The sequence below is a fragment of the Haliotis asinina genome, chromosome 2 (assembly GCF_037392515.1).
Source record: "Haliotis asinina isolate JCU_RB_2024 chromosome 2, JCU_Hal_asi_v2, whole genome shotgun sequence".
NCBI classification, from domain to species: domain Eukaryota; kingdom Metazoa; phylum Mollusca; class Gastropoda; order Lepetellida; family Haliotidae; genus Haliotis; species Haliotis asinina.
The window spans coordinates 17,703,770-17,847,948 of NC_090281.1; the positions used below are offsets into that span (position 1 = coordinate 17,703,770).

Sequence of the window (144,179 nt, forward strand, 5' to 3'; positions counted from 1 at the left end):
AACGTATAGCGGCAGCAGAGAGGCCACAGTGCCACGCATAGAAGCGAAAACCGGGGATCTAAAAAGAACACAAATTCAAGTCAACACAAACGAGTTAGTTTGGCTCAACGCTCCCTATGGGCAGTAATTGTGTTTGTTATCGTATACAGTGAAATAGATCTATGCCTCACCATTGTTCTTTAAAACAGTTCGGAATGAAAAGAATCGGCATGCCAGAGCACGACTCTTGCTCAAGGGCGCAGACATCTTGTTTCAAGGGAAAGCACTCTTGAGTGATGCAAATCGAAGACCATCAACAAATTTGTGAGTGAGTGAGTTTAGTTTTACGCCGCACTCAGCAATATTACAGCTGTATGGCGGCGGTCTGTAAATAATCGAGTCTGGACCAGACAATCCAGTGATCAACAACATGAGCATCGATCTGCGCAATTGGGAACCGATGACATATGTCAACCAAGTCAGCGAGCTTGACCACCCGATCCCATTAGTCGCCTTTTACGACAAGCACAGTCGCCTTTTATGGCAAGCATGGGTTCCTGAAGGCCTATTCTACCCCGGGACCTTCACGGGTCAACAAATTTGTGAGGCAACGATATATGTATATGCGTATTTGTTACCAGCATCATTCTAAATATATCTGACAATATTCAACATTTGAAAACATCTATATATTTGCCAGGTGCCTTTCTTCTCGTTTGTATTTAAAGGTAAGATTTCGCGTGAATGCGTGATTGAGGGACCATATAATTTATGGCGGGGTAGCGTGCGTGCGTGCGTGTGCTGTACATGCAACTTCATAACAATCATCACCCAACCATTTCCCCAAGTTTTTTGTTTCCAACCGGGCTCGGCATACGTAGGAGATGATGTTGAGACACTTTCCAGAGACACATCATCACAGCATGAATACACCCACATCCTCTCACTGCATTCCTCCCTCGTAACAAGTACTTAACAGTGTCAAAATTTTAAAGATAGTCCGTTAAATAATTTTTTAAAATTGTTTTTAGATATTAATTCTGCCCAAACCTCACAGAGTTGGTCTGGTGTTTTGATTATATATGGTTCATCGTTTCATTGAGTATTATACGGACATTAGTTTTCGAGGTCGATTCAGATTCACTAGTGGTGTGTCGATTCATCGATACGTATCGATCCATAGGTCGTGTATACGATACGATGGACCACGATACATCAATTTACATTTGAATATTACCGAATCGAGATATCTGTTATATTTTAAGAACAACATACATTTGTTTGATGATTAAAATATATGCATATTATTTTCCCTAGATAGTTTTCTCGGAAATTCTTGCGTCAGGAGCGGTATAAAACAGTACTCGCATTGTAACTGACGTTCGCAAAGTCAGTGTATAAACTTAATTTTCTCTTTTCCGGATGAAAATTCAAAATCGACGGTGGAATAGTACAAAATGGTTTTGTTTTGATCTTAAGGTATTTTACAGATGGTGTTAAACTGAACTGTGATGTATCGTGATACGTATCGTATCGCCACCCTCGTATCTTGATTTGTATCGTGTCACAGCTTCAGTGCACAATACCATGGCAATATATCGTCGTGACTAAGAGTTTAGTATCGTGATGTATCTTATCGCAGGTTGTATGCGAAAACCAGCACTGATATTTACCGGTCTGCTTCTGAGCCAATCGGACTATAACCTAAGTGAAACAACAACCGTGAGAAGGCCTTCCACGAACACCTGATCGCAAGAGGAAATTACAGTCTGTTAGTCTCCAGACTTCGTGCCCCTGAGTCCGACTGTGTTGACAAGCTTCTCACTGATCTTGACCCTGCTGGCAATGTTACTGACTTGCTTCACCTGAACTGATCTGTGTAACGATTAATGGACACTGAGACAAACCCCCTTGTACCAGTTTCAATGATTTTTTCCTTGTTATCTACTTTGTCTCTTACTGCTTGGTCGAGATAAAGAAGTGTCCACTCTATGTGGTGTGATGTTTTGAATATTGTCTCGATGGCGCGAAACTTAGTCGGCGTGATACCACGTGGTATACCAAACCACGCGAGTCTAGAAAATGTTGCACTGCTCATATTCATTATGCTTTTTTGCTATTAACTTTTTGCCTGTAAAATGAATTTTATGTTAATTTTTAAACTAGTTGTTTGTCTACAACCTCCCCTATGTGAGATCTTTTTTCGTAGCTGAAGAAAGATTTTGACTGAATTTGCCATAAACTCCTCAAAACTCCTTCATCTTTTCACGCCTTTACCTATGTTGCATGCAATACGACAATTACTATATATTTCATTGTTGTCATCTATGTTTGGTGCTATAAATCTGCATCTCTTTATCTTGATAATTATTAATTATCAGACTACCTGACAAAGATTGCTATTTGTCTGGGTTAATTCTGATCACTGGATTGACTGGATGAGGAGACAGTTTTCTCAACCGGTAACGGCATTTAGATAACTACCAGTTTCATCAAAAAACGTTCTGAACGTATAGATACATGCAATAGAAAAAACATATAACGTATACATTTGAATATAGCTTTTCTACATTTTCATTCCAGTTATGTGTACAATAAGTAATAAGGATGAGCAGCCTGAATGATAAACTGGGTATATACATACCACACAATCTTTCCCAAAGAATAATTAAGCTTAAATCTTCTTGAAGAAGACCAGGTAAACCCATGGTTCCATATGCCATCAAATCTGCAAAACCAGCTAGCATGCTATACTAAAGTTATGTAGTTATGTTTACCAATGTAACCTTTGCACGGTTATTTGGAGTGTCTATGACTAAATACCCTCAGGATTTGAAATGTGTATAAATAAAATATATTAAAAAGTAACTGGTATTTCGTTTGTGCAATTAACGACAGAGACACTTACTCTTCTTGTCTTCATCATATGTGGCAAGAGTTGTTCCTGACAGCAGTCCTCTTACCACATGACTGACCACTGACAAGGTACACAGCAGCTTGCAGCTACCTGCCCAGGGCTGTTAACTCGAACTTAACTATGGATTTCTGGTCCTGACTGGCGAGTCGATCGTACTCCCATACATCTGTCAGTGAAAGTGGAATCCCAGTTTATCATACACCAAATCACACAATACTCACCCATTTAACATCAGCTATTTAATAATAAAGGTAATAATATTTATATTTATGTCACTCCGTCTGAACAGAATTTAAAATGACCGAAGTGATAAGTTCTGAACAGTTTATAATTTCATTTCATAGTATTAAATCAATCCGAAAGTAAGTTAATTTTTAAACAAAGACGGGTGTGACATATCGTGTTTAAATTCTAACTTACAGTTATTTGTAATTGAATTTATGAAAGAAAGCGATTAAGTGGCTGGGTTTGTTTACTTTGTCGACTGAAAACATTCGTAAAAGATTAATTTTTATATTAATTTTCAAGGGACGTAACTCCAGTTTAAAATGTTGTCAAAGGGTTGTCAGTTTGACAATGTGTGGGCTGTCCAAAGACGAATATTTGTCTTTGGGCTGTCATTCGTAATCAGGAACCTAAAAGAGCGGATGAGAAGATTCTACATGTCCGCCGTGTTTAATTCGTATGTGTAACCAGGGAGACTATATGGAGAGTTGCAGATCATCGTTGGTGTGACTTTGGAACAGTCGGGAACAGACATTCAAGTAACAACACTACTTTGTGATGATATAAAAGAGAAATCAAGTGCAGTTTGACACATCAATTTTCACATACTTTTGTGTTCTTAAAATTAGACCTACGACTATAATACCTTCATTAAAATGGTTATGCATTATCTTTGAACAATCACGTTTGAGGATGATATAAGTTTACCCTCATATACTTCCTGTGAACTGGGATTTCTTTACTATGACTTTGATCTTCCGTTGACGGTTTTCTTGACCTTCAGATATGGCATCAAGGAATAAGAAATGACAACAAAGCATGCACCAAGAGAATGACAGCTTTATTGTCAGAAAGAAGACAACTTTATTATCAAGACTACAAAAAGTGTGGTTGTGAAGGTGCCAAACTTAAAATCTTGTCATCAAATGTGGAAGTAATAAACGTTGAAAGGAAATCCTTTATTTATAAAATACAAAATAAAAATAAAAATAAAATTGAAACAAATTTGTCATATTGACAGCTATGATTGCCGTAAAGGCAATGACATATTGTCCATCTTGACAATGCTAATTGTCATTCCAACAACGACAATACAAAAGTTGTCAAGATGACAATATTACTATTTTTTGAACGAATAGTTGCTGTGAGTACCGTCTCTTGTGACTGATGAGACTTCTGCGCCACAGTTAAAGTAACACTGTACGCGGTAGGGAACACGTTTCCTTGTCAGCTGAGAATTGATGGGATAATGTTCCTTTAAGTGGATATTGATGGATACATTCTTCGAACAAGGTAATATATCTGACATTTGTAATACAACGGTTTTAGTTTCCATGTTTGGATTTTCGTGACTGTGTGAGTTTAGCTTTACTCAGAAACATTCCAGCTATATAGCACCGGTCTGTAAATAATCGAGTCTGGACCAGACAATCCAGTGATCAACAACAAGAGCAACGAACTGCACAACTAGGAACTGATGACATGTGTCAACCAAGTCAGCGAGCCTGACCACCCGATCACGTTAGTCGCCTTTTGTGGCAAGCATGAGTTGCTGAAGACCTATTTTACTCCGGATCCTCACGGGCAGTGTAAGATACTATTCACATAGACAAGTTTTGTGGCAGTGACAGATTTTGTATATTTTAACATGTTGTATATTGATTAGAATTCATGTAAATAAATTCTTCAAAATTCATTACATAGTTTTAGTTATATATATTATTTATCCTGTTACTCAGCCTGCCTTAACTATCACTCACAGCCAGTTCACTGAGCATGCTTATCGCATGTTCACCACACAACACAATAACATAAGCCCTTTCCCACTTAAGTCCTTTGGTCTTCATAGCCAGCTTGGGCAATCAACTAAGCTTTACACCTTTTACACATTACAAGGTTTGTGGTCACTCCACATTCAACCGTCAGTTGTAGATAGGACATGTTGATTTGACAGGACATACATTTGGACACAGTCTTTGGATCGCATTCTGGCTATTTTATTTACTTATTGTTCATGCGATATCATATTTGGACATATCTAGTAGTTGTATAAGTGTTTGCTACTCTCAAACGCGTAGTACTGTGTATTTGATGTTCTTATTGGTGTAAGTGGCCTAATAAATACTCAGAATCCATTATAATGTAATATTAATAACATGATTGGTATAAGGCAAGGTGTATTATAAACAGATGAACACAAGTATAGCTTTGTAACCATGAATGAATGAATAAATGAATGAATGAATGAGATCTTATTCTTGTATTGTTTTATATCTTGCTCAGCTACAGCCAAATTTGTATGTTTGAATACTGTATCATTGCTGAGTAGTCTTTGTATATATTCGTATTAGCATGTCTGTACATATTAGTATTATTACTTCCTCTACAGACAATCATTTGATAGAGACAACAGCGTCCCCAGGTGTGAAATAAACCTAGGCCCACACACCTGGTTGGTTTATGTATCGTTTATAAACCAGTATGATATAACTCAAATGGAAGACATTTTGTACAAAGTAATTGGTTACTGAAGCAACTATTTTATAACGTGACAGCATATACATGAATAATATGTGCATATCTGTCTCAATAGCAAGTGTATATTGCTGCATCTATTTTATTGTACACCTGATTGTTTCAGGGTTAATGTTCTCACCTGTATTCATCACAAATAAACCGTTGGCCATTGAGGAACAACAAAAGCAGTTTCTGTTGTCTGTGCGTGACTGACGCAGCCCTGCTACAGTTTTATATATCTGTGTGTGTGTGTGTGTGTGTGTGTGTTTGTGTGTGTCTGTGTGTGTGTGTGTGTGTGTGTGTGTGTGTGTGTGTGTGTGTGTGTGTGTGTGTGTGTGTGTGTGTGTGTGTGTGTGTGTGTGTGTGTGTGTGTGTGTGTGTGTGTGTGTGTGTGTGTGTTGTCCAGGTCATTTTACTATTTCACCGTGAAAAGCAGACTGACAGGAACTTACTCCTGAAATTTCAGAGTGCGTGACAACGAAAGAATAGAATTATTCTAGGACTTGTCATTGGTTTGTTGTTCAAAGTCAGCAATATTCCACCTACAGTCTAAGTAAACGTAGGTTCAGTATTATTCGTTACATTGCTATACTGACTCAGTATGAGCAGTTGACGAACAATACAGGGCCTAAGTTTACTTAGACTGTATGGCGGGAATCTGTAAATAATCCAGTCTGATTAACAGTATGAGCATCGATCTACATAACTGGGATACGATTGCATGTGACAACCAAGTCAGTGAGCTTGACCACCAGCTCCTTTTAGTCGGTCCTCGAGCATGAGTTACCAAATTTAAAGGGTTGTAGGTTCCAGTTCACGGGTCCAGCCAAAAGACGGACTGTCATGCAGTGGAAACTAAGCTAGATTACCTGTATTTTGCAATCAAATAAACGTTAAATTCCCTTTCAACGTAATGAGACACGTAGAGGGTGAAATATAGGAATAAATAATGTACTAAAACTTAAAATGAAGAAGCTGTTTATCTATATACTGTATATAAGCTGTATTACAAGTGCAGTACATTTGTCACGTGACCATTAGTGCGTGACATGAAATTTCATAAACGATAAGAATTGAATGAAAATCATTTTGGCTATGTTGCGAATCTATGACATTACAGTTCAGGCCATAAAAGTACTGATTTTAATTTGTCTGAACATACCCTTTATGCCAACACTCAATCACTAACCTTTGAATTGACCTAAATTTCCATCTCCCTTTTATGGACTCGACGGATACCATGGGGGTCGATACTAATAAAATCTAATTGTCAGTTTTCACCTTTATCTTTACATATTTTCCCAGAGAAAACAAACAGTACCAAAATTGCAAACAGCTAAAAAGTCAAAGTTGAACCGCGTGGCGAAATCTCCTGTCACCATCCGTCAACATTCACAATGAGAGCGAGTTTTCTTTCAATTTTCTTCTTTTTTCTAAAAAACACATTTCAATTATGTAATTTCTTGAACATTTCAAGGTTTGAAACACAGTAGTTTTATTACCAAATGTACGCCACATTTGGTAAATATTATAAAAAATGTACTCTATCGGTGTTCCTGTTGCCAGCGGTTCGGAGAAATACGATCATCAACTGTAAACAGGCAGGAAATGTACGTGAAAAACTAGTCTATCATCAAGATAAAACTGGTTTCATTATGTTTTGTCAAGACACAGTGGACCAAATCGGTAAAAACCGCAAAGAAAATGGCGATAAGTGTTCGCTAGTCAGTACCCATTCGTTACCACTCGCCCCTTTCCGTTGTTATTCGGCTTGTCCAGGAATAACACGACTTGATCACGAATGGCCAGTATTATTCTATTTTATCTATAATTTTCTATTATCGTTAGTTTATTATAATTTAACAACCTGCCACTAGTGCAAACTAAACTTGAAAGCCCTAATATTCATTCACCTTTATTGCAGCTGCATATCTTCAGCACAAAATTTTGTCCCTTCCGCGAAGCGGTTGTATATCTGCTATCGAACACTGTATTCGAGAGCATCAGTTGTTCCCGAACCCCCAGAACATGTACATTCACTTCCTTTTTCTTTCACTCCTCACATTTTTACGCACTGTGCGATGTAATTAAACTTCAAAATGTTTGTACTCGCTATCATGGTAAACCAGATATACATGTTTTGCAGCCAGTTTGTCAATAACGAAAATATAAAGGTATTACAAAGATTTTTCCCAGTTAATTTCAAGATGAAACTTTCTGTTTGTGGATTGACGTGATGGTGGATAGGCAGGAGTTGTGACCCATTTTTCACACTGTCAAATCAATAGTTGTTCAATTAGCAGTAGACCAGCACACATCGATTCTAGGCCGAGAAAATCACATTTAAGAACCACAAGAGTTGTAAATATTTCAGAGCTCCAGCAACCCATGCATGACTATGCTTGTCGTAAGAGGCGACCAACGGGATTGAGTGGTCAGGTTCGCTGACTTGGTTGACACATATCATCGGTTCCCAATTGCACAGATCGATGTTCATGTTGTTGGTCACTGGATTGTCTGGTCCAGAGTCGATTATTTACAGACCGCCGCCATATAGCTGGAATATTGCTCAGTGCGGCATAAAACTAAACTCACTCACTCATTGACTTGAAAAACTTACCGGGCTTTTTAAACGTAGTATTCTTGTTATTTTAATATTGGCTGATATTTCTCACAATCGCCAGCAGCTGATGGGATGGTGTAAACCTAGCTTGGGTCCATGCAGGTAGCAAAGGTACTGTAAGTCCTCATGGTCCCTAGTATGGTGATATACCTTCAGTTGTTGGCGATTTATAGCCGGTGTTTTATAATGTATTGTCTTCTTTAATTACAACGTTTTAGTTTTTCATACTAGTTTTATGTTTATATCTGATATTCTGGTATTTTACTGTCCATCGTTGACAGGTTTCTATAATGTACATATATTCCTTCCCAATGTTAACTGTTCTCGTCACGGTACGGCTGAAACACTGCCGATGTGACGTCAAATTTTAATTCACTCACTCATTCATTGACATGAATATTTCACCATCTTGGTCTTTGTACTCGATGAACATCACCGAAACTTGAGCAGTTCCCAATTTGGTCTGTGTACTCGATGTGGGAGAGTTCCTTGTCGATAAGTTGGTTCTTCAGAGATCTGATTCCATGATGTGAACCCATTTCTCAATGACAAATATGTATTTAAACCATAGGTGATAAACTTGTCGAATTCAAACGATAGATATGTCGTTAAAATAGCTATTTTTCTATATTTTTCTAGAGGTTTTGAAATACTGTTAAATCTGCTATTTCCATTGACAACCAAAATGTTGTAATAACAATTGTGAGATGGGCCAGTAGGCCAGTATTACAGAAAACAAGAATCTGTCTGTCTGTACTTATGTCTGCCTCTCTTGTCTCTTCGCTTTTCTGTCTATTCGCTAGTAATTCCTACACTAAAGGAAGCGTGTCTTTTGACCTCAGCGTAAATGGTGTAACCACAGAGCACATAATCTATTATACGTCTCTGGTGTAACCTTGATCAAAGAGCTTGGGGCAAAAATGGAATATTCCATCACATAAAATTGTGTCAGCACACGCAGACATTCCACATGTTTGCCCATCGGTATCTATCTTATGAACAAACTGGTTGCCGCCCTCTGTGCCTGTAAACTTGCCCGCCCATTGGATCTGGGGTCTGGTGGCATATTTGAAAAAGTACTATGGTATGGATCCCCTTACTCATTGTGGCTTTCGAGACACCGGGGTTGATACTTGAAATGTGGCTTTAGCTGCTATTTGTATTTTTTCGATATGACTTTCCCGGCTGGATACCGATACATCTACATTCTAAACTGGTCCAGTGGATCAGTGTGGCTTCTAACCTGTCCTAGTTGGGAGTGTACAACCAGTGCTGGGTTGGAGACGCCGCATTTGACTCTGTGTGCATCGACCAGGACCAAAAGCCCGGATACAAAAGTTTCTGCACGGGCCACACAAAAATATAAAACCTGCACTTTGTTAATTCGTCTGTCTCAGAGTTTCACAGTCCACAAACTGCATTCTACCATGACGTCAGTAAATACTGGATTGTGATTGGTTAATCAAAGTCATTCAGAGGTATATAATCACGTTATATACCCCTGATTTTTCAACACTTAGAAGATAAACGTACTGTGTTGAAAAATCAGAGGCATATAACGAATTATGAAGTTTTTCCTTTGAAATATCTCACTACGCGTTCGGTTTTAGATTATATTTAGAGTATGTTTACCTTTCCATTCACCATTCTACCATTGCCACGTATTTGTTAAATTTTCTTAAAATATACCGTGTTGGAAAATCAGAGGTATATAACGTGATTATCTGCATATATTCTATGAAATGATGATAAACGGACCCAAAATTCAATTTAAAACCGAACGCGTAGCGTGGAATTTTAAATGAAAAATTAGCTACCATAATTTCGTTATATACCGCTGATTTTTCAACAGAGTATGTTTGTCTCCTAATTATCCCCACTTCCGACTGTAACATGTGTATGTCTGTCCAACAGAGGCTCACTAAACATAGTATTACTAATATTACTAGTTGTAAATTTTGCAATACAGACTAAGGGCGGATCACTATCCCGTCACTTCCCGTTCAAGACCATGCGTTCATATTTAGCGTAACAGGTCTGACATGAAGCACAAATCTGGCTACTTCATTTCATCAGCAAACTTTTTAAAGCTGTCAATATAAAGCAAGGGTAGATTTCCTCACGTTTTGAATCTTTCAGCTCGACTGAACTTCTTTTCAGTTCAAAAGGGATTATTAGTTTCTATCAAAATTCTATATAAATTATATATTCAGAGATCAAGGGTTGATCTAAAGATTTGTGAGTGGTATGCTGTACCCAAAGCCTAATGAAGAGTTCATGGTCACAGAGTATCAAATCGCTGAAATCGAGCATGTACCTCAGCATATTCTCAAATCCTAACAGAACCTATTAACCTGTATGGGACAAGGTCAGTCAGCTGATCGAATTATTAATCCTCGCTCCATAGTGAAGGAAAATCTAAAGTACGTGCACATTCCTCTGACATGCTGAAGTCTGAAGTATATCCAATAGGAGAGAAGAGATTGGAGCGATTGGTTTACTCTGTTATATTTCAGACATGTAGAACATTGAAAACTATACCGACATGTTCCGTAGATTTGGGACAGAATGTATTCTAAGATCTATTACTCAATTACTGACGGCCAACATTTATCATTGCAAAGTTTACATAAAGACTTTGCAATTTAATACTTACTAGTATGTACATTAGGGCGGATGTTTCAGACACTACTTTGAACTTCGAACCTCTACCGACATTTGGAAACCTTGAATCTATTTACAACAAATGGCATTGTCCGGGTGAATGATATGTGTTGAAATATATACCCCAACGAAGTACTTTTACATAAGCACCTCAAGAGGCGCACCCGGAGGATAATTTCCCCTTGACCTGTTGGTAGTAGGTTATTTCAGAAAAGTATTATAGGTCATAGGCCCAGGTTACACATTGAAAATTACAGACTGAGAAATGTGTTATAATGATGTCTGCAGTAGAGTATTAATTTTATAAACTGTTGAATATTCATAAAATTGTGAAGGCATGGCAGTGCTTGATATTTACTACAAATAAGTAAAAGGTGATATTCATCTTCTACATATGGCGGTTCACAGATTTACATAATCTGTCATGTCTAGCCTAACCAATATACCCCCATCTAAACTGAGAAAAAGCACGTTTATGTTTGAAATAGCTAACTGCGAAGATATACGATTCAACAACGAAGATAGGTTTAAACAACGGGTATCCAAATGATTTCGCGCCTTTCATTAGTGCAGAATGCCTAAATGCCTTTATTTCATTTAAAATTGCCTGTACCATATTTGATTGTAAAATTTTACCTATCCTTTTATATGGATCCCAAATTTGGGGAACTAAATATTTTCACTGTTTAGAAAAGGTACATGCTTCATTTTTTAAACATTTCCTAAAGCTTGGAAAATTTGCCTCTAATAAGGCTATCTTGGGTGAAACTGGGCGCTGTAATATATTTGTGTCAAGTAGAATAAGAGTAATAAAATATTGGCTTAAATTATTGAGAATTGAATCATTTAGATACCCAAGGCAAAGTTATATTTTCTTAAAAATGCAGGATGATAATGGCAAGCGAAATTGGACATCAGAGGTTAGACAATTACTTTTTTCAACTGGCTTCTCTTATGTGTGGATATCGCAGGATGTTGGAAATGAACAGAGTTTTCTATGTATGTTTAAGCAACGCCTTGAAGATATTTTTCGACAAGAATGGTTGATGTCACTTAATGACTCGAATGTTTTAGAATTTTATTCCTCCCATAAAACTTTGTTAGAGCCTGATTTTTATATCACTCACTTGCAAGATAAAGGTCTGATGAGGGCGTTTTGTAAATTACGAATAGGTTTCCATGGTCTGAGAGTTAATCATGTACGTAAATCCAAAAGAGACTTGCCAGATCTAAGTGTATCCATTTGTAGACACTGTAATCTAGGGTATATTGAAAATGAATTTCATATATTGTTTGTGTGCACAATGTACTCCGACTTAAGAGCCAAATATCTGCCATTTATTTCATTGCCTGTTACAGATAAGCACACACTGTCCAATCTTATCAATGCTAGAAATATTGATGTTATTAAAGCAACCGCATTGTACTTAAAACATGTATTCAAAGCAAGAACTGTAAATCACAACACGTGACCTGCATAAAATGTACCTGTATTTGTACTGTAGGCCTCAAGGCCCTAAATACTGAATAAACAGAATTGAATTGAATGCCAGTCTTGTTGATATGAAACTTTGAGACTAGTAAGAAATTCATTCTGAAGTAACGTTTCACTTCGCACCACCTGTTCTTGCCAAACAAATCCAAATCCATAGACTTCTAATATACTTTTTATCCTAGATGCCCAGCTCTTACAACCATTACTTTCCAGTTGTACAAGCACATAACATTTCTTTACATTTTCAACGCTTATTTGACATTTTAAATTATTTACACCAATATTAAATAGACCTTTTGATGGTTTAAATATACAATGGACACCCAAAACATGCTGATAAATTAATATCAAATTTGTCACAAGCTTTAACACTTGCATAGAAAGCTTGGCATGATTTTAAATTTCCCTTCATCTATGTACATGTGTGCTCACCCCTTTTCTCCAAAATCACCCTGCCCCTGACCTCTGACACTCTCCCACAGAATCGCACCTGTCCGGGCCATGGATATGTGAGTGTGTAAGTGCTGAGTGTGGGTAGGGGAAGTGGACGATGCTCATGTTATCTATCCACTGCCGGATAACTCGCCAAAGACTAGATAATTTACAGACTGACATGATCACATAGATAGTCGATTATGCCGACAATAAAACAGTGTTCATTCAGTTTTTGAATTATCCAAGAAGTGAGTTTGCTTTGTCAATGCGATCTGAGGTATGAGAGTTTGTAGAGTTACCGTACCAATGCTAAGCACTCCAGTCTAATCATTACAGATCCCCTCCCTATTCCACACCAGCGTCATCAGTGTACGGAGTTTCATCCTCTGACATACCAGGATTCTATGACCGGGGTCATAGCAATCAGATCACCATAACGAAACTCTGCCAAGACTCAATAATTGACAGGGGCCCGTTTCACGAAACTCTCGTAAGCCTAAGATCTCTTAACTTTTCTCGTAGCATCCATAGCTCCTGTGTTACAGTATAGGAGGTACAATGGCTACGAGAAAACTTACGAGATCTTAGGCTACGAGCGTTTTGTGAAACGGGCCCCGGACCGGCATGATCACATAGATATAACGATTGTACCGACAATAAAATAATGTCCGTTCGGTTTTCAAATTATCTAAGTAGTATTAGTATCCTAGTTACATGCTGCATAGCAACCAGAGCACCACGCGGATTAAGCATGGTAACCATTTGACTGGAATAAAAAGAATGCGAAATAATTAGCGGAATAGTTTTATAGAAACACATACCTAAAGGTAAAAAGGGAATCACGCCGTGATGTTAAATTCAGGAAAATGTTGGCTTGTTTCGTTTAGTGCTTTTGCAGTCAGTACATAAAGTGGCGGCGAAGGGAAGAAAAATGGCCCAGTGACTGGGAAACGAAATGGAGATCAACGTAATGAACAACACGAGAGGAATGGTTTTGCAATTTGCAACTGAAACATATTTTACAAGGTATGATTATTTGATGGTGATACCTCAAGAACTTTTTCAACCTATAACTGCCAAATATTATGATGGTCTTTTGAAGAATTGTCATATATTTTCCTCATGAGCCCTTGTGACTCTTACACAAACACGCACGCACGCACGCACGCACGCACACACACACACACACGCACACACACAAATATATATACGTAGCGCTTTGAGCATGTTCTGGTTGGACGATTGCCTCGTCCAAGCAGTCCAAAAACAAATATTATGTATACTGGACAAAAACAGTAAGGGATATATGTCAATTTTGATATTTTGAACAATGATCTATATTTCTAAGATGCTTCGGCGAAAGATCAAAGTCGCCGACAATACTTTATCAGACGATAGTGTGCACTTTTTGCATTACGTCACAATTGTTGACGTCACTGCGCCATTCCAGTCTGCCCCTCGTAATCGAACTTTTTTGCATTACGTCACAATGTAACCGACGTCACGATGGATGTCAGTTGCCATCGACTCGTACAGCCTCCCACAGTAAACTGCTTCGTCGCATCCCGTTCCTCGGTTTGCAGTTGCACCACATAGCCAACATCACTGTGGAAGCATTACGTTTATGTTTTCCGAAGGGTAAAATGCCTCATAGTTCGACTCAAAATCTTACAGAGGCACGGTAATGTTTGCAATGTTTACGTTCCCACAATGCAATCGTGGAATATCGCTTGACTTGTCAGCTTCCTCTGAATGTACTGATGTAAACTTTCGTTGGTAGTAGAAATGAGGCGGTCATATTGCCTTGTATGGTTTAAAAGAATCACGGATGTAATCAAAATGATCTAGAGAAGATATTTAACCCGAACATAAGCAATCACCAAACTGTTCATCATTTGTTTTTCTAGTAACCTTTGTCTTAACGTAGGGGGCTGACACGTTAAAAGAACAGCGCGTCAGTTAGCCCTGTGCGAGGATTCTTAATTTAGGTCACAGACACCGTCGTTTGTTTTCTGCCATAGATTTATCGAAATTAGGCTTAGAAGTTATTGAATACAGCACCTTAGAAAAGAAATACAGTTCACTCTACCACCATGTATAGTGTAATAAAGCACGCTTTCGCCCTGAACTATTATAACGTTAAAGCACTCGGACGCACGCATCCTCGTGCTTAAACTATAATAGTTCAGGGCGAAAGAGTGCTTTACTACACTATACATGGTGGTAGAATGAACCGTATTTTTTTAATTCATTGACATACTGATGAAATAACAATCATAAAAATGCCAGTATCCCTAACTTATTTTGTCCAGTATATGTTAGTACTTAAACTGTACAATACAACTCTTAAACAGTATATATGGTGAATGTGTGAAAGGTCACGCCTTGTCATGAGATGATATACATAAGTATGCTTTCTGTTTTGCGTTCTAAGTTTAATGACATTCCATAAACGTAGACTGTGCCAGTTGACAAGATGCATTTGTACAGTTGTGTGTGTATTAATATATACACACATATGTTAATATTGCGTATGGCCAAGCTGGAAGGTAAGTCGTACTGGTATTAACTGCGTGTTCATGAACTGCTTCCATGAGCTGAAACCATGATCCTCGTACAGTGGCATGTTTCATTTATCTGTTCTTGTTCTGGATAACTAATATAATTAATAACATGCGGTCATGTATTAACATATTAACATATACAGTATATCTAACTTTTTAAATGTCGACGGATTGTTTCGTATTTTGTTTTTATTTGTCTTTGTGACACCAGAATCACGCACTAATTTGAGGGTGTAGGGTGGCAGGGGGATGTCTCTCTGTGTGCTTGCGCGCATAGCGCATTCGTTAAGCGCATTCGTTACAAACGTAGGTAGGTAGGTAGGTAGATACGGTTTTAGAGCGACATTGGGCCTTAAAAGGCCTATATGCGCCCAACACTTAACAAACAGTTAACTTTTTGTCCAGTTAAGTTATGTCGTACTCATCTGTTTTAACAAGGAAGTCTAATACAGCTCTTTTTATGAAACCATACATTAAAGTATCGCCAAGTATTGCGTTCAGTGTAAAATTAGTTTTGGTTTTGTTAAGCACAATGTCTCTAAGAGCCTTTCGTCGGTTTTCATGAGCTGGACGTTCTTTCAGGTTACAAACGCAGTCGCCTTGATGTAGGTATCACCCTTTAGTATCTACATTATATGTACTAAATATGGTACATTTTGTAAACATTTACATGGTACATATCAGTTGTGGGGCGGTCGGGTGGCCTAATGGTTAAAACGTCCGCTCATTATGATGAAGAACCGGGTCTGATTTTCTACATTGGTACAATATATAAGCTCAAGCAATTTCTGGCGTCCACCGCTGTGACTTTGCTCGCTTATTGCTAAAAGCGGAGTAAAACCATACTCACTCAAATATCAGGTGTTTTGCAGGAAACAAACAAAACGATGAAACGTGTGTTATTTTCACAGCTTCAGTTTGGCCTAGATCTCTATAACATCTCCGGCGCGGAAAGTGTCGACTGACTGATTCCATATATATTCATAACGCAACGTGTGTATCTGACTATCCTGAGCATATTAAAACTGCACATCAAATCAGCAGGTGGCAAAGAAAGAAACACCACGTGACTATCAAAGTGCCATGTGGATAGTATTCCTCGATTAAATACTCTGATATATACAAGGTGCTTGTATGATCTAGGCGCAGTTGGAGCGAGGGATTGGACGAGAGAACTTATGACCAACTTATGAACAAGTTGCCTCCCCTGATTGTTAAACTTGACGAGTGCAGTGTTACAAGTTCATTCCCGACACAATGGATCCAATAGCAGAAGTTAAGATGTATGAAGACTCCAGCGACCTTCTGCCGCTATTGGTTGGAGGCCCTGGGCCCGATACGCTCCAGAACTGCAAGGAAATATTCACAAAGGCCACCGCCTCGGTGTTGGTGAGTGTTATTCATAAACAATAAGTACACATTTCCATCGTCAGTGTAAACGTGAGCATATTTTTACAATTTGTCCACACTATCGAGTTTGGTATTTCGAGTACAGAACGAGAAGAGTGTTTTAAACTCTTTTATCGTAGCCTCACTATAATCAACGTCAGTCCAGTCTATCTCACACACAAATGCCCGAACGCTCACACACAAGTGCAACCTAATCCCATTTCACCTCACCCCATCAGGTATAAGACCCACAGGACAGCACTGGGCAATCTAGAATAAGTGGTCATTCCATTATAGTGGCTTTAGTGTGCCATGTGTCCGTTTGATTTAACGTAACTGAATGGATCTTGTTACTGAGTGGATCTTGAATGAGTGAGTGATTACTGAATGAGTAAGTGGGTGGGTATTGAACGAGTAGATGAGTGGGTAGGTATTGAGTAAACGAGGGGTGTTTACTGAATGAGTGAGTGGGTGGACATTGAGTAAGGGGATCATGAATGAGTTAGACGGTGGATAATGAGTGAGTAATTGGGTGGGTATTGAGTAAGTGAGTGGGTCACGAATGAGTAAGTGGGTGGGTATTGAATGAGTGGATTTTTTAGTGTTCATTAATTGAGTGACAGTGAGGGTGACTATTGAATGAGTAAGTGGGTGGGCATTGAGTGAATGGATCATGAATGAGTAAGTGGGTAGGTGTTGAGTGAATGGATCATGAATGGATGAGTGGGTAGGTGTTGAGTGAATGGATCATGAATGGGTGAGTGGGTAGGTGTTCAGTGAATGGTTCATGAATGGGTAAGGGGGTAGGTGTTGAATGAATGGATCATGAATGGGTGAGAGGGTAGGTGTTGAGAAAAGGGATCATGAATGGGTAAGTGGGTAGGTGTTTAGTGAATGGATCATGAATGAGTAAGTGGGTAGGTGGGTATGTGTTGAGTGAATGGATCATGAATGGATGAGTGGGTAGGTGTTGAGAAAACTGATCATGAATGGGTAAGTGGGTAGGTGTTTAGTGAATGGATCATGAATAAGTGGGTAGGTGGGTATGTGTTGAGTGAATGGATCATGAATGGATGAGTGGGTAGGTGTTGAGTGAATGGATCATGAATGGGTGAGTGGGTAGGTGTTCAGTGAATGGATCATGAATGGGTAAGCGGGTAGGTGTTGAATGAATGGATCATGAATGGGTGAGCAGGTAGGTGTTGAGTGAATGGATCATGAATGGGTAAGTGGGTAGGTGTTGAGTGAATGGATCATGAATGAGTAAGTGGGTAGGTGGGTACGTGTTGAGTGAATGGATCATGAATGTGTAAGTGAGTACGTGTTAAGTGTATGGATCATGACTGGGCGAGTTGGTATGTGTTGAGTAAATGGATCATGAATGGGTAAGTGGGTAGGTGTTGAGTGAATGGATCATGAATACATGAGTGGGTAGGTGTTGAGTGAATGGATCATGAATGGGTGAGTGGGTGGGTGTTGAGTGAATGGATCATGAATGGGTGAGTGGATAGGTGTTGAGTGAATGGATCATGAATGGGTGAGTGGGCAGGTGTTGAGTGAGTGGATCATGGATGGGTGAGTGGGTAGGTGTTGAGTGAATGGATCATGAATGGGTAAGTGGCTAGGTGTTGAGTGAATGAGAGGGTGACAGAATGAGCAGGGATTAGGAAAGAGACTTTGACAATGGGCCATTTTCATGATTATTTGCCATTTTGTGAATTTAGAAGGGGCCACTGCCCTTTGCATCAATAGTAAACTTCAATTTTTTAATGGGCCATTTTGTATTCTAACATGCAAAATGGCCCATGGCCCCTGCCTTTCCCAATCCCTTAATACATTGGTGGGCACTGAGTGAGTGAATCTTTAATAAGTGAGTGAGTTGGTGAGTGGATCTTGAATGAATGAGTGAGAGGGTGGACATTGAATGAATAAGTTGGTGGGCACTGTGTGAGTGAATGGATCAAGAATGAGTGAGTGGATCTTGAATAAGCGATTGAGTGGATTTTGAATGAGTGAGATTATGAGCATTGAGTGAGTGAGTATGTGAGCGGATCTTTATTTAGTGAGTGGATCTGGAATGAGTAAGTGGATCTTCAGTGAGTGAGTGAGTGGATTTTGAATGAGGGCTTGAGTGGATCTTCAATGATCTTTATTTAGTGAGTGGATCTGGAATGAGTAAGTGGATCTTCAGTGAGTGAGTGAGTGAGTGAGTGGATTTTGAATGAGGGCTTGAGTGGATCTTCAATGAGTGAGTGGATCTTCAATGAGTGAACGAGTGGGTGAATCCTGAATGAGTGGGTGGGTATACGAGTGGATGAGAGGTTGGACATTACATGAGTGAGTGAGCGAGTGCATGTAGTAAGTAAGTGTTGAAGTGGCTGAAGGATTTTTGAGTGAGTGAGTGTGTGAGTGCCAAGATACCATGGAAATCTGGAATTTTACCCATGAATACTCATTCTGGCAAAGGCTTAAGTGACTTTGAAGGTCAGTTGAAAGTTTTCGAAAGTATAAACTCATTCTTGTGGAATACAGGAAACAGAAACTGACCTGACACAGGCATTCCGATATGCAGATGAACAAGGAGACCAGGAATACCGAGATCAACTTGCCAAGTTCCTAACCACTGAGTACAATGACACTGTCAAAAGGTAAAGTCACCTCACTCTACTGCCCAGTGATAAGAAAGACACTGTCAACAGGTAAAGTCACCTCACTCTACTGCCCAATGATAACAGAGACACTGTCAACAGGTAAAGTCACCTCACTCTACTGCCCAGTGATACGAAAGACACTGTCAACAGGTAAAGTCACTTCGCTCTACTGCCCAATGATTAGAAAGACACTATCAACAGGTAAAGTCACCTCGCTCTACTGCCCAGTGATACGAAAGACACTGTCAACAGGTAAAGTCACTTCGCTCTACTGCCCAATGATTAGAAAGACACTATCAACAGGTAAAGTCACCTCGCTCTACTGCCCAGTGATAAGAAAGACACTGTCAACAGGTAAAGTCACCTCACTCTACTGCCCAATGATAACAGAGACACTGTCAACAGGTAAAGTCACCTCACTCTACTGCCCAATGATAACAGAGACACTGTCAACAGGTAAAGTCACCTCGCTCTACTGCCCAGTGATAAGAAAGACACTGTCAACAGGTAAAGTCACCTCGCTCTACAGCCCAATGATAAGAAGGACACTGTCAACAGGTGAGTAGAACTAACTCTCCCATCTAAGGTTTTCAAAGATACCATCAGAAATTCAGGATAACTAACTCTACTGTCTCCAAAGTTAATCACCCACCAAGAGGCAGTACTGGGCCTGTCTATAATGGTTGATTCTTTGCTGCCAAATATCTTTTATCCATGAACAACATAGTGGTTGTCAGGCATGGTTACTATGACTGTCTTGAAGTTTCTTATTTGGACACCATTATACATAACATTTATACATTATGCATAACTTACATGTTGTGTATTGTTGGTCATACCACTACTATATGTATTGTGTACTGGGTTGTCAAGGTAATCTACCTCATCATGTATTGTTGGTCATACCACTACTATATGTATTGTGTACTGGGTTGTCAAGGTAATCTACCTCATCATGTATTGTTGGTCATACCACTACTATATGTATTGTGTACTGGGTTGTCAAGGTAATCTACCTCATCATGTATTGTTGGTCATACCACTACTATATGTATTGTGTACTGGGTTGTCAAGGTAATCTACCTCATCATGTATTGTTGGTCATACCACTACTATATATATTGTGTACTGGGTTGTCAAGGTAATCTACATGTTTGTGTATGGTTGATCATATCTCTACAAGATGTATTATGTTGTCAAGTTAACCTACCTGATTGGTCAGACCACTACAAGATGTATTGTGTTGTCAGCTCGGAGCTGATGGTGACTGCAGGGGCAACCCAAGGATTATATTTCTTGGCTTCACTGTTCTTTAATAAACACAAAGTGGCATTTGTAGAGGATCCAACCTACTATGCTGCACACACAATGCTGCAGTGTGACCTCCAGATGAAGGTAGTTCCTGGTGAGTCTAAGAACATCTAGTGAATGGTGTATCAAACAAAGCCAACCAAAATTCAAGACAATTCAAATTCAAGTCAGTTCTTGTCGGAAGTTGTAGAGATGTTAAATTTCTGATTCTTGACAGATTTCATCTGCACCTTCATAATATCATAAACAATAGAATTATAAACAATAGAATTATAAACAATAGAATTATAAACAATAACATGGTGAGTGGAATACCTCTGATCTAGTTAAGTTGATGTATGAGGTTTCTGACTCCTTGTGATGTCTGTTTTGACACAGTGCCAACAGATGCAAATGGAATCGATACCAATGTTCTGGACAAGCTATTATCTGAAAATCGTCCAAAGTCCTTTACTGTTACGCTGGAGCAGCCATTTTGGGCGATGATCTATGTTATCTCAGTCTTCAACAACCCAGCAGGATGGTGCTATTCACCAGGTGAGTTATATCCTACAGGGGGAGTTATATCCTACAGGGTGCAGTATATCCTTTGTGGCAGGGTATAGTATATTGTTTGTGGTGGGTTATGTGCAACTGTATGACTTATATCCTACAGTGAGTAGTACATCCTAGAAACAGGTTATATCCAACAAGATGAGTTTTATCCTACAGGGTGGGTTATATCAAACAGGGCGAGTTGCACCCTACAGTCCTTTGAAATATATCCATTGTGACAGGCTATATCAAACAGAGTGAGTCCTTTGTGATATAACTTTTGTGACAGATTATATCTAACAGCTGAGTGATATCCTGCAGAGTGGAGTATATCCCATGTTATATCCAGCAGTGTGAGTTATATCTTGTGAGATGGATTTATCCTTTGTGGTTTTATCCAACTGGGTGAGTTATATCCTACTGCATATAGTATATCCTTTGTGGTAGATCATATGCAACAGACCCGTGAAGTTCCCTGGGTAGAATAGGCCACCAGCAACCCATGCTTGCCATAAAAGGCGACTAAGCTTGTCGTAGGAGGTGAATAAAGGGATGGGGTGGTCAGACTCGCTGACTTGGTTGACACGTCATCGGTTCCCAATTGTGCAGATCGATCACTGCTCATGCTGTTGATCACTGGATTGTCTGGTCCAGACTTGATTATTTACAGACCGCCGCCGTATAGCTGGAATTAATAATTCCTGAGTGCAGCGTAAAACTAAACTCACTCACTCACTCATATGCAACAGGGTGTAGTACATCCTTTGTGCATTGTTACATGACACTTCAAATGGTTAATCATACATTATAATTTAACATGGGCTACAAGGCTTGTCATACTCACGACATGCTGTGGCCAGAGGGAGTACCATATGCAACAGGATGTCTCAATCTGCTATGCTCTGTCTCATGCTGTTTCAGACGTGTGATGAGTTGGTTGTGACTGTCTGTGCTCTGATTCAGATATTTGTAGTGGTTGGTGCATGACTTACCGTGCCTTTTTTCAGATGGGCGGTGAGTTGATGTGTGACTTGCTATGCTCTGTTTCAGAGAGCTGTGTTGAGCTGATGTGTGACTTGCTATGTTCTGTTTTTAAGAGGTGTGGTGAGTTGATCTGTGTCTTGCTATGCTCCTTTTCAGAAAGATGTGGTAAGTTGGTGTGTGACTTGCTATGCTCTGTTCCCAAGAGGTGTGTTGAGTTGATGTGTGACTTGCTATGCTCTGTTTCAGAAATGTGTGTTCAGTTGGTATGTGACTGTCTATGCTCTGTTTCAGAAAGGTGTGGTGAGTTGGTGCGTATTGCCAGACAGCATGATGTTCTGGTTGTTGCTGAGGACATATACAATTTGGTGTACTACGGGGAAAGCAGTCCCAAACGTCTCCTGGCATATGACAAGTATGTATGAGAAACAGGAATCAAATAGCAGTTGAGAAATGTGATTATCAGTGCAAATTCTGATTTCTGAGAGACAATATTCATCATATCTCCAGCTGGATTGACAACGACATCCAAAGGCAAGTAAAGTGTGATATTTTCTCTGTCCTTGTGGTTTATTATTTAACTTTGATGAGGCCCTACCAATTTTATTTCTTGTTTTACAAATACCCTGCTATATTTTTTCAAGAATAAAAAAATACAAAAAAGAATTTATCAAAAAATGCATTTCTGCTGATTTCTTGGAGAGAAATGTAAACTTAACACGAGTATTTTTATAAGGTTTTATAATGTATTTTGCTCTGTATATACTTCATAAATTTCTGAAGTAAAATTCTTTTAGTGTTTGAAAGGACTATTAATTTGATTGGTGATTATTTGTTTTATTAATTCCCTCCACCTTTATTTTTGTTTTGTTTTGTGTGTGTGTGCGTGAGTAAGGGTGGGGTGGGGGGGGGGGTCAGCCTTATTTAATGACAGAGATAAAATTCTGATTACCAAACATTAATGCTCAAACTGTGATAATTTGTTCATACTTTGGTGAACAGACTGACAGTCAAAACACAATCAAACATTGATCATTGCTGATCAAATGATAATGATCAAACTGTCAATCAAGCAATCTTAACTGAGCTCAGATGTTTTACAGACAGATGGTGATTGGCCATGTTTCTCCTGTAGATTAGACCATGACTACATGGGCAATGTTGTCTCCAACTGTACATTTTCCAAGATTCTGGCTCCTGGGCTCCGCCTTGGATGGCTGGAGGCTCCAGAGAGGGTCCTTCGTGTGTTGAAGAACAGGTAAATATTTTCAGTGCACAGTGGTAAGAATTTACATGAAATATATAAAATAGTGTCATGAGAGGAGTGGGCTGGGATGGAGGAAAGCAATGCTCTGGAAAGCCACAACTGGCTCTGCGAGGAGTTAAATACACATTGATAGAGTGAGTTTTGCTTTATGCCTTTTACCAATATCACAGATGGTTATACCAGAAACTGGCTTCACACATTTAACCCATGTGGGTGGTAGGTGTGGTCAGCAAATACCTTAACGTATAACCTACATCACAACCAAACAAGTTGATAGAGAGGGGGCAGGGTTGTACTTTGTATATAATTCACCCATATGAGGTTCTGTTTGTCATGTCTTCATATTATCGCTGACTCTGTCAGCTTTCCAATATGTTTCAATGTAGAATAAGGACTTTCCTGTAGTTTCAGTGTAGAAGATGGGCTTTCCAATAAGTTTCAGTGTAGAGGAGGGGCTCTGCATAACTCTGTCTAGTGGGTTCAGGAATAGCGTAAGAAAATGTAGTCTTTCAAAACTGGTATTTGTTGCAGTAGTGTGTCATGGAGTGGAGGCAGTCTGAACCACTACGCGTCCAAATTAGCAGCAGCTGCCATGAAACTGGGCTTACAGCAGAAACATGTGCAGACAGTCAGACAGATCTACAAGGTAGATATTCAGAGAGTCAGACTCTCATACAGATCTACAAGGTAGATACTCAGAGTCAGACACTCAGACAGATCTACAAGGTAGACACTCAGACAGACACTCGGACATATTTGCAAGGTAGATACAGTCATACAGTCAGACAGATCTAAAAGGTAGATACTCAGAGAGTCAGACACTCAGGCAGATTTACAAGGTAGACACTCAGACAGATTTACAAGGTAGATACTCAGAGAGTCAGACACTCAGACAGATTTACAAGGTAGATACTCAGGGAGTCAGACACTCATACAGATCTACAAGGTAGATACTCAGAGTCAGACACTCAGACAGATCTACAAGGTAGACACTCAGACAGACACTCGGACATATTTGCAAGGTAGATACAGTCATACAGTCAGATCTAAAAGGTAGATACTCAGAGAGTCAGACACTCAGGCAGATTTACAAGGTAGACACTCAGACAGATTTACAAGGTAGATACTCAGAGAGTCAGACACTCAGGCAGATCTACAAGGTAGATACTCAGAGAGTCAGACACTCAGGCAGATTTACAAGGTAGATACTCAGGGAGTCAGACACTCAGACAGATTTACAAGGTAGATACTCAGAGAGTCAGACAGTCAGGCAGATCTACAAGGTAGACACTCAGACAGATTTACAAGGTAGATACTCAGGGAGTCAGACACTCATACAGATCTACAAGGTAGATACTCAGAGAGTCAGAATCTCAGACAGATTTACAAGGTAGATACTCAGGGAGTCAGACACTCAGACAGATCTACAAGGTAGGTACTCAGACAGACTCAGACATATTTGCAAGGTTGATACCCAGAGAATCAGACAGACAGATTTACAAGGTAGATACTCGGCGTTTCAGACACTCACACAGATCTACAACACAGATACTCAGACAGACACTTAGACATATTTACAAGGTAGATACTCAGACACATTTACAAGGTAGATACTCAGACACTCAGACACATTTACAAGGTAGACGCTCAGGTGCTCAGACACTCAGACATATATTACAAGCTAGATACTCAGAGAATCAGACACTGAGACACATTTACAAGGTAGACACTCAGAAAATGAGACAGACAGATTTATACATGTAGTTAAAAGGTATTTCAGCACACTACCTCCCAACTGTTGGTTGGTTTCTCTAAGTTGAGTTATTAGTATCTACTTTCAGCCTTTGTGGGAAAAGAAGTCATGAGAATTTAATTCAAACTGCATGAGTTCTGACTCACGATAACTACTTTCCACCATTGTAGAACAGGATGATGTTGATGTGTGAGACTCTCCAGAAAAGCTTGCCACCTGGTGCCACGTTTACACAACCACAGGTTAGTGATGGTCTAGTGGTCCATTCAAAATTAGGAACAGGCCAGTAGGTGATAATATACAACTCAATTTCTGACATTTTATTTACACACAAATACTGTTGTGATGTTTCAACAATTCCATTAAGAAATGAGTATAGTCGAGTAGTCAATGTGTTCACATGACTTCAACTTGGTTGTATGTTTTATTCCTTGTGTTAATACCATCTGTAGGGGACGTGGGGTAGCCTAGTAGTTAAAGTCTTTGCCCTTTGATGAAAAACCGGGTTCCATTCCAAACATGGGTACAGTGTGTGAATCCCATTTCTGGTGTCCTGTGCTGTGTTATTGCTGGAATATTGCTTAAAGTGGTGTAAAACTAAACTCACTTGTTTGTACTATCTGTAAAGCTCCCTGCTCCTAAAGGCCTCATTAGCTTCCCTGGTCAATATCTCCTCTATCTGTAACAGAAATGAAAAAAAATAAATGAAACTGTTAACTGAAAAGCAACAACAAAGCCTGTATTTGAGGATCTGCAACAATAATACAGTCTTGATTTGGTTCTTTAGTAAATGGTGAAAACTAGCAAGTATTGTTCATTTGGTACAGAATTGCTGAAATAATGTGCTAAACTATGGAGTGACTCTATGAGACACTATCCCCATGACAATCAAGGTCAGAATTGGTCTAAGGTAACTGAAGCTTGTTGCATTAGGTAAATAATCAAGTCTGAACCAGACAATCCAGTGATAAACAAATAAAGGGTGGCCTAAAAACAGAGAGGTTCATTGAGTACATATACAACCCTTTCCTTCAACGTGACTGAAATGAATGACTGACCTGGAATACTGTGTGGTAGGGAGGCTTCTTTGTGTGGGTGAAATTACCGGAAGCTGTGGATGCACTTCAGCTGCTGAGGATGACCGCCAAAAAGTACAAGATCAATTTTCTTCCAGGATTTTGGTGCGTATATATTATTTTCTTAGATGTTAGAGTTGTTTCAGTTCTTGTGGAGTGTAAAAATATATTTCTGCATGACTTTCCACAACTACATTTCTTATAGTTTATTTTAATGGTTCCATCTTATTTCAATTCATTTTTGTTTTGGACTTCTCCCACAATGTTGGTGGGGGGTAGCTTAGTGGTTTCGCTGGTCATGCTGTAGACCAGGGTTTGATTCCCCACATGAGTACAATGTGTCAAATCCATTTCTGGTGTTCTTGCTGTGATATTGCTAAAAGCAGTGTAAAATTCAACTCACTCACTCATTCAGTCACTCTTCCACACTGAGATGCAAGATGCATGAACAGAGAAGTCATGTGGTACCCCTAAAATAATAAGCCACATTTTTAACCCCCAAAACAGAGAAATTTAGTAAAGTATGACTCTCCCTGTGCAGTCAGTACAGAATTAGTTCACAAGAAAAAAGAATATCATTTATCTGGGCTTATGGCAGACCCTTCATTAACTGACATGCACTCAATTGTGTCAAGTTTGATCTGATCCACTTTGTCACTTTTTAAGACAAGCATTGGTTATATAACGCTAACCAGGATTTGTGAATAGTCAGTATTTGACCTAAATAAAATACACTGTGGTATAAAACAGGTGTCAGTAATACTACGTTAGAAGTTTGTTTTGATCTGCTTATCTCTGCATATTCATCAGGGTTGTCAGTATTCATACACACGCATGACTGTTAGTGGTCAAAGCATCATGGTAAATAGTGTCTGTGTAATCTTTCAATGTAGGCTGTCACCAAATTTGAAGTTTTCAAATTAACAAGAAGCGGGAGGTATGTACAGACGTTGCTGAATACACAGTCCCCATTCAGCTTTGAGGTGTGGGCAAAAATGTTCGGAAAATAGGGTAACCTGTTCCTTGTAGTTTAACCAATGTAACTTGTCTCTCATAGTTTAACCAATGTAACCTGTTCCTTGTACTTTAACCAATGTAACCTGTCCCCCATAGTTTCACCGATGTAATTTGTCCCTTGTAGTTTAACCAATGTAAGTTGTAGTGTAGTCTAACTAATGTAACCCTTTCCATGCAGTTAAACCATTGTAACATGTTCTTCATAGAACAACAAATGTAACATGTTCTTGTTCTGTTACAAGGAGCATCCTTAAGCTATTTTCTTTTTGTCTAGTGTTAAATAAATTCTTCGTTTTTCAGTACCTCTCCCAGTGGTGGCTTCAAGAATTACGTGAGACTGTCCATCAGTTTCTGCAACCAGGCCACCTTGGCACAGGGACTCGATGCTTTTTGTTCTGCTCTGCGTGACTTCATCCCTACAGATACAGAATAAACCGAGCAATATGGCTAACTCTGATACCGGTCTAACAAGCCAAAGATATTCCCAGCTCTGTGCTGTATAAACATCACAATTTTGTGAAACAAGGCACATGATAATTATATAGTCTTTGTTTACAGAATATTTACATGAATGAATATTCAGAAAATCAACTTTCCATCTACATATAGCAAGGCTGAGTGGGTGGGTATGATTTTGCATCATTTTTAGCACTATTCCTGCAATATTAGGTCTTGGAATTACCAGAATCAAACATATGGCAGTATATGGAGAACTATACCTTGCTTCCAGGTGTGACAAGACAATCCTTACATGAGACCACAGCAAAAGGAAGTGCAATAGTCAGTGAATGTGTATAGTTTTATCCCACTTAACCTAAAGTATGCTTCTCACTATATGTTAGGTTATCTCTTGTTTTCCCTGAATAACCGCATTTAGAGGTTTTCGTTTTGGAAGGACAGGTTTTACTTTTCACAAGAAAGACCTCTTCCCAGGTTTTACTTTTCGCTAGTAAGACCCCTTCCCAGGTTTTACTTTTCGTTAGTAAGACCGCTTCCCAGGTTTTACTTTTCCTAACTTTATATGAACATCAACATTCAAATGATACATGAGTGTTTGAAATCAATTGAAAAACATCGTGCAAGATTAAATTCACATTACAAATGTTTTCTGTAGGAGGACTGGAATCACAATTCTCACAATAGTAGGCAGACACTCTACCACATGGCCACCAGGCCAACAAAGGTGGTGGGGTTAAATTATCTACTTATAGTTACTGTCATTAAATTGATTCTATGCATGTTTCAGTTATTGGTGTGTAGCTTCATTAAATGATCATCTACATTGTAACTACCCACCACTGACCACCCCTCGGGATTTCCCTCCACCTCTGGTTTTACATTGTCTACCAAAACCTTGGAGGCGTGTTTTCACCTATACATAGCAATATTCCAGCAATATCCCGGTGGGGACACCTGGTGAATCCAACCCAGGTCTTTGCTGTGACAAATGAATCTTCTGTGGAAAGGATAGGTAGCATACTTGTCTTACCTGGTAGCTTGAACAACCTAATCGAAGGCAGCATGCTGGATACTGGAAGAGACTGAGAGATAAAATTAATAAGATATTGGTCATCTTGATGGTTGATTCCACAGTGAAACCAGTTTTGTGTTTTCTTGTTATAGTTTCATTTGCTTCAGTGAAACTCACGAATTCCCATAAGGAGGTTTAAGCATTGCCACTGTACCACTGTACCATAATATACCAGGAGTCACTCAGGAAGTGTAGTATATGCTATGTAAAGCTTGGATGAATGATGCCCTATTTTGCAAGTCTGCTGCCTTCCTCCAGTTAAAATTGTGACAAATGTTGGGGTTGTAAAGCTGAAACTAGCATACAACAATATTCCAGAAATATCACAGCTGGGGACACCAGAAATGGGCTTCACAAGTTATACCAGAGATGCCAACTCCAAATTGGTGGGATTAGGAATCAGAGCTCCCTATGATAGAAAAAAATTAGGAACTTTCCCAAAAATTATGGATACCTATAAATTGTTGTACTCAAGGAATGAAACTTTTGAATGCCATTACATATAGTGATACTTCTATAAGTGAAAACTTTGCAGTACTGCAAGATGTGCTTGTGAATGTTCATTCTCTTCCCACAGAGGTTACTCCTGTCATATCTTCCTATGTTACGTAGGAAGATATGAATGGAGTAACCTCTGTGGGAAGAGAATGGTGAATGTTAAGTGATTGAAATAAACAGTGCATGGAAATTACCAGGCACCCTACTCAACTTCTGGTGTACAATCTTGTGTAAACAGTTTGAGAACTTCCCATGCCCTCCCAAAGACAGACTATCTATCTCTTTGTTACATTTTGAAAAAATCTGAATGAATTTGGCTTTGTCAGACTGGCAGAATAAACATGCATTTGGGGGATGATTCATATATATGTTTGGAAGGGTTGGCATCTTTGGACTGTATTCATTTGGGGAATCAAACTCAGGTTTTCTGCATGACAAGTGAGTGATTTAAACACCTCACTCAGCTAAGTTTGTTATGTGCAAAGGAAGATGGCTTTTTAGTGTTATCTTTCCTCCTGAGTGAGTGAGTTTAGTTTTATGCTGCTCACAGCAATATTCCAGCTATATGGCAGAGCTCTGTAAATAATTGAGTCTGGTCCAGACAATCCAGTGATCAACAACATGAGCATTGATCTGCACAACTGGGAACCAATGACGTGTCAACCAAGTCAGCGAGTCTGACCACCCGATGCCGTTAGTCACCTCTTACGACAAGCATAGTCGCCTTTTTTGGCAAGCATGGGTTGCTAGAGGCCTATTCTACCCAGGGAACTTCATGGGTCCTTTCTTCTTGAAGGCGAAACACAGTACTCTTTGATGTTTAGTGTTGTCATAGTAATGTTTATGCAAGGGGATTAGTGCAAGGGTGGTGATTTTGTACTAATTTCTAAGTGAACATGGTGTCGCTCATGCTGACATTGATTTCATGAACTGTCTGCTGAACGGTTATAATTGTTTTTCAAAAGGCTAAATAAAAAAACTGTAATGTTTCTTTGGCATTGGCGTGTCAGTGGGTTCGTCTTACTGCATGAAAAATATTGTCAACAATTTCATATAAATCTGCCTACACAAGTCATCATGAAAAACGGTCAATGTCTCTACACACCCAAAGAAGTCGCCTTCCTACGAAGACATCCTGTAAATAACGAGACTAGATCATGAAGTCAGATTAGGTCCGCCAGGTCAATTCCTACAGCCTGGCAATATATCTAATGAAGTGCGAGTACACTACTTTTTGCAATATGACAGCAGGGAACACCAGAATTGGGCATCACACATTGTATTTATGTAGGGGAATGAAACCTGGGTCTTCAACCTGTCAAGGGTACAACTAGGCTACCCAACTGCCCCATATTTAGGGAAGAACCCACATGAAATTCCAATAAGTGTGAGCATTTTATACCACCTCCAGCAATATCATGACTTGGGCACCAGACGAACTCCATTCATCAAAATAATAGGGAGTTTAGCTTGACGCCGCTTTCAGCAATATTCCAGCAATATCATGGTTGGGGCACCAGAATGATCTCCATTGATCACATAAGTAACAATACATTTGTTGAGCACCTGATATGCTAAGATGGTAAAATGTGTGGAATGGAACCTGGGCCCTCAGCATGATGCGCATATGTTTTAACCACTACTCCATTGCCACCCATAAGAGGTGTGACAGAGTCTGGTTTTATGCCGTTTTTAACAATATTCAGCAATATCAAGGCAGGGGACTCCAGAAATGGGCTTCACACATTCTACTTGTAAGGGGAATCAAACCTGGGTTATGAGTGTGATGAGTGAACACTTTAACCACCCCACCACCTTCACCTCCCTTATAAGGAAGTAACATGAGAACTATAAATGTCTGAAGCATGTTTATTTACACAATGGTACACAACAAAGACGAGGACAGCTATACAAATCTGGCTATATACAAGCTGCTGTAGGAAAACAGGATCTACACAAAGTAATTAATTCTAATCGTCAACACTACACATTTCAAACACACAGGCCTCCATCATATGAATACTAATGACTATTGCAGTGCAGCTACAAATAACCGACACATCACGCAATCAATCACCACGTTCCAGTGAGCTTAGTTTTATGAAGCTATACAGCAATACCAAGTGGAAACCAGAAATTGGCTTTACATGCCGTGCTCATCTGAGGAATCAAACCCAGGTCTTTGGCGTGACAAGTGATTGCAATGATTACTAGACCCCACAACCAACAGCCAGTAATTACTCAAACAATTAGCCTTTAGATGCCATGTTCAGTGTACCTTCTTCGACATCCACCATACAGGTTGTTCCACTTTCCTGTCATACTATTCCACTGTACTAAAAACGTTAAGGACCATCTTATTCTTTCATTATGCAATGGCTGCTGTCATGACAGATAATATCAATATGAAAGAATTAATGGTCCAACACATACTTGAATAGTTAATGTAAAACACTAGGATTTAGCAATCTTGGGAAATACACTTATATACAGCCAAGAAAAATAGGCCCGGTTGTTGGCTACACCACATGTCACTGTGTGTATTCACATGAAATGGAGGAGCATAGTGTATTTAACTTGTGAAATATCAACAATGTTCCATTCAACAAATAAACACAATGACAAAATTACTACCTGAAGAACCAATGAATCATGACAACATTATTAGGATACTGATTGCATACAGTGACCATATATTTAGAAATTCTGCACTATTCTCCACTTTGAGTGAGTATGGTTTATGGCATTTTAAGCAATATTCCAGGAACATCACATCGGGGGAAACCAGAAATGGGCTTCACACACATGTGGGGAATCGAACCCGGGTCTTCCACATGACAAGCGAACCCCACCACCCTTCTCCATCTTGAGACCTCCTTCAGGGAAGATAGGAGTGCACATAGTTCACCAAACCTCTGAATGCCTTGCTTCAACGCTCACTATAACAAGACTTTAGGTCTACCTTAGGAATTTGCCAACTTCAAACATTAAAAACACAGCATAATCCAGTGTTCTAAAGCACCTACCTAAACTGTGTCAATACAAACCAATTGTTTGTCATCAAATACTGTGATCAAAACTTGTTGAAAATCTCCATAGCAAAAACATCATTTAAAACAAGTCACAAGTGGACACAATATTTATTTGAAATTTGATTTTTCTTTCATAAAATTCAATGTAGTATGTTATGTGACCGGTAATTCATAGTATCCCGAAACTCGGTGATTTTCATCACGAGCACCGATTCATACAATGACATTCCTTTTGTGACATGCAGAGATTTGCTGGAACCAGTACTCCTACCCATGGGTAAAAGAGCCAAGACAGTTCACCTCTCCCAATCCAGTGCTTTTGTACAAAACAATCTTTGTGCTCAAGAGATCACTACTCCAATAACTTAAGGCAGAAGTGAGCATGTTTCGTCTTAAGTTGCTTTCAGCAATATTCCAGCAATATCATGATGGGGCGACACAAGAAATAGGCTTCACACATTGCAAACATGCAGGGAATCAAACCCTGGATTTCGGTGTGAGGAGCCTTTAGTGCAAGTAAATGAGTTTATTCCTAAGCTGCTTTTAGCAATATTCCAGCAATATCACCACAAGTGACACCATAAATGGGCTTCACACATTGTACCCATGTGAGGACTCAAAGTCTTCTGAGCGACTGCTGGATGGTGTAACCACTAGGCCTAGTTGCGCAGAGCAATATGTTGATAGCCAGCACAAACCAGTGACTGATCCAGTGAAATGGGTGCACTGACTGAAAAGTCAGAGCCCATTTGGTCTCCTCTATGACAGCAGAGGTTGAAGAGGAACAGTTGAAATCCTACAGGTCACAGGGGCTTGCATTACTGAAAATATATCCCAGGTCCAACACCCCAGTCACTGATTATCTTGTCTGAAACAAACGTTGCTGTCTGATTGACTGAGTGCTTTTCCATTACTCTCAATGTACCTGCTGTTTTGGGAGTGAGAATAGAGCTTAAATTTAGCCATGGTTACACAAAAATCTGCACCCATGCTTCAAACAATTCAAAATTATCATTCCTTCAAATGTGCGTGCATGTACATTTCATAAAATGTATAAATCATTTTCACTGATATTAACAGTTTTACTTGTAATGTTGAATTAAATCGCTGTTTACTAACTTGTTCATATGAAAGTGCAATCGTAGTAACAGTGTACTGAATATTGTACATCACAGGAACTAAAGCATATGTTGCAGTAGTGGCTACGTGTGATCTTCTAATACATGTGTGAAGGCTAAGTGTAGATACTGAAATTAGTTAAATAAAAAAGAAATCTGAACAATATGCAAAATGCACATCATAATAGTGAAAGTGTAAGCGGAAGGATAAGGCGATTGTATTAACTCTTGTTCAACCGACCTTCACCTCAAAGAAATTGTTCAATATGTACAAGAGTGTTGACGTATGACATCACTATCGATGACAATTTCTTACAAAATGGTGGCATCTCTGACAAGGAGACAGAGGATTTTGCAAGGACTCTTCCCTTGATTCAGGCAAAGTTTGTGCATAAATATGTGACATAAGTAATCAGAATGATTCTGACTATCTGTGTATTGTATGTTTTTTATCGTTTTCACTGTAAATAAGCAGTGTAAAATCAGAATTTTTTTTTTTGTTTAAATTTCAAACAAGCGCAGTCTTTCGAGCACAGCATTTGTTTTATCTTGACAGTTGATATTGGTGACAAGACCATTTGTGATCTGATTATAAAATCCATGCGGAATTCAGCAATGTCGTTGAGGCAGCTGACCATGAAAAATGAGTGATGTATTTGGCACCTCAATACTGGCCTTGGAGAAAAGTGATTTTGTTAGCACTATCCCATATGGCACACTTTCGTGTTCTTGTAAGTGAATTTTCGAAAAAATCCCACCTGATTCAGGGTTCATTGGTGGCATTTCAGAATTATCATGATCAGTTACATGAAAAGTTGACATCAGTGATCATTAATTTGCTATTTTTGAAATTCAATACCCCCATTAATTATCAGAATTTCACAATAAAATAAAAAATACAGCAAATAACGCTGTTAATCACGATTCTGTGTTCTGTAAAAAATGGCAACACTTACGATGAAGCATATTTTGAAGGATTATTTTGAAGGATTATTTTGAGAAGTTTAACTTCATCCAAGAAAACAGTGGATGGTATAAAAAAAACCAGAAAATTTCCTGTTGAATTCAAACCTATTAAGCATATTTGCATGCATTATATATTTATGATGTCGCTGTGGCACCAAAGGGTTTGGTAAGATCAATACATTGTTCACTGGACCATGGGTTGATGTACCCTCAATGTTAGTTTATGCTGCCCATCCCAATTCAGGCTAGGGAACATAACAACAAGGGTACATCAACCCATGCCCCTCTTGTGACCAGTGAACTACTTAAATATATATATACATATAACACAGATGTTGGACCTCACTCATATCATTTTCAGCAATACAAGCCCTACACACCTTTTTCTGGATGACTTATACTTCTGGACTCATTATGACTCAAATTGAGATAGTGTACCTCAACATTTCAATATCCAGGAACAAACGAGCCTCATTGATTTTCTTGATTTGCTGACTGGGCTACTCAACATGATGTTCAACAGTGATATCACATATTCTTAAAATGGCATCTCTAATTTAAAAATTAAAAAAAAAAAAAAAGTCTTAGAATGGCTTAACATTTGTATTTGTTCATTTGACTCAGGAAAACATACAAGCAAGACTTAGAAACACTTTCTGGATTCAATGTTATTTCATTCACCCTCAACAGTTATTTGGCAAATGTCTTTCTGCAGAGAGGTTTCCTGATACACATGACATAGGTAACATAAAATAAATAGTGCCGAGTTCATTAGCTGTTATATAGCGTGCGTAGTGATTGTGCCCATCATTTAAGGGATCTCATACAGACCCTGAATTTTGGAAAGTTGGAGTACATTTAATTCGTTGACTTGTCTCAAGGTAGATTTAAGACAGAAACACCCTCTGATGCATGAACATAACTTGTAATATTCAGGGAGGTACCATGAACAAGTAAAGGTTGATAGAACCGCTCTACTAGATTCAAGTGACTTCATGCTATGTACAAAGCGGAACGAGACTGAGGCTGGTCTTGAACACTTACAACTTTGGTAAACCACACAAGCATTAGTGTGGAGCCATCAAATCAAGAAGCATTATTTCGAGGATGTGGATTCAAATCCAAGAACACTGGTTTCTGGTGTGCCCAAGGGAAGCAACTCTGCAGAGACAATAGGAGTGCCTCAGACAACTGGGCCACTTCGTGTCTCTTTACTTAGTGGGAAAACAAAATTTAGTGATTGACAACATGAGCACTGATTAATGCAATAAGCCTTTCGTGACATACATGCATTGCTGAGACCTGGATTTTAACCCAAGGGCAACAGAGCCACGATAGATAACCTTTCCATTTGTAAGTGAGTTAGTTTAGTTTTACACAGCACTCAGCAACATTCCAGCCAAATGGTGTCTGTATATGACCATCTGGTTTAAACAATCCAGAGGTCAACCGCATGAAAATTGATCTATGCAACTCGGACACAATGACGTGTCAACGAAGTCACTGAACATGACCTCCCTTTGCGAGGACCTGAACCTGGTGCTTATCATAGTGCTTTGGTCACAATACCTTTTTTGTAAAACCTGTAAGCTCAGATAAGGTGCAAATAAACCTGGAGAATTAACAAGTGCAAAATCCACCATATAGTAAATAACACAAATTACCATAGCATTTTTCTTTATCTTGCAACCATTTTCATCATATATTGCTGATTCACTTGCCTCAGGAAAACTGGTAGAATGCTTGCCTCAATGAACTGGGCTCTGTATCTTCACTGGCAGCAAGAGAGCAAGGAACCAGTTCTTGTCACAATGAGTTGGTGTAATGAATATAATGGCATGTTCACTATATAAATACATAAGAACCTAAAATGAGAGAGTTTAGTTTTATGCCACTTTTAGCAATATTCCAGCAATATGAAGTGGGGACGATACCAGAAATGGGCTTCACACATTATAATGATGTGGGGAATAGATCATGGGTCTTCGGCGTGACGAGCGAATGCTTTAACCTTCCGGCAGCTCCACCACCCCTGGTACTGGTAGTGATGAGAACTGCAACTTCATGTATTCAGGCAGTTAAAAAGTTCAAAGGCTAGTAACAAGGTTTCACTTCAGCTACTGATCAAGATTCAAAATGTTGAACTTGCAAGGCAGCAAATCCTGTCTCAGGAAAACCAGCTGGGACATTCCATACCAACCAGATATAGTTCTTCTTATGCAATTTGGTTATAACATTCTACATCAACCAGGGTTACGCTTTCATAAGTCTGTAGTCAATGTGTCAACCTGGTCCCTGTTTAGTCAGCCAAGCCACTCAATTTACACAGGTGATAAGATGATTGAAAAACTCTGAACAGCAGTACAATCTCACTGTTTCCCATTGCACATGTGCATCTGCGAAGGAAGTGTGTGGCAAGGGAGATAATTCACCTACAAGGGGCACAGAGCAGGCAGGTCTGATGATGGTGATACAATTGTCTTGCTGCCATATTACATATTGAACTCAGAAGAGTGATCTCCCATTATTACACATCACTCCGCCATAGCTTTATTGTTTTGTCATTTTCCAGAGCTGCTGATGCTATGATGTTTTCTGTAGGGTGGCAGGCACAACACAACACCACATCTGAAAACAGAAACATGGTTTCATGACTAAACAAGCTATCAATCCTACAGTGAGTGAGTGAATTATTTTTATGCCGCATTCAGCAATATTCCAGATATTATGGCAGCAGTTTGTAATTAATCAAGTCTTCACCAGACAATCCAGTGATCAACAGTGTGAGCATCGATCTGCACAGTTGGCAACTGAATTTACTGATGATATGTATAAACCAAGTCAGCAAACCTGACCACTTGATCCCAATGGTCGCCTCTTATGACAAGCATAGTCACCTTGCATGGCAAGCATGGGTTGCTGATCTATTCTACCCCGGATTTTCATGATTCAACCAATGCTACAAGGCAAGAGTGAGTATGGCTTTACACCACTTTTAGCAATATTCTAGCAATATCAAAGTACTAGAGAAATGGGTTTCCCACTTTATTCTTGTGTGGGGAATCGATACTTGAGGTAGCCATTCTAGAGAATGGCGAATCAACAACTGTCTGATCTCTTCTAAGCGATGCTTGAGGTACCAAGAATAAGACCTATGATAAGGTAAGTTAGTAATATTGAAAATGATACAAGAAATTGGACGATCTAAATAACAGCAGCATAACATTGCTTTCACAGAAGTCAAGATTTGTTCCCCACTTTGAAGTGTGTATATTTTTCATGAAGTTAAGAGTATTAGTACCAGAAAAAGATCTTACTGCAAATCACAACTGAATTACCTTATGAGCTGCATAAATACTGCCTCAATCAGCTGCCATATTTACAAACTATACAGAGGGTATCTGATTGGGAAACAGCAGCATGTCAACAAACTATAGTCAATGTTAGAACTTAATAATTCACTTCTAAAAAGAGTTATTTTAATGTTATCATCATATTTGCATTTGTCTTCTGAATCATGTTGGGGCTAGTATCCAACAATGCAAGAAATACCCTCACCATGTATTCAGCTTCTACTGCTTTTAAAAGATGTTTCACTCTAAATTATCAACACTATCCAAGCAAGTATGGCACTAGAAGTAATCAAACCTCAAACTGAAACTCATTTCTTCTCTGTTTACGAGTCCACCTCCACTTAACCAGAAAAATTCTGGCAAAACTTAAACCTTACTTGAAATCCCAATACCTGATACAACAAAACGCCTTATCCAATCTCACAAATGCATTCATCTCATTTTCAGCTACCAAGAACATACCAACAAACACTTTACCTCATCCATGTAGCAAAGATATACCAAGAAATAACCTATCACATCCACCCATATGAGATATACAGTCATGCCCCATTTATCTGAACACTTGTGGTTTATTTGAAATTGTCCGGATAAGCGAATTTTCGGATATCTGAACCACGGGCCATTTGTGCAAAGAAGCATACAAAGAAACAAACATAGTAGGCGTCAGACATAATCTTTATTGATAACACACAAACAAATATCAGTGCATACATAATATATCAGTTCATCACTGTCGACATATGCAAGATCATAGGCCTTAACGGTCACAGTAGCAACTTGTGCATAGGATCATAGTGCATTGTGAAGTTCCGACAAGGCCATGTCTTCTTGTGGGTCCTCATTTGATTGGATAATATCCACATGACGAAAGCAGTTAGCAATTGTCTTTTTGCTCACAGCTGTCCAGACTTGCTCGATCATCCGGATTAATTAATTATAGTGACCCAGAAATTGAAACGCATCAAAATTAACTCAGTGTCACTTTGCAACTCAGAGGTAGTTAATCTTCTCACACTTAAAGACTGCTGACTTCTTTCATGTTAGGACACGCGTGGCCCTCGGTAATCGAGTGTGTAAGCATACAGGTGCTCGGCCATCCGGACATACGAGACAAAAAATGCACATAATTTAGTGTTTTGTATGTGAAAATTACCATACTGTTATGGAAACTGGATTTCCAGATAAGTGAGTAATTTTACAAAGTTGTGAATTCGTTTTAAGGAATTTTTGTTCAGAAGGTGAGTTTTCCAGATATCTGAGGCTTGGATAAACGGGGCACGACTGTACAAAGAAACACCTTATGTCATCCATCTAAACGAGATCTAACAAGACACTCTGTATTCTCCACTTAAATGGGATATAAGAAAAAAACCCTCCGTCATCCACCTTGATGATATGAAATAAGAATAATATCTGTCTAGCATGGAAATATCGCAAGCTTAACTGCACGAGTGAAAACATCATGTCTGGAAGTACCCCATCCACATAATCCACAAAGATTAGTAATGTTGGCATCATTGCCATGGTTACCTGTGTGTCCCTGGAGCTTCTGGACTATTTCTTTTGTCTGCAAATTCCAGATGTACACCATGTTGTCCTCTGAGCCTGACACGATCCACTGGAGAGTAGACATACAACCAGTGATTATACAGTGATACGTTACTACTTAGATATAGTAGGGGTGAAACGGTATATCACAGTATTAGTAGAACCACAGATTTTTGTCTGCGGTTCAGGATGCTACAACGCAATCCAAAAAAGTAGTATTAGTTTTATAAACCTTTTCTAAAATGGCTAAAAATTGAATCATTTTGTCAAAATCTATGCGTTTTTCTTCACATTATGATCATATCTCTAATCTCTACACATATATATATGATAGTCAACATACAGATATAAACACAGGTCATCACAACAACATAACTCTCGCTATAATACACATACAATAATTATCATAGACATATAATTCATACATTCAGAAATACCGCCTGTTATATAGCTAGAATGGTAGCACTGATATTTCAAGGCAATATCATATGCAGTAGCCAAAGGTCTCACATCACATGCTTGAAAAAGGATTGCTGAATCAGATGACAATGCACTGTAAACTTTTAGAGCCTATATGGGCATAACTTTCCTGCATATGATAATAATACATTCAATCTCAAAACACTGTATGGCAGCTGATATTAACAGAAAGAAAGCAAAACTGTCCTCAATAATGCTCTGTCGCCATCCGTAACATGATAACATGGGATTCTAACCTTCAATTCTGCCAGTAACATGAGCTGGACATTAACATTGTTTGACAAGGAACTACTAACAGTAGCACTTCCTTATGTACCCATGGCATGAAACAGCCTGATCAACAATGACTTGGCTGGGATTAACATGGGGTTGATTTCACCTCCAATGATTATGAGATCAATCACTGTCCAGGACTATGTCCCTTGCCCTGGAGGTTCAGCTCTTATGTGTGGAGCATCGTGCATATCAAAGTGGACTTCAGTAGCTATTGCCAGTATTTAAAGTGCGCCCCATGACAACTACAGTCACATCAAAAAGTGTCACTATTTTCAAATGAACAGAAACAAAGATGACAAAAATTGGTTAATCTACAATTTCCGGCATGGCTCTGCCAGTATGGTGCCATCTAAAGCCAAATAGTGTAGTCACAAATGTAACCTACATAAACACAAACATGCAAATAATTTCAGTGTTTCACTCATGTGGACTGTCCAGGAACACAATGTTATCCACTTGTGCTAGGGCACTGATCTGCATGTATGAAAGAGCCTGGGTCCCTATCTACATAACATTCATAAACCAATGAATTAACTATACACTAGGTCGTAATGTTACAAACACTTTCTGGATCTGAACAATACTGCCTCAACACACACCCAGTAATTCCTGACTGCTTTGTTCCTCACCATCCTCGATATCTCAGGGCACACATTCCGATGAATCTCCACTATACGCTGGATTCATCTGTGGCTTATCTGACCGATAATTTTATTACCTCCCTTTGCTGGCTAGGCATTCTCACAGAAGCCAATCAGCTCAGCTGCAGTTACAACCAAGCTTGCCTGTGTCAACAAAGATAGCGGTCGCAGCTGCAAAGTTTTTTGGTAGTGCAACTCAGATTTGGGGGAAATCATAAAGACAAATTGACAGGTCTGAAACTGTAAAAACATAAATGCCAGAAAAGGACCCCTTCTACCTATTTTATGGTGCCTCTGCATGGCCTGTAGTGCCAAGTTTAATCAAATAGGTAATTCAAAAAGCCAAAGTGAGATGTAATTGCTACTCTCAACTTCCCAGCACTAACAATTGATTGGTTAAAAAGTCAACCAAGGCAGGTATTAAATTCACTAGGCTGAGCAGTAGATGCAACCTGGGTATAGTGGAGACATGTCGGAACGTATACCCTGGAGATATCAAGGATGGCTGCACACATCCAACACTTCACTTTCAATGTACCCATAGCATGAAACAACCTGATCAACCTTGACTTGGCTGGGATAAACATGGGGTCAATTTTACCTCCAATGATTATGGGGTCAATCATTGTCTAGGACTATGTCCCTTGCCCTGGAGGTTCAGCTTCTTGGGTGTACAATTCACTAATACTGTTTTAAACTAAACAAACAAACCGCTGACTGATGGTGCAAAGAATGTTCCACATTTTCCAGGCCATGCTAAAAAATAAGCAAGCAAAGCTGACAACCATGAACGGCTCCAATGATAAGGGAGTGAGTTTAGTTTACACAGCACTAAGCAATATTAAAACTATATGGCAGTGGTCTGTAAAAGTCAGACACACCAGTGATCAAAGCATGAAAATCGATCTAAACAGTTGGGATACAATGACATGTGTCAACCAAGTGGGCGTGCCTGACCACCCGATCTCGATATTCGCCTCTTACTACAATCATGGGTTACTGAAGATCAATTGAAACCTGGATCTTCATGGGTTCTCTTATGATAAGCATGGACTGATGAAATGCCTGTGTGAAATCTTCTACCTACCTTCCCTCCTGTTACTGAGAAGTTGGCAAATATACAATACTTCTCATTCTTGTGACCAACATATGTCTTTAGACACTGGAACAAGAAAAATAAATACCTGTAGCAGATTCATAATAATTCTCTGATAGTACCTCTTCTTTAAACGAAGAGGGGTGTTTTACTGTAATAAATGTATATCATTTTCATTGTTGAAATCAGAACTTCCTGAATTTTTAACTTTTTACTCGTATGTCATGTCACCTAAACATCCTGTGTACTTACCTTCCCTTTACTGTAGTCCCATAATTTTAATGTGCTGAAAGACAAACAGATCACATTAAACATCATTGGGTAGTTATATCTTAAATCTTCCAATGGTAGACAGAAGTGGAATGCACATGAAAAACAAGACTTGAGAATGTCAACTTTTTCAGAGTGAATAACATGACACTTTGTAGTGTATGCTTAATCTTTCTCCACATGGTGTTGTCTTAGTTACTTATTTTACTTGTTGTTCAGGACAAAACACAATAATGTGGCAACAATGAAGACAATCAGTCAATTACCAAGTCTGGACCAGACAATCTACTGATTCCCATCATGAGCAGCCTTCACCACATCATCCATGCAAGAAGCATGGGCTGTTGTAGACCAATTCTAAACCTGATCTTCATGGGAAGAGATTAACATAGGTTCTTAAAGACCTGCTCTAAACTGGAACTTAATAAGAAACTGTGAGTGATAGATCCATGTCACAGAAGGAGAGTAAGTGCAACAACAACTACTTACTTGTCAAGAGTAGCTGCTAGGATATATTTTCCATTTGGAGAAAACTTCACAAAAGAGACTGGAGGATTATCATCATCTGTGAACAGCAAAATTACCATACAGGATTTCTGAAAGAACAGTCTCAGATATCAGAGAGGGAACACTGCCATCATTGTGTTAAGTTACTGTTACACTTCTCAATGTTCCCATGGCATGAAACAGCCTGATCAACAATGACTTGGCTGGGATTAACATGGGGTTGATTTTACCTCCAATGATTATGAGATCAATTACTGTCTAGGACTATGTCCCTTGCCCTGGAGGTTCAGCTTCTTGTGTGTGGAGCATCTCCAACACAACACTCACACAACCAAATCTGAGTTCTAATCTTTTCACAAAAATAAAACACAGTAATATTGCCTCCATATAAATGGAGGTGATGAAATTTACTATGAAACAAACTAGATTTCAGTATTTTCAGCTTAGCATTGTCCCCAATCTATTTAAACAGTGATTGATATGTGTCATATTTGCTTTCAGAATTACTCTATGATTCATGCTTCAAAGGAAATACGATTTGTCGATTGAGTAATGTCTATATCCCTTACATAGACTTGGCCTCTAACATGAACCTGTTGCATTATTTTGATGGCCACATGCCATATATTTGTAACGGACAAAAAGGTTTGAAACCCAGTTTTAGTACCTATAAAGCAGTATAAAAAGATGTATATCTAATTGAAATATGTATCTGTTAAAAATATATCCATTTGGATTCACTTAATAGAAAACTGAACATATAACCACTAGTGCTGTCACTATTACAACCTTATCTTACAATAATGCAGTACTTTATGCCACTGTGATTGCACGATCTTGTAATTAAGTCTACGATGCCCAGGACATAATATAATTGGATATAGATGTGTGCCATTTTATGTATGACTTCTCTCAATGAACTTTTTGGCAAATTATTGCTTGCATCCAACTCAAGTGAGTAAAAACAAAACAGAACAAGATGTGAAAACCACCACCACCCTCTTTCTTTGGCTTCTAATGCTGCACTCAGCAATATTCCATCTATGACAGCACTCTGTAAACAATGTAAGTGCACCCCATGACTATTTTTTACAGATCGCCACCATGTAGCTGGAATATTGCTGAGTGCAGTGTAAAACTAAACTCACTCACTCAAAGTAAATGCAAAGGTTTGTCCATCAAGAGTCATGTCTTGTATCACTTACAGACAATGAAATTGTTTTTGGTTTTCAATGTTATATTCCAGCTGGGTGACAGCAGGAGGGTCAGGACAAGACAATCCAGTGATCTACAGAATGATCACTGATCCACTCAACTGGGAAACAATGACATGTGTCAATTACATCAGCGAAAGTTAAAGATACCTACTTGCATATGTACCCATGGCATGAAACAGCCTGATGAACACTGACTTGACTGGGATTAACATGGGGTTGATTTTACCTCCAATGATTGAGGTCAATCACTGTCTAGGTCTATGTCCCTTGGCCTGGAGGTTCAGCGTTAAATATGTTTATGATGAACAGGCTCGTAATGATCAGATGGATATGGTGAGCTTTTGCTTTGTCACCACCACCTGCAGTATATTAAAGTCATGAGCATGACAAACTGCAGTTATATTGCACTGAAAATAGTGTCTTGCCATAGTCACAGTTTACTGTCCAACACTGCAGCTGAACTGCAACATTTAAATATTTTCAATATTAAATCTATGATGACACGACTCAGCTGTGTTAGAATTGGTCTTCAGTAACCCATGCTTCTATCCTAATTGTACAGATTGATGATCATGCTGTGTTGATCAGTGGATTGCCTTGTTCAGACTAGCTAGCCCTGATGTTTGACCTTCAGTCTATGTTTTGCTTACTTATCAGTGATCAAAACAGTGCTTGATTGATGTGACATGGTACATTTTGAAATGACATACATGAAATATTCTTACAGTGCCCAGACTGCTAACATAAAATACAAATACTCACCATTATTCTTTTGACGGAAAATGCAAAACATCTGACCACTCCACCAGTGTTTGCAACCAATGAAACTATTCACTGGTACATTCTATCTTACAGCTTGTCACGGGTGTGGTTATTTTGAATTACAGTGCCCGTGACAGGAAATCCTGCTGATTATGGGTCAATTTAAGAGTCAAGGACAAATGAAACAATAAACTGAAATAACATATTTAGTGTTCCTTATTTTCTATCATCATATACCTAAATTATCTGTCTTGTTGCCTGACATCCTTTGAAAAAAATGCATTTCTATCCCTAAACGTTGCAACTGCATCCTAGACTTTTGTGGTGGCGTTTATTGCTACAATTAATAATTGGTCCATTATTCAGCTCTGATTGTTGATCTGCAAATTGTGAGCGATAACCAACACCAGTAACAATATAACATAGAAACATAGCTATGGATTAGTTAGCTGGTGTGAACTGAAAAGTTATGTGGGATTTACTCCAAAACATACACGTCCAAAAAAGGCAATACAAGAACGTCTTACCTATCAATGTTTTCAAACACTGGCCAGATGCTGTGTCCCAAATACGACTGGAACAGAAAGACAGGGTAAGTTATGAACACACAATTCTATTTAGGAAGGATCAAATGTGACACATATCTGGGATTAGACTTTCTTAGTAAAGTACACATTCTAGTACTTTTGTTGGGTCGAGTCCGATTCAAACCCACACCCTCTCAATCAGGCACCAAGCAAGTAGTCAGCACATAAAGTCAGATGCCTAACATTCTCCACCACTGTGGCTTTCATTAAAGGTCACATGCAAACGTAGAACATAACTTTGCAGATTATGATACCCTTCAGTATACAATTACGGAAACTAATCATCAAAAATGCCACTTCAACCTATAAAGTTGAAAAATAAAAACGTGATGAAAGAAAAGCCTAAGGGAAAAAGTGGTTACAACAGCTGCACTCCGTCCATAACGCAAACACAGTGATTAGGTTCAGAGTTTGAAAACAGTATGCATACATGTAATATGAGGTTGTGAGCAGTAGTCTAATTTGGGCTGTGTACAAAAATAAGTAAATAATCCACTCGTTACATAAAAAGAGAACTTGTTGATTGTGGTAAGCAGCCTCTGTCACAGATAAAGCTCAATGTCTGGTTTATTGACACCTATATGTCTGCCTGCTTGTTTGCTAAAGACAATATGCAATACACAGCTTTCAATTATTGACCACATGCAATTTGAACTTGACACTTATAAGGCCATACACCCATTCTCTTCCCACAGAGGTTACTTGTCATATCTTCATACAAACCTCTGTTCTAATACGGCCATATTTTGTGGTTCTCATAAAATCCCCTAGCGTCAAAAAATGGCAGCAAATTTATCTCCTTTTTCTTCTGTCCAATCAGAACACGTATTACATCGATCTAGATTCAACTTGACAAATGCAAGCAATGTGGAGAAACAAATACGGTATGACTGAGTTCTGTCTAGAAGAAACATTTGAGTATCACGCTCTGGAAGAGGTTCTAGTTTTCACGATGCATCCTGAAATTACTGAGATCTTGTGAACGATCACTTTTGAAACAAGGTCGGTGATTGCACAACTAAATCTGATTGCCTTCAATCACGAGTCTTGAACACTTGCACCATGAAAGGGTCGTATTAGAACAAAGGTTAGGTAGGAAGATATGACAAGTAACCACTGTTGGAAGAGAATGGCCATACACCATAAACAAAATAAATTAATTTATGACTCGTGCACCCAAGTCCTGTCTCTGCCACATTGTGTAATTAGCCAGGTGTGATACTTGTACACATGACATGTATTTATGCCTGTGGGGTTGCAAACAAACTACATCCATTTTTCTCGGATGACTGTATCTGATGGAAACTGGTGCCAACTCTTGTCAGTTTCAAGTCCTGCTTTTCACTTGGACAAATGACAGTTTCTAGCCACGAAGTAGTTCACCATCCCTTCTGAGATGATTTTTGATTGGATCAAATGCAAATTCAGAGAACATGTATTTGCAGAACCCAACATCTCAAAACATTTTTTTGTGGATAACAACTTCTTCTAGTGCATATGATTTTGCTTGACAACGACATATGAATCCATACTGAAACGACGCATCAAGTACAATAAAAGAAGTTGTTATCCATAAAGAATCTAACTTTCTTGTGACTCGCCATACTTTTAAAATGTCCATGAAACAGGTCATCTTTCTGTACACACAATGAGCCCTCAGCGTATCAGCAAATGAAACAGCCAGTCGGAAGCCGTTATTACACTTGAGTGCATCCCCACCCGTTATGACTGGGTTCAGTCTCCCGAGGGCTTCATTTCGAGGGAAGTAAGCCCAAGCACAAAATATTGCTCTTTTGAATCACGATTGCACACTTATAATTTGGGGGTTTTTTTTGTCTTTTTTTTTTACAAGAAAAATGTATATATTATGTCCTGAATAATGTCCTGTGTTTTAATTATGCTTGATTTTTTTTTGCACGTGACTTTTAACGATCTGCAGAATGAAGCATTGGTGTCTAAACTCACTTGCAATAACATGCTGACAAATCATGTAACACAACTGAGATTCAAATATACAGACATATGGATAAGAAAATGCATATGTTCATAATAAACAAGTTGGCTACAGTAATTATGTGGAGCCAAAAGAAAGTGCATACATGATTTAGATTTTAGTTCAATTATTGTGTAATTTGTGCAGTTAGTTAACATTGTGTTTGATCATACTTTATGTTGTAAACTGTGTCAGGTTCAATTAACCCAAATTGTCAACTACAATTGAGTTGTATTTAATCTGATTGGTTGAAAAACATATCTGAATGGTATTTGATTCCCTGCAATTTCATGCACAACTGTTTTGATGTGTCGTCAGCTGTGGAACATCATTTGAATCATTTTGTGACAAAGTCTGAATGACCACACAAATGAGCATTTCCAGAAGCTATCTAGGAACCAGCTGAAACAGGAATATTTCATTTGAAACCTCTGGCTGACACTGCCGTTTCCAAATGAATTCCTATGCTTCTAATACTCAATAACACCCGGAAATTGACCAACATGTGATGTTTATCTTCTAAGTAGAGTGCTGTAGTTCATCTGATTATGTCTCAGCATTTAATATGTGTTAGATATTATCTATATTATCAGAGGAACTAAACATGTTCAGTGTTTGGCCTGACTAACTGAGTCTAGGTTTAAGGTTTCTAGTCATTTTCCAGTAATATTGTGGTAGGAGACACTAGAGGACACTCCAGTCCAGGTCTTATCCTCAGTGAAAAGCAGACTGTTTATTTCTGAATGTTATCCGTGCAGCGTTGGAACATTTCTCACAGGATCTTGTACAAAAGTGACACAATAAGGAGGGAAATACTTCTCACCATAACCCGTCGTAACTACTTGACACTATAAGTGAACCATCTCTGTTGAAATGAACCTGAAAATGAAACAAAAGTTGAGCAGCCATCCTGAAGATCATGCTACTTTGCAACGGTAGAAGACACTCACTGACAGTAAAACACTGATGAAAATCAACATATTTTCAAATGTCCTTATGGACTTAATCTTGCAAAATTTGTTTCTTTATTCTGTTGGTATAATTAACTACTCACAGCAGTGACAGGATCTGAATGAGCAGGTAACGTTTTTAAACATTTGCCAGTCTTGACATCCCATATTCTGACACTCTCGTCAAACTGAAACAAAGATATACAGACTATAGATACATAAAGAGAGAGAGAGTGAGGACTGAACAATGTGAAACCAGAGAAACTGAGTGCCACTGATCCCTATTCAAACCATGTTCCAAACTGAGGGCCACAGACATCCAAATCTTCATGTGCTCAAATATGTGCCAAAGACAACTGTCATTGTATGAACATCTGAACGGCAGAGATCACTAAACCATAATGACCTTTATTTCACTAGATTAGACATGGCTAATGTGAGCCGACGTTGCTTATCTCTAGCACGTCTGTGAACAGACCATAAATATAATAAGAATTCTGCTTCAGACAATTTAATGCAAAATACACAACGAGTATGAGCAGAACATAAACGTTTACACGACGGGCAAAGTGTGTGCGGGTCAACCGCCAACAGCCGTAATCTGCACTGAAAACACGATTTCATAAACTGAGACTAACTCTCAGTTGACGAAATATGTGTTAGAAATAGACACAAAAATCACAAAACTGTATAATAATGTTACGGTTAATAATTTAACGTGACAAACAACGTAAGAAATCCCCCATGAAACAGAACAAACACAAGTCATAAATGTTCAAATTCTGTATTATTATGCAATGAGAGCAAGGTATACAAAGTCACAAGTCAATATAACAATGCTGATTACAAACAGAATTCAAGAGAGACCATGGGTCCAAGAACATGGGTCACAAGATATATACAGTAGCAAACTCACCAAAGTCTTGGTGGCAGAGAGAACAGCTATGCAGAATGTAAACACAGCGTTCGGTGCAACAGCAGATAATCAAGAAATACAGTTCGTTCTACCACCATGTATAGTGTAATAATGTACACTTTCGCCCTGAACTATAATAGTTCAAGCACAAGGATGCGTGCGTCAGAGTGCTTTAATGATATAATAGTTCAGGGCGAACGTGTGCTTTATTACACTATACATGGTGGTAGAACAAACTGTATTTCTTTTCTGAGATGTGGTACTCAATAACTTCTAAGCCTAATTTCGATTAATATATGGCAGAAAACAAACGACGGTGTCTGTGACCTAAATTAAGAATGCTCGCACTGTTCTTTTGACGTATCAGCCCCCTACGTTAAGACAAACTTTACTAGAAAAACAAATGATGAACAGTTTGGTGAAGGTTTATATTCGGGTTAAATATCTTCTCTAGATCATTTTAATTACATCTGTGATTCTCTTAAACCATACAAGGCAAAATGACCGTCTCATTTCTACTACCAACGGAAGTTTAGATCAGTACATTCAGGTGAAGCTGACTAGTCATGCAACATTCCACGATTGCACTGTGGGAATGTAAACATTGCAAACATTACCGTGTCTCTGTAAAGTTTTGAGTCGAACTATGAGGCATTTTACCCTTCAGAAAACATAAACATAATGTTTCCACCGGTGATGTTAGCTGTTTGATGCAACTGTAAACCAAGAAACGGGATGCGACGAAGCAGTTTACTGTGGGAGGCTGTATGAGGCGATGGCAACTGACATCCATCGTGACGTCGGTTACATTGTGACGTGATGCAAAAAAGTTCCATTAGGAGGGGGCAGACTGGAATGGCGCAGTGACGTCAACACATTGTGACGTGATGCAAAAAGTGCACACTATCGTCTGATAAAGTATTGTCTGTGCCTTTGATTTTTCACCGAAGCATCATAGAATGTAGATTCAGGCATTGACGGATGCAGTTGATATAAACTCCACAAACGTCCGTGTAGCAACATGGCAACCAGCCTATATATGCATTTAGCCATTTCCAAATAGTTTGGACACAAACGAACATCGTCAACACTGTAGAATGCCCAAGAATAAGTCTCCCGGAAGTAAACACATAGAAAACTAGGAGCAGATGAATTCCGGAAAACAAGAATCCAAAAAGTGTTGGCCAGCTATTAACACGAAATGTGACCCATCATAACTATTATTCAAAACACTAAATGTTGTGACCCAATAATAATTATTACTTAATTAATAACAAAATATACAGAAAATACACACTTGTAACAATAATAACAAATATATACAAGCCAAAAACCACATACTGCACAAATTTAGTTAGAAAAACCAAAAGAATGAAAACCATCGCCGTGTACGGGACCCCAGGCCCCTTCAGCGGCCCTCGTCAGGAGATAGGGAGAGAGCGAAGTATCATGGTGGCCAGCTGACCATGTGGAGGGAAAGGGAGGTAATACATGAGTGAGTGGGATTTTAAATTCGCTTCTTTAACAAGGGAACTTCAAGGGATTTCAGGTCTTCCACTACCTTCGCCAGGAAGAGGAAGGTAAGCAATTAAGCACGAGTCAGCATCAGAAAAAATTACGTATACTCAGACCTCATTGTATCGCGCTGCTCATCCTATCGTGGCAAATTGATATTTCCGTTTTTATGTGCTAGACACGCCTTTTAGAGGTTTCAATCGACAGCCAAACATCAGTGGCTTGTTTACTTTTTTTAAACGGGCAGGATGTATCGAATCCCTGTAACTTTTATCCAGCAGAATTATTAACAATAAACTCTGGAATCTGTCTGACCCCCATCCATGAAATACCTGCTATAATATTTATGTTTCATATTTGACCATTCCCACTCCATCTGAAATACTTTGTCTGCATATCCCTGTTGCCAAAAATATAGCGGAAATGATGTCATGAGCTATGTTTATCTCCTGGGGAATGAATTTTAGTGTTTACTGCGATATGATGGAGTTCTCTCCTTTGGTAAATGTTAATCGGCCCTGTCCGTCTAATGGCTTTCGCTGAAACACTATCGAAATTAAAATAATAATTTTTCACAGTAATGTTGATTAAATGTCACGTTAATCCGATTTTACAATAAAATAGCTGAGAATTTCATTTCCGATTACGGATATGTCAAGTACCGCAATACGAGGTCACAGGCTACTTGAAGATTGTGAAATGATGTTATTGGAGATGAAAAGTGACTAAAGTTTGTAAAATATGACAATAAAGCATGCAGTACTTACGGATCCTGAAACAATCAGATTAGACTGGGGGTTGAAGTTGCAGCAGAATACATAGTTACTGTGTCCCTTCAAGGTTTTCAAGCTCTTGCCCTTTAAGAATAACAATACATATTGTGTTAAAAATATTGGTTGATAACAGTTTTCACAAGGGACAAAACAATCTCATCACAAGCAGGCCTTTTACACAGGTACGACACCTCTCAATTAGACAACCTAAGGGACATGCTGGTGGTCATATCAGGTGAACATTGTTATCAGCTTATAAGCATCAAGGTCACTGAATGCTTGGGTCATTGTGATGAGTATCATATCGCATTATTTTACAGTACCAATTCATTTACTGAAAATGTACACTGTCTTGCATGTGTTCTTCCAGACTCAAAAGATATAAAAATCTACACACATTACAGGGAACTTATGCTTTGCTTGATGTTGCTCCTGGATATACAGAATAAGTAGAAAAACATATGCAGGAAACAGAAGTGCCTTTAAATTCACAGGGTGCATTTGCTAATTCCATAGTTCTAATTCAACTTGCCCATTTCCGTCACCTGTAAACAAGTGAAATGCCACACACAATAATTATTTAGCTATATGGTGATGTTCTGCAAATATTTGAGTCTGGACTGGACAGTCAAGTGATCAACAACATGAACACTGATCTATGCAATATGGGATATGAAGACATGTATCAACCAAGTCAGTCAGCAAGGCTGACTATCCAATCTCATTAGTCGTCTTTTACGACAGGCATGTGTTGCTGAAGACCAAATCTAACGCATGTCTACAAAGGTCAGCTGCAGCAAAGATGTCAGTGACTGGGAATGAGGGTCTTGGGCAAACACCAAAGACATTGACATCATGAGTACTGATCTATGCAACTTATGTGAGGATGAAAGGAATCAACTACATTAGCGAGTCTGAACACCTGAGTCGATGGGGAAGAAAGTCTGCTGAGGCAAATTAGAGAACATAAACAAAGGGAGGACAATAAAATATCCCTAAAACAGCATCCTTCATCCGATGTTCTTACAATGCAAAAGAACTTAAAACACCCGATTCTTTCAAATTTCCATAGTTATCTTTTTTGCCACTATATACCATAAAAAAGAGAGTAGGGAATATTCCTTTTTTGTGAGCATACCACTAGCCGATGCAAATGCACATGAAAACAAGTTACATACCCTACATCTATACCAATGAAACATTTCCAGAGGAACGGTTATAAATTGTCACATTTTCCCTTAATTTCTCTTTGGTTCTATCATTTTCATTTTATCAATCTTGTAAATCCAATATCACCTACTTTTTTTTAAATGTTATTATACACTCACACAACCGTAATTCATGCAAATAAATGAAAATGTAGTGAATATATTTCAAAGGCATGATTTCATGTTGTATATGCACTGATCATTTTATTCTTGACTCAGCAAATTGAAAATGCTAAATATTCCCCTTGTGAATGAAACATTTATTTGCCGAAGCCAAATGTGATGTCACCTTTTTTTCGTGGCGTGCGTAGTTGGTTACTTTATACCACTATACAACCCACTGCTGTAAGTACTGATATGAAGGTAAGCAGACAATGAGAAGTTGAAAGGTTGGAGCTAACAGCATCTTTTTTATATGACATTTTGTAAAGTAATATTTGGTAATGGTGGCATTAGTGATCTTGGGTTATTTATCTCAGAGCTGGACAGTTAGATTCAGTGTGCTTACATGTAATGGAAAATTTTTATCATTAAGGCCTAGCATTGTATGAACATCAAAAGTACCACTTCGTGAAAGCAGATGAGACATAATTTACATGCTAGCATGATAAATTACCACGATCCATGGATCAAGGCTATATAGCAAATTAGGGGTTGTGGTTTGGCAATTAATGAAGATGTTAATGTGGTGAACTTCGATGTTTATTTTCAGTCTTTATTTGAGTGATATATTCACTGTTACATACAGAAAAACATCTCTCTTATTACAAGCACAATGGACTCACTGTGGCGAAGTCCCAGATCTTGAGAGTCTTGTCGTCAGAGGCACTGACAAGAAGTCGACTGTCTGTTGACCAGGACACATCCGATATACCCTGAAACAATAACCACATTGATGGCATAACCTATCAATATAAAACAAAGTGCCAGTAATCCTGTGTTACATAAATGATTTTCATAATGTGTGACGTTACACTGTAGCACGTTGAAGCCATTATCTTTAGTGTAAAGCCATACTGAGCAATATTCTAATTATATGGAGACCATCTGTATATGACCGAGTCTGGACCAAACAATAATGTGATCAATAGCACGAGCATAAATCTATGATATTGGGATACAATGACAGGTGTCAATCACCCTATCTTGTAAATCAAGAATGGAATCTGTTTAAAACACACTTTGATTCAACACTATAGGATAATGAAAATAAGTTGTGGTACTTCACTAACAAAAGGCATACCAAAATAATCCCTCTCAGTTGTAAGCTGTCAAAGAAAGATGGAGCATTTAAGGATATAAAAACTCACCAACTTGTGACCGCTTATTGTTTTCTCAAATTTGCCATCATAAGCACCCCAAATCTTTATTAATTTGTCCGCAGCTGGAAAAGAAAGGGACAAACGAACTTCAAATGCCATCTTCTTGTTTGCACTTATTGAAACATTTTTAACAATAACCGCTCATGGCACTTTAGAATCTTTCCAAACTAAACTTAATCCTTATACAAGTAACATACAGAACTGCAAAAGAAACATCACCCTACCAAAGATTTTGCCTGATATCTTTCATCCTCATATCAATTAGTTTTTCACTTTTTATATGTTAGCTAGACCTGGTTCGTAGCCAATGTTCAAGAAAATTGGGTGTCAGATTCTGTATTTGACACAAAAAATGTCGACAAAACATGGTTACGAAAGTAAGGATGGGACGAGGTTTTTGTGCTTATTTCATGATAATGACAATGCTCATGCATCCTGAGGTGTCATCCCTATAAAAAGAGCTATCGAACATGCACCGAATCATTCCCTGTTTGACAGTAGCGACATGCCACCTTTACCAAGGGAACAGAGGGATCAAGTTTTCGGAAGACTAAATGCTGGCCAGACTGCAAGACATATTGCAAATAATTTTTTTCTGTTCATGTTTGAACAATAAGCTGCCTGCAACAACAAGCCACTGGAAGCACAGTCACCCATCATTAAAGTGTAAGACCGCCTGTGACAATGTTGAGGCCAAATCAGCAGATAGTCCATCACCGACTAAAATTGTTTTGCTAGGGCTGCAGAAATGGCACGCACAACCAATGGCCATCACTAGAGACCAGTCTGCGCCACAATGCAAAGGCGTTTGAGGCAGAAAAGCATCAGATGTCGCAGGCCTTACCGGGGTCCGATCCTCAGTGTTAGAAGTCGTCATGCTTGTCTCCAGTGGGCCACACATCATTGGAATTGGTGTCACCAGGAGTGGTGAACAGTAATCTTCTCCGACAAAAGCCATAACTGTGTCTTGACAGAGGCTGGCAGAGTAAGAGTGTGGCAATGATGCCAAGAATGTTTTGCAGATAATTGTGTCCCGGTAGGAGACAAGTGGGGAGGTCTCAGCAAAATGGTGTAGGGTGCTATTGCTCTCAATGGTGTAATATCTGCCCGCTACATTATCATGGGCTGAGACCCTTCATTGTGCCATATTTTGGTCTTCATGGAAACGTCTTCTGGCAAGAAAAACTATGTGCCCAGGCCAGAGCTGGAAGAGACTTTCTCTGTCAACACGGCATACAAACTTTCCAATGGCATGCCCTCCGTCCAGACTTAAAACCTGATAGAACACTTGTGGGACGAGATTCTGAGAAGGCTCAATGATGTGTGACCAAGAATGACAACTGCAGCTGAACTCTCTCATGTTTATCACTGAGTCTGGGCACAAGTTCATATGGCTGTCATCAACCGTCTCATCCACTAACTTTACTGGTGATGTACCACTGTTGTCAACGCTCAAGGATGTCAAACATGTTAATGACATTTGAATCGCCCTGTCATGCCACCTATCGTCATTTTGACTTGTAATTGTCTGAAAATCTTCATTAAGTATTGATGATCAAACCTGTCAATTTTGAAATCTTTCCAACAATTATTATGTTATCTACATGTGTTTGAATAAAAACCGATTACCAATTTTAAAAAAAGGAGTGATATGTTTTTTTGGCATTCAGTGTATATGAAAGCAACTTGGCTTGCCCCTTTGGATGAGTGACTGAATCAACAGCAAAGATCCAGTGATCAACACCATGAACATCGATCAACGCAACTGAGCTATAGAGGATACTAAATGACTTTCCTTGTAATACCATTTCTATTAAACGAGTTAATGATTTGTTATTAGACGAGCAAAAGCAGGTTTCCTACTAAATCTTTCACGAATTTAATAAAAAGGGAATTTCACGGACGCGAGTTTCTTACTCTGTTTATTAATCGCCAACACAAATTAATAGTAACTGCAGCTTCACTGCCTACAGTGTGAGGACTCTCAGCTTTCCATGTGTCAAGCAAGGTCTGGCATGACTGTGAGAGCAGCAATTGCATTGTGACGTCATGACATCATACTTTTAGCGGTATTACACTAGTGTAACATTGCTGTAAAAATATTACACTGCAGCATCTTCCACGGGAGAGTAATAAACAATGTTATGTGTAATCCCAGTCAGAAAGCCTGATGATCTGGATCCCATTAGTTGCCTCTTATAAGCATGGGTTGCTGAAGACCAGTTCTAAACCAGAACTTCGTGAGTTGAACCATGCAAGCAAGTCTGACCACCCGATCCTGTTAGTTACCTCATATGACAAGCATAGGTTGCTGAAGACCCGGCTGAATGATGAGGGCTTACACTGCTTTGAAGGTCATTCCAGTAAAATTACAACATGCCAGCACAAGTCTGGAAGCTAGTCCAAAGTGAACAGGATGTTGTTGCACAAAGCATATTTGTAATGCCAATATCTTAAATAGATGCTAAACCATCATGGTCTTGGGGTTGTTTTGTACATCAGCATCCATGAAGATTGTTATGCTACTGACAGCACAAAAAAAATGCCATCAGCTAACAATGATCAAACTGACAAAACAAAACGTCTTGACAGGTTCGTCAATGTCCCTTGTCAGTTTCGAAAAGAGAGAGTTTCAGCTGTTGATGCAGTTATAAAACAAATACAGTATTTAGTGCCACATTACAATGGCCACCTGTAAAAAATACTGGGAAAGGCGAACAAGTGACCAAGTTCTATCAGAAGCATTTAGAAGGTGGGAGCAGTAAGGATTGGTTTGGTTTGTTACACTCAACAATATTTTAACTATATTCACAGTAGTCTGTATGTAATGACAATCCAGTGCTCAACAGAGTGAGTCTGACGACCCCGTTCCCCCTTGTCACCACTTACGACAAGCATGTGTTAGTGAAGACCAATTCTAACACCGACCTTCTTTGATATGAGCAGTGCAGAAGAAATGATATATGGATGGACAACTTCTTTATTTAAACTTCCAATCAAGTGACGAAAGTATCTGATGTAACATCTCATCTGGGTCAAGTGACAATAACTAAGGTCACAAAATCACCTCATCAAAATATCACTTGTCTCTGAAAAAGTGCAGTGAGGACTGGGGACTTACTCTGTCTGACCTGTTATAAATCAGGATGATTGAAGAAAACTGAATTGACACTTACATGAGCTAGCCAGCCATTCACCATTTGGACTAAACTTCACTGATGAAACAGCCTTTGTGTGTCCGGCAAGTGTAAATTTGAGAGTGTAATTGGGTTTCTGGAAGAAAACACAGAAATATTATTCATCTGGAACTGCTCATTAAGGATTAATCTAGTTGGATCCTTTTAACAGATCATGTGACATAAACCGATGAAAGAAATATTTTTTCCTGCAATCTTTTTACAATAACTTTCAGTCACCACTGATTCTAACCAGTTCCACGGAGAACGTCCATCATTAGGAGCGCTTAGACCTCATGAAAATCAAAACGATCCATCCCATTTGAAACGTGTTTATTTACCAGTAATACTGCTTATGGACATACTGTGGTGTAATGTGGGCAAGACTTTGCTGCGCATGGACACATACAATTATTGCACACAAATTGTATTGTTGCGTCATCAGCAGTCATGACAGTCATTCAGATCACATTGCTACCATGGAAACCAGTGTTCACGAATAGCGTCTGACCCTCTGACAAATCTGGCAGATTCGACACTGGTCAGATAGAAATCACCAACCCACCAGTCCCAGTGACTGAATATATCACAATGACTTTGTGTGAAGTAGTTATTTGTGGCATATGACACTTGTTTGCTGTGTAGAAATCTTATGTTTGTTATCATATAATGCTAATAATTTCAATGCAAGTTATAAGAAATGTTGAATCTGAAATGTTTGTTTAACTTTATTCTGTGGGTCCGGTGACTTTGCAGTGGGTCAGACAGACATCTGAAACTTACAGGACCAAATGTCCTGTTACTTTGAAACACCAATGTGAATACTGGGAAACCAACTGAAACAGCCAGCTGATGACACTTCACTGCGGTACCTGTACTCAATGTCAGTGAGTGCAGATGGTAAAACCCATTGGTTTACTATGTCGATAAACATGTGTTGGCCAAGTTCAAAGTATATGAAGCACAAGATTATTTCATTCGAAAGTCCGAGTTACAGCTGTCAGTTCCATAGGAATTCCCATGCTTCAAATACTCGATAACACCCGAAATTGGCCAACACATGATCTTTATCACCTCATTAATGCCAAGTCAGCAGTATTTCAGACATGTTGCAACTGATTGAGAGTATTTCACAAGATTATCAATATGGTTGTCATCGGCATTTCATCTGGTAACATACAAGAGGAGTTGATGAAGGTTTTGACGTTACTGTTGCAGTGCTGCCCTGACTTAGACTTGATGATGATGTGGTTGTAGCTGGTGTTGCTAGTGACTGCTTGGTGTCTCCATCCCCAGTCTTCAGGCCTACATTCTCATCAGCGGACATTTTGACAATGAATTACCTGTCAATAAACAAATGAATGAATCTCTGGTTGAAAAATCACAAAAAATGAAGAGGATGATTCCATGCATCAAAATAGGTATCTTAAGGTGATCACTGAAAACAGCATATAGTATACTTAATATGGAAATCGGCTATATGTGACTGAGTCAAAACTTTGTGATTGTGCAAAGGCCTTATACATGGATGATCGGTGTATTAATTGTCTTTATCAGAACAGAGCAGAGCAATTAGATACATTATCAAATGATCATTCTAAATACATACCAGAATAATTTTTTGCACCTCTGGTTGAAAAATGACAAAGAAAAAGGCATATGGACCATGGATCACAATCGAGGGTGTATCCGAGATCAGAACCCATCAACAGTGGCAGACACAATCCTATGAACTGTTCACATCTACATAGTTGTGACATAACATCAATTTATACTGCCATGATTCCCTTCCGCCGTGTTTTATAAAAACATGATTTACGGCTGTGAATGTGCTTGGCCCGTCAGTGAAAAGCTATTTGTGTACTATGATTAATTTTGTTTCATTACATTAATGAACAGCAGAGTAATTTTGTAAATATCACTACAATACATGGCAATAACTGTTCACTAGCCAGTATGCATTCGGAATTCTTTTGTTAGGCATTCAGAAGTGATACACAGAAAGGGAGGAAATTTGTGGATGTCAGTTTCTAAGTTATAAGTCACACTAAATGTTGTTTTCCTCATGATACAGCAGGCACGTAAATACCTATATGCAAAGTACCGAAAAAACACCAATACCGTATATATATCCTATATATATTTCAAAGTAATTCTTTCTGTGTAAGATTTCCAAATGGAAACATTAAATGAATGTTGACTTTTCCACAAGTTGTCGCTGACATGACTCAAATTTAATTTTGATTTTAACTGACAATATAACTTTGCAACATGCATAATTAACTTAACAAAACGTACGTGTGGTCAGTCAAGAACAGTCTGATTGTCTGAACTGCATGTCATACTAAGCAAGTGGTAAGGTCCATGTACAGGCGAGAGTGAAATCATTTCCTGTTCATGACATTTATGGACTGCGCATTAAAGAACTCAGTTAGTTATTATCAATATCCTTCATTAAAGACACAGGTTCAGTGATTGTGGGAAAGAAATAATTTGCACTTTCACCACTGGCTGCATAGACACAGTTGTTCCAAAGGGGGTCCAAGGTTGTTGGATACAGTGCCTATTAAAGGAGTGTTTTGTCAATGGAATAGAGTTTCATACATTAAAGCACTCGATTATTTTACCGTTAGTTTACACGTCCAGAACACACACCTAGTGTTGTTCTTACAATGTATTCCCGCTATCACGCATGGACTCTTCACGCATGCGTACAAGCCAAACGCGATATACCGCGATCTCGCGTGGTTGTATATGGAAGAACTTTTCACTCAAAGAATAGGCACGAACTTGAAATGCTGGATAAAATCCCTGTAAGCACTCACTTCCTTGTAATATACGAAGTCTAGGCTCTGCGGCTAGTTTGGAACTCTAACAATACTTTTAGACGGAGTATAATGTATGCTATCACGTGATCGTCTGAGCCAATCATGTCAGTACCAACTTGCCCAACAGGCTGGAAGTTTCAGACCTCTCGAGGTGCACGGTTGTGTTCATGGGGACGAACAGGCGATAAATGCCGAAATTGTGTACTGTCATGTTTTGAACACTAATGTGAAGCATGTATAAGTGAATATGTTTGTAAATATGATCCAAATCAACTATATTTTGCATGAAATATTGTAGGTGACCCATCATGTGATGTAGCTGACCAATCAAATTCACGGCTTTTTGAACGAACGTATAAAAGCATTCTGGTCCTCGCTTGGGAGTGCGATGCTGTTGACTGATACCCATGGTGTGCTGGAAAATCTGGCCCAAGCGATGGACCCGAAGAGCCATCCGGCGCTGCAAGGGTACCAGCAGAATGCACTAAACATCAACGCAGGGTACTATGACAACATTTTTACATTTTGGATATTAATTATCGTAGTATCTATGAAGAAAGGCAACGGGATCGGCTTATTGTGCAGTCCGCCATTGTTCGTCAGTCCGTCCTCGCATCGGCTCTGTGAAATATCATAAATTACTGGATACCTAACCCAATACCAACCTATATTGAGGTTGTACATTTTGTGTAAGTGACTTCTGATAACGAACTTGTGTTTTGTACGGTCATTATTGTTCGTGTTCCGGCAAATATTTTAATGTTTCCCAGACACGGTAAGCTATCAATAAAATATCGAGTGCATTGCATCAGAAATGCGTCTTATTTGTCATTGTTGCTGCCGTCTAGGTCTTTTTTCCTTCTTCTGGACTTGTTATTTGGATAGTTGACTATCTAGGAACGATTTGCATGCAATGTTTGTGCATAATTTTATCGACTCAAGGGTAGAGAGGTTCGCACTTTGTGAAAGACCTCATTACACCGTAGCTTGTTTTCCCGGATAAAGCTTGTACCGCCATTTTGGTTGGTAATAGTCACATGTTTTGACTAAATGAGTCATTATTGAACACGTAGGCACATTCCGGTTACTTTCGTTGTGTTGCAAGACACATTTTCTGAGAAATCCGTTTGATAAGGCTACTTCCTGCTTTGGTGTAAAGTCTAGTCTCGCGACAATGTGACCTGTTTTTAAAGAGGTCAAGTGCATGGACTGTACAATGCAAAACCGCCTTGCTTTGTTTCATAGATGATCGCCTAGGACGTATTTTAAGATTTTTGTAACTTTCGAAGGAGTATTACGATTTTGATTTTGACATTCTCAAGGTTTATGCATAGTATGCTGCAAGTTAATTGCTATAACTGCGCTTCTGTGGAGTCTTAAAAAGTCTGCATCACCAGTCTTCAAATTCAAGGGTCGTCAACTGTGTCACCCAGAAGCATATTTGTTGGTTTAAAATTCTTTTTCTTCTTGCAGTGACTCACATATACATTTTGCTGCATTGTCTTGATACAAGAATACTTAGTCTTTATTGACAGCTTTGTACAATCAGTGCAGCTCACTTCTTACTACTTTACATCAGTGAAGTGTGTATAGACTGTTCATGTTTGGGATAGATGGTATTTTACTCTCATTTGCCTAATGCAACATAGCAGTAATTAGTAAGGAAGTTCGAAGCATGAAACCAGGAAAAATGTTTAGTCTTAGGGTCCAAGTCAGTTGAACATGAATCCTGGTCACACTGTTAATAGTGTTTGGCACAGTCTACTTTCTCAGATTTTTCAACATGGCTTGAAAATTAACTTGATTTCAGAAAATATTTCCCTACCCAGCAATGCCAGTTTATGCACATGTTATCTGTCATAGTCAGCACACTAATAACAACCTTGTGTATTCACATAAAAAGTCCACCTGAACTCCATACTTCTTTGCATGTAGTTCACACACATTATGAACAAAAAGTCCTGTGATGAGGGCACTGAAATAGATTGATAGATTTTAAGCATGGAATCTTACAGCTGAACACCTTGCCATGAGCTTTTCATACTTTGGTCATCATCAGCAACTCTACATGTTTTTTCACAGCTTCTTTGGAAGGGAGGAACAGGATTGTAGGTGCTGAAATGTGTATTGTGATGTGTATGTTATTCCGATGATGCTTGCCTGTTCGGGGATGAAACACCAGATTTCTTCAGTATTAACAGTAACAGAATTCGAACAGCCTAATATTTAGCTGGCAAGAACATGTATTAAGAGATTGTGACTGAAGTATAGAATTATCGAAGTGCACCCGAATAAGTGTAAGATATTAACATTCATTAGCATGGATATCAGAAATTGTATTCCTATCTACTTTTTGCCAAAATATTTGTCTTAATCTGTGTGCTTTACTCTTAAGAACTATTACAAAAAGTACTCAAATCAGATCTGTGAGGTTCATGTATATTCGGAGAAACAAATAAGGGAACGCAGAAAAGTATGAGCGTTCCTTTATTCATTTCCAGGTTTCTTCACAAGGTATAACTTGGGCAAGGTATAAAAATAGCGGTCCACAGTGATTCTCATTGAAACTACACTTCTGAAATTGGTTGCGCCATTTTACAGACAACTCTTATGCACTGAAACCTCAAGCAATCCAAAACCAGGGCTCGAGGTATTAAGCTATCCGCACCAAGTGCAGCCTAGGATGAAAGCTTAGCTGTAATGGCCAAGTTCTAGTTCACTGCATTAATTGCAACATGTAGATGCAATTATTTGGATGCTTTATTCAGAATTATACCACCCAGATGCTCCTGATGCAAGGGAGACTCTTACTAAGCTTGCACCTTGTAAAATTAGGCTGCACCAGTGCAAGTAACGGAGCACTAAATCAAGCCCTGAAAACCACGTTCACAACTACCCCTTCTTCGTTGAACACGAACCTAACAGTTTTGACATTCTTCACACCAAGTTTAATACATACCTGAACAGGTAAAAGTTTGGAATGGATCGAAAATGCAGTGTTTGTCAGTTGAATAAATCAGATCAGTGTGGTTAAAGCTGTGTTTGGGGTGCTTATAGGATTTTTTGTTTCAACTGAACAATCTTTTGAAAACTAAGTATTAATAATAGATTCCATATATATTAGAAGTGCCCCCATCCATACATAATTATGCACCAAAGGGAACCTGAAATTAAGTTTTGTGTTCGTGGAAGGAAACGAAGAACCCTGACATGTCTTGCACAAAGTAATAATCAAATTATTTGTGGACAAAATGGCCATAGTGACATTCAAACGCCCGAGGGTTTGGATTTTGTCAGTGGCTGTTTGTTTCTTTCGATTGGTTAGCTTTCCCATCTGATTTCTGGACAATGTCATGATTAAAAATCAAATTTTGAGAATGTTCTTACAGTAAAATGCAGACAACTTCACTCACACACTATACCCGTAAGACACGAATCTCCGAAAAAAATGAAACTTGAGCAATTCTTGGGGATTAAAATATGAGATGAAATGTTTTTGTGTGAAATGTCAAACATTTTACATGCTTGCTCATTTAGCTATTCTTTCAAATTTACAGATTCCACATTATTTTTTCAGTCCTTTTTCATATTGATGTGGAATTGATTTGTAAATGGGAGATATGGAAATACTTCAAAGAAAGTTTGTAATGCTAATTTCCCCATTTGGACTTCGTTTGGAAAAGGTAGCGAGAACAGGCATGTAAAATTATGAATGTGCAAAAGGAAACAAATATGCATGTTACTCTTATTTAGTACTATGGTTAGTCATTTTCAGGCATTTTGTTTGAGGGTGACTGCCATTCTCTTGTAGCATGATTTCTGTAGCTTTTAACTGAATTGAAACCATTTTACCTTTTCCAGATTTGGCAGCAAAACAAAGGAGGTTGCTCATTCTCAATGCAAATGAAGTCAAAAGCAATCGATGTATATGCATGGTGAGAATTTTGAGTTTGTTTGGCAGTCACCATCATACAAACATTATTTTCTTTTAATAATAGATTATTTTTAAATCGGTATTTTCATATTGTGTTATACTGTAAGAAAATAGAACGTATTGTCATGTTTTGTGGTATACTTACAAATGAGTGCAAAGTATGGTTCATGTTTGATATTTTGTGTTTCAGGTCAAATGGGGAGGCAGAGAGCCCCACAAGGACAGATGGTGATGAACCAAATTCAGTAAGTCGTGGCACCATGAAGGGCATCTCAACTCATGAGAACACAGTGGTGAGCATCAGCAGATGTCGCCCTCCTTCGTTTGTTTTTAATTAGTGTTTGAGATATTGCATAGAATAATAAAGTCTAAATATTGAGACAAACATTGGTTTATGGTGTTGAAATCTTGTCCATCTACATTGCAAATGCTAATTTTTTATAGTTATTCATGTTAAATAACTAAGATTTGGGTGGAAAACTAGAGGACAGGGACAGTCCATTGACTGTATTATTAAGCTCAATAAGAATTATTCTAAACTGGAATTGCCAAGTTTGTTCAGTAAATTCCATGAGCCTTTTGTAGATTAGATCTGTTATTAGCTGCTTTCACACAAGTCAGTTTCCAGAAAACATTTATGACACATTTTGTTTACAGCCAAACAATGTGAACCACAGTGGTGGTGATGGGGATGACGGGGGTGAGGGGCCTGCTGCCCCCATTCCCCAGAAACGAGGGCGTCTAACTAATCAGCTGCAATACATACTCAAAACAGTCATGAAGGCTGTGTGGAAACATCAGTTTGCTTGGCCATTCCATGTACCTGTTGATGCAGACAGACTCAATTTACCGGTACGTTCAGCCTTTATCAAGAAAATGTAGGTATCTCAACAAGGTTGCATTTGGATTCTGAACCATTTCCTTAGCTCATGAGTAAATGCAGCAAGTAATAAACTTTCCTATGGATTTTTTTGTGTGTCACAACCTTTGTGCACTTTTATATGTTTCATGTGTTAATTTCACCCTGCAGAGTCAATTCTTTAGATATGTAACCGTTTACAGGGGTTTACCATATTTGTATTTCAGGATTACCACAAGATAATCCGAACACCAATGGATCTGGGAACAATAAAAAAGAGACTTGAAACAAATTATTACTGCTCTGCACAAGAATGTATTCAGGATTTCAGCACAATGTTCACTAACTGCTATGTATACAACAAACCAGGGGATGTAAGTATCTGCATATATCTTGTATTTACCTGTCAGTCATATCATTGTTAGTTGGATGTTGGAATGCTTGTTTGCAAACAAAATTAGAGAATGATTAAAAGGAACGGCCTTTTACCCTGTATCATTTGTCAAAAACACAATGTCGTCTCTGTTGCTGAAAGTTTGTAGTTTTGCAACCTCAGATTTACTCCTTGGAAAGGGGCTGTGCATTCTAGTCATAATAAACTAAAACACTTTTACTTGGTTTAAAGTATTTGCTGAAAGGGCTGACTAATATATTAAGGCACAAAGAGTTATTACATGACTAAATTGTTTAAGGACATCACTCTGATGGCTCAAACCTTGGAGAAGTTGTTCCTGCAGAAGGTAGCCCAGATGCCTCAAGAGGTATTGTATTTCCATCTATATTAGTTTTTTTTTTAAACTCATTGTTGATTTTTGCATGTTTCATACTATCATTGTCATACACTTTCAGTTTAAAATATTAGCATTTAATGTAGTTCATACCAGTCTAGATGATAAAAGGTCCGTTTTTTTCACCTTTACCGATTAAAGAAAAACTATTCCTATGCAAGATAAGTGTAAAAATGTATGTACTTTGACCCACTTTAGTTTTAAAAATATTGTAACTGTTTGATCGAATGCAAACATAATTTATTTCAGGAGGTTGAGTTATCAATCCCTCAGAAGAAAACTCCAGGTCCTAAAGGATTCCGTGGTCGTGGGGGTGGAGGTGTTGGGAGAGGACTAGTGACTCCTCGTGGTGTTGGGACACTTGGCCCAAAAAGTGCTCCTGTAGTTGCTGCAGCAGCAGCGCAGGCCGTGGCTGCTTCTCAGCCTTCAACTCAAAATACTGTTGTGCCCCCACCTGTCATACCGCCTAACAATACAACATCAGCACCAGTGACACCACCAGCTCCACCGGTTTCTGTTGCATCATCTGGGCAACAACCTCAACCTCCTCCAGTGCTTACTCACACGTCACCACCCCCATTAGCAGTAGCCCCTTCAAATATACAGCAGCCATCTATGCCAGTGAAGCCCTCGCCACCACCTCTTCAGCCACAACTTCCCACACCTATTTCTGACATACAAGACAACTCAGTTATGCCGCCGTCTGTGCTACCTCCCGCTCAGATAACTAAAGTAAGTTGTCTGAGATATTTGTTTAAATGTGACATATACCTTAGGGGGTTACAAATTCATACGTTATTTATTGACATGGTTAAAAATGAAACCCCACCATTAAAAATTACTTATTTTGACATTTAATTGCCTTAAATCAAACTTTTTGACAAAAGTGCTCAATTCTCTTCCCCCCCCCCCAACCAAATTTCAACCATTCAAAGCAGCACGCCTCAGTGACATAATGTGAGGTATACCTGTAGTATTTATGTAGATTTCCATGGTTAGATTATCTTATTTATAGGGTTTTCTAAACCTACAATCATGACAGTTGTTTGTGAAAACATGGCTTTCATTTTTCGCATCTACTGCTTTTCAATCTTATCACCTTCTTTGCTTAATTTCCGAGATACAACTTATTTTCATAAAAGTCGCTTGTCATAATGGTTGTAAATCATACATGTAGTGATGCTACAAGCAGTGTCATACAAAATCTTTTTGATCATGATTTAAAAACCTATTGAACGAGTAGGAAGTTACTTTAATCTTTCAATTTGAAGTAAACAAACCATAATCTAATTGATTAATCTAACAGACTTGAGACTGTGGTGCCAAAATTGTAAAAAATGGAGCCCTGCCCTGAACATCCACCAGTGTGAGAATAAATGCTATTTGTGACTGTTTTCATAGAGTTTCAAAATCTAATCTACTTTCTGCTGGTAGTAAAATATGTATTTCATTGATGGGCAAAAGGATTTTGCATTACCTTGCTTATAATGTACAATTTCCCTCTTAGAGTGAGTGAGTTTAGCTTTATGGTGCACTCAGCAATATTCCAGCTATATGGTAGTGGTCTTTAAATACTCGAGTCTGGACATTTCCCTCTTGGAAGAGAGGTGTGTGTCAATATGATACTACATACAATAGTATTGTCACTTCAACCACAACCTCGCTTCTGAGGAAGAAATTATGTTGCATGTGTGTCTTGCAAAATCATTTTAGTCATATTAGAAACAAGGTAGGTATTGAACCACCTCATTTTAATATGTCAGGCTTCCACAACGCTCGCTTCTCACACACAAACAACATATTTAGCACAAACTGAAGGGTCTGGTGGAAATCTGTTTATGGTGACAACCTTCACCCAAACACCTGTGAGCTTTTGACAGCAACTTAGTGTTTAGGCATGTCTTTGTTCACATCAGGAAATCAGCAAATTGACGAGTTTATTACACGTTTTAGTGTCTTGTAAGGGACATATTTTGCGATCTTTAAATATGAGATGCCAATTAAAAGATGAAACGAAGCATGTTCTCATGTTACAGACTAAAAAAGGAGTAAAGCGGAAAGCAGACACCACTACTCCAGCTGCCATAGTAACAAATTCAGCTGGCATTGACCCTGCATCAATATATTCACCCAAAATCCCAGGCAGACTGCCTCCAACAAGACGAGAAAGTAATCGCCAGATCAAGAAGCCCAAAAGGGACTTGCCAGATGACCAGGTCGTTGTATTAGATGAAGTGCGTCGTATGAGGCCTTTCCTGGCTTTTTGCTTTAAGATATTATACTTGTGTTCAAGCCAGACATTGTTCATGTAATACATTATGTGCTGTTAATCAGATGTTTGAAAACCACTAACTGTTTACATTGAAATCACATCAGTTATTTCTAATGTGTGATCGAATGAACAGTACCACTGGCTTGAATACAGTCAACTTGGTAGTTAGCTGCTTGAATTTCCTTTAAGGCTTTTTGAGACAAATTGTTTACAGCTTCAAAAGTAAAGGCAGTAGTATTCTCTTTTGGAGGTTCTCTTCCTTGCTTGCTTAAGCAGTTGGTTCATCCTTACATAATTTTCATACAGCACCATCCATTTCGCACTGTAAAATCTTAAAGGGATTTATCTTTAAATGGTAATTTTATGATGTACAAGTAATTTACTCTGAAAAAGTAGGCAAGCACAGTAAATACATATTTGTGTGAATATTCTACTGCACATTTCCTTCACTGTATCCTTCATGAGTTCACAATGATACCTTGTCATGCCAAATGGTCGTGGACATGCTGAAGTTTGGAACTGACTGTTTTTGTATTTGAAATGACATGAAGTAGTGTTTTTTCTCGAAAAGAATTGCAAGTGTTCTCATTTAGTGTGTCCATTGGCATTGAAATACTGATTGTGTGATTAGACCATCTATTTAATCTGTCAAGTTTCTGTTGTAGGCTCAGCATAGTTCCAAAAATAAGAAAGGGAAGATCTCAGAGCAGATGAAGTATTGCATTAATCTCATCAAGGAATTGTTTGCCAAGAAACATGCTGTAAGTTATTTGAATATTATTATATTTGCATTCATGGTCTAAAATTCCTAGCAATATTTATTAAAGTTAAGCAAAAGAAAGTATTTTGTAGTTAAACCTCTTACAAACTGTTCATGACATGGTTGTACGCAACATCAGTGTCGTCAGGCTTTATCTATCTTTAAGGGCATAACTGTACTTTACTACTTTGTAGACTAGAGCAAACTGCATTTTTGTTAGGGAGAAAGTATTGTAGACAGAATGATGCCTGAAGTTCAATTTAGTCTTTAATTTTGAAGAATGTATTTTGCATTAACGCTTTCTTTGCAGACTTATGCCTGGCCATTCTACAAGCCAGTAGATGCAGATTCACTTGAACTTCATGACTACCATGATATCATTAAAAAGCCAATGGACCTTGGCAGTGTGAAGGTATGTTTTCATTGTAACCTGTCTGCTTGGATTGATACTCAGGATACTGGTTTCTGGCTTTAGTTCTTTTAGCTACTGGAATAAGGCAGTGTCCCAACAAAAATCCACTTAAGATTTTGTGTTCTTGAATATGTGTGTGCTGATCCAGCATCCGAAGGCATTGGTTAAAATATATCATAGAGCATGTGTTCGACATGCTAGACCTGTCTTTCTCAAAACTGGACATGTGCATTGTTTCTTTCAGCGGAAACTAGAGAATCGTGAGTACCGTACGCCAACAGAGATGGCAGAAGATGTGCGGTTGATCTTCACTAACTGTTATAGGTACAACTCGGGAGACAGTGATGTGGTGCAGATGGCAAGGAAACTTCAGGTAATGCCTGTTTTGATATTTACAGTTACAAATAAGTGGAGTTAGACCAGAATGTGTTACAAAACTGGGTTCAGCAGCTTCTAGCATAGGGTTGTTGTTAACTCTGCAGCCATGACTGGTTGCGCTAGTTGTAAATCTAATGAAATCTCAAGTATATTGGTTTAGTAGTTCACTTCATACAAAAAACATGACAATATCATTTCCATTACAATGTTAATACTGTTTGCAGTCTTTGATGTACTAACAATTATAAGTGCTTTCTCTGCAGGATGCTTTTGAGATGAAGTATGCCAAAATGCCAGATGAACCACTCCCACCTGAACCAACACCCCCACCCTCTGTGCCAATGGTGGCTCCCAAAACTGAGTCTCGCACCAGTGATCTCTCTTCCAGCAGTGATAGTGATGATAGTGATGTTGATGATGATAGCGAGGAGGAGAGAGAGCGAAAGCTGAAGGAGTTACAGGAACAGGTATGCGCTGTGGTTAAAATAAGTAACTACATGTACTCGAGTGGGTAATTGCAGATGTGTTAAAACAGTGGCTTTAAATTTTCAGTTTTGAGATCTCTGTACAATAGAGCAGTTGATATTTATCAGGCATGTATTTGAACAAGATGAATTGTTGTTGCTTACTAGAAGTTATACTGTATTTTTGTGGTTTTGTTGCAGTTTCAAACAATACAAGAGCAGTTGTCCAAGTTAACAAAAGAACATATGAACAAGTTAAAGGAGAAGAGAGAAAAGAAGAAGAAAAAGAAACGAAGCAAGGAAAAAGAAGTTGAAAAAGACAAACTTGTTGAACCTCCTGTTCTCCCCACTCCTCCTCCTGTACCGAGTGCACCCAGGATTTCACTGGATGCTCCCAAACCAAAGAAAAAATCCAAACAGAAGTCTCCAAGTTCAAAACGATCAAGGACTAACAGTCGGTCCTCAACTAGGAGGAAAATGCCGGTGGTGGTGCCATCTGCAGGACCAATCCTGCCTTCATACGATAGTGACGATGAAGACAATGCTAAGCCAATGACTTACGATGAAAAAAGACAGCTGAGTTTAGACATAAACAAGCTGCCAGGTAAGATACCACCAGTGATCAGCAGCTTGAGTTGTAGGTGCGCTGAGTGAGTGGCTGCATTTCATGTGGAAAAGTGCTTCAGGAATTTCAAGGAGGATTTATGTGTGTTCACAATTGGATTATCACAAACAGGAAACATGATGTAGTGTTTGAAATTGTTCTAGTTCTTGTGTGATATTAATTAGCAAGATCATGTTAATTATGAAGAGTGATCTCTTCACAGAATAAACTGTAAAATGTCTGGAAGTTTTAACGCATATGAAGTCAGGGATTATATTTTAATTGGTGAAACTGAGCTATTGTCAAATCTGCAGCTCTGTATGTGGCGTTTTTTTTTCTTTTCTTTTTTTCCTGTTAAATTGATAATAAAACCATAAGCTAAATCTTTAGGTCGGAATGTAAGTGTTAAATGGTTCTGGATAATCATTGCCAAAGCAGTATGTTATGTCTGGAATGGTGTGATGCTTTAATAAAGATAAGCACTTTGAACAAGGGAATTGATTAAGTCCACTTCAAGCAAGTGTGAGGTGAAATGTTTAAATTATTTTGAAGAATGAAGTCAATTGTTATCTCGGACATTGTGGTGCGAGCAATCCAGCTTTTCTACTTTATGACAAGCAATTTTTGTTGCAGGTGATAAGCTTGGTCGTGTGGTGCATATTATACAGTCAAGAGAGCCGTCCTTGCGAGATTCCAATCCTGATGAGATAGAAATAGACTTTGAAACATTAAAACCTTCAACTCTAAGGGAACTGGAAGCTTATGTAATGTCATGTTTAAAGAAAAAGCCTCGGAAGCCATATTGTAAGTATCACTATCTATGTGCCTTCCTTCAAACTAAATTAAGTCAGTGTTTTCATATTAACTGGAGTTTGCAGTTATTAGAAATTTATTCTTAGTAGTACTTGTTATGTGTGATAATACCCGGAAAGTTGAATGCTGCTTAGAGAATAATAAGTTGGATGTAAAAATTGACATGCACCCAATAAACCTCCAGGGCAAGGGACATAGTCCAAGACAGTGATTGATCTCATAATCATTGGAGGTAAAATCAACCCCATGTTAATCCCAGCCACTTCATTGTTGATCAGGCTGTTTCATGCCATGGGAACATACACATGGAATAAAATCTCTTTAAATTTAGTTGCTGTCAACTCAGTGGATTTGATTTCCATGCAGTTGTAGTAATGTCAGTGGTATGGTGGTGAAATGAAGCACTAGCAAGACATACTGTTACAAGTGATGTTTTGGTTCTTCAGCCAAGAAGACCTCGGGGAAGACAAAAGAGGATCTGCAGCGTGAAAAGCAGATGGAGTTGGAAATCCGATTGCAAGGCGTGCAACAACAGCTGGCCGGTGGCAAGAAACCAGCCAGTAAGCAAAATAATTACTCTGAAAAATATGCTGAGGAAAACGTCTCCGTTGTACTTTGGTACCTGGGGACGAAACTTAAAATTATATTGTGCAGCCATTTTTATTTCAATGTTTTATGCCAGAGGTTTTTGATCACATGAAGTTCTTAATGCAGCTTTTTGTAATAAGTAATGTGATGACATCATGCGTGTCATTTGAATGCCTTGCGATGTTGTCTTCCAAAGTTTAGCCAGAGTTTTTCTGGTTAGAGGGAGGTTGACTTCATAAGCAGAGCAGAAATGAGTTTCAACTTGAGGTCTGATTACTTACATCAAGCCTGCCAAACATCCTTCCTAGACCTTTAATGTGACTGGCTGTTTTCATGCATACTGTATTCTGGAGTTTCACTGCCTCACTTCAAAGAAATATTTTGAGTGATGTCGTATAAATGTCCCAAGGAACTTCATCTTCAATGAGGCAGATCTTTCAACATTTGAGCACATTCTCTGCTTCACAAAGTCATAGGTTTTCAGCAAATCGACTGGATGTAAGATATTCATGTGCATGTTTCAGCTGACCGAGGCAGTGTTGAGGCTGGGGGTGGTCAAAGTCGTCTAAGTGCAAGCAGCAGCAGTTCTTCTGGCAGCGACACAAGCAGCGATAGCAGTTCATCTAGCTCGTCAGAGTCAAGTGACTCCGAATCAGGTTAGCTTGAGTTCCTGGTGAGCTGATCTTCTATCGACTTCTGTAAACTGCAGTTGCTGTTACAGACATGGTGTTCACAGCACCAGGCACTGGCTAGCATCACAAGTGGGTCCAGTCAGCATGGGCTAGCTGGGTAGCACTCCATGGGAGGGGTTTGTATGTGTAACCCTGTGGTCAGTCTACCAGCAGCTAGCCACATTCTAATGAGTGCTACAAGGCAAATAGCACCCTGCCTGTGAATGGGACTAATGATTGTTGTGTTCAAAGCTGGTGCCCTTTTGTTCCCTGAAAGGCACTGTTGTTGAAATCCGAAAAGGATGCTACAAGATGTAATTGTTTGTAGGGATGTAAGAGTATCTGGTCTTATCAGGTATGCGGTTACAGGTTAGATTGTTAGCCAACGAGTGCAGAATGTGTGAAGGTTGAGGCCAGTCACAGAATGGGCTGGTGATCTTGATGCTAGGTAGGAAGGGATGGGTACAATTCATACCAGGGTGGGTAATAGGGTAGTCCGTCTCACTACATTGATAATATGTCTTCACGGACCTCATGGTTGCATAATATTTCTTACTTCACAAAGGTGCTTTGCTAATCTCCACATCATTTACACCAAAGGATCGAGCACAAGGACATTTTGCAGGTGAAATGTACCCAAGGGATATGAAACATTTGACTCATTTAACTCCGTGACAAATGTTGGAGGAGAATGATCATGTCAACTGGCCTCCCCTGCTACACATCTTTGCACTCCATGGCAAACTGTACATGATCTGAGCGAGATGCATTCCCAGCCATCTGGCCGGACGCATGTAGCTCCGCAAAGAAAATGTACTTCACAAAATTGAAGGTGTAATCAAAACAGCTGGAGTTGATCTCCTTTTTGTGTTGGTGCAAGTACCACCAATTTATCAGCCACTGTGCAAATTTTCTGGATCTAATATATACAAAAGCATGCTGTAATGTTAAGAAATTTGAACTGTGTTTTGTGTCGTGGTCATTTCATTACATTTCTGTACTACCGGTCTACAAAAGACTTTAGATCATTTTGTATGTGAAGCATTATACATAAGTATTGTACATTTCTCTAATCCAAGTCAGAAATCTGATAACGCATTGTGTACATACATCAGATCTCATAGTGTCATGTCATCATCATTTTATCATCAATAAAACAAAACAACTATCCAATCTGCATTGTATTTTTATTTCGCAGCTCCTCGGCTGGCCTCATGCTAGATTCGCATTCTGCACTCAGTTGGGACGGGGAGTAGCTCCTAATTTAGTTTCAAATCCAGTCAGTTTTCTTTCCTCCTGATCAGTTCCAGGTCCATACTTGACAATGTTGACATATACTCTTATTTCAGAAACAAAGTTTCTTTTCAGCTGGTACTATGTACTGACACCCTTGTTATCAATGCTACAACACACTACACACAACCGTCACACAATTAAGGATACAATGTTTGTCTACTCATTTGAGAAATTTTGAGTTAAAATGTGTTCATTCGCGGACAGTATTAAATTTCTCTATATTTAAATTGAAATAATTTTTTAACGATCATGGATTGTTTATCAAGCAGAGAAAGGATACTAATTCCTTTTCCAAACGAAGGGAATTCATAGTACAGCGACTCAGTTAAAGGGGAATATGTTTCAAAAGATGTCTTTGGATGTTATTCTGGTCTTTCATTGTCGCTGGCTTCTTGAACCCCCATACCCGTCTGGATCCACCAGTGATAAGTAACAAGGATGGACTACATGGCTGATACGTAACATTATTTATTAATCTTTACACCTGTTAACTTCATGTTGTCTGTTTTGATAAAGATTCTTTGGTTCATTGTATTAATCAAATGTACAGACATACTAAATGAACAGTCTCCTCTCCAACATAAACAATCACGTTTGGATTCTGAGATACCTGTTTTCTGACAGGATTTGCATTGTGACAAATGACTTATGAACATTCGTTAAACAAAAACAAATAGTGAAAAAATTAACTTGATATTTCAAACTGACCAAAACAGGTCTCTTGCACATGGCTTTTCTGGAACTGAATCTGACTTCACACCATTTTACTGTCCCCTTTGGATCCTATCAGCAGTGGTGACAAGATTGTCTGAATCTCCCTGTTCCAATTTCTTTTTCTTCCATTGTTCAAAAATGAAATCTGAATTCCATTTGAGCAAATATATCTCAAACATGAATTGTTTAATATTTGATGGTGCTCAAAAAGAAGAAAGACCATTGAAGTACATTCAATAATGGTAATAAGTCAAGATTATAAAAGCAATGAAGTTTTGGTCAACTTCATGGTTTTTCAAGAGTGTCCTCTGCACTTGCACAATTGTAAATATAAATGTTAAGATTCCATATTCCTAAGACAGGCATTGTTTTGAACACTTCAGTCTCATATACGTCTGAAACACGATAGAAGAGGAGAATGACTGGTACTTGTTTTCATATCCTCCATCTCCAGGGTGTATGTTCCAATAAAACTCCATTATACCTTGAATGCATCTACAGCATGATTTTATTACCTCCTTTGTCTGGTGTTCCCTAGGAAACTGAGCCTACCAATCATTACTCGCTTTCCCTTCTTAAATTTTCTCCCCAATTGAAGTTGGCAACACAAACGATACAGAGGTAGGAATTCTTGCACATATTTTTTTAAAGTTTTGCAGCTGTGAATATGTCTGATTTCTTCCAAAATTTGAGATGCGCTGCTAACAGATATGCAAGCACTTTGTTGGCACTTCTAAGCTCTGTTGCAAAGGGAGGTAATAGAATGATTGGGACAAGCCGTTGACGCATCCCAAGGGTATAGTGGAGTTTTTTGGAACCTATACCCTGAAGATATTGAGGATGTCTTCATTGACAATGTCGCTGATTATTGACATGGGTATCTAGACTGAATACAACTTCACTTGTGCCATGCTGTAATAGCATGGTCACTGGCTCTGGTGTGGAAAGTGACAAGGTTATTTCAGAACCATTACACAGATGTTAAAGTCAGAGAAACTTTATGGCACCTTTCTGGTACCTCTTCAGTACATCTTAGGAACTGAGTGATAAGTTCCTTGAAAAGTCTTTAATCTGATCCATTTCGTGTGTTGATGTACAGTTTGGAATGGCCTTTTGCCCAGAGTAGCCCAAAAGTAATGTAACTGGTACCACTGGGACAGAAGCAAGATCAGAGTATATTCAACCCTTATATGCACAAGGTATAATACCCAGTTCACTGCAAAAGGTTTGCTGTTCACTGAGCCTTTTTCCCCCAAACGTCAAACAGGGGAAGTCAGGTTGCAGATGGACCAGAAAGCAGATGCCTCTTCCACCCTCGTGACATCTGTCACAAACTACCAAAAAAACTTACTCTTTTTATTGAGGCATTACCTTTTTGTGGTTTTGATTGTTTTCACTTTGCGCCTCTTGCTGTCATTAATTGCAAAAAAAAACTGTCCAAGATTACCACAAAAGTTGATAGATCCTCATGGAAACCATGTTGAAAAAAATTGTTTTAGTGTAGTCAGTTTAGATCTTTCCACAGAAAGACTCTGGATTTCGAACATTGATGTCCTGTTCATAGAATACAAATCACAAAAAGACATTTTGCACACAGGTACATTGGGAGTACAGACAAACAATTTTGCAACTTTGGGGCACTGATCAAATTTAGAATCAGGATGGATGTCAGTGAAAAAGGTCAAGCTTGTTTTTGCTCTATCATGATAAAACCGCATTTGGTGCAATCTAGTGACAGAGGCTCCAACGTTTGTCTAGGAAATTTGCATTGTTAGTGGTTATATTTAGGAAATTGCACTTTTCCACATTTCAAAGCAAATGTGTTATCTTTATATATTGTTGCCATGCACACATGCAAGCTGAAATTGTCAAGTATGATTTCTTGCCAGTTTTGTTTATCAACTCAGTTATGGATACAGTTCTAGTTACAAAAATAAAGCCTCATGGTTTAGGCTTATGTTTGATATGCCCGACAAACGTAGAAAATGTCAAAATATGTTTGTTGTTTGCCACCATTTTGAGGTTGAAATATTGATGAAACATATGTAAAGTACAAGCATACAGTACTTGCAGTAGAGAGCCATGTAAATGTGCTGTTCAACATTGTTCAGTAATTGGCTGTGACAACACAAGGAGTGGGTGATAGTCTTCAGAAGTATTGAAAACAAAGACTTAAAATTATGTCAAGCCCACATGCACTACCAATCAGGTAGCACATACTAACCACCCATACTATTTCTTAGCTTTAACATGGGTAGTTTGGGGGATTTTTATAATACCATCATCAATACCAATTAGCAACAGTTCTGCTGAACATCTGAAAGGAAAGCACATCTGTTTTACACTGGAACATGCTTGTTAGAAGTACCTTTTCACTTCCTGCTTGCTTGAACTGATCAGTATATTTCATTGGAAGTAAGGACATGGTTTTTTCATCTGTTTTTGTATCCATTAAAATGATAAGGAACAGATTGCTGCATATCAGCACTGCACTTATTTACACTTAACCCCAAAACTGTATACCTATTCAGTGTTAGATGTGGGTGAAATTTTGAGTGGGTCCAAATTGATGAAAATAATGTTTCTGGACCCCCTCCAATGTTAAAAAGATAGGCAGATGTAAAATAGAGTTTCGAAGCTCCCTTCGTGCTAAGATAGCCGTACATACATTAACTTACGACTATGCGCGAGAGAGTTTCGAAACTCTAGGAACTGGGATATACCCTTGACTGATTTGCAGGAAAAGGATGCCCTAGATGTCTATTTTGTTGTGGTCTTTGATGAGGACTCCTAGAATTTAGAATTACGTCCTTTGATGTTTGGCAATTCCTTTTAATTGAGAAAATTGACCTTTTTGAAATAGTCTCTTTTTTCAGGTCTCAGGAATAGAGACCTATGTTCAAGATCCTCCTATATATATATATATGTATGTATGTATAGTCTTATAATGCTTCATTGCCATTTCAGAAAAGACTCCTCGAAAGTTGAAGCCAATCCCGCCACGGCCTGAGTTGCCCCCAGGAAGCCCTGGACGCTCCCCACCAGTGAAGATAATGCTGGGAGGCAACACTCCAGTTGTTGTGTCATCACCTCCGCCACCCTCACCACTTAATGCTCCCCTTCACCCATCATTTCCTCCTCCTCAGGCTGCAGCTGTGACTGCAGCACATGCTCCCACTGCTGTTGCTGCCACTACTGCACAGCCCAGTCTTCCTACACCAGTTATTCAGCACAAGCCACTGTCTCCTGCAAGAGGTGAGGATGGTCTGGAGACATCTCATCAACACATTTTTAGTCTATTCCTGACCATTATATTCATTCATTCATATTCATGTTTTGTTGTCCCATGTTGCCGAACAGGAATAATACATGGAATGATTGATTTAAAACACTTTCCAAGCAGTTTGGTAGCCTAGTGGTTAAAGCATTCACTTGTCATGCCAAAGCCCTGGTTTAATTCCCCACATGGGTACAATGTGTGAAACCCAATACTGATGTGATATATCAGGAATATTGCTAAAAAGCAGTGTAATACCATGTGTGCCCACCAGTTCACTTTCCCATAACCAATAATGGTCTTGAGAGACAACGAATTCAGTAGGTTTTATCTGGCTCAGTTGTCATCATACCTCGACATAATGGATCTTTCCTCATGTCTATCACAGAATTGTGTGGTTCATACTTTTACTCATCGTTAAATAAATACTATGATTAAAGCTCACTATATTTATATAGTAATATGTTCAATCATCAGGATTTCGTATCATTTTGTTTCTTTTTGATGTAGCCTAAACACCTGGATGAAAATATAATCCATGGTATTTATCTTTTATGTATTTCAGCCCCAAAGCCTGTAACTCACACACACATGCCTCAACAGCCAAGTCGACCCACAGCAATGGCCACAGCCAAGCCACAGGTGAAGAATACCAGTAAGTCAACACAGGGAAATCATCCCATTTTGTAAACATTCCTAACCAATAGTACACCTATTTTCTTGATAGAAGGTTTTGTTTGATCAGTACAGATTTTTTGTGGGGAGGGGCCATTGGTTAACTGGGAAAAGACACACTGTGACGCATTTGGATGATCAGTTCCAGTGACGCCAAGTCTCCCGGTCAGTAAACCTCCTTCCATGTCACCACAAGTGGAGGTGACGTCACCACCAAAGATGCCACTCGAAGTCAGAAGAACCTCTCCCAGAATCCAGTCGCCACCTGATGACTTATCCAAACTATTCCCTTGTGACGATGAGCCAGAGAGCCCCAAACCCAGTCCAAAGCCAGCCCCTCCTGGGGCCACCATATGTAAGCAATAATCACTACAATTTAGTTTTTAAGTGATGCAACTCAGACCACTTATTTATATCATGGAAAAAAAACAAATGTTTAAGTCTTTTGACTTCCTCGAAAACAGATTTTAGTGAATCTTATTTTAGTGGTGGCAATGTTTTTATCTCCCTTCCCTTCGAAAGCTCCTGGTTTAGACACAGCTTAAGAGAAATATGTGTACCAAATCGTCATGCAGATTTTGCTTATTTCATTAGTGAGGTAAATGCAACATGATTTTAGCTATTTTGTGTTAGAGTGACTTATCTGAAGGACCCATGAAGGTCCAGGGTAGAATAGGCCTTCAGCAGCCCATGCTTGCTATGAAAGGTGACTGTGCTTGATGTAAGAGATGACTAATAGGATCAGGTGGAAAGGCTCGCTGACTTGGTTGACACGTCATTGATTCCCATTTGTGCAGATCGTTGGTCTTGCTGTTGATCACTGCATTGTCTGGTCCAGACTTGATTATTTACAGACTGCCACCATATAGCTGGAATGTTGCAGAGTGTGGTATAAAACTCAACTCACTCACTTACCTGTTTGAGAAAAACGTTTAAAGTATTGAATATCTAGACTTAATCCATATTTTTGGACTTTTAGCTCAAAAGTTTGGTTAGTTTCTCAAAGGATAACATATTTCATTAAACATCATACAGATGGGTTCCTGCTTGGAGAGGGTTTTGGTTAAAGTCTGTAATATTAGTTGCCATTCATGTTTTTCTTAAAGTTGTCGGTGTCAGTTATCATTCAATAGCTGCAGTGTTCTTATTGTTTTGGAGTAAGTTGCCTCTTCAGCCCTGAAATTTTAGTCTTGCTCGTATTGTTTAAAACTGTTACAACAAAATGTTGTCGTTCTGCTTATCAAAGTTCTTGACCATGTTTATTGCTGTTACTGTGCATTTTCACAGTGGTACCATTTTGTAGTTGTTGGATCTTTCAGATGTTTTTATTAACATTTGGAATTATTATTTTTGGACTGATCGTATGGAGTTACAGATTTAAAGATATAGCGATTTTAAGGCTACAGTGTAAGCTGTCTAAACCGGCACTCATTGGGAGTGAAGAAATGATCTGGTTTATAAAATGTACAGGCTTGTAGAGCTCATGATAAATGTACAAGCCATGGATGGGACTGAGATCTTTTACCACAGTTGACAACTTAACAGATGGGATAGATGCTGATTTTGACAGCTTTCACAGTAATTCATTTCTTTGGATACATTCATATTAGCTCAGGACATCAAGCTGGGTTTTTAGCAAGATAGCTACTGGCTGTTGCATTTTTTCTGTGACATGCTTATTAAGGTGACGATCTTTCCATGTAATTCAGTGTTCAAAGTTAGCCTAGAAATTTGGCTTGTCTGATTCATGATATCTCTAATTTAGCCTAAAGGACCCCTTCCAAAGTAGCCTGAAGTTATTTCTACATTTCTTTTTTTACACTTGACAAACTGACTGAAGCTTGCATTTTGGTACAATTCCTGTAAGTGGCAGACTTAAATAGCACATATTATTTCTCTGGCAGCTGCTCACGGTGTAGGCATAGCCTATGGATCGGGATCTGCAATGTTGTCCCAGCCTTCATCCATGGAGCCTCAGAAGGAGTCAAAGCCCATTCATATGCAGCCGTCCCATGCTGCTGCTGCAGCTGCTGCAGCTGCCGCCGCCGCTGCAGCTTCCAAACAGAAACAGAACCAGAATGTGGTGAGTTATTCTTGATTAGCACAACAGTTTGAGCTTTTGCTAAGGAACATGCTGGGATTGTTCAAGAGTGATGGCTATTGAATTATCAAGTATGTTGTATTTTGTCAAGTATTTTATTTTGTAAGCAGCTTTTTACATCGATCGTACTTACTTTACTTAAGACTGTAAACTATTGATCATGTTTACTTAAGTCTTTCAATCAAGTCATGAAATGCAGCCCTGTGTAGGAGAACAGTGTTAAAAACTGAAGGAGTGTGACAGTTGACCAGTGAAAACAAATCCTAGATGTAGGCCTGTGTCATGTTTATAGTCAATGTGTCATCTCTGGTGTTAATGTTTCAGTTGAAGAATGCTGGCTCCTGGTCAAGCATTGCCATGTCCAACTCTTCACACAATATGGCAAGGAAACCTGCTGCTGTTAACAGCTTTGAACACTTCCGCAAACAAGCCAAGGAGAAAGAAGAGAGGGTACGTTTCAATTTCTTTTAGCTGCAATGGTTAATCTTCTTCATAAATACGGTATGATTCAAAACAGTCTGGAAAATACAGAGAATTTGACAGAATTCTTCTCACAATTACTGAAATGTGGCTAAGTACCAAATTTTGATCATGGAAACCTATACCACGTTCATGAGTGATTGATTTAGGCCTTAGAGATTGATAATCATTAGCTAAATATCAATTATTGAAAAATATTAGTTCAGTAGTTTTCAGCAAAAAATGAGAGAAAGTTTGAAAAATTATCATTTCACATCACTTGTAGCATGTGATGTACTTATGCATGCATTAGACCCATAAAGGTCGCGGGATAGAATAGGCCTTCAGCAACTCGTGCTTACCATAAAAGGCGACTATGCTTGTTGTAAGAGGCGACTAACGGGATCGGGTGGTCAGGCTCGCCGACTTGGTTGACACATGTCATCGGTTCCCAGTTAGACAGATCGATGCTCATGTTGGTCACTGGATTGTCTGGTCCAGACTTGATTATTTACAGACCGCTGCCATATAGCTGGAATATTGCTGAGTGCGGCGTAAAACTGAACTCACTCACTCACTCATGTACAATATTATTGATGATTTATAACAAGGTCGAACTGTCTACATGGAGACTGTTGATATTCTAAGTTCCTGTACTTTCTGTTGCAGGAACGAGCATTGCAAACCCAGCTGCTTCATCGTCAACAGGTGAAGGAGAAGGCCGAGAGGGAACGTCAGCGTCAGGAACGTGAGCGACAGAGAGAGCGGGACGAGGAGGAGGCCCTGGAGCAGGCCAAACAGGCCCAGCAGGCCCAAGCTCAGGCTCACCATGCTGAGATCATCCGGCAGCGTGAGGTGGAGCAGATCAACAAGCAGAAGGAACGTGAAAGGATGCGGGAACAAGAGCGTAGACGCAGAGAGGCGGTAAGCAGGCATATGGCATGGTCACTGGGGGATGATAGGATACACATACTGTGGGAAGGGAGTCTGGTTAAGATGATTACATGTTATCTGTAGCAAGTTGGCTATAAGATGATTTCAGACAGAACAAATTCATCAAATATAAAGAAGTTGGCTTTTATACTTGCTTGGTTACATTCACTAAGTATGTGTGCAAAGGGCACTTTCCAACTGATAATATCATCAATTTCAGTTATGTAGGTAATGCCATAACCATATGATTAAAGTGTTTGCGGGTTTCACCGAATACATGGGTTTGATTACCCAAATGGTAGAAGGTGTGAAGAAGTGTCTCACACACTGACATGGCTGTAATATTGCCTACAGCACTGTAAAACTGTGTCCACTTGAGAATATTTAATCCAATAAATTTCAATTATTTTGACCTTAAAACTCACAGAGTGTTTCCTTACTCGTTTTTGTAGTCATTCTTTTCATGCAATGCATCTCCTTCCTTTCAGTTGGCCAACCGTATCGATATGAACGAACAGAGTGAACTTATGGCATCCTTTGAGGAAATGTTATAGTGATTCCCACGCTGTGGAGTGTCTTGCCTGTTTGCTTGAGAGTATCTTCTGATAGTGCCAGCAGACACAGAGCTCATGGTGGAGAGGAGGGCTGGCAGCCCTCCCACCTTGAAGCTGTCAACGGGCCTCGCACAATGAGGACGACCTGTAAAATCAGGGGAAGTTGATCCTCGTTCTGACGTCGGAGCAGAGATCTGGACATATACATGGTTCACCTTTGCCTTGTTTCTCCATATCAGACTATCTATACAGAAAAGCGTCAGTTGATGTGACTGAAAGACAATCTGTTAGGAAATGTGACAACACAAACAAAACGGAAATATCTGCATTTTCAGACAGGTTCAGTGAAAGCAGAGTTTTCGAAATGTTCAATGCAAAGTGACCCCGGTCACATGAAACGGAATCCTGATTGTTTTTATTATCGCTTGAGATTGTAAGTTGGGGTCCAGTTATGTGATTATTTTCCATCGATCCAGTTGACATCTAAAAAGTCAGAATAAGGTTTCTTGAGCATGTCGTAATGATACCACAACAAGCCATCCTCACAGAACGAATGGCGCAGTGTTATGCTGTTCATGTGAAGATGCAGGTGTGGTAATCCGACCTATTGCCAGCTTGGATGTAAAGACAGATTAATTTCTCAGGAACTGTACAGAGCATGTTATGCAAGCCGGCTGGCGCCCATCCTCCTCCACAGGGGCTCAGCTTCATTTGCAACCTAAGCACTTAAAAGTTCAAATGATCACCTGTTGTATATAGGCATTCATTCTCATGCCCTTTCTAGCAATAACTGTTCACTGTGAAGTATTAGTGATTTACCTATGGCCAAGGACTGGTCTATTGTGTTTGTGCATGCCAGGTGTTCTTTGTGTGATTGTTGTCATTGTTTCCATGGCAACTGGTCAGCCTGTATGTGACCTGCATCAGCGTGGTAAGGTCAGCTGTCTCAGATTGTACAAGCTGTGTGTAGCCATGGCCAGTGCATGTGCAGTCCCAGTGTAGCTGAAGTAGCTAGCCACAATGTGTTCTAGTCACAATGCCGCATAATCCATATTGTGCAGTAGGACTGTAACAATACAGGGGGGCTCGATACAATGTATATTTAGTGCAAACAGGGGCAGTACAATGTGTAATGCATTGCACCACCACAAGAGTTTTTGTTAGATATGAAGCACAGGTTTGGGATCTTTATCATGAAATATTACATTTCTGATATAAGTTGCACTGTATAATGCCTGTTTGTGAATGTGTTGTATCTCAGTACAATACTGTATCATTACAACCCTTATGCAAAGTTCCAAAAATAAGTCAATTTATGTAGTCTGGTATCCAGAGGCCCCACTTATATTATGTACAATGTATAGTACGAATTGTAGCAAATAGACTGTTTAGTAGGAGCATGTTACAAAATATGAGCTTCATTATTTTGAAGTGAATTTCTTGAAAGGCTATTGTTGTGATTGATTTTGCTTCATATCTGCAAAGTCGCAGGAATAATCATTTCTCTGATTCACAGAGAAAATAACAATGAACACATATTTGATCTGGTCTTGTAAAAAAAAAATATATCTACAGACTATCTGTCATTTCATTGTCTACTCATGTAGTAAAATCTTACTTTTAAGAAATACTTACTCGTAAGACACTTGCATCTGAACTATGGTATACAATTGATGAAGAGTGACTTCTTGCTCTTTGATTCAAGAAACAAGGGAATCATTTTATCACTTGGGTGGGGTGATAATAATATGCTGGCTGAGATGTGACATACACTAGCCAGCTTTCTGTTATTTTCCTTCACACATCTCATAACATTCAGGTTGGTGCTAATGTCATCATTTTTCTGGCAGTATTAAATATTTCCTTTTTCCCCATTTTCCTAATACCTTAAAGAGAACATGCTGCCTCCATCTTGGGGTGGTTCGCACTGCCGACAATGCACATGTCCAGTTCTGCTCAGTGTCCTTAACTGTTAAATTAGTATGAAAATGTAACAGTTTGCTTTATATCTGTCAATTTCTCAAGCCTAAGGTATGTGTGTGTTCTTTTCAAGTATTCATGTCTAGTGATATGAATATCTGCCCATAGTGAGGAGTATTTCTGTACATTTTTGACGAGCTTAATATATTGTATGATCTGGAGTGATCTGATGGATGAATGGGTTTAAAACTGAGGGAAAGGCACTCCGATTGTACACCTTAGCTCGGAAATAGGTCTATACATTTTCATGTTATCATCAAAAGCCATTTGCTGGCATCATTTTGTACTTAATCTTGTCAGTCCAGCTTTGTTTGACTGTTTCCTCATCATACAAATAGGGTGCTTACATGTTTCATAGTCATCAACAGGATCATTATCTGATACCTTCTTCTTGAGTATGTCATCAAACGTTTCAGTGACTCGCATTTTGTAACATTTCTGTAGATTTGTACTTTTGTTATTTGTGTAGTATGAGAGTAATTGTATCTATATTGTAGGCCTTTTACTTTGTGTTCTATAGATTAGAGTCCAGATGATGCTACCCTTTGGAGTTATGTCCCCTTAAATGTAACGTATTTTTTAACTTTACGGTTTCTGCATTTACTGATTAAGCTATAGTGGCAATGCAAACTTAATTGCAGATTTGGAATTGCTACTTGCATTCAGTTGTGAGTAAAACATGATCAAATTAACAAACACTGGAAGATTTTAGCTATACAGTCTTGCCATAGCCAGTATTCTGTAAATGTAATCTGTATGTTTACAAGTTAAAATTCGTCCCATTACCACTTTGAAAAAGGGGACATAGCTCTGTATGTGCTAGCACCAATATGGCTGAATGTTGCTTGTGACACGACCATGTGCCAGCCAGACTGAGAAGAGATCACAAAGAAAGTTGCTGTGTGAGAGAAAGAGAGAGAGAAGCTATTGTCCATCAGGTGTATTTAATGATTATTTAACTATTGCTGTTGAGTGTTTCTTCATAGTATGGACGGACAGAGAAACGGGCCTGCATGGAGGGGACCCACCTGTACTGCACAGTTATATTTTTGTTACCTATTGTGTACAGCTCAATAAAACATCATTGTCAGTATTACTTGATCTTTCTTGGCTTTTTCTTGTCCCTTTGAATAGTTGCTTTACGCCATAAATACTTAGTTTGACTGTAAAACCTCAAGAGATATTCCCATGGACAGTTTTAAGTGTAATCAACTGATATAGACATTAGTGTCAATCAGGCATCAACCTTTTTTGACATCAGACTATTATATAATAAATCGAACATACGTTCTGTGAAAGTCAGAATCCGCATCGGATTCTTCATGGCGTGGCTGAAAAAAAATTCGGAAAGAAAACTATCGGAGGAGCATTTCCCTCTCTCCTGTGGACTTGGTGATAACTGCAGTTATATGTATACCGCAATGTGCTTGACGCCTTCGCAGTAGGTAAACATGCTACATATTTTTTTTTTTAAATATTTGTGTGAAGCGCAGTATGTGTGAGTACATTTTACTGAAGTATGATCGCCTGTTTGGACCGAAATCGTGAATATTCACCATAGAATCAGGTGCTAATGTGTCTAGTTGTTTGTGATCCGTGAAGGTCCCAGGGTAAAATAGGCCTTCATCAACCCATTTTTGCCATAAAAGGCGACTAACGGGATCGGGTGGTTTAGATGACGCATGTCATGGGTTACCAATTGCACAGGTCGGTGCTCATGTCGATCACTGGATTGTCTGGTCCCGACTCGATTATTTACAGACCGCCGCCATATAGCTGGAATATTGCTGAGTGCGGTGTAAAACTAAACTAACTCTAGTGTGATGGTACAGTTCTTCCGCTCTTACAACAGCGCATACATTATAGGCGGGAAGAAGACTATTAGCTGTCAGCCCAGTTGGAACAAATGTATTTTATGACATCGCGGACGTTTGTGTTATTTAACCCTTTGAGAACGCCTTTAAAACACTTACATACGTTCAGAGCCGAGTTTTACTGACTGCAAACGTACTATTGAGTTGAAACAACGTGGCGATTCCGTCTTCGCCATCCTGCTTGTGCTCAGTCTGCGGTGTTGAAATACGTGAAGGTACTTCATCCCTCGTGTAATACTATCTGCAATACATTTGGCGCAGTCCATGCAGGAGAGGAAAATATTTCGTTTTCCGTCCCCTCAATTCTCTGGAAAAATGGAGGGACAGGCACTCCTGGTTAGAAATAGCGAGCACCGGCCTATCCAAATACACACCAATGTTTAACCTGAATATGTTCTCTTAAACCATAACTTCACCCGTGTCAGTAATGATGCTACAAACTCTTGCACCCGTATTTCCTTTGCCACTCATAATATCTTTCAACACAAATACTGAAAAAGCCATATTATGATAGTGGTGGAAAGCTTGAAGTTGCGATGCATCTGGCCCCATGTAGGGGAAGACCCAACGTGTCAAAATATCGATCGGATACGAGTGTGTGAGTGAGTATAGTTTTTATGCCGCACTCAGCGATATTCCAGCTATGGCGGCGGTCTGTAAATAATCGAGTCTGGACCAGACAGTCCAGTGATCATGAGCATCGATCCACGCAATACGACACAATGACATCGGTCATCCAAATTAGAAAGCCTGGCCACCCGATACTGTTTGTCGTCAAGCATAGGTTACCGAGGGACCAGTTCTGATCCCGATTTCCACGGGTCGATCCACAGGAGAGGGTGAAAAATGAAAACCAACCCTAACATGAAGGCTTACGGCGACAGCACTGACGAGGCAAGCTGTCCTTATCTTCGGCAAACAAAAGCTTTCATACAAAAAGGCAACTGGCGCATTAAAAGCCAGGTTAGACCAAGGAATTCAAATCACCTGTATTCTTGAGTTTAGACTTGCGAAGGTCTCTTAGAGCTAGGATAGTCGTAAGTGCCATTCATCAGCATTTACGTACGGCAATGTTAGCGCTAAGGAAGCTTCGAAAATCTGTCGGGCTTTGAGATACAGTAGCAGAGAAACATGGCAACTGAAAGTAAAGAAACTATACATATGGAAATTAATTAAGCAACACCAAATTCAAAGACACATAAAAACTTAACAAAGTTTAACGAAGTAATTTTGATGATTGATTATTCAATTTTGATGTATTGACATACAGCATGAGCTTTTCATGGGTTGATATGACGCGCGTGAAGCTTGCACAGCGCACGTACATTGCTTTAACCTCAACTTTCGAAAAATGCACTTTTTCCCTGGGGTGTTTACAAGCGCAGGTTGTCGATTGCATTCGGTTTTTCATTCATTTCAATGTCATGGCACGTAGGAAATTATCAGAGGCCACTCGTTGGCAAATAATCGGCATGAGGAATGCTGGTATGTCTCTAAGACAAATCGGGACTCAAATCGGACGACATCATTCCATAATTTCAAAACTTTTGAAAAAATACCGGGCCACTAATGAAGTTAAAGACCTGCCTAGACCAGGAAGACCCAGGAAGACCACAGTCCGGGAGGACAGAGCTTTACTGAGACTTGTACGGCGCAGGTCCTTCGACTCGAGCTCTCGGTTGAGACAGGAGTGGCTTCCAGGGAGACCCATCTCGAACAGGACTGTTCGGAATCGTCTGAAAGCTGCAGGATACCGGGCAAGGAGGCCAATCAAGCGACCCAGACTGTCTCCAGCCCATAAGGCAGCCCGACTGGCCTGGTGTAATGACCGTTTGCACTGGAACATTGCCTCTTGGAGGAAGGTCCATTTCTCAGATGAGAGCCGGTTCTTGCTGCACATGGTGGACGGTCGTACTCGGGTCTGGAGGCAGAGGAACACAGCAATGGCTCCACGGAACATCCAGGAGACTGTGGCCTTTGGGGGAGGTTCCGTTATGGTATGGGGGTGCATTTCCATGAACTGCAAGTTGGATATCATTACCATCCGTGGCAACCTTAACGGTGTTCGTTACCAACAGGAGGTTCTTGACAGGGCTGTGGTACCTCATTTTGAGAACCATCCTCTGGCAACGAGACCCATATTTATGGACGACAATGCTAGACCTCACAGGGCGCATGCTGTAAATGATTTTTTGCGGCAAAATGCAATTGACAGAATTCCATGGCCTGCCATGAGCCCTGACCTCAACCCCATTGAACATTTGTGGGACTTTCTTGGCCGTCGTGTGAGGCAGAGAGACCCACCAGTCCATAATCTCAACGAATTGACGGCTGCCCTGCATGAGGAGTGGAACAGGATCCCCCAGAATCAGATCCGGAGACTCATCCAAGGAATGAGGAGGCGTCTGGAATCGGTGGTGCGTGCGCAGGGAGGACACACTAGATATTGATGAAAGTCGGTGTGCAGACTCTCAGATGACTGTTCTTTCTTTCCATGTGACATTTGTGTTAATACACCTGACAACAACGTCTGTGGATGAATAGTAAATTGTGTCCATTTTTTCATGAATTTAAGACAGTTTTAAGAATTTGGATTTCGTTGCAATAAAGCAAAGTCTTGATACTTTTTCCCTTTAAGTTGTTTGTCAGAGATCGTCTGTTGAATAAAAAAGTGTCAAACTATATCAACCCGGCATATTTTGATTGTCAGAACACTTCAAAGTTGCTCCAATAGAAAAAATTGGGGTGTTGCTTGATTAATTTCCAGGTGTATATATTAATCTCATGCAAGTCTTCGTCACTAAAGGCATTAACAAGTCAAACGTGGCGGTATGCATCAAGAATTCCCAACACATTCCCATGTATCAACACTGGTTGAGTTGTTCCTTCTACTCTATTCTACTGGTGGTTGAAACGTGGCGGGGAAAATTATGGGTGGATGTATCCATCTTAGACATGCAGAAGACATACGGCAGCCAGGAACGTTTCTTCTCAGCTGATGAGTCGAGTCAATGTACATCTTACATTTTTGTCTTAACATTGTGAATATAGTTATGTATCATACAGCCAATACATGCATGTATCCATCACTGGCGAAAGAGTGAGTCTCCGGTTGTACTGACTGCCGTTAAGATCTTTAAACATGTAGTATAAACATGTAATATATATATGCTCCTTGAAAAAAGTTAAGCAACACAAAGTCGTAGTCTCATTTCATTTTCATTTATTGAAATTACCAATGATGCAAACATATGTCCACGCGATTAACAAAATGAAATGGTATTGCCCAATAATAGACTAGAAGTCATCGTGAAACAGTCCTGCAACTGTGCTGCACTGATGGAATAAAATGTTGACATTAAAGTTCGAGTCAGTTTTTGACAGTAAAGCAGTATTCAGTACCAGCATGTGCATGAATGCAAGCTCCTACACGTCCTTGCATTGACCGTACGAGCCTTTCAAGCTGCTGTTATGGAACGTTCTGCCATTCTCTCCGTAATGCCTGTTCAAGTTCGGCCAGAAGGCGTGAAGGTCCGGGTCAGCATACTGACCTTCGGTAACCAGTGTCAGTCGTAAGCGGCGACTAGTGGGATCGGGTGGTCAGGCAAGCTGGACTTGGTTGACACGTCATCGGTTCCCTATTGCGCAGGTCGGTCGATGCTCATGGTGTTCATCAGGGCACTAGACCGCCGCTAAATGGCTGAGTGCTACGTAAAACTAAACTCACTCAGTCATCCACAGTCTTGGGGTGACCATGGAGACGTAAGCTCGACTTCCAATAATGTGATGTTCAGTGGGATTAACATCAGATGACACTGCAGGCCAGTCTATGTGTGCTGTTGACCTAAACACTAACATTTCTTTAACAATTCTTTCTCAAGCATTAGCATCCAGAGACGGACATTATCATCCATAGATATGTTAGGAACCGCTTGTACCAGAGGAGTGATTGAAGGTAGGTTTCAACCGAAGAGACTGCATGTGTGAATTGTGTAGCACATTCATGCCACACATTTTGCATGTTGTATCTGATGGTGGATGTGTTCGGGTGGTGTTATCAATGTTATCACATAAATCAATTTGACAGTCACTAAAGGTTATATATTCTTTCAATTCTACCTTTCAGTAACAAGCAAACAAACAAAAAATAGGCAAAAATTGCTATCAATAATGATAAATACAATACACTAAAACCCTTGTTGCTTAATTTTTGTGAGGAGTATAGCATTGTCTGGAATGTGGTATAAAGAGGTTATTAGATGACAGTATTGCCATATCAGCCCTATGCCCGGATGGTCAATATGGACATGGGGACAGCCATTATTGTACATGTATGTGCAATATGGTCCATAGTATCGATAGGCATGTGATGAATCTGGTTACCCAAACAAACAAACAAACAAACCATGTTTGAGACAACTCAGCAGAGTGTACCAATATTCTTTACGTTCCACATTAAGGGATCTAGGGGGTGGGATGGGTGCAGGGATGCCCAACCCCGACCCCAAGAGTGTGCACACGCGAACACACACGCACGCACGCACGCACGCACACACGCACACACTTTTTTCAAAGGCCTTCTGTCATTGCGAGATTAAACAAATTTTTAGATGACTCCGATTTGAAGTGCTCCACAGTACAAAATTTCTAGATACATCAGTGGTGGCGACCTCCTACTAGTGTTTGTTAGACTCTCAGTAGAGGAGTGTAACAAATAACACTGAGACCACGTTTACTTAGACTGGTTCCACATTCGGGTGAAAGCCCAAAACAAGTCTCAATTGTAAGGACTTTGTCCAGAATGTGACGATAATATTTCTCAAAGTACTTGTCCGAATTTTAAACAGACATTCAACATGTACATTTCCTAATGTACCAATGGACTGCTTAATTGTATACATTCCTGAATGTGCTTGTTTTGAAAGTACGTCACAATCATTGTTCACAGTGCCACACAAGTTCACCAATGTTAATTTCATGTAGGGTGCCAGCTATTTAATAATGCCCGAATGATGTTGTGCTCTTGATGAATGATAAACGTGAGTAATGCAGGAATCTCCTACAAAACAGTTGGTTTGTCGCTCGACTCCCACAATAATAGTACATTGTAGTGTTTAGACAACCATCCATCTATGTAAAAGCTCAACCCGTTGTATTAACGTCAAAAGAAATACACGAAAATGAACCTTTCTGTCTTGCACTTTGTCATCATAAAAATGTTTGTCAGGTAGTGTTGATATCGAAAGGCTTATGACATGACTTGGAGAAACGTTGTGCTTTTTAAACTTTTAGGCATTTGCATATGATTGAAAATGGTACCCCACAAGGAAGCGCAATAAGTCCAGTTTTATTCAGTATCATGCTCATTGATATTTTAGAGGACCTGCCTCTAAACATAAATACAGCACACTTTCAGATGACGAATCGTTTTGGAGATTTTCAGTTTTTCTTAGAATCTATACAAAACTGCTTAAGTAAAAGTCAGTACATGGTGTTCAAAATGGGTGTTTAAGATTTCAAAATCGAAATAAGTGGAAATAATGATCACATGATGTAAAATCCCTCATGATATCAATCTAACCCTTGGACACCATAAACTGGAAATGGTGTCAGTGTTCAAATTTCTTGCTGTGTATTTTGATCAAAGAGCAACATGGTCAATCCATATATCACACATAGGCATAACGCGTATACCAAAATCACCAGGCTATGATAATGTAGTACAAAAAACAAAGAAGGGTGCTAAAAAGTTTTTGTTGTACGCTTAACCGAATTCAGTCTAAAGCTTTAATATGCACTGAGCCCTATACACCTACCCAACCTCAGCGCTGCAAGGTGAGTGTTCAGACACGCCCATTCACCTTCGAAGACTACAGGTATCTTTGAAATATTTCATTTCAGAACAAAAGGCGGGGCGGTAGTTGGGTACGCACCCCTGAATCCCCCTTCTGGATCCGCCTACGCTTATGGCCAACTACTGCAGTTTCCTCTATATATTCGCATAAAAATACATGCGCTGACTTCAGTGGAAAATGTACATCACTTGACTTGCAGTACAGTGCAGTGATGTCATAGCATTGTGACGTCCTCACGTTTACGGCGTCATAGCATAGTGATGTGATCAGGTTTTTGACGACATGCCATTGTGATGCATATGATTGGCGATGTCAAAACATTGTGATCGCATGTAATTGATGATGTCAAAGCAGTGACGCCTGGACATTGTACAATAAAAGTTATCCACTGGTCACGAGGGGCCATGGGCTCATGTACCCTCGAGGTTTGTTTATGTTCCTCGAGGCCGCAGGGGTCCCATCAGTGTGGTCAATTCGACATCGTCGTAAAACCGTTTCATCACGTCTTGATTGACAACCCAAGTAGGTATAACCAATTGCTGGCTTCAGTTTATGACGTTTATTTCTTCCTAATTGGGATTTTTTTTGCATGAGGTCACGACACGAGTATAACTTTTGATGGTGGGTTTGAAGTCACTGCACGGGATCAGTAGTGGAGATAAAAGCTTGTCAAGAGCTTGTCAAGAGCTGTTGTTTAGCTGCGGCATCGGCATTTGTGGTACCTGACATGCCGACATGACCCGGCAGCCAGCAGAGGTCGATGTCACATTGGCTAGTAGTTCTTTGGCCAAACTTCTAAAATGTCCAGGATGATAGGGTGACTTGAAGTAACATTTTGAACTGCTTGAAGGCAGGATAATAAATCTGTAAACACGATGAAGTTTTTCGAGTGGGTCTGGTGTTTTAGATAGGTCAAAGCTGTAAAGATAGCTTTGGCCTCGGTGGTGAAGATGGAACTGTTGTCTGGGATTCTTGAGGAGACATTCATGGATCCAATGACTGTTGTTAGAGAAGCATGTGCACAAGTGCCGAGAAAGTTATGTCTTCTTTACCCTGCTGTGCTGTCTCGATGCCTCCTCACAAACCTGGCTGTCCCTTTCTCTGCACCACTCCCTCGTAACAAATAGTAAACTGTATCAATATTTGTAATGATAGTATGCCAAAGAACTTTTGTATTTTAACGAAAAATATTCTGCAAAACCTCACAGAGTTGGTATGATGTTCTGATTATGATCAGCGTTTCATTGGGTATGCCATGTTTATTAGTTTTCGAGCTAGACTAATTCATCGGTCCGCTTTTGAGTCAAAAAGAACTATACGTGGTTTCACCGTGTTATGGCTTCTTATGGTTTCTCTGTAGTGGTGCATAATGACCTATGATTTCGTCAATTTCAATGCTTTAAATATTGTTAAGAAAGGGAAATGAGTTTTTAGTTTGGGGTTAAGAAAATGTTCACGTATACATTGCTATCCTTCCTTACTGCATTACGCAATGTAAAATGACAAACCCCCAACATCGCAAAGTATACTAAAACAAAACAAAAAAAAAAAAAAAGAAAGAAACTTCACTCGTAGATTGACGCACGTTTCGTGAAAATGCAACCCTTCCCGTATGCCGATTCAGGTGACCACAATTTTAAGTGCCTGACCATCAGGACGGCCACGTGTGAGGTCACATGCTCATGACAATCAAATTCGGCTGCGTCATTTACGTAAAAGACGACCATGTCAACCAGTAACGCGCTGTTTAGGCGTCACATAACAAACTCAGATGGGACTACAGATGGAAAGTCCCTTTGACATAAAATGTGACCCACTCGAGCTACTGTGACGGGTGCGCCAAACGCGCCTTAATAGCTAACCCTGTTCTGTTGTACCTCATTAACCAGCTTCATCAACTAGAAACACATTTTGTTTTATAAAAGTATTTTTTTGTGAACTTCACACATGTGAAGTGTCGTTTCTTATATATAATGAGAAACCCCTGACATTTCTGTCATATGAAAAACACCCACTTACATAGTTGTGGGAGGGAGGGAGTGACTGTCATTTCAACATTCAAAAGATAACATCAAAGGACCATTCTGTTCTGATGTTGATTCGTATTAAATTTGTATATCAACAAATATAACCTGTTTAAGGAAGCTAACATCTGATTGACTCAGGTGAGAGAGTTTAGCTTTACACCGAACTCAGCAATATTCCAGTTATATGGCGACTGTCTGTAAATAATCGTGTCTGGGCAAGGCAATCCAGTGATAAGCAGAAAGAGCATCGATCTGCGCAAATGGGAACCGATGACGTGTCAACCAAGTCAGCGAGGCTAAACACCCGATCCTGTTCGTCGCCTCTTACGACAAGCACAGTCGCCTTTGGTGGCAAGCATGGTGACTAAGGAAGTTAGTTTACGTTATGTTGTGTAAAGCTTTCTGGCAGTGAGGTGGTTTAGTTTTATGCTGCCTTAGGCAAAACTCTAGCAACATCTCAGGTGGAGACACCAGAAATGGGCTTCACACATTGTACCCATTGACTGAGATACACCCATATACCCTTAATAACTATATACAGTGAGAAACACCCCACATGGCTATGTATTTTGAAAAAATGACACGAATGTCAAATGAAAAACCTCCCGAATAGACTGACACACCTATTATCATCAGAACGACCAGACATCATTGTCATAGAGTTTCATAAATAAAAAACCCACATGACAGTCTTTCAATGCAACATATGTCATATTTGGGATTTCACTTTCTTAGTAAAGTACAAATTCTAGTACTTTTTTCGGTTGAGTCCCATCCGGGATTCGAACCCGCACCCTCAGAGTCAGGCGTATGTTGATGGGACTCAACCGAAAAAAGTACTAGAATTTGTACTTTACTAAGAAAGTGAAATCCCAAATATGACATATGTTGCATTTGACCACTTTCTAAATGGCATCGTGTAATCACAGTCTTTCAATGTCATGTATAAAATGAAACACCCACCATCTCTGACCAATGAGACATTTCACATTAATGTGTCACCTTGAAAAATGGCTTAATCTGCATAAGAAGATGTGAAACAATCATGGTATTCTTGTGTGTCCAAGGGATGCAACTCTCTGACCCTTAGCAGAATGGGGCAGTTACAAAGTAATAAGTACTAGCAGACTACTCACTTCAAAGCAATGTTATAAGGCAACAAAGATACTTGAACCAACACAGTTTATTTACAAACAGTCATTCATGTACACATACAGTTACACATCATGGTAACAACACACAGCAATGATGGAGAAAGAAATATAACAACATGCGTCATAAGGCGTTAACAGTACACATAACAATATTTAATCAATACTAGGGTTGCAATAAAGAAACTTCAGTTTAAGCATAATGACACCAATTATAACACTTTGCTAAACATAACCTATGTACAATATCTGCACTTAATTATAAAAAAAAACATTGGTTTATTTATCATAAATGTGTGTACTGTAAACAAGGAATTTTGACTTGTGCAGTCTCTCGAATAGATTTATCATAACCAGTGAGTTATCATGTAAACAGCATATGATCTCAAACTTGAAACATTTATCAAAATACAAATGAAGCAGTTTATGTTACCCCGAAAAACAGTGCTGAGGTTTCAAGTGCATGTAAGCATTGAAGGCAGTAACACAGGTACAGGCAATACTTTATATCATGTAAATGTACTAGCACAAATGAAAAAGCTTCCATAGAAGGATGGGTCTACATGATGAATATGACATATATATAAAACCCCAATGTCTTAAGTAAACAAAGTAAATCATAATAAATAGATTAATATTTCAATAATTCAATTGCAATAGAAATTAACACAAGAATGATGGTTCTTCGTTCAATAAATGTCCAAATATATATGTACGAAATAGAGAGACAAGCAGTCAGTATTAAGGCATCCTATTCTAGTACTATCCATTCATCACTGGGTCTGACAGACTCGACAGTAACCATGGCAACAGTACACCTGTCATCAGAAATTATCTTAAAATAAGGCGACAACAGGCTACTTATTACTTAGCAATGCAACAACATAATACCTAATCACAAGGCTGTGATCATGTAAGTGTCAAAGAGTAACCACAAATTCTGATAGTAGAGTGACAAAATATTTAATTTTCATATATATAATCATATACTGCTCTTATAATCAGTGCATCCTACCCATCTCCATAAATAGACAGTTATCTGAGAAAGACTTTGATAATAACACTATTTGTTGAGAATGTCGGCCCATAAATATCAAGTACATCCATGTATTTATGATCTGAACTTCTAGGTGTACTGCATTCATGAATACTTGTAAGTAGGTGGATGTCTGACAATAAAAAAGAAGCTAAATCAGCAGGTATTGTCAGCAATGTATCCTTCTTGTCTCACCAAAGTGTGTGATTGGAATTTGTTGTTGCCTATGTCTTTGAGGGTAGGCATGCCAAAAACCCAGCACTTTCATGCTCAACCAGGATATATCCAGTCCTGATTTTGAATGACACATACTGTTTTCAGTTTCAGGGATTCTGTTTACCAGTGACTCAGTGAATAACTGAATTGTTTCAAGTTCAGTATCTGCTGGGTTTGTCATCTTTGAACATAAGCAAGAGTATGTTCTCAAATGTCACTGACAATGAACAAGCCAATAGATCATTAGTGAAGTACTGTTGAGACTAGTGTGCAGCTAGACTTTACAATGGGATAGTCTGAAAATACATTCACCAACAAAACAAATGTTGTGTTGCAAGTCATGTAAGACTACGTTTTCCTCAGCATGACATTTCCATTCTGTAACATGTCTCTCAGACCTGCCCCTAATCATATATTCCTTCCAAGCACTAATAACAGTGCTGCTCACTAATTGTGATGACATCTAAATCAGCCTCACGTCAGTCAAATCCTGGTTAATAGGTCCAGGAACTTAAAGAATTTAGATGAAGTACACTGGATAATCAAAGACAAAAGCTCAACATTACTTTACATTTGCTGAAGACAAGATGCTAGAACAGCTTCATACAATACTGCAGTGTTGCAAGTCAGTTCAAAACAAAGAGCATCTGTCCAAGGACATACTGTGTGGATATGGTACCTCTCTGCAAAGAGCCAAGTGTTCACCCTGGCACATATTTCTTTATCTTGAAAATGAAGTTAAAGAAACCAGTTGTGAATGCTACTGCAAAGGTCACTCTGTTCATACACCATGTTATTTCAACATACAACCTCCTTCCTAGTGTACCCTGTCATGATGTTGCTGGAATATCGCTAAAAAATGTTTAATATCAAAGAAGGACAATTATGGATGATAATTCCTATCAAATTTGTACATCAACTAACAGAACTTGTTTCAGCAAGCTAACATCTGCTTGAATCAGTAAGCCCAAGTTTAAGTTGGATTGTGTGCTAAAGCTTTTAGGCAGAGTAGGTGTAGTTTTAAGCTAGGTTTAGCAATATTCCAGAAATACCAGGGCTTGGGACACACATTATATCCATGATGGGAAACAAACTGGATCTTTGGCATGAAGAGCGAATGTTTTAACCACTATGCTATCCCACTGCCCCATTTCATGGAGGAAGGTACTGTGTCAAGAGTTAATGATCTTATTCTATTGAGTTTGATCCACAATGCTCTTTCTATAACCGATACATGATATTGTATGTACAGAGGCTGACTATGGATTAATTATGCTATATCAGCTGGGTAAGTTTACTGCAACCCGTCACCCAGTCACCATGGTAATGCTCACAAATTTAAGATAAGCTCAGAAGCTTTTAACAAGGTGGCTTAGAGATCACCATACACTGATGGACTTCTAAAATAACAAACACACAAGTAACCTCTATTGATACTCAAAATGATCAATGAAAGGATACATAAATAATGAAGACACATACATTTTTCTTTGATTATCTCCCCTTGGCCACAGTCAGGTGTATTGGCACATGAGTGCAGGTGGTGTTGTGGTAAAGCATTTGAAACAGCAGTCAGCATTGGAGGACCACGCCCACAACAGTACCAACCATACCCCAGCTACCCTTTTCTGTCCACTTTGTTACAATGCCACAATGTTTAACTTTCATGAGGAAATTTCTCTTATTTTACACAGAGAAAAAACATAACCATGGCATAATTTGTACTATAATACAAGATGTGTTGTTTTTTTCAAAACAACCCATGTACTTACTCTAATGGTTTGTTTAAAGGACAATGATATTTCACTTATAGCAACTGAAATAAACTATTGGAATAGACTGTACCTGTTTCATGGCGACAACTGACATGAGATCCAGAACTTGTGACCATATGGAAGTACAGTGTACTTGTTTCTAAGCTGTGGTGAAAGATCAAAGGTGCCAACTGTACTTTATCAGATGATGATATGCTCTTTTTGCATTGCGTCACAATGCTTTGGCATCATTGCACCATTCTAGACTACTCCCTCGTAAACAAGCACTTTCGCACTACATCACAATGAAACATCATAATGAATCACAGTGCATGTCAGTTGCCATCGCCCCGTACAGCCTGCTACATTAAACTACTGCGTTGCATCCCCTTTCTTGGTTTGCAGCTGCGTCACTCAGCTAACACCACTGGTGGAAACAATATGTTTGTGTTTTCTGACGGGACAAAACGACTCCCAGTTCGACTCACAATTTCCCAGCCATTTGCTAATGTTTGGAATGTTTGCATTCCCACAATGCAACTGTGGAATGCCGCTTGACCAGTCAGCTTCATCTGTATGTACCAATTTAAACTTATGTTGGTAGTAGAAATGTGATGTTCACATTGCCCCATATGGTTTATATTAATAACAGATGTAAATAAAATAATTTGGAGGAGGTCAAAGGAACAGTGAGTCAGTTAAGCCCGTGTGAGGATTCTTAATTTAGGTCAATGACACAGTCTTTTGTTTTCAGCCTTAGATTAATAATTATCATTATAAATTATTGAATTTGGTATCTTAGAAAAGAAACACAGTTCGCTCTATCCCCACGTGTTTTGTAATAAAGTGTACTTTTGCCCTGAAGTGCAACAACTGACATACTTGTGACCATACAGTGGTTCAGTGTGCTTGTATAAACCATTGGTACAGGAGCTATTGTCTGCATCCTCGACATATATCAAGAAGATGCATCTTCGACATATATCAAAAAGATGAAGTTTGGTACACATTGTCAAAAAGAACTGATCACTTGAAACCATTGGGATTTTTGTTAATCTTCTTTTCAGTAGCTTATAGGAAAATCAAAAAGTGCTGAAGTGCTGTTCTACAAAGTAATCTTAGCATCTGTGTGATTACAAATCTCATATGTTAAAATAGGCTTAAGGTGGGCGAGTTTAATTTCAAGTTTAATTCCAATAGCATCATGGTGGGGGACAACCAGAAGTGGGCCTCACACATTGTATTTCAGGTCTTTGGCACGATGAGCAAATGCTTTTGTTATACATGAAAGTATAACTTGACCAACAGCCGTAACATCTGAGGTCGCACATTACTTCCCTAAGCAATACTCTCTTGTCCCTCTTAATTTCCTCACATTCTTGACATGAATACGTGACTTACAACCGAATATGCTTCTAATATAGAAACACATCCTACTGAACAATGTCACTGGTTTCACCAAAATTACACTACAGACTGGAGGTTTTGGAAATATCATTATGTGCCAAACATTTATAACAATGCAGGCTGGCAGTAATCAGGCTCCTTGCTGCTACAAAAATACTGTTTGTTAGCTGGTTGATACGAACTGCAATTTATTAAGTCAAGATGATATATTATCAACCAAAACGTCTAGTTAACATAGTTACTGAATCAGGTTAAAGTCAGTAAAATGGAATCCATTGGAGTTGAACGAACAGTGAGGGAATGATGGAATATACCTTGAACAGTCAGTTGTCTTCAAAATATAGCAGCAGCAAATAAACGTGTTCATGATATGTACATATACCATTTTGTACTGATTCAAATCCTCCCTATCTGGCATTTGTAAGTTTAGGAGTTACGTTGGGCTAGTTGTTACAAGGATGGTGTCCTCAATTTATGCTTTCTCATAGGCCCCAGGAGATGCAATGTATACAAGCAGCAACCATCACACTCGGGCTGATACTATTCACCTTTAACTTCCAACAGTTCAACATGCTAGACCACTACACCATCCTATACCTACATTCCCAGTAAATCTGTTTCAACAATTAGAAAGTTAACAAGGTATATGTGTCATAATAGCACCTTCTCCTATCTGTTGCAATCATCAATACATTCACACAAAACACAAACATGTCAGACAGTAAGAATGAACTGGTAGATAAGTTTTCAATGATGTACTACATACAACTGCTTTGAATATTTGTGTACACATGCTGGCAAGCCATAACAGGAAGACCAAATACTTCCTTGTTTTGACAAATGATTCTTCTCTTCCATTAGGAAAAATATGAATTGCTTAAAGAAAGGACATTTCAATCTCCTCTTTAGATACAATTTTAAATTTTACCTAACAATAATATTTGGACCATTTATTAGCTATCATTAAAACAAGTACAATGGACCATAATGACAATGCCATAAAACCACATTCCAATGAAACATTTTGAACTTTAGAATAACTTTCCGTCCGACATTATTTTTCTTCTAATGCCTGGTAAAAAGAGAGGAGATTATCGGTTCAAGCTAAACTGGTTAACACAGAGGATAACATATGGAGGACTAGAAAGGCAGCCATGTGTGTAGGCTTCAAGCGCTGTTTATGTCATGGCTCTAAGAAAAGCCAACTGGTAATGTTACAAATGGCTACATGAAGCACACCGTGGTGGCAAAACAGCGAGCTTAAACTGAAACATTCATCTCCATTTTCGCACAGATGCATACAGCACTCAGTACCAGGAATCAACATTGGACATCTTCGTTTGGTTACGTTATATTAGTGACAAGTGTGAGTAATCATGATAATGAGTTTATGAAAACTGGCAAATAACGCATGCTTTTTTTGACAGTCTTAGTTACATCATACTGTGTACACTCCATTGAACAAATGCCTAGACTTACTTTGGGTTTCTACCATTTCTTTTTATGTTCATCCATGCTAACCCCTCCAGGCCCGTACGCAACAACTAGCAACAAACCCCCTATGACAGATAATGTCTGGAAGAAATCATACTTAAGAAAGTCACGCATTGGCTTATAATCAGGAATGTTCCACCAGGCATTGAAATAAAAATTAAGACCTGTCAGCCAAACAACTAGGACAAGGGCAGATAACTTTGTCTTGAATCCAATGGCTATGAGAACGATGAGTGCCGTTCCTATAAGGTTCTGGACAAGCAGCAGGAAGTCGACCTCGAAACGGAGCAGTGTGAGGAACATGAGAACGAGGAGAATTCGGCCGCTGAGCTGCATGTACTGTTTGGGGTTGTTCTCACCGAGAGACGGGAGGCCAGCAAACAAACTCCTGCCTTCTGTACGATCCTCAGCCAACAGCAGCAAGACACCTCCAGCAAGGGCAAGGTTCCTGCAAACAATCATCCATTTCAATCATCCCTGGAGTGATATGTTTCATAAACATGGACACTTATGACATGGGTCATATAAGTAGGACTCGATGAACTCAATGTCCTTTTGAATAGTATTTAAGCTATATCGCAGCTGATGTCAGAGAAAAACCAGAAACGGAGCTTGGCATTATTGTAAATGATCAGTTAGTTTGGTTGTTCACTCAGTAGTCTGGTAGAGTTAATAATGGAGTCTGGACAAGATAAACCAGTGATCAATGGCATGAACATTGATTTACACTACACATTTTGAATTTAATGGCAGTATGATGCTAATAGAAGTGAAACTACCACCAGAGCAGCTCTTATAAATTTGTGTAACTGCAGAATAATTTTTGTCTGGTGCAGCTGTTTTCATGTCAATAAGCACATGGTACAAGCCCTTAGAAGGATGCCAATCTTCATCATACAACCTTTGGGGATTTAGAAACAGACATACTGCTGATAATACGAGAAGTATCAAAATTCACCAAAAATGGGCACCAAATCCACAAACACTGTGTCGGGTAAGCATTAAGAGGATCGTTGCGTGTCAACAGTATATTTTAGTCGTCTTGGGATAGCAGACCTGCCAGAATTTGGAATGCAGAATTTCTACCCTTACCACACAAACTAGCTACACATACCTGAGCAGGAATCGGAGATCCCACAAAATACTGTAGGCTATTGTCTGAAATAGAAATAGAAAGCATGAAAAACGGCAACAATGCAGAAATCCATTAGTACACAAGAAACTGTTCAAAGAAATCAACTAATATTGTGCAAGCAATTGGTTTGGTTCGTTCGAAACTTCAGACTTTTTAACTTAAGATATCTGTCAATTGATAATGCCTGAGTTTCGGTCAATTGTGCATTAAGTTTAACTTCTGACGCCCTTGTCATCATGGTAATAATCCTAACAGAGAAAGTTACATGACTGAAAATATCAAACCTTGATAATCCATTCAAAATAATATGACAATACCTCTCAGTCTTACAGACAGAAAGGCTTTTACCCACGGAGAAAATACCTTGTTTAACACCACACTCAGCAATATTTCAGCTATATGAAGGTGTTCTGTAAATAATGGAGTCTGGACCAGAAAATCAAGTGACCAACATGAGCATCTATCTACCCAACTGGGGTACGATGACATGTGTCAACTGTCTATCTACCCAACTGGGATACGATGACACATGTCAACCATGTCTGCATGCCTGACCATTTGATCTTGTTAGTTTCCTCTTCTGACAAGCATGGGTTCGTAAAAACCAATTCTAACCCAATCTTCACAGCTTGAAATCTTATGAGGTCTTTGAAAGATAGCAGCACAATAGTACTAGTTAATTCCACTGTAACAGTATGATACTTATTGCTTTGAAAAAGTATATCTGTACTCAGATATCAAAACTTATCTTATGCTTGGTAGCAATAATGCAGAGTGACATTTATCAGCTGGCTAGAGACAAAATGAGGACAAGTGGATATTCAGGCTAATTAGTCCAACAGAATCTGCAGGCATCACTTTGTTGGTTTCCGAAATATTTTGGCTAATTTGCATTGTTTGGATGGTCAAAAAATGTTTCTGGAAAAGAGGACATTTCACCAATAGCAGGGTGTTTCTCACCTGTAGAGCAATGATAAAGAACAGGAGGCCACAAGCGATGGGTACTTTCTGTCGACTGAGCACCATGACACACCCGACCAGTTGGCCAAGGAGGTTGATCAGTACAAACAGTGATGCCAAGAAATAACCACAGCCCCATGATGCATTCATGTAGTCTCGCTGTTCTCCCCACTGGGAATACATTCGGAGCCCATCTTCAAGGAAAGTGCTGATGAGGCAGAATCGAGCTAAGTGAGGTAGCACATGCTTTGACTTTCTTAAAATCTGCAACAAAATGTGAATTGTGTTTTAACAATTCTAAATCACATCAAAATGATCAAAGTGGATCACACAGCAAAGTACGCAATTACACACAAATCGGCAGTGCAGGTCCTTGAGTTAGACATTATAGACAATCCATCACCTTATGGTAACAGCATCAACACTTTTTTAGCACGCAAGTTGCATTATGCAAAGCGTTCTCTTAACGACGCTGACAGTAAATCTTGCACTGTAACTCTGGCATGAAAACATTGCCTGTTCTAAGATATCTTTGAGGAGAAGGGCCCAGACATTTAAAAGTAGGACTGACACCTAACAACTTTTCTGGTCCTAGTAACAAAATTATCATAATTATCATAATTAATCAATGAACATCAATGAACATTAAAGGTTGTAGATTAAAAAGGGTTTTACTTTCCTTATCAACACTTGAGAGTAAGCGCAGAGGCACTCAACTACTTTACCATGTTTACAAGTGATGATGTTTACACAGATGAAAACAAAAGAATATGATATGATCCAAAGAAGCAAAGGTCTTTTCAGATTCATCTTTGAACACAACTATTTTTTCAAACTTAATGATACCAATTTAATTCACATGATGAGTTCATTCAGTAGCACAACAAACTTACTGATAATGAATTATACGATTCCTAATAAACTGCTTAAATAACATTATACAACTGAAGTCTGCTTACCTGCAAAAAGTACACACTGAAATTTCCAAAATATGCACTGAAATAATTCCCAAATACGCAAAGGAAATTACAGAAATGCTTGGTTACTTGTTGACTTGCAAACCTTGTCTTACTGGTAAAAAAACAAACAAATGTGTAACAGAAAGTAGCTCACTCTCAAATCTTATGCAAGTATGTGGGCAAGTAATGGTATTCTCATGTCTAACCTGATCAGACATAACATGTATCTCTCTTTAACAACGATCAGGTTAATGTCTGAAATGCAAACTCTTGGCTATAGTTATTTTTTAAACTACTGATATAAAAAAACCCTACATTTATAAAAAGGGTGAATATTGGAAAATTTGAGTACCCACTGAAAATCAGAAGCACCTATTTATAACAGACACCATGCATAAACTACCTGGATTGGAAAAAGCTTAACTGGAGCTCTGATTCAAACATGTAACTCACATGACTGATACTAAAGCACTGATTGCTGATTGTAAATGTAATTACTATTGTACCTGTAAATGGTATGTGACAATCAGTGTGTAAAAATCACATTTTCCCCTTGTAACAGCTGCATGATATATTACAACTATGACAACCATTTCCCTTCACCAATGTGTTTTTTTTAATGTGTACTCCCAGTCCCACTCAATCATGTTACAACACAGCTGATTCCAAACATGTTTCTCTGCAATGTCTCGCACAGGCACTTGCTGAAGCGATAGACCTGATAGATAATCAGAAATATTGTCGACGTGAATCACTATCAATGAGTGTCTATATGAAAATTAAGTAATCACTAACACTGAAATGAACAGCTGTCGTGAAATAATTCTAAAATGTTTTCAACAGAAACTACACAAAGTTACAGTACTGTTGGAAACAGAAAAAGGTTATTAGGCTGTTCCCCCTTATCCCTAAAATTTTACACAGCTGCAAACAGAATCTGCTGAAAGAAACCCACCTAAGTAAGCACTCAGTGGGATGGTAATAGAATATCCAGAAAAAACATTGTTACTTGCAAAATTTGGTAAAACTATGAATAGATGCTGAAAACAATAGATCAGACAGTGGCATCAAATGCATGTGCTGTCTGTAGGTACAAGGGGTCATCTCAAAGATATTTTATGCTTTTTCATGTGTTGAATATGTCTCATCTACTGACTTACATCCTATGCATAGGTGGATCCAGGAATTTTCAAACCACTAGACTCCCTGAACCCCTGTGTACATTATCACACGATGCCAGTTAGCATCAGAGACCCATCAAACTTGGATTCAGATGAGCAAGGTTGTGCTTTGTTGAAAACCTGGAAATCCTCTCAAATGCTCATACTTGATGGGGCTATGCTAACAAAACCTTTCATCTTGAAAATTTGAGTATGTTTGAAAATGAATATGTACAACTATAAACTTCAGTATAAGCAAATATGTGTTTGCAACATTTTTGCAACCATGAAGTTTACTTAATGTACTTGAAACAGTAGCGACAAGTATTTTTTCAGCCACATACAAAAATTATGGCAAAACAAAATCCAGCACTTACTCCAAAGTTTTTATCCAAAGTACATAGTAAAAGATGCCATTAAAATAAGTCCATACTGGAACACATAATTTGTGATAAGATAACCCTTTCATTCATTCATTCATTACACCAAAGTTCCTTAAAGTTTATTATTGGACATTTATTAATATTTATTAATCGAAACATGTGTAGACTTGTCAAATAAATATCACTGTAAAGCAGATGACTATAGTTTCCTTCTCTGTTTACGGCACCAGTAATCTCTATATCTGAATATAAAACTATGCTAAGTGGAACAGGAAATACAATTCAACATGCTGATCATCATATCTTGTGACATTTACCTCAGATCTCACATTTTATTGACATACGATGGTTACAAGCTGTTCATTTACCTGATGCCTGATGGAATACTGTGTACCCTTTTTCTGTGCAGAATACTAGTGTTCACAAATAGGTTCATGCTTTATGTAATGCATCCAATAATTAACAATCAAAGCATACGCCAGTTTGCCTACACCTCCTTATTTTGAAAGACAGTTTCTCATTTTTTATTTCTGTGATTGATATCATTTCACACGTGAGAAAAGTGCTGAACCTAAGTAAAACCTGTCAAACATTATAGTCCACTTTAAACAAATGTGCATTCCATGAAGATACACCAGTCCATAGTTTGAAGCTTTTAATGTTGGATTTTACTTTCACTCTAAAGCCTTAAGACATATAAAATGAGTAAAATGTGTTTTAAGTGTCTGTGTTTTGACAGTACTGGTTATATCTGACAGGCTGGTAAAAGAATAAAGTTACGATAATTATATGACAAATAACCGAAATAATTTTATTTCACATGAGTAACTGTTTAAAACTTAAAGCCATAAAATACGTAGCCGATTGATAAAAATTCAAACATATATGGCTGTTTGAATATAAATAATGTTTAAACAATTTACTACACACTTGTTTTCTGTTGAATTATGCCAAATACTCAATGTGTAAGAAAAAAAGACCATTCCTGGGAAGGTGATGCAAGTAGGGCTGGTATCTTTTAACAAACAAGCTTGCTGCTAAAACTATGCACGTAAAACACAATTATCTCACTGATCATGAAGTAGCAGCTGTGAATATTCACTCTATTAAATGTACACCTTAAACGGATGACGTGTAACCGACCTCATGCGTATTTGTATAGCGTACATACAAACCATACGCACACCACCACCCGCACAGTGTAATACAAAATCGACATGAAAATATCAGAATATTAAACTAAAGAAGCAAAACATTTCCATCAGCTGAGAAGCATGTTGTTGACAGTGACAGGTAACCCTACTTTAATCTGTATCTTTCAGCCAGCTTCAAACATGCCTTATATGTTAAGCAATTATTATCGAATTTAGTCGCATCAATACTTTGACACACTGGAAACAGTACCTGGTCGGCAACATCTTCTGCTTTATCCATCAATTCGCTTTGCTGCGGCATCTTGGTTAAGGTTATCGCCGTGTTTGTCGGCAGCTTTAGCCACGTAAAAGTCGTCAGCCACACTGACCGGAAGTAGAGGACGCGCTAGTGAGGACGATTGCGCCGGTTGTTTAACCTCCCTACGAACACTGAATGTAATCGTTTCCTAAATTGCAAAGCGAATCTGTTGTGCAAAGAGACTCCACCGATATCTCACTTGGTTTATGAACACTGGACAGCAATAGGACGACAAATGCAAATAACCATCTGTCTTCAAGGCATACCACCTGAATAATAAATGACGGGGAGTAAAACCAGTAAACGGCACCGCTGCCACGTCCGCAATCACGTCGGAAGAGCCAAGTTCGAGAGTTTCCGTTAACTTACGGGAATTTACGGAAGCTCTCATCACAAATATGGCAGCGCCCTTAGATCTCAATGTTGCAAGGAAAAATTTATCAGACGCACTCGGAGATTCAATGAAATTGTACGTGTGGTATAATGTTTTGGATATCAAAGAGACTACACTTCACGAACTATTTGTGAATGTGTAGATATTGTTATGAGAGAAAGTATTGTTATATTGTTCGCCTGCTTTTATGTATGCCACCATCAGGGACCATACTGAGAGAGCCGGTTGTCATTTTATCATTTATGTATAAATTCTCAGTGTTTTTATGGTTTGATTTTCTGGTCGTTAACGCCTATAGAGATTTTTCAAGAAGGAAGAAGGTACAGTTCACATGGTTAATGTTTGATGGACAATGTTCATGAATGTTACTTCAGTTGTACTTTTGAGAGCACCTTTAGAATCCAGCACCACAAGGCACCGTAGTCAGCACCACAAGGCACCGTAGTCACATGTAAGTGAGACAGGCAACCAGTTTGTGAGAACCCATTAACGCGAAACCGCGACCTTCGGATTGTTAGACCGATAGCTTACTGACTTAGCTACGTCCACCTTGTTGCAAAATGTGCAAATTTAGCTAGTCATTCCCGTGACGTCACGGAAATGAGAGGAAAGAGTCAAACTGGTTGCGATATTATATGGCACAGTCATACTATTCTGTGGTCTACATGATGCCATGTTGTGTGGAATCAGCCGATGTGGTTCGAACTGAAAACGGTTGTTGACGTCAGGTGTCAGACATCGATGTCACTGTGCATGCATGAATGATGTTATTTTATAAAAATATTCGTGTAATTCGTGGCAGAAAAGTGTTGTATCGAGCACAGTAAGGATAATGTGGATCGTGCTGAGGAATGAGTGGGCATGGACATGTCTAGTGCCGGCACGAGGGTGAGTTAGACTTCGAATTGTTACTGAAAATATGGAGATCGCGAGGTGAAAGGGGCTGGAGTGCAAGTTTGAGGCTGATTTCCATTAGCCCCAAATCTCTACATTAAAATATTTCATCGTTTATCTAACTTTTAACGTTTTTGGTCTACCAGTATTTTTTTTTAACAAAGTACTAAAAAGGAAGAGCAAAACAACTGGTATTCATGCATCTACCCACTATATTGGATTAGGACAACAATCTTAACCCTAACCCTAAACCGTTGAAATAATTCTAATACATAGAATTCGTTCACCAAACCGACATGAAAATGGTTGATGTGTCCAATGTAATGCATTCTTACCGCTTCAAAAAAAAAAAATTTCGAAGAAACTCCATTTCAGTGTAATGGTGCAAATTACTGATTGACAAAGCTATATATGTATATAGGTTTACATTTACAATTCATTTGATCCAAATAGTTACGTTTGAAACCGAACTATAAAATGTATTTAGATTATTTAAATTGACCAAAACTGCGAATAATAGAATATGGCAAAATGTGACCAGTGTAAGTCATTCTTGCTAAATTTACAAAATACAAAATATATAAATACTCAAACTATAACACCTCAATACTACTTAATACAAAGAAATATGAGCATATTAGTCAAAAGACAAAAAATATTTAAAACTGGTGCTTGCGAAAAATTGTGCATCCACCGGGAACTACTACTGGAACCTCGCAACATCGTTGGGTTTCTGTAATGACATGGCTGGTAGAAATGAAACATCACTGAGCTTATATGCACTCGCTGAGCTTGACAACCTTGTTGCTCTGCCGACATCATAGGGCATTGTTGCAGTTACGTAAAATAGTATTATGACGTGTCTTTAAAGTTTGTGGTGCTGTATTCTAAAGGTAGGCCTACTTTGTTGTTGTTTAATGGCACAATGTCACATTTTTGACCATATTTTGGCCTATGTTATATACATTTGGGCATATGTACTCACTTTAGTTCCAATTAATGCAATAGAATACTTATTATTGCATATATGCAATCGCACAGCTTGATGCTGTTGATCACTGGATTGTCTAGTCCACACTTGGCTGTTTACAGACTGCCACCATATAGCTGGGGTGGTTGAATATTGCTGAGTGTGGTGTGAAACTAAACTCACACACAATTATCCTGTACAACTTGCCTGAAATCGATAACTGAAATCATAATAGGCGAACAGCTTCCAAACAGAGATCACTTGCCATATTATGGAATGTAGACAATTGCTCTGTACATTGAAAACTGAAAACTGTCGTACATGGTGTTGTCAGTGTTTGCTTAGCTGTTTTCAGTCACAAGTTGTACATAGGATGGCTATGGGATGTTCATAGAGAGTGCTCCTAGGCACTTAAACTCTATGTGGTTCACTTCAAATAATGATTGTCTGGTAGGAGGCACAGGAGCCAATTTAATGCACTTTTACATTAATTCTTTCATAATGTTTTGGGAATAAATTATATGATACCCGTCAAAGTTTAGACCCACATACATATATATATAGGATGATGGTATTAGGAGAGAAATACATTATTTAGTTTTAGAGAAGTATGGTGTGATATAGTGCCTTTTAACACTGCACGCAGTGAATATTTCAACTATTTGGTGATCTGTAAATAATAGTGTGGACTAGACGACCCTTGACGGTCCAGGGTAGAATCGGTCTTAAGCAACCCATGCTTGCCACAAAAGGCGACTATGCTTGTCGTAAGAGGCTTGCTGACTTGGTTGACACATGTCATTGTTTCCCAATTGTGTAGATTGATGCTTATGCTGTTGATCACTGGATTTTTGTCTGGTCTAGACTTGATTATTTCCAGACCGCCGCCATGTAGCTGGAATATTGCTGAGTGATGCGTTAAACTCAATTCACTCACTCTGTAGTGCGGACTAGACAATAGTGTAAGGAAGACGTGTCAAGTCAGTGAGCTTGACTACCTGATCACGTTAGTTCCCTCTTCACACAGGCATGGGTTGTTGAATACCAATTCTAAAGCAAGTCTTGTTGAATATAAGAACAGAGTCTGAGGATATATTCCACTATATTTTCATTTGTCCTAAATATGATAGCATTCGATACGAATCATTTTTCTCTGTAAAAGGTTTCTCCCTGTGGGATGTGCTTAATGGTAATAATGCAGTATAACATCAGACGAATATGGACATCCTATGGCCAGTGCATCATTTCATTATTGCATCAAAATGGTTTGATACATTAAAGATTTTGTAGTTCCCATTATTTTCCTGTATCAGGAGAACAAAACCACGAAACAAAACCAAAATAAATTGTTGAGAGATCCATGATTGATCAGAGATAACTTTTCATAAATATGTACAACATTGTGCATAATTGTGAACCGTCACCTGTATTGTAGAGCATTAGTATAAGCCAATGAGGCTTGTTTGCCAATCCTTTTCTTTCTTCTTGAATGGAATAAGATATGTTTAAACCACAAAATGGGAAAAGACTTTGTTTTATCTCATCATATGCACATTTTTTCGCATTTCTTGTGAAACCTATAGACTTCATGACCTTCCCTAGAGATTTTCATAATTATTTTCCGTGTTTTAAAAAAATATGTGAGCCTCCCTTATTCCCATCATAATTCACGTAAGTTTTCTATAAAGTTTATGTTATATTCTGTGTTGTACTTCCTAATTTGGTATTCACAAACATTGTTATAAAGGGCTGTTTATAACAGCCCACCCCAACCCACCCTGTCATGTAGCCTTTGCCTATTGGGCCTTTCAACTCGCATCACATACTGTCTTAAAAATGCTGTACTTGTGCATCATGTATGTATTTGATATTGACTAAATTTTCAAAAGGAATAGTAGCATTAACTTGTACTGACATATTCAACATTGTGATGAAGTAGGTATCGGTACTGGTATCTTTATGTTGGCAACATTTCAAGATGTCCTACAGGTTGTCAGACACGCCCCAGTGCTTGATGGCAGGTGTTGTAAATAATGAAGCTGTTGTCATGATCTGTCAACCATAACTGCAATGTGTCACTTATGTCAGGTTTGCATCATTGTTTGAATAACTTAGATAATAAGAGGTTCACTATCATGGATTAGGTTTTGAATTAACCATTGTTGGCTGTTAGTAGTGTTACACTGAATATGTTTGGGTTTCTGGAATTAACATCACCCTTTTGTGGTGTTTATTTCTACTGCGGATATCTCATACTAGATGGAGGGAATATACAATTATTTATAGTCTGTCTGCAGTGAATACATACCGATGAATTTCACTTTATACAAAAATGTACATCATATAAAGCAAAATTAAGAATGCAAACCATCATAATTTTACCTTGCCAATTACTGGTACATTTTCAATACAAACATACTACAATCAGATAAATTAGCTCATAGCAACTTCACGTACAGTCTAAGTAAATTTCGCCAAAGTGCTTTTCGTTACTCTCCTCTACTGAGTCTAACAAAACCTTATGGGAGGTCGTGTCAGGTAACCTTTGAGACTGACCAATCAGAACACAGTTTTCCAAATCGTGAAAAAAGACATTCGCACATACCTTTTTAACTTTTTATCTCAAAAAGGTTCGTACCCAAATGCTATTTAGCATATGATTGCTTCCGGGTGATGCACATGGTGCACCATGACAACGGTGAGTAAACTGTCACAGAAAATAGTGTTTCTGGCAGTATTCAAGGATGTCATCTTGCGGAAATATTAGCTAATGGCAACCATTTCAACAGAAACCCCAACTCGTATATACTGCAGGTCAAATATCTCTATTTTATGTGGATTTTTGTTTGTGGAGAGATCTGTGTCAGCAGCCTGAATATTTTGTAAGTCCCTCCGATCCCAAAATAGTAGCCGTTGTCTGATTGGTTAAATCTATTTAACTGTCTCGCTATTGATTGGACGGTCATAGGTCGCTCAAAGGTTACCTGACGCGACCTTCTACTATGGTTTGTTAGACTTAGTGGTGGAGTGTAATGAATAACACTGAGACTAAGTTTACCTAGACTGCTTCACATAGTGCTGTTGGGTTAGAGGGGGTAGTGTTTAGTGTTTGTCAAAGCTAATGGATATTGTAGCAATATGGCTGTAGTGCGTTTAGTTTGTGGCATACATTTATACATTGAAATAATCAAAGAAAGCAATCAGATAACTGATAATTTTTGTTGTCAGTATTGCTTCATGTGGTATACTAGACACGAATTATCACGATTATAGTGGATTTGGATCCCAGTCTAGGCTTATAAGTTTTTTTGGTTCGTTGGCACAATACCAGTATCTTGGGGACATTGCTTATCCTCACCAACCGAAGTTAAATTGTCTAGAAGTTGCAAGTTCCAAGGATTCATAGATGTCATTATCTAGACAATATGGATGGGAAGCTTTGTGGTAAAAACATCATTCTGAATGCCTAGGTACGATTGTGATGTCCCATGCCTTCTAATGTGACATTGCAATATGGCTCACTGCAGGATAAAATAATGTTCATTATTCATTATCATTGACATTTGATGACATCTGGAGCCATAGGCTCCCTTGTACAATACAGACAATCTTGTAGCCTGAAGGGGTGATCATTCAGTATGAATTAGAGGGAAGTTAATCCAGGGCAATATTTATGACCATATTTATAGGCAGCTGACATAACACGAGACTGATCCCGCTGGCAAGTCATGTATTTTCTTGATAAAAGAAAACACATGTTCATATTGATAATGAAGGTAGGAATAAGATATGAAAAGAAATCAATAGCAGACTGCAGAAATATTCTGAAAGATCTATATTTGCTGTAACATTGGATGTATTTTTTGCCATCTGGATAGTTAATTTCAGAGGTCTGTGCATTGTTACGAACTTGAAGACTGGTAATAATTTGGTGTTGTAATGGGAGGTATCATCAGACACAGAGAAAGAGTGGGTTTTGTCAAAATTAATAGCAATTAAATTGCTGATGCAGAGAGAAAATTCACAGTTTTTTGTTTTATATATAATTAAAAGTATATGTTTGAACTTTATTTGATGTAATTGATGTAATGGCAGCTTTTGTTACCCATGGTAATATTACTCACAATGTACTGTGCTATTGATTGTTAGCACTATGAGCATACCTGGTGTGGACTTCGGAGCTATATAAATGGACACATTATTATTATTATTATTGGTTGATTGTGCTTTTAGGGATAGGGAACAGAAAAGGAAATGGGAATGACTAAACCCGTTTGGTGTATATTTTTCCAAGGTTGTATGCTGATCTTTAGCAAATGCCATGTGAGAATCCTCCAACAGAATATTGGAGATTTCCTAATCTGTGAACTTTAAATTCAACTTAATATGCTGCAGTTATAAAGGCTTTAATGCATAGTTTTATTTTATCATAATTTCAAAACACCTTTTATACTAGAAAGTTACTAAATTGAACATGTGTTGGTTTTTTCAATTAGCCTGAAACTCATTAAAACTCACTGACATGGTTGTTTAGATTGTCACTTGTTATTGAATATCGTCCGGTGGTATCAGTATTCAGTTAGTGATAGTTGTGTATCAGGTGTGTGTGACAATCAGTCACACCTGTTACTTTACACCACCTTATCTGACAATTGTCTGTGAAGTTGTCAGTGGACATGTAAATATACTTCATATTTCAATACACCACTACATCTGCTCAATGCTTGTCTGAATGTCCTCAGTAGTTCTCCCAGGATTTCAGTGAGTGAGCTTAATTTTATGCCACACTCAGCAATATTCCAGCTATATGGTGGCAGTGTGTAAATAATCGAACCTGGATCAGACATTCCTGTGATCAGCAGCACAAGCATCAATCCACACAACTCAGAACTGATGACATGTATCAGCCAAATCAGCAAACCTGACCACCCAGTCCTGTTACTTGCGTTGCTGAAGACCTGTTCTAACCTGGATCTTCACGAGTCAAGGATGTTCCCACAAGTAGATCTTTACATTTTAGTTTTAATTGAAGCAACCACCATGTACTGATATTAGGAAGGAGGCTGACTGGGGCAAAACAGGATTGTGGTCACTTTTTCGTAATGCTCACATTATTTCCACAAAAGGAGAAGCTGGCTAGAAATTAAATTTACATCACATTTATCTCAATGACATGACACATGTCCAGCTAATGGTTTGTTTTCTCCTTTTGTTGTATTACTGGAAGAAATAGTTACATTTTTTTGAACATGAAATGCCGTTAGTGTGGGAAGATTGACCGTTTCTCCTCTTTGTAAATACATTGGATAAGCAGACACTCCCATCGAACAGTAATTTGTGTAATTCATTCTTTCACCATCATCATATTCATGGAATTCATAATTTGTATTTCCAGGTATTTACACAATTTGAAGTCCTGGTTTAAACAGAAGGTATGGATGTGTTAAAACTGTTTTTCAGATTACGAGAATGTTCTTGATAATAACTGGAACCAGTGTTTGTAAGAACATTGATCAAGATTTTCTGAATCAAGGAACAGCTTTAGTCACTGTACATTACAAAAACAAACTTGAGTTTGGTTCCATGTGTGTAAACAACAACTGTGCCTTCTTCAGTGTCATTTACAAGTTGGTATGATGAAGAAGAACAGAGGTTATGGGTCAACATCACTGTTTTAAATTTGACACGAAAGGCAAGTGTCCTTGTAACCCAGATGTTACATATTTGAAACTGATGGAGGTCTTTAGACTCAAATATGATGGGGAATGATCTCAAGAACTTTGATATCCCTAGATTGTTGTTAAAGCATAACATTCATATATGTATTAAGTCTAACACTCATTTTTAGTGTATCATTGTAATTTGTACTCCCCAAAACCCAGTAGAGAGGTCCTATTTCTGTCTTTTGTACTACTTATGTAGGAGAGCAAGTATGTGGGGTAATCATTGTATCATGGGTGTAAAGTGAATTAATTCTGTTTATATGTGGACATGGCCTGATTGTTTTATGTTGTTTGTCAGATCAGTAAGGAGGATTTTGACCTTGAAGCAAGGAATTTGTTGAGAGAAGATGCAGGTGAGTATTGACAGCTTGGTTGAAATCTTGGTTGAGATTTTATGAGTGCTTGTGAGGGAATAGATTTAGCACCCAAACAATTCCCCTTGTTGCAAAATCTGGAATTATCAGAAAGTAACTTTAGTAACTTCAGATTTTTGGATGTTGTAATTTTGGCATACACCTTTTCCTTTCAGTTGAATTGTGGTTAAGGAACATGATAAATGGCACAAAGTGTGTATCATGTCACTTCTGAAAATTCGGGTTAAAACTGACCTTCAGTAACCTATGCTTGTGGTAAGAGGCGACCTATGGGATTGGGTTGTCAGGGTTACTGACTTGGTTGGTACATGGCATTTTATCCTAGTTCCATAGGTAGATGCTCATGGTGCTGACCACTGGATTGTCAGGTTCAGACTCAATTATTTACAGACTGCTGCCAAATAGCTGGAGTGCAGTGTTACACGACAATCATTGAGCTTCCTTGACTTTTGCAGTGCACCTACACAATGAGTTTCTCCTGGCCATCATCGCCCGCTGCCAGGTCAGCAGTTCCACCACAGGTAAGGGGACATAACTCTTCCAGTATTACATTCAACCAAAAACTCATTATTTATCCTTCTTGAATCCTTGTTTTATCTGAACAAGTGTTGAAATATAGTTACTCCAATTTTAGAATGTTCTTTTCCACAATAAGCCACAGTGTCTGAGTGGGTTGGTTTGTGAACATTTTGAACTGGTGATTAGTCATCTGACTTTGAGAGGGTGGACGCGAAACCCAGAAGGACTCAACCTACCAAAAAGTACTAGAACCTTTACTGAGAAAATTCCAAAATAAAACATTTGTTGTATTTGACTGCCTTCTAAATGGCATTGAGTATTCATGTATACATTCACGGTAAATTTCCTAGAAATTTCAACATGTCACAATGTTGATATGGTGTATGTTCATCTTTCAGTAGGGGTGGTCGGGTAGCCTAGTGGTTAAAGCGTTTGCTCGTCACACCGAAGACCCAGATTCAGTTCCCCACGTGGGCACAATGTGTGAAGCACATTCTCTGGTGTCCCCTGCCGTGATATTGCTGGAATATTGCTAAAAGCAGCGTAAAACTAAACTCACTCACTCACTCATCTTTCAGTATCAAAAGAGAAGTGTCTGTCAAGCTCAACTTCAACACCCAGTAAACTCAAGAAGGGCAAGATCAAGCGGAAGATACCTGGAGGCCGTGCAAATCTCCAGGTGAGCAGAATAGATGATAATGAACTTGACAATGTGATTAAAATATATTCTTTCCTCCAAAATGAAACTTCTTTTAGCGTCCAATGTTGGTTTATTATTAACTAATAAATTTATATTACATTTAAATTAAGAAAAAATGAGAACATAATTTTATTCCCATTTGAAAAACAAGGACCCTTTATTTGGAATCCTACCTAAATCTCTGATGCCTAATCAGTCCGCCCCTGAAGGTGTCATTGTGTCTGGTATCGTTTGTTATTTCGTGATCAGAGCATTAATATTTTCACTTTTTTAGCAACGTTTTGTGCCTGTCAACCCAACAACTCATGCCCACAAGGTGACCACACGGTCCGTTGATGATGGAGTTACACCCTTAGGTGAATTTATGACCAGTTTTTCTTCACATTCAGTCAGTGAACCATAGAAATAAGTAGACTTGCATAAGAAGACTTGAGTATGAGTGATCTTTTTTGTGTCTGCAAGGATTGTGAAGACCTGTGAATAATTTCCAACAAAGTATGATGTGCAAAACTCATTACTAGTGTCTCATGCTGTAGAAATCACAGATTTACTGTTAGCAGCATTTACAACATGTTTAACTTGACCTGATAAGTGAATACTAATGCATTGCGTGACTGTGTCACAAATGGTTGGGTCTATCATTGTGAAGGGGTGCACCTTTGTCAGTTGATTGTCAACTTGTCTGAACAGCCAGGACAAAGATGCCATTTAACTTTCATAATGTTTCCAATGTATGCAAGCTTCGCATGAATGCAACATCAATAACATTCTCTGCTCCCCAATTTAATGAGGTTAACTCACGTCGTTTGTGCCAATCGACCTAACAGGTCATGCATATGTAGAGCAGCTCGGGTCAATCTGAACAAGCTGTAAATTAATAATTTTTCCTTATCCTGACTCATGCTTAATTGCTTAACTCCTCTTTCCTGGCGAAGGTAGCGGAAGACCTGAAATCCCTTGAAGTCCCCTTCTAAAAGAAGCAGACGTAAAATCACACTCTTCCAAGTATTACCTCCCTTTCCCTCCACATGGTCAGCTGACCGCCATGATACTTCACTCTCTCCCTATCGCTTGACGAGGGCCACTGGAGGCACCTAGGGTTCCGTACACGGCGATAAGTCTTTCATTCTTTTGGTTTTTCTAACTAAATTTGTTCTGTGTACGGTTTTTGGCTTGTATATATTTGTTATTATTATACAATTTTGTAATTATTGTGTCTATTTCCAACACGCATTTCGTCAACTGGCGTCTTCATGCAATAATTCACGCAGATGATGAACCGCATGGAACGAAGATTGGAAGAGTGAAGACAACTGCACTCGTCAGCTATGTTGACTGTGAATCAGTGACAGCATTCATCTAGACCGGCACTCACATCTGAGGATCAAGAGTAGGGGCATGCACTCACTCCAGAGGATCCAGGTCCCAATCATCAGATCGCAGCACAGAGAAGGATATACCCACCTGAGTGAGTGCACTCACACGAGTAGCTATACTCGGGTGAGTGACGTCACATGCTCGCGTGAGTGCACTAGTGGATGGACTCGTCAGCGAAGAAGGTCTCCTTCAGTCTCCCCTGTTTATAGAAGACGTCGTATGCAGTCATCCCCCCCCTTGGCAGTTAGACTCATGCAGTCAGGATCGTCGGAGATCTATGAATTCGTCTTACTCTAGGAAGAAAGAAGTTAGACAACATCGTGATTTGTCATCGTGATTTGTCACCGGAGGCGGCCCTGTTTTCAGACTCAGAAGTCACATCATGGATCATGAATGGTCTGGACTTAGTCTCATTATCCAAGGATTACTAACCCAACTAACATAGGATTATATGCATTAACGTTTCCGGCGATAGGTCTGATATCTACAATTTCTGAGAAGTCATCTATGGCATTCAAGTCAGCATCCATCACCAGCAGCAAGATCATCAGCAGTCCCCGCAACGATCTTTCAAGCAAGACGACATTCGGACGTGCTCGATTTAGACTCGCATCTCAAGTTCAGCAATCCTGCTAATGAGGAAGAATAATTGTACCTGTCAACTGTCGTCACAGAAGAAGGATCAACAGTTTACGTCCGAACACCTCGTCTCAACTATTGCAGGACTGAAACAACACCTCCGATCACAAGAGATGGTGGTAATATCTTCGGTGGAAAAATTCCGACACATCTGTCTGGAAGACAATTTGTCTACATCAGCTTCAAGCGGTGGAAGTTTTTTGTGTGCGCTTTACTCATCTAGACACGTGTCTGCAGACAATGTTTATGGACAAGCCTAAATGCTAGCAAGGGTATCACCGTTTGAACAAGATTTCACGATGATCAGTTATTTGCTACATCGTTGATGTCATGTCTACAATCTGATTTATCCCCGAGACACAACACCCTGTAAAGAAAGCCAGTGACGTAACATCTACAATTTGATTGGTCCTCGAGAGACAAAGCCCTGCGCAGAATGTGATGTTACTTTTCCAGTGCTAGGAAGTCGTCTACATTGGACCTACAGTCATTCAACTATGGAAAGATGTCGTTTACACGATAGTTTAGCAGTCTACTGCCTCATTTGATTGTTTAGACGGCATAAAGATCTACAGCAGACTCAACGTTGCCTATTAGGAGGATTACAGCAATGAAGGGCAGTTTCTGATCGGCCACCCAGCCAGCTATAAATAGACTTCCTTAGAATGTCAACAAGTTCAGCGTTGATGATCTGAAGGCGAAGAATGACACATCTTCACTGCATACAAGCTCATCATGGGAGCTACAGTTGGACTTCACTATGGGGCTACTAACTTAGCTCGAATGACTTGAGAATCTAATCCTTTTCAACTGCCAGCATTACCAATGGACAGTCCTACCATTTGGAATATCTCTGGCCCCATGGCTATTTACACAGATAAGCAAACCCATCGTCAATTATCTGGGGCTACACAGTGCTTTTTATCTGGATGACGTCATACAAACCCATCAACGGAAAAGTCAATTCAGACTACAATTAGACTTCACGATCAGGCTACTGACACATCTAGGTTGGTTAGTAAATCACCTAAAGTTGGAATTGGAACCTCAACAAGATATCAAATTCCTCGGGATTCGTTTCATCACTATGTTGAATCAGATTGTAGTTCCGGAGGACCGGTGGGCCAAGATTCAAGAGATGATAACACAAGCCCTACTCTCTCCGCTTACACTTTGACAATGGCAGTGTCTACCTGGCCTCCTCACGTCAACACAAGATATGACCAGAAGAGGAAGACTGCAGTTGCGTCCCTTACAACGATTCTTGAATCTTCATCTCAACAACAGAGGACAGATTCTGCTCCCAGACAGCCTGAAGCCTTTCCTGATGTGGTGGACTTGCCGATCGAATGTCTGCGCAGGAACCTATATGTTAGAGCTGGCATTCAACAACCACCTTTACGTAGATTCATCTCTACAAGGATGGGGAGCTCATCTTGAAAATGAGGTAGCAGCAGGAATCTGGAACAAAGAGGAACAAGCTCTTCACATCAACCAGCTGGAAATGAAAGCAGTCATTCATGCCATCCACCACTGGTCGACAGCATTAAGAAACAAGTTATTAATGATCCACACAGACAGTTCAACAGTAGCGTTTTACATAAACAAACAAGGGTCAACAAGATCACTATCTCTGCTACGCCTAACGTTTCAACTGTTCAACCTAGTCGACAGTCTGAATCTTCAAGTAAAAGCATGTCACATACCAGGAGCCTGCAATGTCATGACAGACGCCTTATCTCGTCCCCTACGTCCATCTCCAACAGAATGGATGCTGCATTGGGAAGTGTTTCAACTAATCAGTCAAACTTTCGGATCACAGCAAATAGACCTATTTGCAACAAGATTCAACAAACCGACAAGAACCTTTGTGTCGTCAGTACCAGATCCCTTAGCCTGTTCAACGGATGCTGTCAGCATTCCATGGGAAGGTATGAACGTGTACACGTTTCCCCCTCCAGTACTGTTACCAAAAGTCATCGAGAAAATCAGACAAACAAAGAGGTTACAACTGATTTTGGTCGTGCCTTACTGGCCAACGAGATTGGTCTCCAACACTTATAGAAGAGCTAGGACAACTGACAGTATAGTTACCAGAGTGGAAGAATCTTCTCATTCATCCCCACAGAAAACACACGTATGGACTTGTTTGAAATGCAGACGATATTCAGTGAGAGCAGCGAAAGCAGTCACCTTATGTTTACGGAAATCCACTTTATGATGACAAGTGGAAACGGTTTGAGACATACGCCAGAAAAAAAAAGATTTTTGGCGAACAAGGCAACTCATTCTCAGATCACAGATTATTTATGCTATTTACGTCAGTCTAAAGGTCTGAAAGGTTCTACATTATCTACATACTTAACTGCTCTCAACACAGATTTAGAGCGCCAGCATGGGATCTAAATATTGTACTCCGACATCTCACAAGTGATGCATATGAACCACTTGATCGTACTTCAATTGATATGTTGACTCAAAAGACGCTGTTTTTACTTGCCTTGGTTACAGCGGTAAGAATATCAGAATTTCATACTCTAGACTTTCATCGAACGAGCTTTGACACAAGTCACGAGGAAACGGCTCATTTAGGTCTAAGATGGGATTCATAGCAAAGAATCAACTGCCAGGTCAACCAGATAGACAATTCCGTATACTGGCTTTGTCTTCAATTTTAGGACAAACAATGATACACAAGATTTATCATTATGTTATGAGCATTTTGAAAATATACATTTTCTAGAAGTCTGGAAGACAGTGGTTCAAACGTCTATTTATCCCTATATGTACTGCGACACCCACTTAAGTATCCCGCAACACTATCTCAATCTGGATCAGAGCTGCTGTATACTTGTAGCATAAAAAGCAGCAGGATTAGACCCTCCACGAGCCTCTAACCCACATGAAGTCAGAGCTCTAGCCTCTACACTGGCGCTACATGGTAATACCTCGCTATCAACTATTATGGAAGGCTGTTTTTGGAAGTCAGAAAACAGTATTTCCTAACCATTATCTGCGAGACATAGCCACGGAGGACCGCACTGGCATTCATCAGTTTGGACCACTTGTCGCTGCTCAACAACTAACAGTTCCCCGACGATGCTGACTTAACTCACCCGATTTATCACGTGACTTGTGGAAGCCAGACGCTCTGAGTATTTTGGTGGAAAGTCTGTGTGCACGTCTTGAACAGACTAGCATAAGTGATTATGACCTTGCATTCATTATGAAGGTAATTAAACATGAAGAAAGGTCACAACTAGTTTTGATTGTTATATCGTGATATTTAGTTGCGTCAGAAACTAATAGGACACTAGCTATATCAGTGTTATCACGTACCAGTCAACAAAACCTTTTTTTGACTGGATGTGATTCCCCCCAAAATCTACAACAAATATGAGAAGAATAAGACTGAAATATTGCTGTTACAAGTTCCCGTTAGGGGGGTTGGGGGAAGGAATTATTGGACGTAATTTACAACTGACAGCAGAATCCAGTGTGGCCTGGTCCACCGTCGTTTCCGTCAGGTTCTGTAAGCAATTAAGCATGAGTCAGGATAAGGAAAAATATGTAATTTTCTTAATAAAATTGATATTTTATACATATCCGGACTCATGGCAAAAGCCCTCCCAGCCGCCCCTCACAGACATGATGAATTCTGGCATTCTCGTGTGAGGCGATTACAGGAGAGAGTGAAGTATCATGGCAGTCAGCTGACCATATGTGAGGGAAAAGGGAGGTAATACTTGGGTGAGTGTGATTTTACGTCTGCTTCTTTTAGAAAGGGAATTTCAAGGGATTTCAGGTCTCCACTACCTTTTGCCAGGAAGAGGAGAGAAAACAATTAAGCATGAGTCAGGATAAGTATAAAATATCACTTATATTCAGAAAATTACGTTTCAGAAATTTATTTGTTTCTGAAATGCTTTCAGTTTTTTAGTGGATCAGTGAATGTTTTGTTAAGTGGGACCACAGTGGATTTCTGAGTGTTGTTTTAAACAGGGGATACTCTTCAGTGGATTTGTTTCTGTTAATGCACAGTAGTAAACCACATTTTCTTTGCAAGGCTTCATGAGCCGTGACTGCCTCCTGCCTGACATATCGCTGATGCATGGTCGGATGTTGGTGTGTGCGTGGGAATCTGACCTACAGGATGTTGCCTCCCTTACTGTCAAATTACTCATCCAGGCAGTGGAGGTAGGGACAATCTCACCCTTTATCATGCTGAATCATGCCTTATCATGTTTGTCGTCAGGCAGTTCATCTTGATGCCATGTTTATACCTGTAGAGAGATATTTCCACTCTGTGTCTATTTAATGCTAAACAGTTTTACCCTATGTCATGTTTATATAAGATCTTCTCACTTTGTTCTCTTGCTTTGCGTTTTTTGAGGGGGGGAAAGCAAGTCTGAACTCGTACAAGCACTTGTACGAGGGTGACACATGCATGCATGTCAGTGTGTCAGTACCACAGTCCTGGGCCCAGCTCCTTGTAGCGCTATGACAGTCACAAGACTATGTTTAAATTTGGGAGTTCGACTGTCATAGGGGCGGTGGCGTAGCCTAGTGGTTAAAGCATTCGCTCGTCATGCTGGAGACCAGGGGTTCGATTCCCCACATGGGTACAATGTGTGAGGCCCATTTCTGGTGTTCCCCGCCGTGATATTGCTGGAATATTGCTAAAAGCGGCGTAAAACCAAAATCACTCACTCACTCGACTGTCATAGCGCTATGATTGCTTTTGGGGGCCCAGAATGTTAAATCTTGGTTACTTTCTTTGGTTTGTTAGACCCAGATTGCACATGTGTCTGACCTACAAATAACCATCCTGATCATGCTGGATAGTTCTGTATTCATAAAACAACACTCACTCACTCTTTGTTTTGATGCACCTTTTCGGTTAGAAAAGTCTTCCCAGTCATTTATAGGGCTGACACACTCACACTTGATTTTCACAACTGACAGATATTGTTTCGATGGTACAGATCCGTAAGTAATTTACTTTTTTAACTTCCAGACACAGCTTAAGAATATTATTTCTCTGGTACTGGCACGGCGCAGTGGGTTCAAGCTACGAGAAAAGAAATTCCGCTATGGCATGGGTGCCCAGATACCGAACCCGTATTTGCGTCAGACCCAGCTCATGGATCAGACGACTTCGGAGAGGTATGTGAAGTTGACTTATTTCACAATGATTAAACTGCAAGTAACACTGTGATATTTGCTTTGCCCCAACAAAATTATTTCTTTATCTATGTTTCCATGCACTGCAACAAAATTGGCCACGCCCATTAACTACTGTTTTGTGATTGACTGATAATTGAATGGGCAGGACCTTTGTTCAGGTACTTGAAACTTGTGTTGATATTTCTTTTGATATATCAACAGTTGTAGATAAAAAAAAGAAAAACCCTTGGCAAGCTGAGTATAAAATATTTCTAGAAATATTTCTGTTTTCATGGTATGTATTTTTTTTTTTTTCAAATTCCAGCCTCAAATTTCCCTGTCTCTTACAAGATACAAGTGATGATTTTCTTTCACAGCTATGCCACTGCTATAACTCCGACAGGCCACCACGCTCCCAGCATTAAGTCCTCCCTGGATGTCGGAGAGGAGGTGGCCGTGCACCACCTGGCCACCTCCCACCAGCCAGCTGAAGATATGGGCCCCATCAGCCTGTACGACCTGCTGGACACACTGAAGGTGAGGTGGAAATAGGGTGGTATGGAAGCAGATCAGAAAAACTCTCGAAGGAGCTGGTGTATACGCTCTTAAAGTTAAGGGGTGGTGGGGTAGCCAAGTTGTTACACATTTCGTCCATCAAGTTGAGACACTGGTTTGATTCCCACAACATGTGAAGCCCATTTCTGGTGTGCCCCAGCCGCAAGTGCTCAGACTGGTGTAACATGAAACTAAACTCACTCACTCTTGAAGTGTAAAATTGATATTGTTGTGGATATCAATTGTTGTGGATATCAAAACATTCACATATTATATGTGGATATTGCCTGTATGGGACATACAAGTTGAGTAAATGTTCCGGTTTCACACACACACATACACATATATACCTACATAATTATACAGATATATCACCATACAAGCACAATAAACAGGCAAAATTAAACACCATTCTACTTCAACTGATTAGGTTTTGTTTCAGCATTTTGATTTCAGGAGTTTAATGAATTTTTTATGCATGTTGTTTTTAAGGAATTTTTAATGTTTTACACATAGTGTGTCCCTTATATTTCAGCTGTATCGCAGCAGCATCCCATCCCACTCGGTATATGCTCCTGCAGTGGAGCGCATCCTGCATCGTCTGTGGCATCCCAGCATAGAGGAGGTTGAGCAGGAGAGCATCCACCAACAGGAGGTCTATCTCAAGCAGCAGCTGGCCAGTCAGCAGTTACCTGTCCGATAAACAAGAGAGAGTTAGGGAAATTGAGCTGAATGCAATGGGTTGGCAGAAAAGTCGAAGAATTCCATCACCAATTATGAAACCTGAACAGAAGAAGCGAAGATTGAACTGGTGCTTACAGCATAGAAATTTTAACTGAGACAATGTTATTTTCTCAGATGAAAGTTCTGAATGGCTGTTTCCTAATACACTGAAATTCTGGACCTGCAAAACCTTTGCATCAGCACCCAAAGTACAGTGTGGGGTGGCATATATCTGTGTTTGGGGCAACGCCCCTCTGTGTGTTTGAAGGGAATATGAACAGTGAACGACACATAGATATTCTAGAGGGACATTTACTTCCATCTTCTCTCGTGTTCTATGGAAATTTTTGGATTTTCCAGCAGGACAACGACCCAAAACATCATTCAATGCATTCACAGGCCTGGTTTCAGATCCAAAATATGACATTATTGGACTGGCCAAGCTGTAGCCCTGACCTAAATCCAGTAGAAATGTTTGGGAACTTTTGAAGGAAAGTGCCAATAAGAGAAATCTGACAAATATTGCTGAAATGAAAGAAATGATGGTCTGATATTGTGACAGCATGGACGACTTTCTAATTTCTTTGATAAGTGGGATGCCCCGTCTCATTGATGTCTGCATTCCTGTCCATGGTGACGTGACAAAATACTAACTGTTCACCTGTCTTTGAATCAGGAGCAATGTTCTGCTAATATTCCCATTTAATACATGAGAAACGAGTGAATTCTCATTAATTTCTGGTCATTCTAAATAAAGTTAGGAATCATCATGAGTTCCTGGTGTCATGAGAGGGAGTCATGGATGTTTTTGAGTCAGGAATTTTGTTTTGCATCATGTCACACCTGTGATTCTTGTACTTCAGATTATCCTTTAACATTGTTCCATTGTGATTTATTTAGTTACAGTATGAATTTAATGTTGAACAGTTCCTTTTCAACTGACATCTGTATCTTGGAATAATATAGAGACAGACTTGTGTTTTATCCTCCTTTCAGCAATGTTCCAACATCAAGGCAGAGGACACCTGAAATGTTCTTTACATCCACTTTAATATGACTATTCACGTATTAGCCATGTTCTGATCAATAACACCTGTCTGATAAGATATTAACAGAGGGTTCATTTGCCAAACATGAAATCGAAAGTCATGTTTTCCTTCTAATTCAGATGAGCTTTTGTGGGTTATAGTGAAAACGGACCCCAGCGAAAATGGCCACCCCTCATGAGAAAATGGCCACCACTGCTAGAGAAAACGGCCTCTGGGTTTAGAGAAAACGGCCAATCTATAAAACAGAAAACTGAATGTATTTTATTTTACTTTCATTCACCTCTAAATCAATATCATAAGACAGCAACAATGATACCATGGTCATGGCAAAGGTTTATATTGTATATCTACAAGTTGTATTTATGCATTATTTCTTTACCACTCTTCATCTGTTTCTGAACAATGCAATATATTACAATGCTGTTATTTACATAATTTCTTGTTATTGATAATACATACAGTGATACGTGTACTGAAGAAAACACCTGTCACTGAAGGACACTAACAACTGGTTTATCGAAGCTATAAATTTCAAAGTAGAAATTAAAATCAAATCGTTTAACCAAACATTAACAAAAGTTTGAATTAGTACTACTAAACTGTCAGTACATTTGTCAGTATAAACACTACCTTCTTATCCTTCTTCTCTATCATGAACTAATCGTACCTGTGAAATAAACACTCGATCAAACTGATTTGTTCATTGTGACTATCGAAACAACCAATCAGTCTTGGCTATGGAGATCGAAACTAAACAAAACAAACACAAAAAACCTGGGTTCCTGAGTTCTCGGGTTTGTTGGCCGTTTTCTCTCGTTTTTTGGGGTCCATTTTCACTGGGGTGTGCTTTCTCTGTATTGCGCTTTTCCTGTACAAAACAATAAAAGATGGATACTCATATGATTGATTTGGTTGGTTTCCAGTCTAGACCAGGTAATTCAGTGAAAAGAGGAGAAAGTTGCATGCCACTTTATTCAAGATGCTCCCAGAGACTTCTCCATGTCCAAACACCCACCCACTGGGGTTTCTAGGGTATGATGTCTCATGTCCATGAAGAGCCATGTCGCTCGATTCTGTGCTGGATCATTGTTAGGCACAGCCCATGTCGCTGACAGACAGAATACATGCAATTCTGGGAATCAGAATCAGAATCATCAGTCATAATTTTGCAAAATGAACTGAAAGCAGGACCAGTCCAACCATTACAGACACCTGAAGATCTGGATTAGAATTTGTCTTCAGCAACTCATGCATGCCATAATGGGTCATATCTGTTAATTTGGTTGACAAATGTCATGTATCCCAGTTGTGTATGTTGTTGATCACTGGACTGTCCTGTCCAGACTCAATTATTTTCAGACTTCCACCTAGAATAATGCGACATTAAACAACAACCAACCAAAGATTACAGAAAGACTGGTCTGTTGGTTCAGGATAGTCAAACATGGAAAAAATATATCTGCAACAATGTCAGTTTCTTTTGGTAAAGCAATTTATTGTTGTAAGACAATTGATGTAAAATAATGAATTCACATAATCAAATTAAATTTGTTGCTTGTTTGGGCCAGTATGTACATTAAAGATAATTGTTAACTTAACTGTCCTCTCATTCGACTGACTATATCCTCTCCCTCACAGTCTATTTCAACAACATGTGATGTGTACTTCTTGTAAATAAATAAATTCAAAGCTGTTAGAAACCTGGAAAAAAATCTTTCAAATGCCAAATCTACATCCATCAAAGTCTTATTTACACTTAATAATACAGAAACAAACTCCTTGAATGGACTAGATTATAGATGTTCTAAACAGAACCCAAAACACTAAGCTTATCTTAGAAACTGCAGTGTCAAATAGAAAATACGTAAAATCAGGAAGGCAAGAAGATCAGTTTAAGGCTAAAAGTGCATAAAAATATCAAATAAATTGTACAAAATTACAATAAAATATATTTCAATGCTCTGCAATCAGCATGCGATAACTTTGTATGCACAATGTTGATTGTATTTATGAGGGGACTGACAACTTCACATACAACAGATCAGGAGTCATATTACCTATAATAAAGGATCTGCAAAATAACCCCCTGATTCACGTGGTCTGTTGCCAAAACAATATCTATACCATATTTGCCATAATAAGCACATGGATAATAAGGAGATGTTTATTAGAGCCATGTGAAAATGAAGTTTTTAGGGATAATGTAAGTGAATAAACATCATCCACGCAATTGTGAAACTTGCACACTGTCTTGCCCATATACTTCTGTAAACAGTGTGTCATCACAAGAAAATGTCCAACAAATGTTGTGTTTTTGTATGGGGCCACTTACAGAAAATACTTCCAGACTGATCTAGAAGTAGTACAAGAGCTTGCTGAGCAGAGTGCTTAATATGGCGACTAAGGTAGTTGCAAATCAAGTTTACCAATGTGTCAGTTGTGTAGGTTCAGCTTTTACAGAGCAACAGTTTGAGATTCTAAATTTCTAAAAGCTGTCATTATTAATTATAAAAATTAATATTGCCCTCTCAAAAATGAAATCCTTATGTTTAAGTTGGTAAAAAAATGTTAAGTTCCACAAAAAGTATTTAATTGTTTGTTTCTCTCCTATAAACTTCATAAATTGCCAAAAAGGAAAATACATTTAGTATTTAAAAGGAATATTACTTTGACTTGGGATATATTTTCATATATTTTTTTCCTTCCTGCCTTCAAGTATTCTGAAGACAAAAATCTGTGAAACAAGAAAATATAACTGGCCTGACCTGTCCACCCAAGACGACGTGCAAAATATTGGCCTGTATACAGGATTTTCTTTTATTTGACCTCCAACAAAGATTGACTGATGTATGCTGTGGACAGTTAATACATATGTAACGTAAAATGTCTTTGATGTGCTGCCATGCTATGACTGACATGACCGTACAAATAGCTTAGTATTATATTTGACCACATATTTGTATTGTAAAATGTTATCTGCTGCCATGTAATAACCCTACAAACAGCTAAAGATTTAATCAGCCAATCATTGCCATAAGTTGTGACTCGGGACACATCTGGACAAAGCAGTACAGTCATCTTAACTAATATTCTAACTGTATGTTAGTTGTAGCACTGACATCATTTGCGCAAATGGGCTCAGGTTTGATCTATTGCAAGCAAAAGCATATCTGCAGAAGTGCTGACTCGAGAGTTGTTTAGGCTCACAGCTTATCTTTAGTGTTTCAGTCAGTTTGCAGTCACAAAGGTCTCTCCACACATGATCCTGGTTGGTTGTATGTGAAGTATCATCCAAGTGTCCTTGATTAACCATGGTTATCACTTCATTTCTATTATAATAAATACCCAAGACTTCTTTGCCACCATAGCAGAAATATCAACATCCCTCAGTATCTTCCAACAGAATTTCTCATTCGGGTGTATTTTTCCTATCATCTGATACACACTTGAAACTTAGTGGTTGAAGTGAATAGATCCTGTGTACTTATCATTATAGAATGGTTTAACACATGACATAATCAAGGATAATATGAAAGGCAGGACCAGATCTAGCAACTAAACACTTGATCAACATGACCATTAGCACCAAACACACTGAGAAAGTTGGACTGAGATTATATAGTATAAGCACACAATGACCCCATACAGAGAGAAAAGGAATCAAATGCGTGCCTGTTTAACTACATTCATGATTAACCCATGCATAACTGGTGAGTTGAGATATATAAACATCATTCTTATCTGACATACTCAGATCATTAACTGGTAGTCATATTCACTGGGTATGAGAATACAGAGTATACGTCTCAATGAGAAGCTACAATCACTGCCAACAGAGTGACTGGCCAGACTTATCAGTTTGGTTTACTGAATCAAAATACTTTATATGAGGGTAAACTCAATTGAAAAGCAAAGTTCCTTTTTGCCAACAAAACAAAAAGAACCAGTGAAAAATATTACTGCAATCAATACATTTACTATAACTGAAACCTGAAACTTTATCTTAATTACTCTTACTTCCACTCCCAGAATTTGCATGCCAAAAATCAATAAACAAAAACATCTGGCTGAACAGTTTTACATTTGCATTGTGATTAAGATATCTTTCTAAAAACCAACACATATTAACCTCTCTCTGTATGATGAATCCTGTTTGTCATTACATCCAACAATTATGCATCCTTCCGACCTGGTCAGAATATCTAACACAGTTCAGTGGCTACCAAACATGTACAAAATCACTAACATATACCACAAAAGGAAAGGTGTCATTTGCTAATATCAAATTAGAAAAGAAAAATATAGATTTATTTCTTCTCTCCCTCTTGGAAAGAAAAAGTGTTCATGGCAGTCTGTGTGACATAAAGCTGTGGAAAAGAAATTTGTTTCTACAACATCATCATTAGTCAATACTCTCTACATTAGCAGATATACATTTTCAGAGTTATCCTATCTTAAGCAAAGTAAATCACATTACCTAAATTCATTGTTGACAGAACAAGAAAATTTATGTACATATCCCTGCACACAAAACTTTCAGGATGGTTAAACCATGTACAAACTTTTTTTGTGATGCACATGCAACTTGTGTTTTTCTGCACTTGACTGTCTAACCCTTTGCAGGAAAAAAGACCGTGCTATCTCTTTATCCTTATATAATTATGGGACCGCCTCTGTGGCGTAGTGGTTAGAGTGTCTGCCTGGAGAGAGGGTTTGATCCCTGGCCATACCACACCAAAAGACCTTAAAATATGGTACTTGTTGGTCCCTGCCGGGTGCTCGGCATTAATCGGTATGACAAAGACTGGTTGGCTCGGAGTCAGTATACTGTGTCTGAGTGGGGTATTCATGCTTATCTTTGGCATGATTATCTCAGTGAGCTGGCACTATAAAACCAGCTTAAGTCTGGGCTAGTACAAGCAGCCAAACATACACACGTATACATGTCTTCGTATGAGCCAAATATTCTTAAGTGAGATGTTAAATCCCATGTCACTTCACCTCTCCTATATAATCATGGCTTTTCCTCATATAAATGAAATATGAACAAGAACAAAATTATCCCAACAGCCTTCAGCTTGTTAACCTGTACAAGAATGTAGTCACTGACAGTGTACCTAGATATTGGGGCCTGATGTTTTTGTGACTAATTTGAGAGTCCAAAGTGATGCAAACAAACAACATTTGTCATTGTGAGTAAAGGAATCGTACACTAGTGATGCTGAAAGACCACTGAGTGAGTGAGTGAGTCTGATATTACTCCACTTTTAACAATCTCCCTGCAACAGGACAGCTGAGGATACCAGAAATGGGCTTCACATATTGTACCCATGTATCAAACCCAGATCTTCGGTGTCACAAGCAAATGCTTAACAACTAGGCCACTGCATAACATGCCTTTGGGTATTTGCTGTGCAAAATTCAGATTCACATCCATGAACAGTGAATCTAGTTGCCAGTAGTGTTACAGGTCTGCACAGCAAGATATAGTTCATGAGACTGGAAAGCCAAATTTGCTAAAAAGTGTGTTTCAGCCTATATCCTATGAGCATAACAGAGGGGTTAGTTGGAACACATGCTCGAACATTGTTTACAGCCCAGAAAATGTGAGTGAGTGAGTGAGTGAGTTTAGTTTTACGCCGCTTTTAGCAATATTCCAGCAATATCACGGCGGGGGACACCAGAAAATGGGCTTCACTCATTGTACCCATGTGGGGAATCGAACGCGGGTCTTTGGCGTGACGAGCGAACGCTTTAACCACTAGGCTACCCCACCGCCCCCCCAGAAAATGTGAATAGAAGAGTATGGTAAGATTTTTAAACTTAGTTCATGAAAGATTTTGAACTCCCAAAAAATATAATTGCATAATAAATGAAATGCAATTACTAATAATTGCACTTATTTTTCATCAGGGAATAAAAAATGTGATTAAATCCAAACCTATTTGCTGTTGCTATCAATGTAAACAAAACATTTAACTAATTCAAACTGCCTTCATAAGATCTAAAAAATGGAAAAACACTAAAATTTAAAACAAATACCAATTTCTTTTTCCAACACACGTTTTGTTCAGTCCACTTAGGAATAGATTTAACAGACATTATTTAAGAATGGGTTTTTTTTAATCATACTTCATGTGTACTACTGACCTGAACTATGGACCAAAGGTTCGTAAAAAAACCCCCAAAGATGTCATGCCTAGGTATTGCAAATTGATATATTAAGATACCATCACACCTTGAATGTTTCAGTCACTACATTTGACCAGTGCATATCTTGTGCATAGAGATAAAGTAGGAACTCTAACAATTCAGTACACATTCTCCTCCATGGTTTTAGAGTAATTATTTAACAAATCACAAGAAAATAACGCACATAACATGAACTTTGATCAGTAAAATGTATTAACCCCCAAAACATTTACACTGAAATACACATACTGAAACATACAATCTTACAGAAAGAAGAAACAGATGACATTCTCATAAACAATATCTACTTAATACATTAAGACATGTGACCACAAGTTCACTTGCTGGTGAAAACAAATAGAAAGTGGAATATTCAGTAGAAATTCCAGAAAACAAATTCTGCTGTGATATTTCATAGGAGTTTGACAGGTTTTCTTGTAAGTAATGATATTTTTTCAGCGAGCCTTAAGTTCCTTGCTTTTTCCTTTACAAAACAACAAAATGAACTCTTTCCAATAATTGTGAACATCCATGTTCAATATGACAATACACTGTCAACGAAAATGTGCTTTGTTAAGGATCTCAGAAATTCCTTTTTTTCCCCTTTTATATAAGTGTATATTAAAGTGGAGATATGTAATACAATCAGATATACCGGTACCCTTAAATTAGCATGCTACGCTTTCATTCGAGAAGACACTTGCTCAAGTTTTCCCCCTTGACTCAGCTCCAAAATGGCCAACAGTCATTGATAATGTACTTCTTTTATTTGATATAATTTCCCAATAACAAAATAAATTCAATCAACCTAGATTGTCCATCATACTTCAATGTCAACTCATCTCTTTGACAAATACATGACACAGATAAAAAATGTCTTGTTGACTACATGAATAGGTTGAACAGGTTGAATTTGTGCAAACCCATTGTTGTTAATTATCTCCTGTGGACAGGTAACAGACATAAACAGGAACATAACATATAGTCTTACTATCACCTAAGGAACAGATCAAACACTCCAGCTTGACGTTCATTATTCTAACATGAATTGTCTACTCCCAGAACGGTTCCAAGAAATATCTCCCAGAGAAAAAACAAAGAGAAAAACAAAGAAGATTAAAAGTGCTGTTTTAAACAGTATTTCAGCTGTAGCACACACACAAGGAACCCCAAAGTGATGCAGTTATTAGATGTTTACCTATTAATATAGCACTGACAAAGCAGAAAACACAATCGAGCAAATATTTCTGACACTTCTCCATTACGTAACACTTCTCCATGGTTTACCGAATACACTGATACTTATTCATAACCACTCCCAAAATCTCATCTGCCCCCTTGCCTATAAAAAATGACCAGTCCCTCAAGTACCTTGGTCACCTACGTCCCCTTGATGTGACTTGAAAATTTGCATTGTTCATGGCCTCCAACTGGCTGAAATCATGTCCAACAACCACTGTTACACGTTGTGAAGATTAAGGGCACAAATTAAGTTAAATATGGTATTCCTTTCGGACAGTTGTACATTTTTAAACACAAGGACAACAAAGAGGGAAGTAATGCAAGTTCTGCCCTACAGAATGTTAACTAAGCCTCAGACAGAATAGATAGGGAGCCATGGGTCCCATTTCACAAAGCTCCTGTAAGCCTGAGATCTCATAACTTTTTTTGTACCTCCTATGTTGCTGTATAGTAAGTATAAATAAAAGAAATTTACAAGATTTTAGGCTTATGAGAGCTTTGTGAAATGGGTCCACATGTGTTTTAACATCTCCATCTCTTCCAATTAACTTAAGCAGGAAATACAATGCCACAATGAACCACTAGCATATTTCCTGGATGTGAATGCAATACTTTAAGCCAACAGATTCATAAGATGCAAACTTTAACAGGACATACAATAGCAGAGTCCATATACCCAATTCAGCCTGTACAAACAAAACGACTAACTGATCTAAAATCAAGTGGTATTTGCCATGTTTTGAAGCTCAAGTCAAAAGTGGCTGGTACATTGGTAGACTGAAACACTGAAAAGGCATGGTGGATACTAAATATGTAATTGGGTTTATGTCCATATATTGTAAAGTGAATTTGCATTTTAAATCAGATGGCCTAACTGCAGTGTTGCACACCTTGTACCAATCTCTTCATGTTCTGAGAGCTAGCTGCAAATTATTTCCCAAATTTCCATACGCATTTCTTAAGTGTGTGATTGTGAATGAAATCACGAAGTTTACATAAGATGGAGTTTAGTACAGGACATTAAACAGAGAGTCGTACTTCAAACAGCTGTTAATTGTTTTTGTTAGAGACTTTTATCATGCAGCAATACTCCAGCTATGCAATGTTGGTCTTTAAACAATTGAGTCCAGACCAGACAATCAAGTGATTGATATTGTGATCCATGATCGACACAATCAGAACGTGATAACATGCAATTAACTTTGTTTGCTTAACTTCCTGCCTGCCTTGATTCACTTGGTCAACAATCAAGCTGTTGATGCTTGTCACTTGATAGTCTGGTCCAGACCCTTGATGAACAAACCAACCAAACTGATTCTCTTGGTCACATGAAAAGACCAACCTAGGTGGTGTGGAGATGCTACATGGTAGCCCTATATATACTCATGGAGGGAAATACTGGAACAAATATATGCTTTCACCTTAGATTTTTGTGTGAAATAGCTGGTCAAATTCAGCACTGTAGTGGGTTTTCAGCCACTTTTAGCAATATTTCAAAAAAAGGGTTGTTATGAGGGCATATTATTTCATTTCTCTTGGGGGAAATTCAATCAGGTGTTCATGTAAAAAGCTGATGCAAGCACCAGTCAACATCAACAAACAGTAAGGTGATGAATTCACAGTTTATATATTTGATAAATTAGTCTAACAGGACACATAAGTACACATCCACCATAATTGCTGTTCCTTTACTTTCTTCCATCAGTATATTAGCCACATAGATTGTTATATTGCATACAATTACAAACTGCCATTGCTCTGAGATGACAAGTTCTGAAGAGGTACATTTCTGTGCAAACTGAACTCTCCCGTCAGTGTTGTCACAGTATTTCCTAAGATAAATTATCTGAACAATTGTGTCTACATGTCAACATGTAAGTATATTTATATGTCCATTTAGATGTTGGGTTAGGATTGAGTGAGTTTAGTTTTATGCTGCTTTTACCAATGTCAGGCAGGGGGTGACACAAAAAATGGGCTTCACATATTGTACCCATGTGGGGTGATGTTTGAGAATAAAGTCTGAACTTTTTCAGAGTGGGGTCTATATGCCTATCAATTTAGTTAAAATCATGGTATATTAAATTTGATGTGGATGGATTCACACACCATAAACAAAGGCTTTATGATACCTACTTGACCATCACAGTAATACAAGCATGGAAACTGACCGTTCACTAACGTTCTGGGCATCACAACATGCCTTGGGGCTTGGAGTTTTATCCAGTCAGGCTTGTTGACATTAAAGTATTACTTATAAAAAGCGATTTTTTTGCTTGACTGTTTAACATGAGTTTAGCAATATTTCAGATAAATAACTTAGCCTATCAGTAACAGTGTTCACATTACCTTCAGCAATATACTAGATATATGACTTAGCCTATCAAAAATAAGAAACCCTGAACCAGATGAACCAGCAACTGATATCATGAGCAAATATCAGCATTGATGGTTACAATGACCATCAGTTAAGTCACTGACCCTGATCATTCAATCCACCAATTTACAGCCAACTACCAGATGTACCAGTTTGTATCCTTGTAATCACTGAGAAAAGTCAATATGGTTTCCATAGTGACTGATCAATGGTTTTGAAAGACTTCTTTAGTATGAACTGTTCTCTTAGAATCATGTTCTACAGGGATATTCTAGTCTTGTCAAGATAAAATCAAAGTTTAAGAAGACCAGGGACAAAGAAGAGGAAGATGAATACTGTTACATTTATTAGAGGGAATACAGTAATATGAACCCTCCCACTTCAGCAGAAGCCATTGGGAAACAAATGTGCAGTAAATACATGTAGTCAGATTCTGAAAACAACAGATAAGTCAACTGAAGAAAGAATAAATTACAAGTATGTCCCATAAATGATATATTATGTAAATTAACATAATGCCATTTCCAATACTGCCACCTAATATGTGACAAATGACTTATCGTACACACTCAAAACACCTGTGTTATTCATAGGTGTGTCATCTTAGAAAAGTCAATAAAATTCAATAAAATCATATCAATTTCTCCCCTGAAAAGCCCAGAAAATTAAAAAAATGTTTTATATCCAGTGAATAATAGTGATATCGAGATAGATATGTGATAAAATCTGTGAACCACAGCTGATGATACTCAAGATGTAACGCAATGTTGCAAACACACAAGGCTTTCAAGATATCATGTGACATTTCACTCCATAATGTATTCAAAATAACAAATCTTGTGTTTAGTAATGAAAATATTAATATTGGCATAAGCAGGACAGTCTCAAACTTTGCACATAAGAAAAATATGTCACACCTTTCACAACGAAAATTTGAACATACTTCTTCTCCCAATAATCTGGCTCATGATCCAATGATCCAGCAATGAATCTTCTTGCATATCCATAATTTATCAAAAGTACAAAAGAGTGAAAAGTCCCTACTGACGGAAATATTTGCAGGAAAATAATGGATGCATGTGAAACACTGAATGTTAGTGACAAAACAATACATGTTTACAAAATGCACCAATAGTGCTAATATTGGTAAAATACATGAGAACTGCAGAGCCATCAAACAAGCACCTATGACATTTGTTGGGCACAGCTATAACCACTGATCAAAATTACGGTTACCATAGCAACCTTTCAACAAACTGACATTCAACTCTAGCTTCAGTACTTGCACATGATACTATTTCAGATGTAATTCAAACCCCATATTGATTTGCTTGGCACAATGTCATTCAACCAAGTATTCCAATATTCAGTTACCATAGCAACCATTCAGCATATGTGAAGTTAGAATCTAGCTTCAGTTCTTACACATGGAACGATTTCAGATTTAATACAAACCTGATTTGCTTTGCACAAGGTAACTCAACCAGAAATAGGAATATTCAGTTACCATAGCAATCATTCTGCTATTAGACATTCAACTCTGGAAGGAGAATATTCGAACTGGTTTTCCCAGTAGAGCACATGTTCTGGTAGCATTTACTAAATACATTCTAAGACCAATCAACAGCGTGTCTACTTTATGTCTAGCTTGTCATTAAACAGACAATAAGATGAGGTATAAATGATTACTAATTACAGTACATCAATAACTGTCTAGCTCTATGACAATGATGATCAAAGCATGATAATCACAACACATCGCCATTGTGTTTCACTGTCCTTATCTACCCTTTCAAGCTCTCATACAATTCACATACAAAGCAGGTATGCTGAGACTGTTATAGATGCTTGTGAAATTATGTCATGGAAACATTTCACTCTTAATTTCCACAGGTTCAGCAAACTCTTAACAGATGCCAGGTAAGACATCTCAAGCTAGAACCATTGTTACATGAAAGCTACCATGGTAACAGAAATCAATGGCACACTAAAAAGAACAAATTAAAATTTGTCCAAGACACACTAAAATCGGTTTACTGATATGAAAACAACTTTACAGTTGAATAAATGCTTAGGCTGGTACGTCTAGTATTTCCCCCAGATCGGTAATGGATCCACAGGAATTTCCCCCAGATCGGTAATGGATCCACAGGAATTTCCCCCAGATCGGTAATGGATCCACAGGAAACCCCTTTAAACAACGATGAGCCTAAGAGGGGAGAGTAAACAATACAGTTTCCCTCATTATCAACCAAACTATTTAACCCAAACTCTTCCTCAGCACTGAAAGCCTGGCCAATGAACCAATAGTGCATGGACATTATTTGACCTGGTCAGCTACTCACATTTAACGTGATGTGGATTGGTTGATGCCTGGGGGAAAAACTAGACCAAGTTGCAGTTGTCCTTTAGGAACCTAGTCCACTACAGAGAGAAAATATACCAAAAAACATAGTGGACATGACAACAAGGATGCAGGTTATCACATCCTGGTCTGCCTTAAAGCATGCATATTGGATAGTACGAGAGTACTGAGACAACATGCCAACAGCTGTCCGCCGTTGACATCTCTAAATATGACTGCTGGGTTATCTGGCACCGTTCTCAGCCATTGTCTGAGTTGGGGTTGGGGCTTGAACTGGGGGCATCAGAGTGGTTCGTAGTTGCTGGTTTAACTGAGCCACTTCAGGATCTTGCTGCTCGTAGTGTTTGACAGCCTGAGTGAAACGCACAATACCTGGAAACAGCCACATTTATAATGCAAATAGATGGTTATAATGGGGAAGACAATTTTCAGTATGTTCGACATCCTCTCCATATTAGAAATTTGCAGCAAACAGAGAGCCCACTGGTACCCTTGTTCTGACATGGCTACATGATTTAGTCACCTTTTAAGGCAAGCAATGGTCACACAATCTACAGCAGAACCTGGCAGTAAGTGAGAATTATCAAGGAATAGTGATTCCTGATGACTGTCTTATGTGACTGGCAGCTTGACTCCTACAACAAAGCACTTGTGACACACGTGATCTCACCTTAAACAAGTGAGTTTGCTCGAAATCACCTCTGTTCATGCAGCAGTGAATGGGTACCTGGTGGGATAGGTCCTATGACTTCACTATCTAGCACCTCACAGGCAGCTTGGATTAAAAAGTTAATAATGCCCATGATGTTTTATGTACTCCAGGCAGGCCTGTGTGGAGTTGAGTTCTGCACTGTATAAGGGATCTTGGCCCTCTACATTCAGCCCCGATACCAAGGAAGCGTTACCTAGTAGAACCCACCAAGAACTTATCATTATTTTATTTGCCTACCATCTCCATCTCCACGGAAGCCATATTTTTCAATCACAGCAACCTCAATCTGTGTGGCCACAGGGAAGAACATCTGCATTGTCTTCAGCATGTCATTGCCTGCATTGTCCCTTGCTTCCTCTAGCCGTACTGCATTGTCTGGTTGTTTGAAGGCCTCCAGCAGGTCACTCAGGCAGGCTAGAAACAACGACACTGTCTATGATAAATATGTCTGAGCAAACTTCAGAAGGTACAGGACTCAGCGGCAAAATTGATAAGACGAATATGCAAACATTGTAACAAAATGAAGAAAGCACAATACTATAAGCATTGTTGGAAGTTGGCAACCTGTTTTTTCCCAATTAATAATGTAACTATTCTGTTCATATTATAATCACAGACAGCTTACTGTATTATTTACCATAATGAATATGAAACTATGCATACAGTGGATATGTCTTTATGCTGACTAGTGCAGGTTTGCTCGTGAATGTTTATCAAATTTAATGGTTAGTTTACTTCATGCAAGTGTGTTATACTAAAACAACAAAATTCTGATTAATCTGAAAAATGTGCTTTTAACAATAATTATTTTTAATCCTTCTTCCAGTTGAGTTTTGATGATTTTCTGTCATTGAACACTACTAGTAATAGGCATCCCTATAATATGGGTACAATGAGAATAGTCACCCTGATCCAGTTCTTATATTTCATAGCCTCTAAAATTTCAGACAGCAAACATGGGTTGGAGGCTTTTTATAACCAATCATTGATCATATAAACTAAACTGGCAAAACAGCTATGGATGTCAACTTTTTTGTTCAGATGGACACAGCGTTTATCACAATAAAGAAATTGACATCCATAAAATTCTTTCCTTTATGGTCACTTCTAAATGCCATTCAAAGGCTAAACTTTGCTGGTTTTGAATAGTCCTTGAAGCCAAATACAATGCACGATCTAAAATCCTATGAAGGATTACAGGGTTTCAAATAAGATAAGGGAGTATGTTTTGATAACACTCCAGCAATATCACCATGGGGACACCAGAAATGGGCTTGAGACATTGTACATATACGAAAATGGACATTGATCTTCCGTGGTAAGAAAATGCTTTAACCACGAGACAAGCAGTGCTAATAAAAAAAAATTTATTAAAGGAAAATTGATATTTTATACTTATCCAGACTCAGGCTTATTATGCTTATCTCATTCCTCTATGCAAATGATAGTGGAACACTTGACTCCCTTGTAGTTCCTGTAAAGCAGGTGTAAAAGTTCCCTTGTCACACTCTCCAGAATAAGCCCTTGCACTTGGGTTAGCTGGAAACCCGAAGTGTCTGATGCAGGGAGGCTGGGAAGGCTTGACATCAGAGCCAGGATAAGTAAGAGATATCAGTTTACTTACATATGTTACCCTATCCTGTTTCATGCTCATTATGCTTCCAAAATATGATGGAATCAGTGGTGGTACAGGTCATTTTGTTGATTCATCACCTGTCCTTTAGATATGTCCTGCATCTGCATAGGAACTGTACAAGGGCACTATGTCAATCCCGTTCATCCAACTTTCATCTGTCAACTCGGGTGGACCTAATCTGATGAAATTTCTTTAGGACAAGTGGATGCATGAACCCTTAATCAGATACTCTGCTGAGCGTAGGTTGTAAAAAGTCAACATCATAAAAAGGGTGAGATTCCTACTAAGCCCCTTTGTGGAACTGTAAGTTGTTTTATTACAGCAAGTGGATCAAACTGGTGAATGCCAGAGACGTCTTCAGTGGCAAAGTCTCTGAGGTAGCCATCGGCAAACACTGTGTCTGACTTCCAAAAGCAGCCCTCCATTAGCTGTGATCTGAGCAGAGTAGTGTAGATGCCAGTACTCTGACTTCATGTGGATTGGAGGCTTGTGGATGCTTTAATCACGCTGCTTCGGACACAAGGATAAGGATCATAGATAGCACTGGGACATGGAACTATGTCTGGCTGATCAAGTAACTGATTCTTTACAATAAAGTATCACCTAAGTTTTAGATGTACTGCAGCACCAGTCTCTCGTGTTGAATAGAGTTTGTCCACTGCATGCATCACTGACATTCAAGCTGTCATGCCTTGGGCGAGGAGAAACAGAGTTTTCTGTGTAAGGAGCTCGCACGTAATTTGCTCCAATAGATTGTAGACAGATCACTGGTGAGATGCTGTAAGACTACGTTCGGGTCCCATGCTTGAGCTATGAATTTCCCCTGCTGGTCTTCCACTGTCCCAGCTGGAAGGAGTATAGTAGAGCAAACTGTTCTGGCAGTTTAGTCAGCTTGATGTACATCTTCATTGCGACGATTGTACTGATCACTGCCAGATATGTAGATAGTGTCGAACCTTCCAATTGCCTTTTATGTCTGAGGTGACATAAAGAGTCTGCAACTTGAGGATGAGTTGCTTTCACTGTTGTAAAGCCTTTTTACCGTGCATACTGTTAAAATCTTTGCCACTTGTCTTCGTACAAATTTCAAGTTGATCTGCCCAGATCTAGCGTTACTACTTTTGCAGCTCGAAAAGAGTGTCCTCCTTGCTTTAAACAGACACTTATATGGTCAATACGTGAAGGTGGATGTTCGCAGACTTGCTTGTTTGGTGAGTGGATACACTTGTATGTTCAGCCACTCTGGTAGTTTCAGGGATGGACTTCTGAGCTCTTGTATGAGATCTGGGAACCAGACTCTCACTGGCCAGTTGTGCATCACCAAAATCAGTTGTAGTGCTTGCATCTGTTTGATCTTTAGACGCACATGCAATAGTAGTACTGTCTGTATGATGAGCCGAATGCCTCTTGGTGGAACATCCATTCCTGTTTCAATAGGCAAGATAGAGCATATGCTAGCACGTTCTTGGCTCCCGGGATGTCACATGCCTTAACCAAACGTATGGTTCGTCTGTAATGCTAACAACTGGAGTGTGAGCTGTGGCAGGCTTGGTGATCTTGTAAATCCTTGTTGGTTGATGTACAGCGCTACTGTTGAGTTGCCTGTGTGGACTGTTAAACATTTGGTTGATTAGTGAGCTCGACCAGTGCTGTAAGGCATTGTTCACTGCTTTCATCTCCATCTGACTGATGTTAAGTTGTTCTTAACTCAACCACTTCCCAGACGATACTTGATTGTCGAGATGCACTCCCCAACCTTGTAGTGATACATCTATGTAGAGGTGTGTGTCACAAGCCGGCCTTTTCACATAGGTTCCTTCTCAGACACTTGACATGTGTGTCCATCATAAAAGTATGTGTTGAGATTGTCTGGGGATAGCCCGCACTGTTCAAGTGTTTTGCCAGAGCCTGTTATCGTGGGCAGAAACCATCTGTCACCTGTTGCTGCAAGACCCCAGATAAACAACGTTTAAGCTGCTGTCAGAAGAAGACCTTTATGACCCATCAAGACAACTGAACCACATTGTACACTATCTGAACTGTAAATGAAGTCTTTCCATGTTGGAAGGGTTGTTTACAGTTGTAAGTTGTGAGCATCATTGATTTCTTTGTCAACATTCAGCCTTGTTTGTAACCTTGCCGTTCGGCTTGTCCCGCAATTACTTGAGTGAACATGTGTATAGATGGCTGACTGGGAGCATGTGAAAAAAATCGCCACTTGTTCTGATGTAAGAAGACTGTGCCCATGGCTGTCTGTGTTCTTCAACTTTTCAATCTATACTGAAGATGATGTAGTCATCATCTTATACAGATGTTTCCACCCTTCCTTAACATTGTTACTGGTTGACTGTAATTACCAGTCTCAATAAAGCACCGTAAATTCTTGAAGAACCAAATTGTGCTGTAATACACAAAAGCTTACGGTAGTGTTCATACCTCTGCCACAACGTTGATTTGCTGAATCGAAACATAGATATCAAATGAATGCCTGTCCAATGTCTCAGTGAGGAACTATGATAATACTGATCTTAGGCTGTCCCCTTGACCTCCTGTAAACTGTAAAGGAGCAATGCCTAATGAAGAGGATCTGTATGTAGTTGCATTCGTACAAGGTTGACACATGGCAAGTGACTTTAAGAAAGTAACTTGTCCTGATTAATTTTACACTTGCCCTGATTTTTGTGACATAATCATGATGCTGTAATTATGAAAGAATATATCAACCTGGTCTTTGATGTTAATATTTACTGGACTATTTATCAAAAAATGACAGGTAGCCAAGAAAGAAACCCTACTCTATTATCATGGCAAAATTAAATTGCTACATTTCGAGTTGATAAATTAATTAGTAGTCCACAAACAAGTAAGATACATTTATTTGATTGCCCAAAATGAAAACTGACTTGTCCCGAGTGTCAGGCTATAGGACTTTTGAACCATATTTTATCTGTAAGAGTTCTGTCATATGTTTCCATGTCTGTTGAACCGTGTCTTCGCAAATCCTCCCTTCATGAACTGTCCTTTCGCGTACCTTCCATTCATGAATCCTCAGTTTGTTTATCCTCATTTTGTGAATCCTCTTTTCGTGAATGCTTTCCTTATCTTGAGACCTTGCTGATCTTTTTCTGTGATCGCTGCGGGATTCTGAAGCAAGGTGGCTATGTCTTGACGAGGATTCTTACTACTTGGTGTCCTTAAACAATGAGGGTTTGT

The 144,179-nt window shown here is 38.9% G+C and overlaps 7 protein-coding genes across 21 annotated transcripts in view; 3 read left to right on the forward strand and 4 right to left on the reverse strand.

The window, feature by feature from the left end:
• Nucleotides 1–264, reverse strand: part of LOC137272310 (small ribosomal subunit protein uS2m-like) — a 3,058-nt gene extending 2,794 nt beyond the window's left edge. The window contains exon 1 of the mRNA XM_067804676.1: nt 171–264. Within this exon, the coding sequence (XP_067660777.1) occupies nt 171–246 (76 nt within the window). The 5' untranslated portion in view covers nt 247–264. The remainder of the gene's footprint in view (nt 1–170) is intronic.
• A 16,274-nt stretch (nt 265–16,538) lies between these two features.
• On the forward strand, nt 16,539–30,418 carry LOC137272311 (uncharacterized). The gene is made up of 10 exons (XM_067804677.1): nt 16,539–16,808; nt 19,341–19,456; nt 20,710–20,864; nt 21,149–21,307; nt 22,580–22,700; nt 23,421–23,543; nt 24,084–24,198; nt 25,476–25,547; nt 26,383–26,486; nt 27,699–30,418. Exons 1-10 carry the CDS (start codon nt 16,677–16,679, stop codon nt 27,829–27,831), a joined length of 1,230 nt encoding a protein of 409 aa, XP_067660778.1. The 5' UTR covers nt 16,539–16,676; the 3' UTR covers nt 27,832–30,418.
• An 860-nt stretch (nt 30,419–31,278) lies between these two features.
• Nucleotides 31,279–60,013, reverse strand: LOC137273337 (WD repeat-containing protein 5). Of its 3 annotated transcripts, none has more exons than XM_067805943.1 (14): nt 59,962–60,013; nt 58,317–58,479; nt 57,137–57,233; nt 53,949–54,022; nt 53,424–53,513; nt 51,425–51,514; nt 48,331–48,414; nt 48,100–48,155; nt 45,224–45,270; nt 42,700–42,775; nt 42,193–42,226; nt 41,932–42,006; nt 39,430–39,517; nt 31,279–37,171 (listed from the first exon to the last, which is right to left on the reverse strand). In XM_067805943.1, the coding sequence occupies exons 2-14, from the start codon at nt 58,461–58,463 to the stop codon at nt 37,071–37,073; spliced, it is 1,059 nt and encodes a 352-aa protein (XP_067662044.1). In that variant the 5' UTR covers nt 58,464–58,479; nt 59,962–60,013; the 3' UTR covers nt 31,279–37,070. The 3 variants fall into 3 exon arrangements, with proteins under 3 accessions (XP_067662044.1, XP_067662043.1, XP_067662045.1); XM_067805942.1 differs by lacking the exon at nt 59,962–60,013 and adding an exon at nt 59,764–59,856; XM_067805944.1 differs by lacking the exon at nt 59,962–60,013 and adding an exon at nt 59,764–59,836 and having other exon boundaries at nt 34,066–37,171; nt 58,347–58,479.
• LOC137273335 (bromodomain-containing protein 3-like) lies at nt 59,887–85,592 on the forward strand. Of its 13 annotated transcripts, none has more exons than XM_067805929.1 (23): nt 59,887–59,949; nt 60,263–60,465; nt 64,089–64,191; nt 64,556–64,750; nt 64,985–65,131; nt 65,450–65,518; nt 65,795–66,277; nt 67,582–67,779; nt 68,483–68,578; nt 68,888–68,989; nt 69,234–69,362; nt 69,631–69,834; nt 70,033–70,435; nt 71,069–71,239; nt 71,695–71,808; nt 72,361–72,492; nt 77,485–77,772; nt 78,360–78,449; nt 78,612–78,824; nt 80,374–80,552; nt 80,895–81,020; nt 81,699–81,953; nt 82,451–85,592. In XM_067805929.1, exons 2-23 carry the CDS (start codon nt 60,353–60,355, stop codon nt 82,514–82,516), a joined length of 3,876 nt encoding a protein of 1,291 aa, XP_067662030.1. In that variant the 5' UTR covers nt 59,887–59,949; nt 60,263–60,352; the 3' UTR covers nt 82,517–85,592. The 13 variants fall into 13 exon arrangements, with proteins under 13 accessions (XP_067662030.1, XP_067662037.1, XP_067662041.1 ...); XM_067805940.1 differs by lacking the exon at nt 59,887–59,949 and adding an exon at nt 63,826–63,899 and having other exon boundaries at nt 60,063–60,465; nt 64,089–64,143; XM_067805941.1 differs by lacking the exon at nt 59,887–59,949 and adding an exon at nt 63,826–63,899 and having other exon boundaries at nt 60,063–60,465; nt 64,089–64,143; nt 67,582–67,761.
• Nucleotides 85,593–95,420: 9,828 nt separating this feature from the next.
• On the reverse strand, nt 95,421–107,445 carry LOC137273339 (surfeit locus protein 4-like). The gene is made up of 4 exons (XM_067805947.1): nt 107,312–107,445; nt 103,406–103,669; nt 102,425–102,468; nt 95,421–101,758 (listed from the first exon to the last, which is right to left on the reverse strand). The coding sequence occupies exons 1-4, from the start codon at nt 107,360–107,362 to the stop codon at nt 101,305–101,307; spliced, it is 813 nt and encodes a 270-aa protein (XP_067662048.1). The 5' UTR covers nt 107,363–107,445; the 3' UTR covers nt 95,421–101,304.
• Nucleotides 107,430–127,342, forward strand: LOC137273338 (transcriptional adapter 1-like). The gene is made up of 10 exons (XM_067805945.1): nt 107,430–107,828; nt 115,013–115,049; nt 115,639–115,693; nt 116,170–116,235; nt 116,812–116,912; nt 117,208–117,289; nt 123,016–123,146; nt 123,967–124,115; nt 124,493–124,652; nt 125,206–127,342. Exons 1-10 carry the CDS (start codon nt 107,758–107,760, stop codon nt 125,371–125,373), a joined length of 1,020 nt encoding a protein of 339 aa, XP_067662046.1. The 5' UTR covers nt 107,430–107,757; the 3' UTR covers nt 125,374–127,342.
• Nucleotides 127,343–135,405: 8,063 nt separating this feature from the next.
• LOC137273341 (protein C10-like) overlaps nt 135,406–144,179 on the reverse strand; it is a 12,760-nt gene continuing 3,986 nt past the window's right edge. The window contains exons 2-3 of the mRNA XM_067805949.1: nt 139,568–139,744; nt 135,406–138,990 (exon numbers count right to left, since the gene is read on the reverse strand). Of these exons, the coding sequence (XP_067662050.1) occupies nt 138,842–138,990; nt 139,568–139,744 (326 nt within the window). The 3' untranslated portion in view covers nt 135,406–138,841. The remainder of the gene's footprint in view (nt 138,991–139,567; nt 139,745–144,179) is intronic.

What these genes read in the sequence shown, in the direction of transcription:
- LOC137272311 (XM_067804677.1), top strand. Translation starts at nt 16,677, where the DNA reads ATGGATCCAATAGCAGAAGTTAAGATGTATGAAGACTCCAGCGACCTT. An exon ending in AGGATGGTGCTATTCACCAG is followed by an intron (nt 21,308 to 22,579) that starts GTGAGTTATATC and finishes GCTCTGTTTCAG; the next exon opens with AAAGGTGTGGTGAGTTGGTG. An exon ending in CGTCTCCTGGCATATGACAA is followed by an intron (nt 22,701 to 23,420) that starts GTATGTATGAGA and finishes TTTCTCCTGTAG; the next exon opens with ATTAGACCATGACTACATGG.
- LOC137273337 (XM_067805943.1), bottom strand. Translation starts at nt 58,463, where the DNA reads ATGTCCGCTGATGAGAATGTAGGCCTGAAGACTGGGGATGGAGACACC. An exon ending in TGAATGGCTGGCTAGCTCAT is followed by an intron (nt 54,023 to 57,136) that starts GTAAGTGTCAAT and finishes TTTCTTTTCCAG; the next exon opens with CTGCGGACAAATTAATAAAG. An exon ending in TCTCAGTAACAGGAGGGAAG is followed by an intron (nt 39,518 to 41,931) that starts GTAGGTAGAAGA and finishes TCTACTCTCCAG; the next exon opens with TGGATCGTGTCAGGCTCAGA.
- LOC137273335 (XM_067805929.1), top strand. Translation starts at nt 60,353, where the DNA reads ATGCTGTTGACTGATACCCATGGTGTGCTGGAAAATCTGGCCCAAGCG. An exon ending in GCACTAAACATCAACGCAGG is followed by an intron (nt 60,466 to 64,088) that starts GTACTATGACAA and finishes TTTGTGTTTCAG; the next exon opens with GTCAAATGGGGAGGCAGAGA. An exon ending in CCCTCCTGGGGCCACCATAT is followed by an intron (nt 78,825 to 80,373) that starts GTAAGCAATAAT and finishes TTTCTCTGGCAG; the next exon opens with CTGCTCACGGTGTAGGCATA.
- LOC137273339 (XM_067805947.1), bottom strand. Translation starts at nt 107,362, where the DNA reads ATGCCGCAGCAAAGCGAATTGATGGATAAAGCAGAAGATGTTGCCGAC. An exon ending in TCTTTATCATTGCTCTACAG is followed by an intron (nt 102,469 to 103,405) that starts GTGAGAAACACC and finishes TTTCTATTTCAG; the next exon opens with ACAATAGCCTACAGTATTTT. An exon ending in GATCTCCGATTCCTGCTCAG is followed by an intron (nt 101,759 to 102,424) that starts GTATGTGTAGCT and finishes GATTGTTTGCAG; the next exon opens with GAACCTTGCCCTTGCTGGAG.
- LOC137273338 (XM_067805945.1), top strand. Translation starts at nt 107,758, where the DNA reads ATGGCAGCGCCCTTAGATCTCAATGTTGCAAGGAAAAATTTATCAGAC. An exon ending in GAGGCCGTGCAAATCTCCAG is followed by an intron (nt 116,913 to 117,207) that starts GTGAGCAGAATA and finishes TCACTTTTTTAG; the next exon opens with CAACGTTTTGTGCCTGTCAA. An exon ending in TACTCATCCAGGCAGTGGAG is followed by an intron (nt 123,147 to 123,966) that starts GTAGGGACAATC and finishes TTTAACTTCCAG; the next exon opens with ACACAGCTTAAGAATATTAT.